A 144179-nucleotide genomic window follows, 5' to 3' on the forward strand; every position below is an offset into this window, starting at 1 on the left:
TCGATTTGTGGGGCACTGTCACCAGTATTGGGGAAAGAGAGAGCTGTTCCGTTGGGACGGACTACATCTGAACCAGGCTGGGGCTAGAGTTCTAGCGAATCGAATAACTAGGGAGGTAGATAGGGCTTTAAACTAAATAAGCGGGGGGGGGGTCCCGGTGGTGAGAAATCTAGAATGCTAAAGAGAAAAGACAAAGAAGCAATGCAGGAAAGTGATTGGAGTAAGGATAACCAGATTGTGTCAGGAAGGGACAGAGCGTACAAACAAAAGACAACAAATAGGGTCAGGGTAAGAAAAAATGGTAATAAGACAAATAGGGCCATAGCACAATAAAATGTTAAGATGTCTAAAAATGTTAAAAAGACAAATCGAAAGGCACTGTATCTGAATGCACGAAGCATTCGTAATAAAGTAGACAAAGTAACAGCGCAAATAGATGTAAATGGATATGATATTATAACAATTGCAGAGACATGGCTGTTGGGTGACCAAGGCTGGGAGCTGAATATCCAAGGGTATTCGATATTTAGGAAGGACAGGCAAAAAGGAAAAGGAGATGGGGTGGCGTTGTTAGTAAAGGATGAAATCAGAGCAATAGTTAGAAAGAATATTGGCTCAGAAAATCAAGATGTAGAATCAGTCTGGGTGGAGTTAAGAAGCACCAAGGGGCAGAAAACACTGGTGGGAGTTGTCTATCGGCCTCCAAACAGTAGTGGTAATATAGGGGATGGGATCAAACAGGAAATTAGAAATGCATGTAACAAGAGTACTACAGTAATCATGGGTGACTTTAATCTGCATATAGACTGGCCAAACCAAATTAGCAATAATACTGTGGAGGATGAATTCCTGGAGTGTGTACGAGATGGTTTTTTAAACCAGTACATTGAGGAGCCAACCAGGGAACAGGCTATCCTAGATTGGGTATTGTGTAATGAGAAGAGGTTAATTAATAATCTTGTTGTGCGGGGTCCTTTAGGGAAGAGTGACCATAACATAATAGAATTCTTCATTAAGATGGAAAGTGAAAAACAGAGTATGAGAGTAAACTTGCAAGGAACATAAAAGCGGATGTAAAAGCTTCTACAAGTATGTAAAAAGAAAAAGATTAGCGAAGGCAAATGTAGGTCCCTTACAGTCAGAAATGGGAGAATTTATAATGGGGAACAGGGAAATGGCAGAGCAATTAAACAAATACTTTGGTTCTGTCTTCACGGAAGAGGACATAAATAACTTCCCAGAAATGTTAGGGAACCAAGGGACTAGTGAGAAGGAGGAATTAAAGGAAATTAGTATTAGTAAAAAAAAAGTGCTGGAGAAATTAATGGGCCTGAAAGCCGATAAATCCCCAGAGCCTGATAATCTGCATCGCAGAGTACTAAAAGAGTAGCAATGGAAATAGTGGATGCATTAGTCGTCATCTTCCAAAATTCTATAGATTATGGATCAGTTCCTGCAGATTGGAAGGTGGCAAATTTAACCCCACTATTTAAAAAAGAAGGGAGAGAGAAAACAGAGAACTACAGACCGGTTAGCCTAACATCAGTAGTAGGGAAAATGCTAGAGTATTATAAGGGATGCGATAACAGGACACTTAGAAAATATCAATGGGATTAGACAAAGTCAACATGGATTTATGAAAGGGAAATCATGTTTGACAAACCTACTGGAGTTTTTTGAGGATGTAACTGGTAGAATAGATAAGGGAGAACCAGTGGATGTGGTTTATTTGGATTTTCAGAAGGCCTTTGATAAAGTCCCACATAAGAGGTTAGTGTGCAAAATTAAAGCACATGGGATTGGGGGTAATATACTGGCATGGATTGAAAATTAGTTAACAGACAGGAAACAGAGAGCAGGAATAAACAGGTCTTTTTTGGGGTGGCAGCAGTGACTAGTGGGGTACCGCAGGGATCAGTGCTTGGACCCCAGCTATTCACAATATATCTCAATGATTTGGATGAGGGAACCAAATGTAATATTTCCAAGTTTGCTGACGACGCAAAACTAGGTGGGATTGTGGGTTGTGAGGAGGATGCAAAGAGGCTTCAAGGCGATTTAGACAAGTTGAGTGAGTGGGCAAATACATGGCAGATGCAGTATAATGTGGATAAATTTGAAGTTATCCACTTCGGAAGGAAAAACAGAAAGGCAGAGTATTATTTAAATCTTGATAGATTGGGGAAAGTTGATGTACAAAGGGACCTGGGTGTCTTTGTACACCAGTCACTGAAAGCAAATATACAGGTGCAGCAAGCAGTTAGGAGGGCAAATGGTATGTTGGCCTTCATTGCAAGAGGATTTGAGTACAGGAGCAAGGATGTCTTACTGCAGTTATACAGGGCCTTGGTGAGATCACACCTGGAGTATTGTGTGCAGTTTTGGTCTCCTTACCTAAGAAAGGATATACTTGCCATAGAGGGAGTGCAGCGAATGTTCACCAGACTGATTCCTGGGTTGGCAGGACTGTCGTATGAGGAGAGATTGGGTCGACTCGGCCTGTATTCACTCGAATTTAGAAGAATGATAGAGGATCTCATTGAAAATACAAAATTCTGACAGGGTTAGACAGACTGGATGCAGGGAGGATGTTTCCCCTGCCTGGTGGGTCCAGAACGAGGGGTCACAGTCTCAGGATACGGGGTAGGACATTTAGGACTGAGAGGAGGAGAAATTTCTTCACTCAGAGTGGAGAACCTGTGGAATTCTCTACCGCAGAAGGCTGTGGAAGCCAAGTCACTGAATATATTTAAGAAGGAGCTGGATAGATTTCTAGACACAAAAGGCATCAAGGGGTATGGGGAGAGCGCGGGAATATGGTATTGAGATAGAGGATCAGCCATGATCATATTGAATGGCGGAGCAGGCTCAAAGGGCTGAATGGCCGACTCCTGCTTCTACTTTCTATGTTTCTATAAGAACTTGCTGCGTTAAAAAAATTCTCATCTCCCCCCTTGCTTTTCGTCAATTATCTTAAATCTGTGCCTTAGTCTTAGCGTGCTTTGTATTTTTCCCCCGTCTGTTCCATCCTATTTCTAGACTACTCTTTATTCTTATGGAATCATAAAATGATACAACACAGAAGGAGGCCATTCGGCCCTTTGTCATAGAGTCATACAGCACGGATAGAGGCCCTTCGGCCCATCGTGTCCGCGCCGGCATTTCCTACATTACATTACAACAGTGACTACACATCAAAAGTACTTCATTGGTTGTGCCTGTTCTAATGCTGTTTGTTTCTCCCAGTCCTCTGTTTACCTTCATTCTCCTTTCTCATGCTTCATTCTGGTTCCCCACCCCATGCCAAATTAGTTTAAACCTCTGGAAATGAATTTAAATTCCCTGCAGTTGGACAGCTGTACTTGTAGGTTTTGAAATTTTCAGTATCTTGCATACAGGTTAATTCAAATTTTTTTCAAAAATCTGGAAATAAAAAGCTGGTCTGAGTAAAAGTGACCATGAAGTTGTCGGATTGTTGTAAAAACCCTACTGGTTAACGAATGTCCTTTACATTGGTCATTTTTCTCATTGTTGTTTGTGGGAGCTTGCTGTGCGCAAATTGGCTGACGCATTTCCTACATTACATTACAACAGTGACTACACATCAAAAGTACTTCATTGGTTGTAAAGTACTTTGAGAAACCCTGAGGTTGTGAAAGGGGCAATATAAATGCAAGTTCTTTCTTTCTTAAATCCCTCTCACAAATCGCAGTCGTTACTTTCTGGCAATCAGTTATTTATATAAGAGTGCTGTTATAGGCGCATTCAAAAGCATCTGAACTTGTGAAACCCTGCTGCCCTGCAGAAACACATGTTTACCTGTGAAGGAACTGACTGTCAGATTTCACCAGCGCTTTGGGACACCTGAGGTCGTGAAAGGTGCTATATAAATGCATGATCTTTTTACTCTTTCCTTAAAAGAGATATTGGTCTCTCTGTGTGACAGGAATTCCAACAACTCCGCGTAAAGCGATTTCTCCTAACTCCACTCTGCCTCACCTAGGTCCACTTTAAAGTAAGCGATCCAAGGCTGCTAATCTTCGCTGAGTTCAACCCAGCACAGACTGCATTTTTAAATCTGGGAGCAAGTGACCAGAATGTCTCAGTGCCACACTGAATAGTTCATTTAGCCACTAAACCAGCAAGGCAGTTTCTCTCTGTGTTTTAAATAGGTTTCTAATCTGTCTCTGCACTCATCCCTCTCATGGAAATATGCTGAGGTTGGCCGCTGTTGCAGTCTGTATCAATTTTATTCTTCCCCAGAGAGCAAAGGTTTTGCTGTCGGCCAGTGCACTTGGCAGAACGACAGATTGCTCCAATTTAAAGTTAATGTGCAAAATGGCAGATAGCTGGATGTTGGTGGCTTGGAGCAAGAGGACAGTACACAGCACAGCAGCAGGAAAAACCAGCAACAACATTAAGAGAGCTCGAGGACAAAGGGTAGTTAATGACAGTAGAGAAACCAAAGGCTGCCAGAATAAGCACCATCTGGAACTAGCTCCTGAGCAGATCCAGCATTTACCAGCAAAACTGTCCAACTGTTTCTTAATCACAATTTCTAAGGTGATAGGGAAAACCTATTAATGTCGCCCTGTCCCCACCCACTCTACAGCTTCAATGATCACAGGACAAAAAAACAATCGAAGAATGAAGGTGGGATTACCGATTGTTCTTGTCGTTACTTGCTGTCTTTATTCGAATGTCAGTGAGCTTCTCTTAACGCCCCTTAATAGGAACAGGAGGAGGCCATTCAACCCCTCGAGCCTGCTCCGCCATTCAATTATCATGGCTGATCTGTACCTCAATTTCATTTACCCGCCTTTGCTCCATATCCCTTGTTACTCTTACCTCACAAAAATTTGTCAATCTCGGTCTTGGAAGCTCCAATTGACCCCCAGCATCCACAGCCTTTTTTTGGGAGAGTGTTCCAGATTTCTATTATCCTTTGTGTGAAAAACTGCTTCCTGATTTCGCTCCTGAACGCCAAGCTCTAATTTTAAGATTATGTCTTCTTGTTCTTGATTTCCCCACCAGAGGAAAAGGTTTCTCTGTATCTACCCTATTGAATCCTTTTAACATTTTAAACACCTCGATCAGATCATCCCTTAATCTTCTATACTCAAGGAAATACAAGCCAAGTTTATGCAACCACTGAGCCACAACTGACACCCAATTCACAGCCGACTTACTCCAGTTTATATTTGTTTCTAAAAATTATTTTGCATCTGGTAATTTAGGAAAACAAAAATCAGCAAAAGATTTTTGTGGTGTGGGATGCAGTGACTCTTCCAAATGACTAACCAGTAAATGAGATTTCTGGTTTGGTTTAAAACAGGCGTGTCCACCCTTTTGGAGCAAAGTGCTGGATCCATGTGTCATAGTGAGCGGGTCACGTATGATTAAATCATTTTGGGTCAAGCCGAATCCTAATTAACTCTGGGGTAAATGTTACAGTTCAGTGCTCCCAGTGCAGACCTTTGCAGGAGGGGAGCGCATGTTGGGACTTTGTGCACAGACATTAGTGCAGCTGATTTATGACCCTGGTGACTTTCTGTCCATTAAACCCCTGATACACGCCCCCATCGTACACAGCTCTGCATTGGGGTGTGCTCATTTGTAAATTTGGCCCTACCATGTCTAGCACAACCATTTTCTTTTCTAGTAAACATAGAATTACCATACAAAACCATTCATATGCAAGTCCCCTGAGAGTTAATTTTTTTGATATTAACACTCACACCTTACATGAGAAACTTCATAGAATCATACAGCGCAGAAGGAGGCCATTCAGCCCATCGTACCTTGTACCAGCTCTTTGAAAGAGCTATCCAATTAGTCCCAATCCCCAGTTCTTTCCCCGTAGCCCTGCAATTTTTTTCTTTTCAATTATTTATCCAATTCCGTGAAACAGATTTTAAATTTTACGTGTGACTGTGTTACAATCTTTTTGGAAGTTATGTATGCATTTCTACCTAGACTGATGTCTGTAACCGACACAAACACATTGAGGAGCGGTCAGTGTTCAGGGGATTGCACCAAATGCAGCAAGAAGCTCACATCTACTTCTACAAAGCTTCCAGTGATAAAAATAAGCCTTGGCATTTGCTTGTGCGTTTGCGCTGCTTTTATATATTTTTTTTAAATCCAAGTTTATGTGTTAGCCGTGGCTCAGTGGGTTGCACTCTCGCCTCTGAGTCAGAAGGTCATGGGTTAAAGTCCCCCTCCAGAGACTTCAGCACAAAATTTAGGCTGACATTCCAGTGCAGTACTGAGGGAGTGCTGCACTGTCGGAGTGCCGTCTTTTGGATGAGACATTAAACCAAGGCCCCGCCTCGCATTCCCTCTCAGGTGCATGAAAAATATCGCATGGCACTATTTTGAAGAAGAGCAGGGGAGTTCTCTCCGGTGTCCTGGCCAATATTTATCCCTCAACCAACATCACTAAAACAGATTATGATCATTATCACATTGCTGTTTATGGGACCTTGCTGTGCTCAAATTGGCTGCCACGTTTCCGACATTACAACAGTGACGATAACACAAAATAACTTCATTGGCTGTAAAGCACTTTTGGACATGCTGAGGTGGGGAAAGGCGCTATAGAAATGCACGTCTTTCTTTATCCTCCGACAACTTATTGCGTCCCTCCAGGTTTTCTCCCCTCCCCTTGGAACAAAGTCCATTCAGGCCTCAATGCAAAAAGCAAATGAGACTCCAGCCCATGACGTCACTAAACAGTTGATTGACAAGTGACGTGTCAGAAACGTAATGTCACGATGATGCAACGTTATATTTAGGTGACGTAATCACGGCATGGCATGACGTAACGTGAGATGCGTGCGCATTTGCCGTGACGTCGTGACGCGCAAGATGGCGGCGCTGGTGCTGGCTCGGTGAGGGGAGGGGGGTTTGATCGCGCTTGCAGCGACCCAGCGGCCTGGCCCCGGCCCCGGCCTCGGCCTGGCGCTGCAGGCCCGGCCCGCGCAGACATGGCAGAACCCCGGAGGGTGGTCTTCAGCACCGTGAGCGCGCCCGCCGCCGTGCCCGCGCCTCCCACCGCTGCCAAGAAGAAGCGGCGAGAGGAGCGGGGCGATCTGGGCAACGTGCGGTTCAGCCTGAGGCTGAACGAGCCGAGCGACCGGAGCAACACCGAGTACAACTACAGTGAGCTACTGCGGGAGGCCAAGGTAAGCGCCGCGGACCCGGGACCTCAGCGCCCAGTGACCGGGGGGCCGGAGGAGGGCAGGTCCGTTCGTTATTCCCTGGGATCTCTCCTGGTGTTTTGGGATTACTGTTACCCCCACGGACCCCACTCCGCTGCCCCCCCCCCACGGACCCCACTCCGCTGCCCCCCCCCCCACGGACCCCACTCCGCTGCCCCCCCCCCCCCCACGGACCCCACTCCGCTGCCCCACCCCCCCACGGACCCCACTCCGCTGCCCCCCCCCCACGGACCCCACTCCGCTGCCCCCCCCCCCACGGACCCCACTCCGCTGCCCCCCTCCCCACGGACCCCACTCCGCTGCCCCCCCCCCCCCACGGACCCCACTCCGCTGCCCCCCCCCCCCCCACGGACCCCACTCCGCTGCCCCCCCCCCCCCCCACGGACCCCACTCCGCTGCCCCCCCCCCCCCCACGGACCCCACTCCGCTGCCCCCCCCCCCCCCCCACGGACCCCACTCCGCTGCCCCCCCCCCCCCCCCACGGACCCCACTCCGCTGCCCCCCCCCCCCACGGACCCCACTCCGCTGCCCCCCCCCCACGGACCCCACTCCGCTGCCCCCCCCCCCCCCACGGACCCCACTCCGCTGCCCCCCCCCCCCACGGACCCCACTCCGCTGCCCCCCCCCCCACGGACCCCACTCCGCTGCCCCCCCCCCCACGGACCCCACTCCGCTGCCCCCCCCCCCACGGACCCCACTCCGCTGCCCCCCCCCCCCACGGACCCCACTCCGCTGCCCCCCCCCCACGGACCCCACTCCGCTGCCCCCCCCCCACGGACCCCACTCCGCTGCCCCCCCCCCCACGGACCCCACTCCGCTGCCCCCCCCCCCACGGACCCCACTCCGCTGCCCCCCCCACCCACGGACCCCACTCCGCTGCCCCCCCCACCCACGGACCCCACTCCGCTGCCCCCCCCACCCACGGACCCCACTCCGCTGCCCCCCCCCCCCCACGGACCCCACTCCGCTGCCCCCCCCCCCCCACGGACCCCACTCCGCTGCCCCCCCCCCCCCACGGACCCCACTCCGCTGCCCCCCCCCCCACGGACCCCACTCCGCTGCCCCCCCCCCACGGACCCCACTCCGCTGCCCCCCCCCCACGGACCCCACTCCGCTGCCCCCCCCCCACGGACCCCACTCCGCTGCCCCCCCCCCACGGACCCCACTCCGCTGCCCCCCCCCCACGGACCCCACTCCGCTGCCCCCCCCCCACGGACCCCACTCCGCTGCCCCCCCCCCACGGACCCCACTCCGCTGCCCCCCCCCCACGGACCCCACTCCGCTGCCCCCCCCCCACGGACCCCACTCCGTCGCGCCCCACGGACCCCACTCCGCCGCGCGCCCCCCCACGGACCCCACTCCGTCGCGCCCCACGGACCCCACTCCGCCGCGCCCCCCCCCCCCCCACGGACCCCACTCCGCCGCGCCCCCCCCCCCCCCCCCCACGGACCCCACTCCGCCGCGCCCCCCCCCCCCCCACGGACCCCACTCCGCCGCGCCCCCCCCCCCACGGACCCCACTCCGCCGCGCCCCCCCCCCACGGACCCCACTCCGCCGCGCCCCCCCCCCCCCCACGGACCCCACTCCGCCGCGCCCCCCCCCACGGACCCCACTCCGCCGCGCCCCCCCCACGGACCCCACTCCGCCGCGCCCCCCCCCCCCCCCCCCACGGACCCCACTCCGCCGCGCCCCCCCCCCCCCCCCACGGACCCCACTCCGCCGCGCCCCCCCCCACGGACCCCACTCCGCCGCGCCCCCCCCCCCCCTACGGACCCCACTCCGCCGCGCCCCCCCCCCCACGGACCCCACTCCGCCGTGCCCCCCCCCCCCACGGACCCCACTCCGCCGCGCCGCCCCCCCACGGACCCCTCTACGTCGCGCGGACGCCACTCCGCCCCCCCCGGCCCCATCTCCACTGCCCCGTGGACCCCATAACCAAGATGTACAGATGAGGTGATGCACACCCAGGGTTGTAGGTCTGATGACCAATCCATCTCTTCGACAGCTGATTGAATGCACAGAATGATCCATTGTTATTAACCAAACCTCGTGATTCTCTCCCTCTCCCTCCACGTGTACCTGCTAGAGTGAGGGTGAGAATAAGCGTAGTGAGGTTTTTGGTTTTTATATTTCATTGTTTGTTTGTGTCTTTATATTGTAAGAAAAATGGCCTTTTCGCCAATCGTTGCTCTCAAACCCCAGATTGAAATCCACATGGACTTGCACAGTCTGTGGGAGTACTTTCATCGGAAACAATTAAAGCAATGCTGGCATTCGAGTCTTGCTGTAACCTTAAAACTGAAGTGGTCAGGATTTCTTTTACAAGGGGCTGCTAATTTGTACATAGCAAAAGATCCCAGAGACAGCAAATGAGATAAATGACCAGTTCATCTGTTTGATTGTGTTGGTAGAGGGATAAATGTTGACCAGGACACCAGGGAGAACTCTTTGTTTCTCTTGGCTAGTGCAATGGGATTTTTTATGTCCAACTGAACAGGCAGACAGATCTTCGGTTTAATGTCTCATCCGAAAGATGGCACCTCCAACTGCGCTGCACTCGTTCGATGTGACGCTGAATTGTCAGCCTAGATTGTGTGCTCAAATCCCGTAGTGAGACTCGAGCCCACAATTTTCTGACTCCGGCAAGACTGCTACCCACTGAGCCAAACTTGTAGTTATTAATGGCCAACTTCTCATAGACATACAAGAAAAGTCACAATCGATAAAAGATGGCGCCGCGAAGTAATCTCATCTCTCATACATGTTCGCGAAGTTGTGCATACTAACCGATCTGACCCACAGATTCAGAGAGGGCAAACCAGCGAGTAAGAAATAGGATCGCAAATAGGCCTGGAATTCCAGGGCTGGGGGTTCATCAGCTGTAGTTTGGACCCGTGCATTTAGTAAGCCAACTCTGCTGTTGCAGCTTCTCACTGCCTCTTGAATGTCCCTGATCTTTTTGTCCCTTCTGCCCTGCCTGGCAAGTTAGCCAATACGATTCTCACTCTTTGAGTAAGGAAGTTCTCCAACTATTTACTTTTAAACTAATTTAAATCCTCTGATGCTAATTTCTTGGCTTACTGTGATGTAATATTCTGGGGTTACCGTGATCCAAACCATTTAATATTTTATACACCGTGCAATCTGCACTTGTGGTCATCTTTGTGAGCGCACTTGCGGACCGCGCTGTGCTCGCACTTGCGGTCAGCAGGTCTTCTTCATAAAATGGTCACCAATTCGGCTCGTGTATTATGTACGGTTGGGTGCTGAAAAAGTGCAGTGGGATCCAGGCTTGAAGGTTGGGGCAGCGCCAGGCCTATAGGTGACAGCAAGAAATGTGAGTCTGCTTGCTGCTTTGAACAATGATGTGTTTCTGCGGAATGCAGTGAATGACTTTGCCTCTGAATTGGCTGGTTAATGCTTTACAGTGAAATGTGATGCAATCAAAACCCACAGAAATTGGAGTCCAAATTATAGGTGGTTTTGTCTGGAGAAGTCGGAACTTCCACTCCGGCTCCCATGTATTGAGATATGGAGCTAATGTAAATAAATGGAGTTGAGGTACCGATCAGCCATGATATAATTGAGTGGCTGAACAGGCTTGATGGGCTGAATGGCTGACTCCTGTTCCTAATGTTCCGAAAATAACTCGTAGCAAAGACTGTTGCTGTGTTGAAATTCAAGTTAAGCAGGGAGTTTAACCTGCTGTGGAATCGTCTTTCTGCGTCCTGTGAAATTCATTTACATGTTGGGATGCATTGAATTTAATCCCGTACAGTCATCTCTTGCTGTCTGGACAGGAGACCATTCCTGTACCCCCCCCCCCCCGCCTCCGTAGGCAATGTTGACATTTTACAGAGTTCCTGGAAGTTGGCACGTCTGATGCCATTGTGACATTGCGGAAACTCTCTGTTGCTGTGGTGTTTCGATTGTTGTGAAGTTTTTTCTCCTGTTAATGATTAAGTACCATATGCATTCAGTAGCACCTGATAAACAATTAGCTGGTGCATTTTACCTTGTTTTTTCTCTCTCTCAGCCAAACATCGCAATCTTTTTATTTCTTTTTGCAACTTGATCGCCAGTTCTTCCGGTAGACACTGACTCTTGCTGCGCAGATGCAAGGCGTCTGCCACGTATCCCGCCCAAGTAGCCTCTTTTCACGTGTGGTCCTAGATAATGAATGTTGGCTAGCTGACTGTGAAGGGCATCACAGCCTCACTCGCCATCTGCACACAATGACTTTACGGTCAAATGCCGGCCCTTTGCATTACAACACTGACCACACTTCAGAAAGCACTTCATCAGCTATAAAGTGCTTTGAGACGTCCTGAGGCCGTGAAAGGCGCTATAGAAATGCAAATTTTTCCTGTCGCTGATTTTTCTTTGCACCTTCCCTCACTAACTGAGACACATGCTGGTCGAGATCAGGGTATTCGGTATCGATCGAGGTCCAACCTGGAACCTCCTGGTTCAGTATCGCATCGGTAGCATGCTTACCTATTCAACCATGGGGGTTGCGGGGGGGGAACCATGAAGATGATATTGTGTCCGTTCCTGATTAGGATCCTCTTAATTCAGATTTTGCTGTTCATGGGGAATGCCCTCTCCAATCAAGGAACAAACATTTTCTATCAACATCCAGTGCGGGAGCTGCTATTTATGTTTTCAAATGTACCAGTATGGTTCTCGAGTAAGGGTCTTGTGCAGGCAATATCTGGTCCAGGGGTTGCAAATCTCGGAAACTTTGGTAGTTGGTGTTATTTTATTGTGTTTTGCCTCTCTTCCTCCTCCTGAAGATGTCGACTCAATGCTTAATTGTTTAATTTGTTCTCGGAATGTGGGTAACACTGGCAGGGCCGCATTTATTGCCCATCCCTAGTTCCCCTGGCAACTGAGTGATTCACTCGGACACATCTGAGAGCATTAAGAGTCAACCAGCATATCGAGAGACTGGAGCCATGCGTAGGCCAGAGCGGGTAGGTGTGTCAAGACCCAAGTGTAGTCTTAACATGAAGTGGGGTTAGAGGGCACAGGATAAATTGGACCAGGATACTCAATGTAATTCAGGCCAACTTTAAAGTCATACATTCTATCTTTAGTTTTGTTTAGTACCTTGATTTATTTATATAGTTAAATAACAAAATGTTTGGCAATTTGGGAAGCAGAGTTGGTTTCACCACAGGAATATCTCTGCAGTGCAGGCTGAGGAGCTGAGAGACGATGGGTGAAGTCCCGTGTGCTTGCTGACCTACGTTGGCTCCCAGTCCGGCAACGCCTTGATTTTGAAATTCTCACCCTTATCTTCAAATCCCTTCCTGGCCTCACTCCTCCCTATCTCTGTAACCTCCTCCAAACCTCCGCGATCTCTGCGCTCCTCTAATTTTGGCCTCTTACACATCCCCGATTTTCATCGCTCCTCCATTGCCGACCGTACCTTCTGCTGTCTGGGCCCTAAGCTCTGGAATTCCCTCCCTAAACCTCTCTGCCTCTCTCTCCTCCTTTAAGACGCTATTTAAACCCTCCCCCTTTGACCAAGCTTTTGGTCACCTGTCCTAATATCTCTTCATGTGGCTTGGTGTCAAATTTTATCTGCTAATGGTGCTGTGAAACGTCTTGGGACGTTTTACTACATTAAAGGCGCAATAAGAACAAACGGTCTTCGACCTGAAACGTTAATTCTTTTTCTTTCTCCGCAGCTGTTGCCTGACTTGCTGAGCTTCTCCAGCATTTTCTGTTTTTATTTCATATTTCCAGCATCTGCAATATTTTACTTTTTATATAAATGCAAGTTGTTGTAAAACTGAGGTGCTGCAGTGCCACCACTGGTAGGAGGCTGTAATTACAGTGTGACATGTTTACATAGGCAGTTCCCATTATAAATATGGCTATAGGAATTTAAAATGGAAATGTTGACGCAGGAAGTGCACACAGTCAAGATTTTTAATATGAAGATGTTTGTGTTATTTTGCGGGGACTCAACTCCTCTGAGCTGCTGTGTGCCATGTTGAGGCACTGTGATACAATCGTGTGGCAGTGGAGTAATTAAGCATAATGCATAGCTCATATATTTGGCATGGAGTGGGAATTAATAGTGGCAAAGGTGTCAGTGGATTTTATTAGCTAAAAATGTTGGGAGTTTTTTAATGAAGTGAAATGTACAAAAGCTATAAGTTGAAACGTATGGAATTGTTGTAAGTTTTTTCATTTTAATCTTTACTATGTAGTGCGTTTGCATCGCAAAGGTCTGATTTTATCTTAAAACAGAAAATTTGCTCGGTTAATCAGCCTGTAGGTTAACCGTTCAGCTGTAATCATTCACTGAGGGAAATATTAACGCTCAGCATTTTCTGTCGTTTGAAATTTGCATGTTTTCCATCTACATAGTTTTGTTCCAATTTGTGGAGTGTGAGGATTGATATATATCCGTGGAGTTACACGAGCACCATTTCCCATCTTGTACCAAGTGCCCTTTTTTCCTGTGTGATCCCAGATGCTAAGTGTTGGAAAGCTAATCGACTGGAGAACATCATAACTGAGCCATATTCTTTGGTTCTTATCCCCCCACCCTTCCCATTCGCAGTGAAGGGCATCACAGAGGATCCTGGTTTCTCTTCTCCTTCCCCCATCCCGAAAGCCAGGCCACTCTTAGCGCTCATACTGCCACCCTGGTTGAGATAAGACCAGGAATCGAGTTGGTGGCTCTAGAACAGGAATGGAGAAATGTCAAATGCAAAATGTGTTTTCTTTTGATAAACTTATTCAGTGTAAACAAAGCAAATGTCCCATTTAGCAAGAGGCAGCACAGAGCTGCACTGAGTTTAACCACTTGCTCCTGGGCTTTCAATGGAAGCTTTTGTTGTAGTTCTGCCTCACCACTGAACTCTCTGTCTCTGGAATGTTGTACATTGATCAAGGGCCCTAATCGAATTGTGCAGCTGTGCCCGCTATGATCACGTGCCCAGTGGGTGTTGACTCCTGTCAACTTTCTTTAACTTCAACAAATCAAAATTGCCAGATGCCAAGCAAAAGCTTCCAACAATGACCTTTCGATTCACTGTACGGGAGGTCAGTTTAATCATTGCCATCCAGTGTCTGTGTAATGCTTCACCCAGTGGCACTCCAGAGACTTGAGCACATAATCCGGACTGACACTCCAGTGCCGCACTGAGGGAGTGCTGCACTGTCGGAGGTGCTGTCTTTCGGATGAGCTGTTAAACTGAGGCCCCATCTGCCCTCTCAGGTGGACGTAAACGATCCCATGACACTATTCGCAGAAGAGCAGGGGAGTTCTCCCCGATGTCCTGGCCAATATTTATCACTAAAACAGATTTTCTGGTCTTTATCTCATTGCTGTTTGTGGGACCTTGCTGTCTGCAGATTGGCTGTTGCGTTTCCTACATTACAATAGTGACTGCACTTCAAAAGCACTTCATTGGCTGTAAAGTGCTTTGGGACATCCTGAGGTCATTAAAAGCACTATATAAATGCAAGTTCTTCATTTAGTGGATGGAATGTGAAACTCGTGACCACATGGAATGGTTGAGATGAATAGCATAGATGCATTGAAGGGGAAGCTAGATAAACAAGAGGGAGAAAGGAATAGAAGGATATGCTGATAGGGTTAGATGAAGTAAGGTGGGAGGAGGTTCGTGTGGAGCATAAACACTGGCATGGACCTGTTGGGCTGAATGGCCTGTTTCTGTGCTGTAAATACTGTGTAAAGTCTACGTGTAGCTGAGCCGTACAGATCAGAAAGACCCAGATTCGATTCCTTGTCTGCATTGAGTTAGCTGATCACAGGCAGGGCATAATTTGGGGCTTCACTGCCTCAGGCATAGTGAAAGGTCGAGGGAACAGCCAGGGTTCCAGCTACTGATGGCTGCCTAGTGAGCCCTGCTGGAAAGGGTACGTAGATCTCGGGTGAGGACAGGCTCAGGGCTCCCTCTCTCCACAACTGAATAACTTGACAACACTCATTACTGCACTCGCCCATGAAGAATGGGCTTTGGCTAAGGTAGCAGGGAGCACTGAGGACCTGTATCCCAGCAGGTTCATGCCACCTCAATAAGCAGATGGGATCTCTTTTTAACGTTCTTACCCAAAAGACTGCACCTCTGACAGTGCAGCACTCACTCAGTCCCACACTGAAGTTGATTTTTAAAAAAAAGCTTGTTGGTGATTTGGAGCCTACAATTTACAAGCACAGTTTATAGTGCTTCTCTGAGATATAGGCAAAGGGAACTGGCAGCACATTGACTGAAAACAGTTAAAACTGCACAGGGACAGGTTTTACATTCTATCGGTATCTTCCTGCCGAGGAACTTGCACCCGCCATAAACTTGAGCTCATCCAAAACTCTGCTGCCCGAATCTTAACTTGCACCAATTCCTGTTCTCTTATCACCCCTGTGCTCGCTGACCTACATTGGCTCTCCTGGTTCATGAGCGCCTCGATTTTAAAATTCTCATCCTTGTTTTCAAATCCCTCCATGGCCCTCGCCCCTTACTATCTCTGTAACCTCCTCCAGCCGTACAGCCCTCCGAGATCTCTGCACTCCTCCAATTCTGGCCTCTTGTGCATCCCCGATTTTCATCACTCCACCATTGGCGGCCGTGCTTTCAGCTGCCGAGGCCCTAAGCTCTGGAATTCCCCCCCTAAACCTCTCTACCTCTCTCTCTTCCTTTAAGACGCTCTTTAAAACTTACCTCTTTAACCAAGATGTGGAGATGCCGGTGATGGACTGGGGTTAACAATTGTAAACAATTTTACAACACCAAGTTATAGTCCAACGATTTTATTTTTAATCCCACAAGCTTTCGGGGGCTTTCCCCTTCCTCAGGCGGTGTGGAAAATGAGGAATGAGGAGACTCTTCCAGTCCCTCCTACCTAAATTTTTCCACACCGCCTGAGGAAGGGGAAAGCCCCCGAAAGCTTGTGGGATTAAAAATAAAATCGTTGGACTGTAACTTGGTGTTGTAAAATTGTTTACAACTCTTTAACCAAGCGTTTGGTCACCTGTCCTAATATTTCCTTATGTGGCTCGGTGTCAAATTTTGTTTTATAATCGCTCCTGTGAAGCGCCTTGGGACATTTTACTACGTTAAAGGTGCTATATAAATGCAAGTTGTTTTGTTTGGCCATTTTTGTACTTTGCGGCTGACAGTCTGGCTCTAAATGTACAGCAACTAAATCTTCAGTTAGTACTCGGCAAACTGTTGTTCTCTAACCCCCACTGCTACACGGACTCCCCAATCAGTGGGGTTGTCAATCTTCCCAGGGATGGTGGGGGGAGGGGGGGTAAGAGGCATCGACTCTTCCAGTCCCTCCTACCTAAAGTTACATAAGGTATTAGTTTGGGAGTGACATTGTACCTGATTCTAATTAGAACGAATGGGTTGCTGAGTATTATAGTATGATATAGCACAGGAGAAGGCCATTTGGCCCATCGTGGCTGTGTCAGCTCTTTTAAAGAGCTATCCAATTAGTCCCATTCTCCTCCTCATTCCCCATAGCCCTGTTAATTTTTTCCATTTCAAGTATTTGTCCATTTCCCTTTTGAAAGTTACTACTGAATCTGCTTCCACCACCCTTTCAGCCAGTGCATTTCAGATCATTATAACTCGCTGCATTAAAAAAATGTTTCCTCATGTCGCCTCTGGATCTTTTGCCGATCACCTTAAATCTGTATCCTCTGGTTACCGACCCTTCTGCCACTGGAAACAGTTTCTCATTTACTCTGTTGAAACCGTTCATGATTTCGAACACCTCTATCAAATCTCTCCTTAACCTTCTCTGTTCTAAGGAGGACAGTCCCAGCTTCTCCAGTCTCTCCACATAACTGAAGTCCCTCATCCCTGGCACCATTCTAGTAAATTTCACCTGCACTCTCTCTAAAGCCTTGACATCTTGTTTGAAGTGTGGTGCCCAGAATTGAAGAATGTTTTATAAAGGTTTAGCATAACTTCCTTGCTTTTGTTTTCTCTGCCTCTATTAATAAAGTCCAGGATCCCATTTGCTTTTATAACAGCCTTCTCAACCTGTCCTGCCACCTTCAAAGATTTGTGTATGTAAACCCCCAGGTGTCTCTGTTCCTGCACCCCCTTCAAAATTGTACCATTTCGTTTATATTGCTTCTCCTCATTCTTGCTTCCAAAATGTATCACTTCACACTTCTCTGCATTGAATTTCACCTGCCGTGTGTCTGCCCGTTTCACCAGTCAGTCTGTCTATGTCCTCCTGAAGTCTTATTATTTACTACATTCCCAAATTTCGCGTCATCTGCACACTTTGAAATACTTCCCTGAAAAATAACTGCACCGCTACTCTCTGCTTTCTGTCTCTAGCCAATTTTGTATCCACATGAAAAGTATCATTGGAAATTATAGGTATTCTAGTCACTCAGTTCAGCTTAAGACAGATGCGACTAAAAGTTAGTGTAAGTATTTTATTGCTAATTATTTCTTACAGGTTTAACGGGTTTTTTGTGGAATATTTCCGCCTGTTAGAAATAGGAGTAAGCCATTCAGTCCCTCGAGCCTGTTCCGCTATTCAATTAGATCATGGCTGATCTGTATCTTAACTCCATTTATCCATCTTGGGTCTTGGTTCCATATCACTTAATACCCTTACCTAACAAAAATCAGTTTTGAAATTTTCAATTGACCCCAGTCTCAACAGTTTTTTTGGGGAGATTTCGATATTTCCACTACACTTGGTGTGAGGAAGTGCTTTCTGACATAATCCCAAACTAATTTTAAGGTTACGCCCCCTTGTTCTGGACTCACCCACCAGAGGAAATCATTTCTCTCTATCAACCCTATCAACTCCTTTAATCATCTTGAACACCTCAATTAGATCACCCCGTAAACCTCTGTACAGGTCTGCAACAGGAACTCTGGCTGGTTTCTTTTTCTACATTAGGGGCATTCAGGCTAATCGTAGCATTACTCCCGCTGCCCTACTTTAAATCAACTAACTCATGCACTCAAACCTGGGATGTCCATGGTCTATTTGGGTCAGTATCTCATTGGGCAGGCAGTGCAAGTACCCAACTGAGACATCAGGAGAGCACTCTGATATCGGTTATCAGCCTGCCTCCCACACACCTCATACAAACCTTTTTTTAATTGTTGTTTCAACAGAGAAATTCTGCCAATCCTGAAGAACCCTTCAATGATGAGGAGAAAGAGAGGAAGGAAGTGGAAGCTTTAGCAAAGAAACTTGAGGAAAAATACGTGAGTGTTGTGGGTGCAACGGGGTGCGGGCGTGAGTGCGCGAGAGTGATGCATCAGCAGACGCTGAGAATATGTACACACCAACTCTGCACCTTTTAAGAAAGATAGAACTTGCATTTCAATAGCGCCATTCACATCCTCAGGATGTCCCAAAGTACTTTGCTAATAAAGTACTTTTGAAGTGTAGTCACTGTTATAATGTAGGAAACATGGCAGCCATTTTGCACACAGCAAGATCCCACTAACAGCAATGTGGTAATGACCAGATAATCTGTTTTTAGTGTTGTTGGTCGAGTGATAAAAGTTGGGCAGGACACCGGGGAGAACTCCCCTGCTCTATGAATGGTGCTGTGGAATCTTTTACATCCACCTGAGAGGGCAGACGGGGCCTCAGTTTAACATCTTATCCAAAGGACAGCAGTATCGGCCTGGTTTGGATGAAATGATCAGTGCGGCTGTGTTTTTAATCACGCCGAGCAGATCCCCATACAAGAGAGAAATAATGAGCTGCTGAACAGGATGCAGAAACGCTTCAGGCCTCTGAGTATGGGCTCAGTGCCCAGCAAGAAGCTGTCCAGCAGCTGGCTGTTTCTGCTCAGGTAGTTTCCCAAGTCCTCTCTGGCCCTGCTCCTGGCCTGTGCCTGTGAACAGTGATGCAATCAATCCCTGGGGATGTTATGAAACTGAAGGGGACCAACTTCAATTTCCAAACTCTTGGATATTAAACACGTGTGACATTCGAACTGCTGCTGAACTAAAGTGATCATTCGAAGGTAATAACGTTTTTTCTCTTCAGTGAATGAATCAGTGAACATTTCCCCCACAGACCCAATTTGTTGAATTATATGTGAAGATACAGTGCTTCATTGTTGCACAGTTGTCGGATTTCACTGGTCATGAGCAAGTAAGAAACCGCAACAGAGTTCTGTAGGTTCGCCAGTGTGGGAAAAAAACCTGCGTGAAATGACTGCCTTCCTTTTTGTACCAGGCATAAGTGCCCAACTAGGCATAAACCTCTGACTATGCCACAAGATAGCGACAAATATATCTATAATTTATTAAAAATCTTCCAGCCCTCATTTCTCCCCTTAACTTGGAGAAGCAATCTAAATAACTTCTGCGAATTGCAGGGTCAAAAGAACCACAAGCGACGGAAAGACCGCATGCAGGATTTAATTGACATGGGGTACGGCTACGATGAAACAGACCCGTTCATCGACAACTCAGAAGCGGTAAGTGTTGGTCCTTGGTGAGCTGTGCTGTCCCTTTGGCCATAAATGAGTTCTTGTCCTTTTAGCTTCACTTTGTGTGTTGTGAGGAACCTAACCATCCTCTCCCATGGACTGATTTAGCAGCAAGTAAATTAGTGAGGTTACGGGTGGCAACCACTGGCAAAGCACGGTGAGATTTGCCTAATATAATGGTGCTTTGTGCGGGAGTTTTAAACATGCAAAACATGCATTGTGAGCATAGTCAGTCTAGTAATTCTGCCCATTGTCAACGCATTCCTACAGCAGAGCGTTTCCTGTCTTCCTCTGTGATACCTCGTAGGCATTGTACCTACCAGTCCGGGGTGTGGATTTCTTTTCTTTGGTGGGAGGACCCATGGAGTGAATTGAAACGCGGTCATTGTTTCCTGCCACCAGGGGGCACTGTGCAGCACATTAAGGGGTTCATTTTCCAAGTGGCAAGAGGGCCATCGCCCAACAGCTGTGCAGGTTGGACAATTGCATGGCCACAGCCAGTGATTTTCCATTTGTGTTCATAGGTTCCCCACTGCCTGCATGTCCTCAAAAAAAAAAAAAAATTACTCTCCATGCCGTGAATGTTATGTCAGCGGTAAGCTTTTGAATGGTAATATTCATACAGTGCAATTGTTCGCTGATGTTGCAGTGCGATTATACGCTAATGTTGCAGTGCGATTATACGCTAATGTTGCAGTGCGATTATACGCTAATGTTGCAGTGCGATTATACGCTAATGTTGCAGTGCGATTATACGCTAATGTTGCAGTGCGATTATACGCTAATGTTGCAGTGCGATTATACGCTAATATTGCAGTGTGATTGTACGCTGGTATTCATACAGTGCGATTGCACACTGATAATCATACAGTGCGATTGCTAATATTAGTGTGCCGGTACAGCGCGCCCGTGCGCTGGTGTTCGTACAACTTAATTTCGTTGCCAAATGTTGCGGAAAAAATAAATGAGCGTTTCAGTCTCGCAGTTGTTAGTTGACGTAAGACTAGTCTCGTGTTTCACAAGATCCGGAGGAAGTTCAGCACTGAAAGCATCAGTACACGCCAGTGCTAACTGTAGTTTTGTCCCTGAATATGGGAACTATGTACAACAGCGTCCTTTCAGTTCCGAGAATCAATTTCACAACAATCACAGCCAGAAGGCACGAAGGTCTCCCTCTGGGGGATGGGGTGGCACATTTTCAGAGCACTTTTCCTTTCACCCGGAGCCATCTCTCCTCGATGTCTACCAATGGTTCTCATACAGAGTTCACACTGGAAACTAAAGGTAGAAGTAGGACTGGCGCCTGCCTGCGTCTGATGTTGCAATTCTAGTGTTCCTTTGGTTAATCCTGACACTCCAAATTGATGCAAGCACAAAGTGAAGCCGCCTTTTGGGCACGTGGCACCCTGGCATCTTTTTGGAGGGCGTGCAATTTAAATTCTTGCCAGCTGTGGGGCCATTTCAGCTCCATTTCATCTGGCTACAACATGACTTAGGAAGAGAAAAATACAGCTTACATTTATATAGCGCCTTTCATGTCCTTAGAATGTCCTAAGGCACCTTACAGATATAGGCCAAAGTTTGAAACAAAATTTCAGTTATAGACAAATTGCAGATCTATGAGAGAGTGCAGGTGAATGGGACTAATTGGGCTGCTCTTTCAAAGAGCTGGCACAGGCACAATGGGCCGAAAGGTGGCCTCCTGTGTTGTATGATTCTATGATCCATGGCGTTGCACATGGGGAGCCCTGACCAAGTATGGCCTTCAGGTGATGGGTTAGAGGGCGGGGAATAACTGGACCAGGGTGCGTTTTAAAGCCATACATTCTATCCTTGTTTTTATTATAATACTTTGATATTATTTATAATTAAGTAGTGAAATTTATAGCATTTTGGGAAACAGAGTTGCTTTCTCTGCAGTTTCCATTCTGAATGCAGTCATTGGCATTCATTATGGAAAAAGCTGACGGTAGTAGGACCAAAACAAAGTTTTGTAGGCAGTAAGTGTGGATAGACACCCGAAGACTTTTAATGTATTATAGAACAGCACATGCAACCTTCGACATGGGCATGGTTTCTCCACACATACCAAAAAAATATGGTTCAGATTAAGAGCATGGTGACAGCGAGCGGAGAGCTGTGAGCAGTGTAAATCAGGCAGCTCCAACCACTAGAACACTGTACACTCGTCTGCTTAACACAGTCGGTAAATCCTTCTGGGGGCTCGGTCTTGAAGTGATGAAAGATTTACAAGGATGATACCAGAACTGAGAGGTTATAACTATTAGGAAAGACTGACCAGGCTGAGATTCTTTTTTCCTAGAAGAGAAGGCTGAGAGGTGACCTTTAAGATTATGAAGGGGGTTCGATCGGATCGACGTAGAGAAGATGTTTCCACATGTGAGGAAGTCCAATATAAAATAATCGCTAATAAATCGAATAAGGAATTCAGAAGAAATTTCTTTACCCAGAAAGTGGGGAGAATGTGGAACTTGCTACCGCAAGGAATAGTTGAGGCGAATCGCATAGGTGCTAGATAAACAAGGAGGAGAAAGAAATAGAAGGATATGCTGATAGGGTTAGATAAAGAAGGGTGGGAGGAGGCTCATGTGAGCATAAACACCAGCATAGACCAGTTGGACCGAATGGCCTGTTTCTGTGCTGTAAGTTCTCGGTGTTCAAGTCCCTAGCAGAAATCTCACCTCATGGCGTCTTGCAGCCCATAAGTGGAGTGAGTTTGGGAAATGGAAATATGACCTTGCCGGCTGTACGTTGAGTGAGTGAGTTGATCTCAGGGTGGTAGCGGGGGGTCGTTCTGGGCAGAGAAGAAAAATCAGCCTGACCATTGTCCCCAGACCCCTGCTGGAAAGTGTGGGCGATGGATGAGGTTAGGAACAGGCTTGGCTGTGATTTCCTCCCACCCCCATCCCCAGCTCCACCATTGCTACCACTCACTGCCATGACTCATGGATGAAGAATGAGCACTTGTTGGGGGGGGGGGGGGGGTGCGGGGGGTGGTGGTGTGGAACCATACCCCAGCCTGACCCGACACCTTCGGGGGGGTGGTGAGGAACCAAGTAAGGAGAAGGAAAGCAGTGGGGAGTTTGAGTGGCTGATTGCAGTGAGCTCCTGGCAATGATGTTGGGTGGACAGTGCCCTGTCGCTCACTGTTGCTGAAACCTGAATTCTTTTTTGCAGTACGACGAGTTGGTTCCGGCCTCCCTGACGACAAAATACGGAGGGTTTTACATAAATACGGGAACACTGCAGTTCCGTCAGACCTCCGACACCGAGGATGAGGATGTGGCGGGGAAGAAAAGACTGAAATCGCCTAAAGTAAGTCACGGTTTGATTTTAATTCCAGACTAATTGCGTAACTTGGAAGTACCCAGAATAATTAGTATTCTGACACCCCCGTCCCCCCCCGACCTCCCCCGGCACCCAAGACACAATTACAAGGTGGAGCAGTCTCTCCCTTTCCAATCACCCTCTGCTGCAGTTGGATTAGCTGCACACTAATGCCTTCAGTGCCTTCCTCCTTTGGAGGGCGGTGCCTCCACACCAATCTCACTGCAGCGTTTGGAGACGTGCAGTGCACACTTGTGTCAGCTGTTCCGTGGCAGTGCAAGTCGGTCCACTCACCCCACCCCCAATGCTTATTTGATCTGTCCATTGACTGCTAGCCTTTGTGACCTGTCGGCAGGGCTCAAAAGTGCGTCCAGTTTGGTTATCGATGGTTTGCCATCTGGTGCTGCCTCTTCAACTGGAGCTATCTACTCTCACCCCACTTGTGGTAAAGCACTCCAGGCTCGAATAAGCCTCTGTGTGGAAAAAATGTCTTCAAACTTGCCCCGTTGTTCTTCAAGTGATAATCCTCCGTTTGCGCCTCTGTTATTTGCTGAAGTCTATATTGTCATTGTTATTTCACAGGGAATAATTCTACCAGGCGTCCTGGGGTACTTTGTCAATTCAAGTTTTTTCTTTTTAAAATTGATCTTTTGTGACAAACTTTGAAGGAAGCATTGATGAAACTCCGTCTTTAGGCTTTGCGTGAAACTTGTGAAGGATGTAATGGGCATTCCCTTGTGCTCGGGTTCTTACAGACTTGGTAATAAGCAGAAAGCTTGCTGTCTTTCAGAAACAAAAATTAAAGGATGGAGAAGACAGGGTGGTGAAAAAACAAAGGAGGAAGGATGAAGGAGGGATGAAAGAGAAGAAGTCAAGGAAGCTGAAGGTTCCCAAGGAGTCTGGGTGAGTTAAGCAAGTTGCTGGAGTGGCAGTGAGTGCAAAGTGTCATTAATCACAATCACTGAAAGATCATTACTGCAGATTACAGCGAGAAAGTGAGACCAGAAGATGGAAATTGCTGAAAAATAAATTGGGAGAAACTTTACTCAAGAACATCAAAATACAGTGAGATGGGAGAGATGAGAGGGAGGGGCCGCATAGTCTTTTTTCATCCCTGACTTTTCTTGTGTTAAGGTCCCTTTTTAGTTTTCAAAATGTGTTGCATTTTCTCTCCATATCTTCCAAAGGAGGTTCTACACGATAACGGGTCTTGTGTTGGAGGGTTTAATGTAATCACAGTGCTGCAGTAACTCAGCATGTTGTTCTGTTCCCTGACGATTCCAATGCTCTCCTGGCCGGCCTCCCATCTTCCACCCTCCATAAACTTGAGCACATGGAAACTCTGCTGCCTGTATCCTTACTCGCACCAAGTCCCGTTCACCCATCCCCCTGTGCTTACTGAAATACATTGGCTTCCAGTCCAGCAACGCTTCAAATTTAAAATTTTCATCCTTATGTTCAAATCTCTCCATGGCCTCGCCTCTCCCCACCTCTGTAACCTCCTACAACCCTCTGAGAACTCTGCACTCCTCCAACGCCTCTTGTGCATCCTTGATTTTCTTCTCCCCACCATTGGTGCCTTCAGCTGCCCAGGCCCTAAGCTCTAGAATTTTAAGACGCTTCTTAAAACCTACCTCATTGACCAAACTTTTGGTCACTTGTCCTAATATCTCCTTATGTGGCTCGGTGTCAAATTTTGTCTGATAATCGCTCCTGTGAAGCACTTTGGGACGTTTTACTCCGTTGAAGTCGCTATATAAATGCAAGTTGTTGTTGATTGGCGAGACATGGGTTTATGGATGGGAGTCCCCTTGCGGTAAAGATCCAGTCTCGGCCACTCTACAGGAGAGCTGACCTAACGGGAGGGAAAATTGGAAAACAGTCACTTGTGTCACTTTTTGCCCATCCTTTTGGGTTGGTCTGTGGTAACCTAAAGGAGAGTGAATACAAAAAAAAACCTAACCAGGGTAGATTCCAGAGTGGGCATTTAATACAGTGTTAGAATCAAAGAATGATACAGCACAAAAGGAGGCCATTTGGCCCATCATGCCTGTGCCGGCTCTCTGAAAGAGCTGCCCAATTGGTCCCACTCGCCTCTTTCCCTGTAGCCCTGCAAATTTTTCGTTTTTAGAACATAAGAACATAAGAAATATTAAGTATATATCTACTTCCCTTTTGAAAGTTACTATTGAATCTGCTTACGCCACTCTTTCAGGCAAATTATGATGGGTTTTTATGATGCTTCAGCAGATTGAAGTCTTCTACCACAGAACGTTGGAAGTTGATTCTATGATTGTGATGCATTTCTTACTTTGCTACGAGCTGTTCTCTCCAGGGCTTGCTCGCTAAATCCACGTGGTGCGGTACTGAGCCGTACAGACCAGAAACCTCCCATGTTTGATGCATGTGACAAGGGTACTACAGTAATCATGGGTGACGTTAATCTGCATATAGACTGGCCAATCCAAATTAGCAATAATACTGTGGAGGATGAATTCTTGGAGTGTGTATGAGATGGTTTTTTAGACCAGTATGTTGAGGAGCCAATCAGGGAACAGGCTATTCTAGATTGGGTATTGTGCAATGAGATGGAGTTAATTAATAATCTTGTTGTGCGGGTCCTTTAGGGAAGAGTGACATTAACGTGATAGAATTCTTCATTAAGATGGAAAGTGAAGTAGTCCAATCCGAAACTAGGGTCCTAAATCTAAACAAAGGAAACTACGAAGGTATGAGGAGTGAGTTGGCTATGATAGATTGGGAAACTTTATTAAAAGACATGAGGGTGGATAGGCAATGGCTAACATTTAAGGAACGAATGCATGAATTGCAACAATTATACATTCCTTTCTGGCATAAACAGAAAGAAATGCGGCCCAACCGTGGCTAACAAAAGAAATTAAGGATAGTATTAGATCCAAAGAGGAGTGACATAAAGTTGCCAGAAAAAGTAGCAAGCTTGAGAATTCAGCAAAAAAGGACCAAAAGATTGATTAAGAGGGGAAAAATAGAGTATGAGAGTAAACTTGCAAGGATCATCAAAGTGGACTGTAAAAGCTTCTACAAGTATGTAAAAAGAAAAAGATTAGTGAAGACAAATGTAGGTCCCTTACAGTCAAACGGGAGAATTTATAATGGGGAACAGGGAAATGGCAGAGCAATTAAACAAATACTTTGGTTCTGTCTTCACGAAGAGGACAAAAATAACTTCCCAGAAATGCTAGGGAACCAAGGGACGAGTGAGAAGGAGGAATTAAAGGAAATTAGTATTAGTAAAAAAAAAGTGCTGGAGAAGTTAATGGGACTGAAAGCCGATAAATCCCCAGGGCCTGATAATCTGCATCGCAGAGTACTAAAAGAGGTAGCCATGGAAATAGTGGATGCATTGGTTGTCATCTTCCAAAATTCTATAGATTATGGAACAGTTCGTACAGATTGGAGGGTGGAAAATGTAACCCCACTATTTAAAGAAGGAGGGAGAAAGAAAACAGGAAACTACAGACTGGTTAGCCTAACATCAGTCGTAGGGAAAATGCTAGAGTCTATTATAAGGGATGCGATAACAGGACACTTAGAAAATATCAACGGGATTAGACAAAGTCAACATGGATTTATGAAAGGGAAATCATGTTTGACAAACCTACTGGAGTTTTTTGAGGATGTAACTGGTAGAATAGATAAGGGAAAACCAGTGGATGTGGTTTATTTGGATTTTCAGAAGGCCTTTGATAAAGTCCCACATAAGAGGTTAGTGTGCAAAATTAAAGCACATGGGATTGGGGGTAATATACTGGCATGGATTGAAAATTGGTTAACAGACAGGAAACAGAGAGTAGGAATAAATGGGTCTTTTTAAGGGTGGCAGGCAGTGACTTGTGGGGTAACGCAGAGATTAGTGCTGGGGCCCCAGCTATTCACAATATATCTCAATGATTTGGATGAGGGAACCAAATGTAATATTTCCAAGTTTGCTGACGACACAAAACTAGGTGGGATTGTGGGTTGTGAGGAGGATGCAAAGAGGCTTCAAGGCGATTTAAATAAGTTGAGTGAGTGGGAAAATACATGGCAGATGCAGTATAATGTGGATAAATTTGAAGTTATCCACTTCGGAAGGAAAAAACAGAAAGGCAGAGTATTATTTAAATGGTGATAGCTTGGGTGTACAAAGGGACCTGGGTGTCCTTGTACACCAGTCACTGAAAGCAAACATGCAGGTGCAGCAAGCAGTTAGGGAGGCAAATGGTATGTTGGCCTTCATTGCAAGAGGATTTGAGTACAGGAGCAAGGATGTCTTACTGCAGTTATACAGGGCCTTGGTGAGATCACACCTGGAGTATTGTGTGCAGTTTTGGTCTCCTTACCTAAGAAAGGATATGCTCGCCATAGAGGGAGTGCAGCGAAGTTTCACCAGACTGATTCCTGGGATGGGAGGACTATCTTATGAGGAGAGATTGGGTTGACTCAGCCTGTATTCACTCGAGTTTAGATGAATGAGAGGGGATCTCGTTGAAACATAAAATTCTGACAGGCCTAGACTGACTGGATACAGGGAGGATATTTCCCCTGGCTGGGGGCTTCAGAATGATGGGTCACAGTCTCAGGATACAGGGTAGGACATTTAGGACTGAGATGATAAATTTCTTCACTCAGAGGGTGGTGAACCTGTGGAATTCTCTACCACAGAAGGCTGTGGAGGATCTAGATAGATTTCTAGACACAAAAGACATCAAGGGGTATGGGGAGAGCGCAGGAATATGGTATTGAGATAGAGGATCAGCCATGATCATATTGAATGGCGGAGCAGGCTCGAAGGGCCGAATGGCCTACTCCTATTTTCTGTGTTTCTATGTTTTTTCCTGGCCTGTACCAAGTTAACCCAGCGCAGACAGGGCAGCGATATAGATGCTACAGTTGGTCTCACCTCATAAGCCATGGAGGAGATTTTTGGGAGAACGGACAGGGAGATTCTTGAGGCTGGTTTTTGTGAACAGGATGCCTGGAATGCACAAAAATACTTTGTTGTTCGTGAATCTCTAAAGCAAGCTACTGAGAAACCACATAAGTATGTTCTATGGGTATGTTCTATAAGTATGTACAAACCCCATTTGGATAAACTTCGCACAGATTGGCAAGAGCCAAACCTTAGGGATCCCGAAGTGTGTGCTCGATTGTTGCTGGCATTTAAGAGTTAAAACTATGCAGTTTACCGGCGCAAGGCACTGGTCAGCTTCTTGCTGGCCTAGCTAGGACCAACCTAAGGTCAGAAATATTATGCCATGCAGCACACAGTGTATTATTCTGCTGTGCGTAATGAGGACTGTCCCTTTAAGGCCACACGGTGTCAGTCGGCCCATCCTAAGATCCAATAGAAGCTGATTCCTCGGACACATCCTGAGGTCGTTCAAAGGGTAATTGTTTGTTAGTGGTTAGGCAGCGGCAGGAAATGACTGGCTTTCCCTTATTTTTTGTTCTCAAGATTGTTCTGTCTCTGTACCAAACTGCAAGACCTAAAGTATGTGGGACTTCTAGTCACTCTCCTGTGGTGTTTAACACTGGGATTCAGGACCAAATGAAGCAGGGTTAGAGAGCGGGGGATAATTGGGCCAGGATGCACAGATGTAATTCCCTATTTTAAAGTCATATGCACTGTCCTTATTTTTATTATAATACTTTGATATTTATAGTTAAATAGCAAGATTCACAGCAATTTGGGGAGCAGAGTGGTATTGGTTACAGTATGGGCAGTACAGGCTGAAGTTGCTACAGTGCCACTAGTGGAGGGAGGGTGTAATTACAGCGTGACGAGTTTACATAGGCATTATAAAAGTGGACATAGAAATTCATATTGGAAAAAGTTGACACAAAAAAATGACAACAGGAAATAAGGTTTTGTAGATGGGAAGTGTGAGTGATTGTAAGATTTTTAATATATTATAAATATCGATGGATAAGACAAAAGCCTGTATCCTCTTTTATGCTCTATAAATCCTGATTTGACACATTTCAGTTGCAAAACAGAAGTAAACAGGAAACATGTTGTATCTGCAACCGTAACGATTTTTTAAGATTGAGGATACATGTGGGTTTTGACTCCCATGCTACAGATTGAACACGCAGAATACACATCAAAAAACCAATTGAAAATGCCCTTTCTTTTCTGTATTACATTCTTGTAAACCGACCCTTCTGCTGGAAAGCGAGTGGGTGGCCTGTTCCGACAGTGCAATCAACATGCCCCAGATGGCTGCCGATTGTTTTGGAGGGGGGGGGGGGGCGGGGAGCGCTGCTAACAGCTTTCACCAGTCCCTTGCACGAAGATCCCACAAATTTTGCTTGCCGCTGGTCGGTCTGGGAAGTGAGCAGAGCAGGGATTAACCTACACTCATCCGCCACTCCATGCCGTCAGTGTTACATGGACATAGAATTTACAGCACAGAAATAGGCCATTCGGCCCAACTGGTCTGTGCTGGTATTTATGCCCCACACGAGCCTCCTCCCACCCTTCTTCATCTAACCCTATCAGCATATCCTTCTATTCCTTTCTCCGTCATGTGTTTATCTAGCTTCCCCTTAAATGCATCTATGCTATTCGCCCCAACTACTCCTTGTGGTAGTGAGTTCCACATCCTAATCGCACTCTGGGTAAAGAAGTTTCTCCTGATTTGTTAATTTGATTTATTGGTGACAGCATTTTATTTATAGCCTCTAGTTTTGGACTCCCCCACAAGTAGAAACATCTTCTCCACATAAACACCATCATGCTCTTCCATAATTTTGATGATCTCTATCAGGTCACCCCCAGCCTTCTCTTTTCTGGAGAAAAGAGCCCCAGCCTGTTCAGTCTTTCCTGATAGTTATAACCTCTCAGTTCTGTATCATCAGTGTTGATGCTTTTCACTCTGCCACTGCACCACACGTAGGTCGGCCATTTAAAAAATATCCTGTACTTTTTTGTAAGCTGTTCTCTCCCTTCCCAGTCCTGAGATCGATTCAAGTACCAGTTTTTTTTCTGATGACCCGTTGTATATTGTGAAATAAATAGGGTGTGAAATTCTTCTTTTAGAAAAAAAAGTTTGATCTTACTTGTGTTTCTTTGTAATTAACATTACCTGGTGATATCACTGTCAGAAAATTGCTCCTTTCTAAGCTGCAATGTCCCCATGATTTTGTTAGCAGGTCGTGAATTATCAAAAAAAAACATTCTCCTGTTTTTTTTTTTAGAACTGCCTGATTTTTAAAAAATTAATTCTCGAGATGTGTGCAAGGCTGGCATTTATTGTCCATCCCTAGTTGCCCTGAGAAGTTGGTGAAGCAACTGAGTGGCTTGCTTGGGCCACTTCAGAGGGCAGTTAAGAGTTAACCACGTTGATGTGGGGACTGAAGTCACATATAGGCCCAGACTGGGTAAGGACGGCAGGTTTCCTTCCCTGTAGGACATTAGTGAACCATTTGGGTTTTTACAACAATCCAACAGTTTCTTGGTCACTTTCACTGATATCAGCTTTTTGTTTCTAGATTTTTTTTTTAAACTGCATTGAAATACTCAAACTTCTGTGGTGGGATTTGAACTCATGTCCGCTGGATTACTAATCCAGTAGCATAACCACTACACCACCATAAACGCTTCTCTGCTCTCTTTCAGAGTGGTAGCCCTCAATGCTGTCAAACTACAGAAAAAAAAGCGGAAAAATCACAATGACACTCTTTCGTTGGCCGAAATGCTCAGAAAATTCCAGAAGGAAAAAGAAGCCATGAAAAAACAGGAGACCACTACAAAACCGCTGGCTGCCTCTCAGCCTGCCGAGCAGGCCGCAAAGAACTCTGGCAGTTGTGAGCTCAACCTGACTGCCTCCTCCGACCAGGTCTTTGCGATTCTGGGGAACTCCAACGAGAACGACTTGCTTCAGGAGGCTGCCAACGCCATGGAGATGCTCGGGGACCTGGATATCGATAAGCTGCTGGCAGAAACGCCAAGCGGGAGCCCAGCCTCTGAGGCCGAGGAAAATAGTAACACCGGAATGTCTTCAAGCTTCGCGTTGCCGGCCCAGAGCCAAAAGCAGATGCTCGAGTTGCCAGAAGGGTTATCTGCCCAGCTTGAAAAACGCATCCGTGAACTTAAGATGGTATGTCCTGTACATTCGAACAACGAAACTTACGTAAGTACGGGTCTGTAAAATCATTAAGTGGCATTTGGTTATTGTTTATATGAATTTATCAACATCTTGAACTGAGATCAGTTCCTTTTTCCGATTTATTTCCCACCCCCCTGTTCCTAGGATCGGTAATATAAGGGATGGGGAGCATCTAGGAAATAGCGACCACAACACAGTTAGATTTGATTTTTTAAAAATGAAATGGAAAGGGAACAGTCAAAGATAAAAGTGCTTGAGTGGAGGGGGAGGGGGTGAATTCCATTTGAATTCGATTTTAAAAAGGGGGGGCAGATTAACAGGAAACTAAAATTGGCAAATAAGACAGTAGGAAGACACATCCAAAACTTTTCCCAAGTGCCTGTTTCTCATGTGAGAGCGCAAGCTGTTCGACCATGAGTTTTGTCGCAGCTGAACCCAATCCTGTCCACCATTTTCAAACTGGAATGACTGGAGAGTGATCAGAAGTGGGAGCCTTGGCTGATTGCTTTTTTTCCTTCTCCCTCCCCCCAACCTCCCCCTCTTTCAAAAGGTGATGAGGCCAATTGTAATATCCCGACTACTGACCCAGCTGATGCAGTACAGAGTCTGGGAAGCTGGGATCTTCTGGTCTTTGGGACTCAGTGCTACACCGATGGCCTTCACACACAAGTTTTAATTTTCTACTTCCCCCTTTGGCTCCTCTGGTGTAGCTGTCAGCTCACCTTGGCAGTAGTGTCAGCAGCGCTCTTGCATCTGTTCTGCTGGGGCATTATTCACGGACAGCCCTAGGCGGTGAGTATTGGCAGACTGCTTGACTGTAGGGCCTTTAGCCTCAGCCTCATCCTTCTTATGTGCAGAACAACATCACCTCCCAAGTTCTCCTCCAAGTCATACACCATCCCGACTTGGACATATATCGTTCCATTATCGTCAGTGGGTCAAAATCCTGGAACTCTTTCCCCTCCCCCGACTGATATAGTGCCTTCAACGTAGAAAAATGTCCCACGTCGCTTCACGGAGGCGTAATCAAAGATAATGGATGCTGTGGCGAAGGAGGAGATATTAGGAGGAGTGACCAAAAGCTTGGTTAAAGGGGTGAGTTTTAAGGAAGGCCTTGAAGGAATAGAGGGAGGTTGGCGAACTGGAGGAATGTGGAGGGGGTGGAGTGCACAAGAGGCCAGGTTCAGAAGCATAGAGAATTGGGGAGGTTGGTGCAGAGCTAAAGGTTACAAAGGTAGGATGGGGCGAGGCCTGCGTTTCCCTGCTCTTTCCCTGTCCCCTTTAACATTTTTCTTGTCCCTAAATACATTTGACCAAACTTGAGTGCCACATGACCCAGTGAGCGAAAGGCGCAATCCTGAGCAGCACTCCTCTGTAGCGGCCAGATGGTCGCAGGTTCTATTCCCAGTCTCTGCTGGGTTAGTTGGTCTGAGCAGTGGCTCTGCCATCAGCCTCTCAACGACCCTGGGCTGAGGGGAAAATAATAAACCAGGGTTCCCGTTCCTAATTGCTGCTGGGAAGCGCCTGCGCGTAGGTGCTTAATGAGGATGGAATCTGGCTCTGCCGCGATGCCCCGCCTGGTCGAATAGTCCACAAACACTCACTTTCTCGGTTCACGCATGAGACATGGCTGTCGTGGAGATCTGCAGACAGCCATGGAGCTGTATCTCAGCAAGAGTCAGCACCTTCCGGGCAGAAAGGGACAAATTGTCACAGTGTAGGGTAGCAGAGTAAGTAAACACTGAGGTGTATAATAGATTTCTAGATTGAGAGTCCATGACATGATATTGACGTTCTATAAAGCTGTAATGAGACCTTTCGATTGCAGTCACTGAAGCACAGCTTGGACACAGCCCTTTGGGACTGTGCTGAAAGGGTTGAGGGACACTCTTATCTCTAGTCTCGAACCACAAAGTCCTACATCAGGTTGAGTCCTACAACCGTTTTTCCCAGTCAGCACTCCTCGGCGGGCAACAGAACGGTTTCCATTGGCCCGTGTGTATGGCCCAGAACCAGGCAATGAGGTGGATATGGTTTCAGGGAGAGCGGGCTCCGGCCCACACAGACCTATCGCTCAGCCCCACAGAGACACTGTACACGAGGATCTGGATTAAGCAATTGACGTATATCACTCGTATATATTCTACAATGACACACTACATTACTGGATATAAAACTCCGATATATATTCAGTAATGACATACTGTACATTACTGGGTATAACACTCCTTGCTTTTTGTGATATATATTAATGATTTGGACTTGAATGTGGGGGGCTTGATCAATAAGTTTGCAGATGATACAAAAATTGGCCATGTGGTTGATAGTGAGGAAAGCTGTAGACTGCAGGAAGATATCAATGGACTCGTCAGGTGGGCAGAGAAGTGGCAAATGGAATTCAATCCGGAGAAGTGTGAGGTAATGTACTTGGGGAGGGCAAATAAGGCAAGGGAATACACAATAAATGGGAGGATACGGAGAGGTGTGGAGGAACAAAGGTACCTTGGAGTGCATGCCCACAGATCCCTGAAGGTAGCGAGACAAATAAATAAGATGGTTAAAAAGGCAAATGGGATACTTTCCTTTATTAGCCGAGGCATAAAATATAAGAGCAGGAAGGTTTATGCTAGAACTGTATAAAACATTGGTTAAGCCACAGCTTGAGTACTGCGTACAGTTCTGGTCACCACATTACATGTGATTGCAATAGAGAGGCTACAGAGGAGATTTACAAGCATGTTGCCAGGACTGGAGAATTTTAGCTATGAGAGAAGATTGGATAGGCTGGGGTTGTTTTCTTTCGAACAAAGGAAGCTGAAGGGAGATTTAATTGAGGTGTATAAAATTATGATGGGACTAGATAGAGTGGATAGGGAGGACCTATTTCCCTTAGCAGAGGGGTCAGTGACCAGGAGGCATAGATTTAAAGTCATTAGTAAAAGGATTAGAGGGGAGCTGAGGAGAATTTTTTTCACCCAGAGGGTGGTGGGGGTCTGGAACTCACTGCCTGAAAGGGTGATAGAGGCAGAAACCCTCAACTCATTTAAAAAGTACTTGGATGTGCAGGGCCTACAGGGCTACAGACCAAGTGCTGGAAAGTGAGATTAAGCTAGATAGCTCTTTTTCGGCCGGCACGGACACAATGGGCCGAGTGGCTTCCTCTGTGCCGTAACTTTCTATGATTCTATGAACACTCCTATAAATAGTGATACACTATGTTACTGAATATATCACCCCTATATATGTATTCTACAGTGACTCACTGGATGTGTGCAGTGAGTTGCAGGTTGGATTCTAACTGAGTGACTTGGGTGGTTTATACCCAAGAGTGATTCTTGGGCAGCCTGTACCTTTAATACTGTGACTGTCGATATATTCAGGGCCCAGCCTGTACCTTCAATACTGTGACTGTCTGTTTACTCAGGCCCAGCCTGAACCTTTTATGCTGTGACTTGTCTGTTTACTCAGGCCCAGCCTGTACCTTTAATACTGTGACTGTCTTTTTATCAGGCTATGGTAGCATAGTGGTTATATTACTGGACTAGTAATCCAGAGACCTGGACTAATATTCCGGAGTCATGAGTTCATTTTCTTCCACGGCAGCGGGGGAATTTAAATTCAATTGATTAAATAAAAATCTGGAATAAAAAAAACTCGTATCAGTAATGGTGGCCATGAAACTACCAGATTGTTGTAAAAACCCATCCGGTTCACTAATGTCCTTACCTGGTCTGGCCTATATGTGACTCCAGACCCACAGCAATGTGGTTGATTCTTAATCGCCCTCTGAAATGGCCTAGCAAGCCACTCAGTTGTTTAAGAAGGCGGCTCACCACCACCTTCTCAAGGGCAATTAGGGATGGGCAATAAATGCCGGCCCTACCAGCGACGGCCACGTCCCATGAACAAATAAAAAAAACTGTCTGTTTACTCAGGGCCCAGTCTGTACCTTTTATACTGTGACTGTCTGTTTACTCAGGCTGGCAAGGTCTCTGAAGGGGAAGGAAAGAAGAAATTCTTCACCCCGGATATTAATACCATCCTGCTGGAGTAAGTATTCTGCTTTCTTCAAACTTCTATGATTGTGGGTAAGGCCACTGCTTTGCAATTTTCACAGAAAAATGGATAGAATTTTGGAGTACATTCCCCCAGAATAGTAGTTATATTCCAGGCAAGTTCCCAAATCATAAAAAAGGAATCAGGCATGATCCAATCGAATGGCAGAACAGACTTGAGGGGCTGAATCCTGTTCTGATGTAAGCATAAAAGATGATGATAGGGCCAAAATGAAGAATTAACATGAGATTGTTCATTTTCTAAATGATGAGGTACACTTAAAGTGACAAATTCAGTGCCCACAAACTCCGACAGTGCCGGCATTCTGTGACCAGGCTGCTTGATGCGAGCGTCAATTTTGGGAGATGAGGAGAGAGCCGTGGTGGGGGGGGGGGGTGGTTTTCGCAAGTTAATCGTTGACCTCTTGTTGCTAATGGTAGTGTCTGTCTGTTTATGTGCAGCATTGAGCTACAGGTGCAGGAGTTGAATCTGACTGTGCGTTCGGGAGTGTATGGCTATCTGGCCTCCTTCTTGCCCTGCAGCAAAGACACGCTGATGAAACGTCTGAAGAAACTGCACCTCAACGAGCAGGTATAAGGAGCTCGAGCAAGTGTACAGAATTTGCCTTCCCGCTTTCCAAGCACACGCAGTTTTGTCTTGCGTAGATCCCTGACCTAATAAAATGCTGAGAGAGATGAGTGGGGCAAGGTCAGTATGTCAATCATACAGGCCAGCAGCTTTGGTTCCCAGTCTTTGCTGAGTTGACAACTCTCAGTCTGAACAGCAGTAGGGGCATTATAATTGGCCGTGAGGAGAAGGGAAGGGATTCCACGCTTAACAAGGCTGGGCTTCTTTCTTTTTCTCATTCAAAGTGCAAGTGCGGCTTTAGTGAGGAGCCCCGTGGTAACTGAGCATCTGTCCTGAGCTGCACTGTATCTCTGCAGCAGGCAAATACTATTCTCTGATCACTAGCCACAGTGGTGGCCGTAGAGGCCCGAAAACTGTACAGGTTCCTCCCACAGCAGTTAGACGAATCGTACCATGCGGCCCCAATATATACTGGGGGAGGGGGTGAACGGCTGTGATTTGTGCTGTTGTTGCCTTTATACGAGGGGTGTCCAGCTTTCTGTCTCTGTGCGTCAATTAGCGGACGAACATCGAGCCCTAGGGTTACATAGAAACAGCGACAGCATAAAACATTGAGCGCAGAGTGAAATTGTTTATTCTGTGGCTCTGGGTAGCACTCTCACTTCTAAGTCAGAAAGTTATGGATTCAAGCCCTACTCCAGAGACTTGAACACATAATCTAGGCTGACACTTAAGTGCAGTACTTGCTGCACTGTCGGAGGTGCCGTATTTTGCATGAGATGTAAAACCGAGGCTCCATCTGCCCCCTCAAGTAGATGTAAAAGATCCCATGGCACTATTCAAAGAAGAGCAGGGGAGTTCTTCCCGGTGTCCTGGCCAATATTTATCCCTCAACCAACATCACTAAAAACAGATGATCTGGTCATTATCTAATTGCTGTTTGTGGGATCTTGCTGTGCGCAAATTGGCTGCTGCATTTCCTACATTACAACAGTGACTACATTTCAAAAGTACTTCATTGGTTGTGAAGCGCTTTGGGACATCTTGAAGTCATGAAAGGCACTGTAGAAATGTGAGTTCTTTGGGTTTTTTTCCTCAATGTCTGTGTTGTCTTCCCAGGACGAGCGGTTACGGGATCCAACGCAGAAACTGAAGGAAGCTGTGGCAAACGTGATGCCGGCACAGCTGATAAAATACCAGGAAGAACTGCAAGCACATACACAGGCCCGGTTTGCCAAGTATGTGTACCCCTCACCCCTCTCTTCCAATTGTTTTTTTCCAAATGCTCCCCCAAACACCAAGTACTATGCAGTAAAAGTCACAGTGAATGGCAGGCCCTGTGAAATAAGTTGCTAGAGTTCAATGACTTTTCCTGAGGTATTTTTTCCCTGTACTTTCTAGATGTTTATACTACAATTTAAGTTCAGCACGGTACCCGGCAGTCCCAACACTCTCACCCTGGACTGTTAAGGCACGGGGTCAGTCCTGTCATACTTTGTGTGATGTGCTAGCACTATGGAGGAGCCAAACATTTCATCACAGGGAAGATTGTAAAGAGTCATTCTGGGCTCAGTCCCACACCCTCCGAGCAAAGGTGGGGCTGTCTGGAAAAATGATCTCTCCCAGTAGCTTGTGTGTTAAAACCCTGCCTGGTGTAGCACTGAGTCATCCAGATTAGCAGATCCTGGGTTCGATCCAACAACAACAATTTATACAGCGCCTTCAACTAAGTAAAACGTCCCAAGGCGCTTCACAAGAATGGTGTCAAACACCAAGCCATATAAGAAGATATTAGGATAGGTGACCACAAGCTTGGTCAAAGAGGTAGGTTTTAAGGAGTGTCTTAAAAAAGAAGAGCGAGGCGGAAAGGTTTAGGGAGGGAATTCCAGAGCTTAGGACCAAGGCAGCTGAAGGTTCGGCCGCCAGTGGTGGAGCGATGAAAATCAAGGATGCGCAAGAGGCCAGAATTGGAGGAACACCGAGATCTCGGAGGGTTGTCGTGCTGGAGGAGGTCACAAAGATAGGGAGGGGCGAGACCATGGAGGGATTTGAAAACAAGGACGAGAATTTTAAAATCAAGGCATTGCCCGACTGGAGCCAATGTAGGTCAGCGAGCACAGGGGCGATGGGTGAAGGGGACTTGATGCGAGTTAGGATATGGGCAGCGGAGTTTTGAATGAGCTCAAGTTTACGAAGGGTGATAGGTGAGTGGTCGGCCAGGAGAGCATTGGAATAGTCGAGTCTGGAGCTAACAGAAGCATGGATGAGGGTTGCAGCAGCAGATGGGCTAAGGCAGGGGCAGAGACGTGCGATGTTAGAGGTGGAAGTAGGCGGTCTTTGTGATAAATTAGCTGATCTTAGCTGGGGCAACAAGTGGGGGGGGGAGGGGGAAGCAGGTTTGGGGGGCAGCAGGTGAGGCGCTATCATTGGTCTGAACAGCTCTGAACTCGGGATGGAGGAAATTTTAGCTGGGGCTCACGTTCCTAATCATTGCCGTCTGGTGGAAAGTGGACAATGGGTGAGGAAGTGAATGGGAAATGGTGAACAGGCTGCAAACACACACATAAGGGCGAGTGGCATCAAGCCCGCCCTTTGTATGAGGCAAAGGCAAACATTGCAGACAGAGTGCTTTGCACCATTGGTATTTGACGTTAATCAACACCAGGCACACTGGAAGGATCCCAAGGCACCAGGGCCAAGGCTGTTAACAATCACTGCTTAAAGCAGTTGTGTTATCGAAGGGTTGAAAAGCAAACTGAACAAACAGTAAAATATACCAACATCAAATCGTGCTGTATTAGAGTGTAGAGCTCAGTGTCATACAGAACGGTGATTCCCAACCGACGTTCCGATTTCCAACCATTTTCCAATCTCTTCCTGTCAAACATGGGACAGGCGTAGGTCATTCAGCACCTCAACTCCATTTACCTGCCGTTGCTCCATATCCCGTGATACCCTTACCCAACTAAAATCTATCACTCTTAGTCTTGAAAGCTCCACAAACTTTTGGGGGAAGAGAGTTCCAGATTTCCACTGCCCTTTGTGTGTAAAAAGTGCTTCCTGATTTCACTCCTGAATGGCCTGGCTCTAATTTTAGGATTGTGCCTCCTTATTCCAGATTCATCCGCCAGAGGAAATAGTTTCTCTCTATCTACCCAATCAAATCTTTTTATCACTTTTAAAGACCTTGATTAGATCACATCTCAAATGTCTAAACTCAACGGAATACAAGCCAAGTTTATACAACCTGACCTCATAATTTATCTCTTTAAGCCCCAGTATTATTTTGGTGAATCTGTGCTGCACCCCACCAAGGCCAATATATCCTTCCTGAGGTGCGGGGCCCAGAACTGAATGCAGTCACCAGATGAGTCTGACCAAGACTCTGTACAACTGAAGCATAACTTCCTCCCCTTTGAATTCCAGCCCCCTTGAGATAAAAGCCAATGTTCCATTAGCCTTTTTGATTACTTTTTGTACCTGTGCAGCAGCTTTTAGTGATTTGTTTACATGGACCCCTAAGTCTCTTTGCTCCTAGCCTCTTGCAGGGTATACAAGTGCGGCCAGGGAGCTGTGGTGATTTATTTGGGCGGGGGGGGGTTCTCCCTGGAGTATTTAATTTTAATTTGCTTACATTGCACCCTGCCAGATGCGCACTCTGACTACACATGCTTAGTGTGCTTTGGTCCTGCCTCCTCCCTGAGAGTCGGTCATTGGCCATAGTCGGTGTCTGTGGCTGTGAATATTACAGAGCATGGGCAGCAACAGCAGCTGTTTCTGGATGCGAGGGAGGAGGGGTGGTGGGGGTGCCGTTACCCAGCTCTCTCCCCTATTACTGATGTGCTGGGTGCCTTTTCAGGATGGCGTCTGAAGAGGAACGAGACAAAAATGGCTCTGAAGAGGAGGATGACGATAAGCCAGGCCGAAGAATTATGGGACCACGGAAGAAGTTTCTTTGGAATGACTACGTCAGGTAGGAATTTCACAGGCTGGGGGCTGCCCTGCAGGGATTTATTTTTCTCTATCTCCTAAACTCTTCGATTTTTTTTCTTAATATCTTTCTTGATATGTATTAATGACTTGGACTTGGGTGTACAGGGCACAATTTCACAATTTGCAGATGACACAAAACTTGGATGTGTAGTGAACAGTGAGGAGGGTGGTGATAGACTTCAAGATGATATAGACAGGCTGGTGGAACAGGCGGACGTGTGGCAGATGAAATTTAATGCAGAGAAGTGCAAAGTGATACATTTCCGTAGGAAGAATGAGGAAAGGCAATATGAACGAAATGGTACAATTCTAAAGCGGATACAGGAACAGAGAGATCTGGGGGTATATGTGCACAAATCATTGAAGGTGGCAGGACAGGTTGAAAAAGTGGTTATAAAAGCATACGATATCCTGGGCTTTATAAAGAGAGGCATGGAGTACAAAAGCAAGGAAGTTATGATGAACCTTTATAAAACACTGGTTCGGCCACAACTGGAGTATTGTGTCCAATTCTGGTCACCGCACTTCAGGAAAAATGTGAAGGCCTTAGAGAGGGCGCAGAAAAGATTTACTAGAATGATTCCAGGGATGAAGAACTTCAGTTACGTGGATAGATTGGAGAAGCTGGGGTTGTTCTCCTTAGAGCAGAGAAGGTTGGTAGGAGATTTGATAGAGGTGTTCAAAATCATGAGGGGTCTAGACAGAGTAGATAGAGAGAAACTGTTCCCATTAGCGGAAGGACCAGAGGACACAGATTTAAGGTGATTGACAAGAGAGCCAAAGGCGACATGAGGAAGAACTTTTTTACACAGCGAGTGGTTATGATCTGGAATGCACTGCCTGAGGGGGTGATGGAGGCAGATTCAATCATGGCCTTCAAAAGGGAACTGGATAAGGGCGGGGAAAGGGCGGGACAGTGGGTCTAGCTGGATTGCTCCTGCGGAGAGCCAGCATGGGCTCGGCGGGCCGAATGGCCGCCTCCTGTGCTTGTAACCATTCTATGATTTCTGCGATTCTTATTGACCCTTAAATGAACAGAAGTGCTCTGTCCTTCCTGAGCCAGGGTTTGAAATTTGAAAATAAAATAGTTTCAAAAGCTTCTGTGCTGAATCTTATCTTTTATTTTTCTGCTTCTCACTTCTCTGCCTTCTCCTTATTTTGATTTTTGTCAGCTTGGCTCTGTTGGCAACACTTTGCTTTCTTTGTCAGAAGGTTGTGGGTTCAAGCTGTGACTTGAACACGATATAGATTGAGATTTCAGTGCAGTACTGAGGGAGTGCAGCACTGTCAGAAGTGCCGTTTTTCGGACGAGACATTAAATCGAGACACTTTTTGCCAATTAAAGTGGACATAAAAGACCCCATGGCCTCCTAATTTTTCTAATGATTCGAATTTTTCCCTTCAAATTCCTTCAAATTTATCTCCTCCCTCCATTCACTGGAAACGGTATACAACCTAGTCCTTCATACCCTGATTTACTGCTGATTGTGGTAGTAGCAAAAGGAGAACTGAAATTAATGTTGTTGGTTGATTTGCTACAAATTTAGAATTTTAACAAAAATAACCAGGTTCTCTTTAAGATTGGCCACTCACCACCTTTTGTGGACTAATATATATCTATGCTATTTTAAAAGTCTTGTGTCTATGCACATTTCCTGCCTATGAAGCCGTACTTGCTGTTTTTGTCTCACTTTTGTGTCTCTTTTTTCATTATAAATTGCTATTTCCACATTTATAATGGGAATTGATTATATAAACATACAGGCTGATATTTCACCCACCAGTGGTGGCATTGCAGTGCCTCCGTTTTGCATCTACTGCAGAGAAACCACTCTAACCAACTCTACCTCTCTACTTCCCAAATTGTTTTGCGTTTTAATATTCAACTATAAATGATAATAGAAAGTCGAAGTATTACAAAAAAAAGGGGACATAATGTATGACTTCAAAAGATGGGACTGAATTATATAGGTGTCAATCTTGGCTCAGTGGGTAGCACTCTCGTCTGAGTCAGAAGGTCATGGGTTCGAGCCCCTCTCCAGAGACTTGACCATATAGTCTCGACTGACACTCCAAGGCTGTACTGTTGGATGTGCCGTCTTTCAGATGAGATGTTAAACAGAGGCCCTGTCTGCCCCCTCAGGTGGACGTATAAGATCCCATGACACTATTTCGAAGAAGTGCAGGGGAGTTCTTCCCGATGTGCTGGCCAACATTTATCCTTCAACCATCATCAGTAAAAAGAAAGATTATCACATTGCTGTTTGTGGAACCTTGCTGTGCACAAATTGTCTGCCACGTTTCCTACATTACAACAGTGACTACACTTCAGAACCACTTAATTGGCTTTAAAGTGCTTTGGGACATCCTGAGGTCATGAAAGACGCTATATACCACACGGACTGCAGCAGTTCAAGAAGGTGGCTCACCACCACCTTCTCAAGGGCAATTAGGGATGGGCAATAAATGCCGGCCTCGCCAGCGACGCCCACATCCCATGAATGAATATAAAAAAATATATAAATGCAAGTTTTCTCTTTCCTTCTTTACATCTGAGCATCTTGGTCCAATTATCCCCCACCCTCTAACCTTGCTTCATCTGAAGATCTTGGTTTAGACTTCCAGTGTCACAGCGAGATCAACTAGTCTTTAAAAATGTTCTCCCTTCTTCTCCTGGGATACAATTCCACAGCTGCATCACTCTCCTACCTTTAAGTGAGCAATATCCACCTGTGAGTCTAGACAACGAATGTTGTCAAGCTGTTCAGCTCTGGGAGGCATCACAGTGGAGCCTGGTGCTGTCCTTACTTGAGGTCCATACATTTGCAGCAGGAGTTGCTGGATAGGGATGAGGAGCAGGAGTCTTGGTTGATTATTCCCCCTCCCAAGGGGGGTACTTAGGCCAAGTGTCCTGCTGCTACACCCGCCCTAACTAAAACCAGTCAACCCAGCACAGACCAGGAATCAAACAGGGAAACCTCTACCCGAATGTCTCAGTAATACACTGCCTCACCAACTGCACCATTTCAGATGCTCCCTTCAGGAAGGAACATATCCAAATATTCAGTTATTTCAGTTTAGTATTAATGAATACAGTTAACTCTAGTGTTTTTCCATTCACCAGCTGCCAAATTCCTTGAGCAGCCTTGGATTTGTTTTGTTACATTGGACTTGTGCTGGAGTGAAATTCTAATTTGCATACTTCTTTTAAAAAAAATCATTCTGGGGATGTGGGCATCGCTGGCAAGGCCGGCATTTATTGCCCATCCCTAGTTGGTGGTGGTGGGCCGCCTTCTTGAACCGCTGCAATCCTTTGTAATGGTTTGATGCAACTGAGTGGCTTGCTAGGGTTGTTAAGAGTCAACCACGTTGGTGTGGGACTGGAGTCACATATAGTCCAGACCAGGTAAGGACAGCAGGTTTCCTTCCCTAAAGGTCGTTGGTAAACCAGTTGGGTTTTACAACAGTCTGTCAGCTTCATGGTCACTTTTTCTGATACCAGCTATTAATTTGCAAATTTTTTAAAACTGAATTCAAATTCTCAAGCAGCCATAGTTGGAGTTGAACTCACGTTCTCTGGATTACTAGTCCAGTAACATAACCACTACACTACTGTGCCTACGGGAGCAGTAAGAGGCCACTAGGCTCAAAAAAATCTTGCCTCATTTTCATAGATCAGCTTTCTCACCATATCTCTCAATCCTCAATCTCTCCAGAAACACTTCTGATTTCCGTGAGACCATTTACGTTGTGTGCTTCAGTGAGAAGTTAAACGGCCCATTTTTTTTTTAGCTTAGTTTGTGCAAGAGACTTCATCATTTTCCTTTTTTCTCTCCCCAACCCCCTGCCCCATTTGTGAGATAAGAATCTTCAGCAGCATGCAGAGGGATGTTTTCTGTTGTTGAACAGCACTTTAGGCAGAGACGGGCATTTAAGTCTGGAGCAAAATTGGGAAATAAGCTGAAACTGCCAGATTTTTCTCCCTGTTTTTCCACTTAACAGCAACTTGCATTTATATAGCACCTTTAACATGGTTAAGCATCCCAAGGTGCTTCACAGGAATGTAATCTGACACAAATTGACACTGAGCCACATAAGGAGACATTAGACAGGTGACCAAATGCTTGGTCAAGGCGGTAGGTTTTAAGGAGCGTCTTAAAGGAAAAGAGCGAGGCAGAGAGGTTTAGGGAGGGAATTCCAGGGCTTCGGGCCTGGGCAGCTGAAGGAACGGCCGCCAATGATGGGGCGAAGGAAGTCGGGGAAGTGCATGAGGCCAGAGTTGGAAGAACACAAGAGTTCTCGGGGATGGTTGTAGGGTTGGAGGAGATTACAGTGATGGAAAGGGGCGAGGCCATGGAGGGATTTGAATACGAGGATGAGAAAGCTCCGAAAAAAAGAGTGAAACTGGATTGTTAAGGCCTTGTCAGACTAAGAGGCGGCAGGTTTGTCTGCTGAGGGAATTTAAAATGGAGGTCGGAATTAGCTCGCTCCACTCAACTGCAGTTAATTGAACAATGGAACTGCAGTACTCTTTGGGGAGAGTGTTGAACCTGGACTTTGCTGCAGTTATAGTTCAGTGTTACCATTGCTGGGGCAGGCTGCTTGCTTGTGAGCACAGGCTGCTCGGGGCACTAAACACCCGCTCAATCAGACTGGGCTGTGCTCGCTATCACCCTCATCAGACGATCAGCTTGGCTCTGGGGCCCTTCAAACAGATGAGCAGTAAACCATTGAAAAAGCCTCGATGTGCTGCTCAGCTACAATATTCATTCTCCCGCATAGGAAACTGAAAATCTTACGAATGGATATTTATTGCAGCAAAGGTCAGAATTTTTAAAAAATGATTTAAATTGGAAATTCAAACTGCGTAAGTAAACGATGCAAGTAATTTGCATTTTTTATGACTTTGTTTCTGATTTTGAAAGTCTGACGCTGATTTCACAAAAGTGATTTTTCTCTGGCTTGTTGATATCTAAACCAGTTCGTCAGAATATAGAAATGACTCAGTGAACCAGGCTGTGCTTTCCCAGCAGTTTCCCGCATTCTGGAGCTGGATTAATGCCCAGTGGATAATCTTGCTTGACTTAAACAAAGTAGCTTCTAACTGTCCTCCTTCATTCTAACTTTCTGAGCCTGTTCTCTCAGCTTTCTGCTTTAAAAATCTGATTATCAGTGTGTCTTTCTGTCTGAGACGAGCATGTGGAGTCAGGGGACAAGTAGCAGAATGATTAGCCAAGTGGCTACAAAATGGATAACAGACAGTAGGGATTAACGGTAGTTACTCAGGCTAGCGGAAGGTGGGAAATGACGTTTCACAGGGATCGGTGCTTGGACAGCTGCTGTTTACCATTTACATTAACGATTTGGACTCAGGAATCACAAGGACAATTTCAAAATTGCGGATGACACCAAATTGGGGGGTTATAGTTATTACTAAGGAAGACTGCGACAAAATACAAGAAGACATTAATAAATTTGCAGAATTAGCGTGTAAATGGCAAATAATTTTCACTATAGATAAGTGTGATGTGCTGCATTTTGATAGGTGGAATAAGGAGGTCACATACTCCTTGGATAATAAGAGTCTAAATGGAGTAGAGGAGCAAAGGGATCTGGGGGTACAGATACACAAATCATTAAAAGTAGCAGCACAGGTTAACAAGGCCATAAAAAATGCAAACAAAGCATAGAGGTTCTAGAGAAATAGAATTGAAAAGCAGAGAAGTTATGTTTAACTTGTATAGAATCTTGGTTAGATCATATTTAGAAAGTACTGTGAATAGTTCTGGTCTCCATTTTACAACCAGTATATAGAGGCACTGGAGAAATGTTAATTGTATGCATGTGATTTCTATCAATTAGTGATCATTGTATTCAGATGGTGCTTATCAATTGGGAACTCTCTTTACTATTTATAAGAGAGCTGATCTAGGGTGTGGTATGGGTGTAATGTGGATCTCTGAATAAAGGCTTGGAAACAACTGAAGACCAGACTCTAGTATTCTATCCTTCACCAGGCTATCCAGTTATAACAGAAGGTGCAAAACAGATATACAAGGATGAAATCAGAACTGAGAGGTTATAACTATCAGGAAAGACTGAACAGGCTGGGGCTCTTTTATCCAGACAAGAGAAGGCTGAGGGGTGACCTAATGGAAGTTTTTTTAATTATGAAGGGTTTTGATAGGGTAGACGTGGAGAAGATGTCTCCACTTGTAGAGGAGTCTAAAATTAGGGGCCATAAATATAAGATAGTTACGGATAAACCCAGGAGAAAGTAGTTCACCCAGAGAGTGGTTAGAATGTGGACCTTGGTACCACATGGAGTAGTTGAGGTGAATAACATAGGTGCCTTTAAAGGGAAGCCGGATAAGTACATGAGGGAGAAAGGAATAGAAGGGTATGCAGATAGGGTTAGATGAAGAAAGGTGGGAGGAGGTTCCTGTGGAGCATAAACACCGGCACAGACGAGTTGGGCCGAATGGCCTGTTTCTGTGCTGTACATTCTATGGAATCTCCTGGTGTTCACACTCGGAGACGACCCTATGCCAGACACCCCTGCTGATCACTCGAGACAAGGGATGCCCCAATACAATGGTTGCGATATGTTTATCAATAATTGAGACAGGTTAACAAATTGCTTATTGTTTCCAGTCATTGAAGAAACAAAGTCAGTGCCTTTTTAAAAATGTATTCTCGGGATGTGGGCGTCGCTGGCAGGGCCGACATTTGTTGTCCATTCCTCGTTGCCCTGAGAAGGTGGTAGTGGTGGGCCGCTGCCTTTAGGAATTCTAGATATAACTGAGTGGCTTGCTAGGCCACTTCAGAGGGCAGTTAAGAGTCATCCACCTTGGTGTGGGTCTGGAGTCACATATAGGCCCAGACCGGGTAAAGATGGCAGATTTCCTTCCCTAAAGGACATTAGTGAACCAGTTGGGTTTTTAACAACAATCTGTTAAATTCCCGTTCACTCATCACCCCTGTGCTCACTGACCTACGTTGGCTTCTGGTCCAGAAACACCTCGATTTTAAAATTCTCATCCTTGTTTTCAAATCCCTCCAAGGTAGTAATCTCAGGATTGCTACCAGTGCCACGGGCTAGTCAGAGTAGGAATGACAGGATAGCTAAGATGAATACGTGGCTTGAGAGATGGTGCAAGAGGGAGGGATTCAAATTCCTGGGCCATTGGAACCGGTTCTGGGGGAGGTGGGACCAGTACAAATTGGACGGTCTGCATCTGGGCAGGACTGGAACCAATGTCCTAGGGGGAGTGTTTGCTAGTGCTGTTGGGGAGGGTTTAAACTAATGTGGCAGGGGGATGGGAACCGATGCAGGAAGTCAGTGGGAAATAAAGTGGTGACAGAAACAAAAGGCAGTAAGGGAGAGTGTACAGAACATGACCGGACAGATGGTCTGAGAAAGCAGGGCAAAGACCAAGGGAAGACTAGATTAAACTGCATTTATTTCAATGCAAGAAGTCTGATGGGCAAGGCAGATGAACTCAGGGCATGGATGGATACATGGGACTGGGATGTTATAGCTATTACTGAAACATGGCTAAGGGAGGGGCAGGACTGGCAGCTCAATGTTCCAGGGTACAGATGCTATAGGAAAGATAGAGCAGGAGGTAAGAGAGGAGGGGGAGTTGCGTTCTTGATTAGGGAGAACATCACGGCAGTAGTGAGAGGGGATATATCCGAGGGTTCGCCCACTGAGTCGATATGGGTAGAACTGAAAAATAAGAAGGGAGAGATCACTTTGATAGGATTGTACTACAGACCCCCAAATAGTCAACGGGAAATTGAGGAGCAAATATGTAAGGAGATTGCAGACAGCTGCAAGAAAAATAGGGTGGTAATAGTAGGGGACTTTAACTTTCCCAACATTGACTGGGACAGCCATAGCATTAGGGGCTTGGATGGAGAGAAATTTGTTGAGTGTATTCAGGAGGAATTTCTCATTCAGTATGTGGATGGCCCGACTAGAGAGGGGGCAAAACTTGACCTCCTCTTGGGAAATAAGGAAGGGCAGGTGACAGAAGTGTTAGTGAGGGATCACTTTGGGACCAGTGATCATAATTCCATTAGTTTTAAGATAGCTATGGAGAAGGATAGGTCTGGCCCAAAAGTTAAAATTCTAAATTGGGGAAAGGCCAATTTTGATGGTATTAGACAGGAACTTTCAGAAGTTGATTGGGAGAGTCTGTTGGCAGGCAAAGGGACGTCTGGTAAGTGGGAGGCTTTCAAAAGTGTGTTAACCAGGGTTCAGTGTAAGCACATTCCTTATAAAGTGAAGGGCAAGGCTGGTAGAAGTAGGGAACCTTGGATGACTCAGGAGATTGAGGCCCTAGTCAAAAAGAAGAAGGAGGCATATGACATGCATAGGCAGCTGGGATCAAGTGGATCCCTTGAAGAGTATAGAGATTGCCGGAGTAGAGTTAAGAGAGAAATCAGGAGGGCAAAAAGGGGATATGAGATTGCTTTGGCAGATCAGGCAAAGGTGAATCCAAAGAGCTTCTACAAATACATAAAGGGCAAAAGGGTAACTAGGGAGAGAGTAGGGCCTCTTAAGGATCAACAAGGTCATCTATGTGCGGAACCACAAGAGATGGGTGAGATCCTGAATGAATATTTCACATCGGTATTTACGGTTGAGAAAGGCATGGATGTTAGGGAACTTGGGGAAATAAATAGTGATGTCTTGAGGAGTGTACATATTACAGAGAGGGAGGTGCTGGAAGTCTTAACGCGCATCAAGGTAGATAAATCTCCGGGACCTGATGAAATGTATCCCAGGACGTTATGGGAGGTTAGGGAGGAAATTGCGGGTCCCCTAGCAGAGATATTTGAATCATCCACCGCTACAGGTGAGGTGCCTGAAGATTGGAGGGTAGCAAATGTTGTGCCTTTGTTTAAGAACGGCGGCAGGGAAAAGCCTGGGAACTACAGACCAGTGAGCCTGACATCTGTAGTGGGTAAGTTGTTAGAGGGTATTCTGAGGGACAGAATCTACAGGCATTTGGAGAGGCAGGGACTAATTAGGAACAGTCAGCATGGTTTTGTGAGAGGAAAATCATGTCTCACGAATTTGATTGAGTTTTTTGAAGGGGTAACCAAGAAGATAGATGAGGGCTGTGCAGTAGACGTGGTCTACATGGACTTCAGCAAAGCATTTGACAAGGTACCGCATGGTAGGTTGTTACATAAGGTTAAATCTCATGGGATCCAAGGTGAGGTAGCCAATTGGATACAAAATTGGCTTGACGACAGAAGACAGAGGGTGGTTGTCCAGGGTTGTTTTTCAAACTGGATGCCTGTGTCCAGCGGTGTGCCTCAGGGATCGGTGCTGGGTCCGCTGTTATTTGTTATTTATATTAATGATTTGGATGAGAATTTAGGAGGCATGGTTAGTAAGTTTGCAGATGACACCAAGATTGGTGGCATTGTGGACAGTGAAGAAGGTTATCTAGGATTGCAACGGGATCTTGATAAATTGGGCCAGTGGGCCGATGAATGGCAGATGGAGTTTAATTTAGATAAATGTGAGGTGATGCATTTTGGTAGATCGAATCGGGCCAGGACCTACTCCGTTAATGGTAGGGCGTTGGGGAGAGTTATAGAACAAAGAGATCTGGGAGTACAGATTCATAGCTCCTTGAAAGTGGAGTCACAGGTGGATAGGGTGGTGAAGAAGGCATTCAGCATGCTTGGTTTCATTGGTCAGAACATTGAATGCAGGAGTTGGGATGTCTTGTTGAAGTTGTACAGGGCATTGGTGAGGCCACACTTGGAGTACTGTGTACAGTTCTGGTCACCCTATTATAGAAAGGATATTATTAAACTAGAAAGAGTGCAGAAAAGATTTACTAGGATGCTACCGGGACTTGATGGTTTGACTTACAGGGAGAGGTTAGACAGACTGGGACTTTATTCCCTGGAGAGTAGGAGGTTAAGGGGTGATCTTATAGAAGTCTATAAAATAATGAGGGGCATAGATAAGGTCGATAGTCAAAATCTTTTCCCAAAGGTAGGGGAGTCTATAACGAGGGGGCACAGATTTAAGGTGAGAGGGGAGAGATACAAAAGGATCCAGAGGGGCAATTTTTTCACTCAAAGGGTGGTGAGTGTCTGGAACGAGCTGCCAGAGGCAGTAGTAGAGGCGGGTACAATTTTGTCTTTTAAAAAGCATTTGGACAGTTACATGGGGAAGATGGGTATCGAGGGATATGGGCCAAGTGCAGGCAATTGGGACTAGCTTAGTGGTATAAACTGGGCGACATGGACATGTTGGGCCGAAGGGCCTGTTTCCATGTTGTAACTTCTATGATTCTATGATTCTATCTCTGTAACCTCCTCCAGCCCTACAACCCTCTGAGATCTCTGCGCTTCTCCAATTCTGGCCTCTTGTGCATCCCCAATCACTCCACCATTGGCGGCCGTGCCTTCGTCTGCATAGGCCCTAATCTCTGGAATTCCCTCCCTGAACCTCTCCGCCTCTCTACCTCTCCTCCTTTAAGACACTCCTTAAAACCTCCCTCTTTGACCGTCACCTGTGCTAATATCTCCTGATGTTTTGTTTGATTACGCTCCTGTGAAGCGTCTTCAGACGTTTTATGACATTAAAGGTGCTATATAAATGCAAGTTGTTGTTCGTTCCATGGTCACTTTTACTAGTCCCAGCTTTTTATCTCCAGATTATTAAAAAATTGAATTCAGATTCTCAAACCGCTATGGTGGGATTTGAATCACATTCTCTGGATTACTTGTCCAGTAACATATTCTGCAGTATCCCACTAGCATTTCAACAACCTTTTACCGCTTTTTTGCTGTTTTAAAATAACTTAAGTGAATATACTTTGCTTTAAAATGCCAACATTTAAATGTGACTATTTTCCAACTCCTTCCTGTGGGAAAAATGGTCAAAAATCACCAAACGTGACAAACTGAAGAGAAAGTTTAGAAGGTTGAGGGGTGATCTGATCGAGGTGTTTAAAATGTTAAAAGGATTCGATAGGGTTGATACAGAGAAACTATTTCCTCTTGTGGGGAAATCTAGAACAGGAGGACATGATCTTAAAATTAGAGCTGAACCATTTAGGAGTGAAATAAGGAAGTACTTTTTCACACAAAGGGTAGTGGAATTCTGGAACCCCCCCCCACCAAAAGGCTGTGGATGCTGGGGGACAATTGAAATTCTTCAAGACTGAGATGGATGGATTTTTGTTGGGTAAGGGTATCGAGGAAAGGCGGGTAAATGGAGTTGAGGTGCAGATCAGCCATGATCTGATTGAATGGCGGAGCAAGCTCAAGGGGCTGAATGGCCTCCTCCTGTTCCTAATGTTCCTGAAGTACAGGATAACGTTTCGGTGTGTGCCCTTCATTTCCTGCACGCCACTTTTTCCTTTTTGTTTTACTGCTTAATTTGCTGCCACATCTCTTCCAGGACCACCAGCCATGAAGAAGTTCTGATCTTATCCTTGTCATAATTTCCGTTTGAGTCTTTCATGCTCTGCACTGTCATCGTTCTCCTTTTTCCCTTCTAGCCTGTGTCTCTGTATTTGCTAAGACCCACGTTTACAGCCTTATCTCCTTTCCCAACACCTGCCTCCCACTTCCACGCGAATCCTGGCTTAAGGTTCCACCCTTCCTTATACAGATCTCCTCGCTTACCCTTGAGCAATTCAATGCTACTGTTCTTGGTGCCTCACCAGGTCCCCATCCCCAACATACAGTGAGGTATGCACATCCTCGACCTCTGAGTCTGGCAAAGGGACGTGCACCAGAAACATCATAAAAATGATGCAGCACAGAAGGAGGCCATTCAGCCCGTCGTGCCTGTGCCAGCTCTTTGAAAAAGCTATCCAATTAGTCCCACTCCCCTACTCTTTCCCCGCAGCCCTGTACAGAGACTGAGTGATAAGAGCAAGGAGGTTATGATGGAGCTGTATAAAACACTGGTTAGGCCACAGCTGGAGTACTGTGTGCAGTTCTGGTCGCCACACTACAGGAAGGATGTGATCGCTTTGGAGAGGGTGCAGAGGAGATTCACCAGGATGTTACCAGGGCTGGAGCGCTTCAGCTATGAAGAGAGACTGGGAAGATTGGGTTCGTTTTCCTTGGAGCAGAGGAGGCTGAGGGGGGACATGATTGAGGTGTACAAAATTATGAGGGGCACAGATAGAATGGATACTAAGGAGCTTTTTCCCTTCGTTGAGGGTTCTATAACAAGGGGACATAGATTCAAGGTAAAAGGCGGGAGGTTTAGAGGGGATTTGAGAAAGAACTTTTTCACCCAGAGGGTGGTTGGAGTCTGGAACTCACTGTCTGAAAGGGTTGTGGAGGCAGGAACCCTCACAACATTCAAGAAGCATTTGGATGAGCACTTGAAATGCCATAGCATACAAGGCTACGGACCAAATGCTGGAATATGGGATTAGAGTAGACAGGGCTGATGGCCGGCGCGGACACGATGGGCCGAAGGGCCTCTATCCGTGCTGTATAACTCTATGACTCTATGACCATGTATTTTCAGCCATTTCTTCTTCTGCCGTAGCGGAGGCCATGTGTTCAGATCAACGGACTAGGGAGGAACTGATGAGTTGCTTAACTCGGGCTGTTGTGAAAGTGACTGTTGCAAATTTTTGCTGTTTGGAAAGGTACAGCTGCAACCATTGAGAGAAAAACATCTGGCGCAACACAGTACTTTCTGTTATTGAGGTTCCTCTTGCTGCTTGAACTCTTTTGGCTTTAGTTAGCAGCTGAAGAGCACCTCCTGCAAGAAGTGGAAATACTGCAACACAAAATAGGCCCAGTGAGACACCAAGAGACGCTTTAAGGCCGCCAGCCCGTGCTTAAAAATATGATCTTAATTCACAGGAGATGGCGGTTAGAGGTTTAGATGAACATATGGTCCGTTGAAACACTGGTCTCAAATTTAGCACAAATTGTTGGTCTTGGGTCCACAGGGATGGTGTAGGCAAGGATTGCTCTTCTGAGACTGGGGTTATGATGCATTTTTATCAAATCAGAGTTGGGGATTGGGGGGGGGGGGGGGGGGACTTCTCCTCTACAGCCGTGGCTCAGCGGGTAGCACTCTCGCCTCTGAGTCAGAAGGTTGTGGGTTCAAGTCCCACTCCAGAGACTTGAGCACTTATTCTAGGCTGACACTCCAGTGCAGTACTGAGGGAGTGCTGCACTGTCAGAGGTGCCGTCTTTCGGATGAGACGTTAAACCGAGGCCCCATCTGCCCTTTCAGTTTGATGTAAAAGATCGTGAGGAGCTCTGATCAATATTTATCCCTCAACCAACATCACTAAAACAGATTAACTGGTCATTATCTCATTGCTGCTTGTGGGACCTTGCTATACACAAATTGGCTGCCACTTTTCCTACATTACAGCACGTCAGAAATTACTTCATTGGCTGTGAAGTGCTTTGGGACGTCCTGAGATGGCGAAAGGCACTATAGAAATGCAATTTCTTTCTTCTTTCTTACATCTGACGAGTGGGTTACGAATGCCTATGGTTGAATTTCTGCCCCATGTTTTCTGCTGGCTATTTTTGATAATATGAAACAGGAGCACATCCCTTATTTTGTTTCCAATCGTCTCTTCCTCTGAATGTGCTGACTGACGCTGGCTAAAGTTTCTCGGGTGCTAGCAGCCATTCAGTACCGCTCCCTGAATGGTCATTCTTCACACTTAAGGCGGGACCGTGAGCGTCAGAAGGGTATTCAACCATGGGAGGGGTGAGCTGTGTAACAGCTTTGCCCACCCCTGTTACCCAACCTCCACACATGGCCTCTCTCCAGCAGGGGCAATCAGGATCGGGAACCCAGGCCGAAGAACCCCCCTGAAATCAGCTAGCAGCCCAGACCAGTGAATCGACCTGATCTGTATGGCTCAGTATCGCACTATGTGTTGCAGTTGAGCCACTGGAGAGAACGATAGAGCTGTCACAATTTTGTTCTGAGGTTAAAAAGGATAGTGACCTTCAGCTGAGAGAGACCTTGCCTTGCAGGATGACCACAGTTACTGACGGTGGGTTACTAGGAAATTCACTCATGTTTCATATTTATATATCTTTTGTAAATTCATAGAATCATACAGCACAGAAGGTGGCCATTCGGCCCATCGTGCCTGTGCCGGCTCTTTGATAGCTATCCAATTAGTCCCACTTCCCTGCTCTTTCCCCATAGCCCTGCAAATTTATCATTTTTAAGTATTTATCCAATTCCCTTTTCAAAGTTACTATTGAATCTGTTTCCACCACCCCTCAGGCAGTACATTCCAGATCATCATAATTCGTTGCATAAAGAAAACATTTTCATCTCCCCCTGGTTCTTTTGCCAAATATCTTAAATCTGTGTCCTCTAGTTACTGATCTTTCTGCCACTGGAAACAGTTTCTCCTTATTTACTCTATCAAAACTGTTCATGATTTTGAACACCTCTATCAAATCCCCCCTTAACCTTCTTTGCTCTAAGGAGAACAATCTCAGCTTCTCCAGTCTCTCCACATAACTGAAATCCCTCATCCATGGTACCATTCTAGTAAATCTCCTCTGCACCCTCTCCAAGGCCTTGACATCCTTCCTAAAGTGTGGTGCCCAGAATTGGACACAATACTCCAGCTGAGGCCTAACTAGTGATTATTAAAGGTTTAGCATAAATCTTGCATTTTTAACAGCCATATCAACATGTCCTGCAGCCTTCAAAGATTTGTGTATGATCAGAATTGTTCCAGCTACACTTGGCACCAGAGAGCATGTATTACAGGGGTATGTACTCTAATAGTTGTTAACAAGGTTTGACTAACTGACTGGGTATCTGTAGATACAGTAACGTATGGTGGCCAATGGGTAACCTTTGCGTAGCATCAAAGCAGGATAGACTAGAAGATGCCGGATTCGATTCCCACTCTGCTGAGTTCGATGACTGCGCTTGTTGTCTGGTCTCACGCGTGCTGGGGTAGCGGAGGGCTGGCAGGCCTGTGGATCTGTACTCCAGCAAGAGGCAGCACCTTCAGGAGAGGGAAGTGAGAATTTTGGAGTAGAGTGGGAGGAGAGAATAAACAGTGTACGGTGATTGACCAAAAACTGTCCAAATTCCGACAACACTCTCTCTTTCACGTTGCTGTGATCAGGGACCTGCTGTGTAACCTGGTGAAGATAAAACTGGGATGTTACGAACTGGAGCAAAACAAGTCACAGTCGGTGGAGGATTATCTGAAGGTTTTTATGGAGACGGAGGTGAAACCTATCTGGCCCAAAGGTTGGATGCAGGCACGGTAAGATGTGCTGATTTTTGTTTTCGTCTGTGCCTCTTGAAGAGGAAGCAAATGAATTGCAGAGTGACAGATCTCTGAGAATTAGTTTGTCGTTGAGCACTTTATTTCTTTCTGATTTTTTTTTTGTTCATCTGTTTTTTCTCCTCACATTTTGAGCATGGCCTTTTCTGTACGGGCCACACAGCTGTTCAGAGGGCTGATCATGTCAGCGAGCAGGTGGACTGTGTGTCTCTTTCTTCTCCCCCCCCCCCCCCCCCCAAGGTAAAACCATTCACTGGGGAAAAGGGATTGTCTAGTCCATGAACAGCCCCACAAGCGCCATCGTCCTGGCTCGCAAGGCAAGGGTGAGTAGAGTGAGGAGTAGCACCTGTGTCTCCACCTCAATGACTGGCTTCACCTGCCAGGTTTCCGTCTCTCCTCCTGACACAGCCTGACTCCAATTTGAAGAGCTTCACGGGGTTGTTAAGTGTATGCATGTGATTTGTATCAATTAGTGTTAATTGTATTCAGGTGGTGCATATCAATTGAGACCTCTCGTACCCATTTATAAGAGCTTATCTCGGGTGTAATGTGGAACTCTGTGAATAAAGGCTTGGAAGCAACTGAAGACCAGGCTTTAGTATTCTATCCTTCACCACCTGGCTATCCAATTTATAACAGGGGTGAAGTATCATTTGAGATGGAGATCAAAACCCCTAATTCTCTCGTCTGCCTACCGGACATTCCTGCATTTCTCCAGCTGGCACTGCCTCATGCTGTGGACACGGTTCCCCGAGTCTGCCGCCTTCATGTGTGATCCCAGATAGTTTGTCGGCAGCGTTGTCGACCGTGGAAGGTATCACAGCATCCCCCACCAAAATCCTGTCCTCGCCTGCCGTGCACACACTTGCTTTTTCCAGCAAGGGGCACTGGCGAGCGCTTAGTGCAGGGACCCCATTTCAAGCTTTGTCAGCCGTTGCTCAATGGGTAGCACACTCGCCTGAGTCAGAAGGTCGCGGGTTCAAGTCCCACTCCAGAGACTCCAAAATCCAGGCAGACACTTAAGAACAGTACTGAGGGAGCACTGCACTGTTGGAGGCGCCATCTTTTGGATGAGACGCTGAACCAAGGCCCCGTCTGCCCTCAGGCGGACGTAAAAGATCCCATGGCACTATTTCGAAGAAGAGTAGTGGAGTTCTACCCGGTGTCCTGGGCCAATGTTTATCCCTCAACCAACATCACTAAAACTGATTATCTGGTCGTTATCACAGTTGTTTTTGGGACCTTGCTGTGCAAAAAATGGCTGCTGGGTTAAGTCAGTGACTGCACTTTAAAAAGTATTTAATTGTCTGTAAAGTGCTTTGGGACACCCTGAGGCTGTGATAGATGCTATAAAAATGCAAGTCTTTTTTCTTCTGTGTGGCTATTGGCCCATTGAGGATGGTGAGAGCTGAACAAAGCTGGAGGCACCCTCTGTTGGTGGACGAGCCAGCTTATTTGTAAGAGAACCTGACCTTACTTGCCGCTTCGCCTCTCCGTGTCCCCCGAGAGCTCAGTCAGCTTAAAGCCTTGTGCACTAGTGAGCACACTGATCACCTCAATAATCCTCGAGCTGGGCACCTCTTTAAACCTGGCAGTATGTGTAGAATGAAATCAAGTCAGTGTTAGATGTGCAATTTCATGCACTCCAATCCTTTGGAAATGGGATCCTGTTGCTATGGTGGGTCATAGGAACAGGAGTAAGACCGATTGATCGTGTATGGAGACCCCAAGAGGTGGGAGACTGCGCCTCGGGATGTCAGTTAAGAGGCTGTGGCTGGTGGCACAGGCCGTTCTCAGAGCAGCTCGAGCAAAAGGTTCCGGCCCTTTACCCTCCAGCTCCCCCTCCCCTCCCCTCCTCCCTCGGGCGTGGCGAGAGAATTGCTCATCCCAGTTGGACATCCAGGTGAGGGAGGAGGCAGGAGAGAGGAGAGGAAACATCTGAGGGCGAGTCCTCCAATTGTTGCTCCCATGAAATTCGATTAGGTGATTAAAACAGAATCGGGTGGACCCCCGCCCCACCTTCTTGGTCTAGAAACACTGGGTGACAACTGATATGAATCGTAGAATGATAAAGCAAAGAAGGTGGCCATTCGGGCCAACGTGCCTGTGCTGGCTGTTTAAAAGAGCTATCCAATTAGTCCCATAGCCCTGCAAATTTTTCCCCCTCAAGTATTTATCTAATTCCCTTTTGAAAGTTATTATTGAATCGCCATCCTTTCAGGCAGTGCATTCCAGATCATTATAACTCGCTGCATTAAAAAAAAATTCTCCTCATGTTGCCTCTGGTTCTTTTGCCAGTTACCTTAAATCTGTGTCCTCTGGTTACCGATCCTCCTGCTACTGGAAACAGTTTCTCCTTATTTACTCTGTCAAAGCCGTTCATAATTTTGGTGGAAGAGAAGACATTTTTTTCTTTTTGGGAGAGGTAGTTTTGAAATTAGCGATCCACACTGGGGCTCTGCTCAAAGCCACATTCCCTGCCTTGTCCTCATCAACTGTGGGATTCCAGCCTCCGGAGCCCTGTATGTGCAGCGGCGGGAAGTAAAGGAAAATGGGACACTGCCGCCAGGGGGGTCTCTGTTTAAGCACTGCTTCACCGGGGTCCTAAGTGCAGAGAGCAGGGACACTCAGAGCCAGCTCATAGTGGACGGAGGCCGACAGCAAAATTACTGCTCACTCAGGGTCACAGAGACAACTGGTGTGGGAAAGGCTAATGTCAAATCATGCTGTAAATGGGTACTGTTTTAGATTAGGGTTAGGGCATGTTGATGCAGAGGAAAGGGAGTTTTACTCTGCACCTATTACAGACTTGGTGTGAGAAACATGAGCGTTCTATTGACATCCCACACCCAGATCAGCACAGATGTAGTGTGCACCACCCACCCCTGCCCAAACACCCCGGAAATCGCTGATTAGACCTGGTTGAGGACCTTGATGTTATTAGATGTGTCTGTTCTGTTGCAGGATGCTGCTTAAAGAGAGCAAGAGAGTGCACAATCACCTGACTGCCACACCGTGAGTAAAACCACACCCACTGGGTTTTTTCTCCCTCCCAATTCCGCCCCCCTCCCCTGAAGGGACAGACTCTTTCTTGGAAAGCATTCTGCAGGCTCGTGCAGCTCTCCAGAGCCATTCTTCATGTGTCAGCTCCGGCAGTGAGTGTCAGCAGGTTACTCAACTGCAGAAGGCAGCACAGTTGAGGTCCAGTCTGTCTGTGTTTCTCTATGTATTTTTAGGTTTCTTTTGTCTGATTACACTCCAGTAAAGCGCCTTGGGACCTTTTACTACATTAAAGGCACTATATAAATGCAAGTTGTTTATATGTGTGTGTAACACACGTGTTACATATACGTGTGCATTCATATATAGGCGTGTATACACACACCACTTGCATTTATATGGCGCCTTTAACACAGGAAAATGTCCCATGGCACTTCACTTATACATGTATGTGTGTAATATGTACGTGTGTATTATGCATGTACTTTCTGTCAAACTTCCTCATGGTTTTTGATGACGATTCTATGTTAACGTTTAACATTGAAGCTGCCTGTCTAAACGTTTAGAACGGAAACATTCAGAATGGAAATCCTGTGTGTGAAGCATTGCTGGTAATGGTGTAGTTGCTGGCTATGGCCACTAGGGGGTGCTGTGGAGAGAATTTGTGAAATCTCCCATCACCCATGTTGTAAGCAAAAATAATATTTAGAAACTGCACAATGCCACAGGCTATAAATTGTATATAGATGCACACACATTGCTGGTCTAAATAGTTGTACCCCACCGGGTGCTGCATATACTTTCTAGGCTATTGGAAGAGTCTTTGCATTCACTCTTAAAGCTATGACCTCTATTGCAGTGAATTTAAGGAGAGTGCAGGAAAGGGTGAAATCTCTTCAGTTCTGAAAGTACGACAGTAATTCCACAGGATTGCAAACTTTAATTTAAACATCCAACTTTGTTCCAAGGAGTTAAACAGCATAATTAAAAACATTTTTTTAAAGCTGCAGTGATTTCATGTCCCTGAACAGTCTGGTAAATAAATGACTCCAGTTCAGCTGCTGTGTGAGTGGTTTCGGAGCAGGACTGACAGACCATGGAGAGGGTGCAGAGGAGATTTACTAGAATGGCACCAGGAATGAGGGACTGGAGAAGCTGGGGTTGTTAACCTTCTCTGCTCGAAGGAGAAGGGGAGATTTAATCGAGATGTTCAAAATCATGATGGGTTTTAATAGAGTAAATAAGGAGAGACTGTTTCCAGTGGCAGGAGGGTCGGTAATCAGAGGACACAGATTTAAGATAATTGGCAAAAAAGCCAAGGGTGAGATGAGGAGAAATTTTTTTATGCAGCGAGTTATGATGATCTACAATGCACTGCCTGAAAGGGCGGTGGAAGCAGATTCAGTAATAACTTTCAAAAGGGAATTGGATAAATACTTGATAAATAATTAGCAGGGCTTTGAGGAAAGAGCAGGGGAGTGGGTCCAATCGGATAGCTCTTTCAAAGAGCCATCACAGGCATGATGGGCTAAATGGCCTCCTGTGCTGTAAGATTCTATGATTTTGTGGCAGTCTGTACACTCTTGGCGGGAGAGGTATAGGATGGAGAGAATTGGGAGTCAGCAACTCAAATAAAATGTGGCTCTCGATTGTATGGAGCAGTTTTAGACTACTTCCCAGTGGTTCTATTTTTCAGTCCAGCCACTGCCTTGCAGTTTTCATATGAAAAAAGGATGGAGTCTCCGAACTGGATCTCCAAAACACTGTGATTAAGATGGAATTTGATTTATTCAGTCACTGTGATCCAGTGTTATTGACTGTGATTCTTCAGCCTGATATTATGCAGTGGTGCCCCACATTCACAGTCGTGCTGTCTTGTTTTTATTTCTCAATGACCTTGCATTGAACAACGAGGAGTTAACCCCTCTTCTGCTCTTCACTCAAAAAAAATTGAGATTTTTGTTCTTTCTAAACCTTTATATTTCCCCACAGATTTTCTCCCCCCCCCCCCCCCCCAGCCCCAGCCCCAAGGGTGTTGAAGCCATGCTGGTTCTATGGGCCATGTATGAGCTCGGACAGTGTCAGCAAGCTATTCGACTGCGTGGAGCAGCACAACCAACCCCCAATCCTGACCATTCGAGCACTTCCAGCATTGCTCACTCCAGCCCCAGGGCGCTGAGACAAATTGTAGCATCCCCGCAGCCACCCCAGCGGAGATCAGCTGACTCAGCACGAACTGAGGTTGACCCTGCTGCCCTTCTGGGTCTGTACAGCTCAGCTGGGCACTGCACAAGCTCACTAAGCATTTGGGGTTCCTGCCACACTTCATTTCAACGCAGAACTGACTGTTCTCCATCCCCCCAACACCCCCTGACCATTATGGGTCACTCCAAGTTGGTGAGCGTCTCAGTGCTCCTGGTTACTGGCACGATCAGAGCAAAGCGTTTATTCTGTGGACGAGATAAGATGCCCAGAAGTGCTGACCTTCGACTGCCTTGCTGAGATTGTTACGATTTATAAACCAAACGCACCTCTCTCGGTAACTTTTCCCTGTTTGACTTCCTATCTCCGCCCGTTCCAATGATCAGTCCAGTGGCAGGCATGGAGCGTAGCAGTTTAAAACCCCAAAATGAATTAAGGTGTGAGATGAGAGCTATTTCATTGTTAGGATATTCAGAAACTGGAGTTTCACCAATAAGAGACCGAGTTATTCGGTGCGGTGGTGTAGTGGTTCTGGTACCAGGCTGGCTGTCCAGAGGTCGTGAGTTCAAATCCCACAGTGGCTAACTGCGAAACTGAATTCAGTCAATTTTCTGATTTTGTGGGCCGTCGTCATCATAAGAGCTTCTGGATTGTCTTAAGAACCCAACTGGTTCACGGACGTCCTTCAGGGGAGGGAGCCTGCTGCCCCGACCCGCTCTGGCCGACACGTGACTCCAGTCCCACACACACGACATGGTTGACTCTTGTGACCCACCTCGAGTGGCCCCGCAAAGCCACCCAGCTGTGACCCACCACCGTGACTTAGGGCGCAGAATAAATGCGGCCTTGCCAGCGTCACCCACAGCCCGAGAACAAATAACAAAAAAAAAGAATGCCAGCAATCTGAAATGAAAGTCGGAAATGTGCAGCGGGTCATTTTAGCAAAGGAAAGAAAAAGGACAGCTCGAGGTTTCAGGTGAGACTCTTCATCAAAACTGACCGAAGGACCCACCCAAAAACATTAATTCATCTTTCTCTCTCAGATGCTGACTGATATGCTGTGCACATCACGTTTTTATTTTCAATCCCTTTTAAGCAATGCTCTTTGGGATTAGGCTGTTGCAGTGAAGGTTTCTTTATTTCACTCTCTTCTTTCCTAGGGCCAAGAAGAAGGTGATATTTGCACCGAAGCCTAAAGTAAAGGTGAGTCCTTCCCTTTCCAATTGCTCCTCTTTCTCCCTCAAGTGTACTTTTTGGATTTATTTAGCTAGAATATAACCTGAATATAGAAAAGTAGACTTGCATTCAAATAGTGCCTTATCAGTGTTTTAAATACCATGAATTGTTTTGGGGTGCAGTGTTATGCAGGCAAACCTGATGTATTGGTCACTGCAACCTCCTGTTCCTATTAGCCTTGCTCAGTATATCATATTAGTGCCCCAGTCTCCTGCCTGTAGGGACTCAGAGACTCCCAGTCAGCATCCAGATCCAGAGTGGAAGGCCAGTCCACACACAGCACAGCAGTCTCAGCTGGTGCCTGGGGGGCTAGTCCGAGACTTGAAAATGGATAGTCTCTGTGGATCTGAGGCAGGAATAATCCCCCTCTCTCTCTCTCCCTCCCTCCCGCTCCCTCTCCCCGACTTGTGCGGTCGCCCTCCTGCTCCCTCCATCCTCCCTCCTCTCTCCACCCTCCCTCCTCTCTCCACCCTCCCTCCTCTCTCCACCCTCCCTCCTCTCTCCACCCTCCCTCCTCTCTCCACCCTCCCTCCTCTCTCCACCCTCCCTCCTCTCTCCACCCTCCCTCCTCTCTCCACCCTCCCTCCTCTCTCCACCCTCCCTCCTCTCTCCACCCTCCCTCCTCTCTCCACCCTCTCTCCACCCTCCCTCCTCTCTCCACCCTCCCTCCTCTCTCCACCCTCCCTCCTCTCTCCACCCTCCCTCCTCTCTCCACCCTCCCTCCTCTCTCTTCCCCCTTCTCTCAACCCACCCCCCATGAGGACATTGCTTCAAATGACCTCTCGAATGGTCCCCCCAAGACCAGAGACTCGTGTGGACAGTCACAGGCACGAAATACACTGCAGGACAATGATATCTGAACACTTAGTGTGTTCACCTGAGACTCTCCCCTCCTTTCGGGGGCAATGGTCCATTTATTTTAAACGGGTTAACACCTCTTCAGAAGTAAATCATATTATCTCCTGGCAAAGTTTAAAAGGCCCGTGTTTTTCTAAACTGACTCACATTTCCAAAATGGAGGGTAGGAAACAGGAGAAGAAAATGAGTGAAAGAGTGAAGGGACTTTTTTTTCAAATTTCCAGTTAAGTTTATGTTTTAAGCGCAAATTACTAATGAGTAATGTTTGATATTGCACAGCCTCATAGAATTTACAGCACAGAAACAGGCCATTCAGCCCAACAGGCACATGCCGGTGTTTATGCTGTACACAAGCCTCCTCCCACCTTACTTCTTCTAACCCCATCAACATATCCTTCTATTCCTTTCTCCCTCATGTACTTATCTAGCTTCCGCTTAAATGCATCTATGCTATTCACATCAAACACTCCATGTTCTAACCACTCTCTGGGTAAAGAAGTTTCTCCTGAGTTCCTGTTGGATTTATTAGTGACTATCTTATATTTATGACCCCTAGTTTTGGTCTCCCCCACAAGTGGAAACATCTTCTCTACGTTTACCCTATTGAACCTTAAGTCCTCTTATCAGGTCACCTCTCCGTCTTTTTTCTAGAGAAAAGAGCCCTAGCCTGCTCACTCTTTGCTTTATTTCCGTGTAAGAACTGAAAACAGACAATAGTCGGTCCAGGGAGAGAGAAATTTCCCTGGACATGTTGGCCGTCTGAGGGCTTTCAAGAAGACAGGAGAAGCAACAGGACATTAATTAAGTAGCAGCTCACACTGGTGTTTACTGTGGTCACACTCCAAGGTCCTAATCGGACAATTGCATCTCCTTTTTTCTCTTTCTCCCCCCCCCCCCCCCCACCCCTGCTCCAGTCTTTCAAGGGTTGTATTACCAATCAAAAGTCGTGACTTTTTTCCCCTCTGGTTCTGCAAACAGGAAAGGACTTAAAATTGTACGGGCTCAACCATTATTATATAGTTATTTCTTTGTATTGAGGGGGGTGATCGCTTGCCCAGGAAGGTGATGATGAGATGGAGGTGAGGTGATTTGACAAATGTTACAATTGCTGACCCTTAACAAGTTTTCATTTTCCTTTAAATAGGATTCAAGCCCTAAGAAAGAGCAGAAACTAACGACTCCCACCAGTGCTGGCCTGAGAGTGCTGCCAGTGAGCAACGTCATGCCTATCAGTATCTCAAGCTCCAGCTGCAACCCAAACCGGGAGACCATTTACCTGGATGACTCTCTGGATGAGGATCTGTCCCTTAAGCCCCCTTCTTTAGAATCGGTGTCGGACGCATTGTCTGTCTTCAACAGCGCAGCCAAGGCCGCTAGGGTTATAAATAACTCTGTCCTACCTGCAGCTCGACCTCAGCCTGTCGTGAAAGAAGATAAAAAGGTCGTAGCCAAGGTTCCGCCTCCGGCGCCGTCTCCAAAAGTGGCTGCGCCGTCTCCAAAAGTGGCTGCGCCGTCTCCAAAAGTGGCTGCGCCGTCTCCAAAAGTGGCTGCGCCGTCTCCAAAAGTGGCTGCCCTTTCTCCTGTCCCTTTGACATTCAGTCAATTATTTGGTCACGGTTCGGGCACAAAGAAATCCCAGGAAGGGACTCGACCGGGAATGACCAGCTTGATTGCTGGCTACACTGCACCTTCACCACAAACGCCCAAAGCTCCTTCAGTGGCTTGCACGGCCAAGCAGCACCAGCCAGGATTACAGCGGCTGAGCCAGACGCAGGCCCAACCTTCCAAACAGCAATCCCAGTCCAGCTTGCACCACAACAGCTTTGTGTCTCCCACCCCAGTCAACGCTGGCAAATCTCTCCAAAACCCGGTGGTAAAGTTGAGCATCTGTCCGCAGCATCTGATGTCGAGTCATTTACCGCAGCTGTCGGAGAAGCCGGCTGCCTATCAGACGTCGTTCCCGCCCTCGTCCACCAGCAGGGACAATCTGGTGTCTCGGACCAGCGCCAGCCCGTCTACCTCTAGCAGTTATATGCCCAAGGCCACGGTGTCCTCGAGCGCCTCGGTTCAAGGCTTTAAACCTCCCTTCTCCATGGCTGGTCCACTTAAACCCAGCGTTCCTTCAAGCACCGTGAGCCAGAATGTGTCGATGGGGCCGAGTGTCCTGACCGGGGGTCCTGCCAACAGGCAAGGCAGCAGCAAGCTCTGCGGCAGCTCTTCCATCGGCCGACACTCTCCTTCCGGCACCGCCACCGCCGTTCAGCAGTCGCCGACCCTTGTAAAAAAAACCTCAGTGCCTCAGAAACTGGCCAGCCCGCCGGGCGCAGGAAGTCTCGGCAGGAGTATGGCGGCCGGGACCGTCAGCCGGGGCGGCTCGAGCTCCAGCCGGAGCAGCCTGAGTGTGGCGCCCATCAGGAGCGGCGGTGGAACTGTCGGCAGGAGCAGCGGCATCGGCACCACCAGCCGTGGCACCATGAGCCCGAACAGCTCCATCAGTCGGACTGGGGCTCCGAGCAATTCAGCTGCTAACAGGAGCAGCCCAAGTGGAACTGTCAGTAGGACTAATGTGAGTGGGGAGGGAGCAGGAAGCGGTGCTCAGGTTGCTATAAAAATGCTGCCCGCCCCACACCGGACTTCCCCTGTCTCAGGATCTTCGGCTGGTATCCAGGTAAGAATCATAGAAGTTTACAACATGGAAACAGGCCCTTCGGCCCAACATGTCCATGTCGCCCAGTTTATACCACTAAGCTAGTCCCAATTGCCAGCACTTGGCCCATATCCCTCTATACCCATCTTACCCATGTAACTGTCCAAATGCTTTTTAAAAGACAAAATTGTACCTGCCTCTACTACTGCCTCTGGCAGCTCGTTCCAGACACTCACCACCCTTTGAGTGAAAAAATTGCCCCTCTGGACCCTTTTGTATCTCTCCCCTCTCACCTTAAATCTATGCCCCCTCGTTATAGACTCCCCTACCTTTGGGAAAAGATTTTGACTATCGACCTTATCTATGCCCCTCATTATTTTATAGACTTCTATAAGATCACCCCTTAACCTCCTACTCTCCAGGGAAAAAAGTCTCAGACTATCCAACCTCTCCCTATAAGTCAAACCATCAAGTCCCGGTAGCATCCTAGTAAATCTTTTCTGCACTCTTTCTAGTTTAATAATATCCTTTCTATAATAGGGTGACCAGAACTGTACACAGTATTCCAAGTGTGGCCTTACTAATGTCTTGTACAACTTCAACAAGACATCCCAACTCCTGTATTCAATGTTCTGACCAATGAAACCAAGCATGCTGAATGCCTTCTTCACCACCCTATCCACCTGTGACTCCACTTTCAAGGAGCTATGAACCTGTACTCCTAGATCTCTTTGTTCTATAACTCTCCCCAACGCCCTACCATTAATGGAGTAGGTCCTGGCCCGATTCGATCTACCAAAATGCATCACCTCACATTTATCTAAATTAAACTCCATCTGCCATTCATCGGCCCACTGGCCCAATTTATCAAGATCCCGTTGCAATCCTAGATAACCTTCTTCACTGTCCACAATGCCACCAATCTTGGTGTCATCTGCAAACTTACTAACCGTTCCTCCTAAATTCTCATCCAAATCATTAATATAAATAACAAATAACAGCGGACCCAGCACCGATCCCTGAGGCACACCGCTGGTCACAGGCCTCCAGTTTGAAAAACAACCACCCTCTGTCTTCTGTCGTCAATCCAATTTTGTATCCAATTGGCTACCTCACCTTGGATCCCGTGAGATTTAACCTTATGTAACAACCTACCATGCGGTACCTTGTCAAAGGCTTTGCTAAAGTCCATGTAGACCACGTCTACTGCACAGCCCTCATCTATCTTCTTGGTTACCCCTTCAAAAAACTGAATCAAATTCGTGAGACATGATTTTCCACTCACAAAACCATGCTGACTGTTCCTAATCAGTCCCTGCCTCTCCAAATGCCTGTAGATCCTGTCTCTCAGGATACCCTCTAACAACTTACCCACTACAGATGTCAGGCTCACCGGTCTGTAGTTCCCAGGCTTTTCCCTGCCGCCCTTCTTAGAAAAAAGGCACAACATTTGCTACCCTCCAATCTTCAGTCACCTCACCTGTAGCTGTCGATGATTCAAATATCTCTGCTAGGGGACCCGCAATTTCCTCCCTAACCTCCCATAACGTCCTGGGATACATTTCATCAGGTCCCGGAGATTTATCTACCTTGATGCGCGTTAAGACTTCCAGCACCTCCCTCTCTGTAATATGTACACTCCTCAAGACATCACTATTTATTTCCCCAAGTTCCCTAACATCCATGCCTTTCTCAACCGTAAATACCGATGTGAAATATTCATTCAGGATCTCACCCATCTCTTGTGGTTCCGCACATAGATGACCTTGTTGATCCTTAAGAGGCCCTACTCTCTCCCTAGTTACTCTTTTGCCCTTTATGTATTTGTGGAAGCTCTTTGGATTCTCCTTTGCCTTATCTGCCAAAGCAATCTCATGACCCCTTTTTGCCCTCCTGATTTCTCCCTTAACTCTACTCCGGCAATCTCTATACTCTTCAAGGGATCCACTTGATCCCAGCTGCCTATGCATGTCATATGCCTCCTTCTTCTTTTTGACTAGTGCCTCAATCTCCCGAGTCATCCAAGGTTCCCTACTTCTACCAGCCTTGCCCTTCACTTTATAATGAATGTGCTTACCCTGAACCCTGGTGAACACACTTTTGAAAGCCTCCCACTTACCAGACGTCCCTTTGCCTGCCAACAGACTCTCCCAATCAGCTTCTGAAAGTTCCTGTCTAATACCATCAAAATTGGCCTTTCCCCAATTTAGAATTTTAACTTTTGGGCCAGACCTATCATTCTCCATAGCTATCTTAAAACTAATGGAATTATGATCACTGGTCCCAAAGTGATCCCTCACTAACACTTCTGTCACCCGCCCTTCCTTATTTCCCAAGAGGAGGTCACGTTTTGCCCCCTCTCTAGTCGGGCTATCCACATACTGAATGAGAAATTCCTCCTGAATACACTCAACAAATTTCTCTCCATCCAAGCCCCTAATGCTATGGCTGTCCCAGTCAATGTTGGGAAAGTTAAAGTCCCCTACTATTACCACCCTATTTTTCTTGCAGCTGTCTGTAATCTCCTTACATATTTGCTCCTCAATTTCCCATTGACTATTTGGGGGTCTGTAGTACAATCCTATCAAAGTGATCTCTCCCTTCTTATTTTTCAGTTCTACCCATATAGGCTCAGTGGGCGAACCCTCGGATATATCCCCTCTCACTATTGCCCTAATCAAGAACGCAACTCCCCCTCCTCTCTTACCTCCTGCTCTATCTTTCCTATAGCATCTGTACCCTGGAACATTGAGCTGCCAGTCCTGCCCCTCCCTTAGCCATGTTTCAGTAATAGCTATAACATCCCAGTCCGATGTACCCATCCATGCCCTGAGTTCATCTGCCTTGCCCATCAGACTTCTTGCATTGAAATAAATGCAGTTTAATCTAGACTTCCCTTGGTCTTTGCCCTGCTTTCTCAGACCATCTGTCCGGTCATGTTTTGTACACTCTCCCTTACTGCCTTTTGTTTCTGTCACCACTTTACTTCCCACTGACTTCCTGCATCGGTTCCCATCCCCCTGCCACATTAGTTTAAACCCTCCCCAACAGCACTAGCAAACACTCCCCCTGGGACATTGGTTCCAGTCCTGCCCAGATGCAGACCATCCAATTTGTACTGGTCCCACCTCCCCCAGAACCGGTTCCAATGGCCCAGGAATTTGAATCCCTCCCTCTTGCACCATCTCTCAAGCCATGTATTCATCCTAGCTATCCTGTCATTCCTACTCTGACTAGCCCGTGGCACTGGTAGCAATCCTGAGATTAATACCTTTGAGGTCCTACTTTTTAGTTTAACTCCTAACTCCCTAAATTCAGCTTGTAGGACCTCATCCCGTTTTTTACCTATATCGTTGGTACCTATAAGCACCACGACAACTGGCTGTTCACCCTCCCCCTCCAGAATGTCTTGCAGCCGCTCCGAGACATCCCTGACCCTTGCACCAGGGAGGCAACATACCATCCTGGAGTCTCGGTTGCGTCCGCAGAAACGCCTGTCTATTCCCCTTACAATCGAGTCCCCTATCACTATAGCTCTGCCACTCTTTTTCCTGCCCTCCTGTGCAGCAGAGCCAGCCACGGTGCCATGAACCTGGCCGCTGTCACCTTCCCCTGGTGAGCCATCTCCCCCAACAGTATCCAAAACGGTATACCTGTTTTGGAGGGAGATGACCGCAGGGGACCCCTGCACTGCCTTCCTACTCTTCCTCTGTCTGTTGGTCACCCATTCACTATCTCCCTCAGTAATTTTTATCTGTGGTGTGACCAACTCACTGAACGTGCTATCCACGACTTCCTCAGCATCGTGGATGCCCCAAAGTGAGTCCATCCGCAGCTCCAGAGCCGTCAAGCGGTCAAACAATAGCTGCAGCTGGACACACTTCCCGCAGGTGAAGGAACCAGGGACACGGGAAGGATCCCTGAATTCCCACATCCCACAAGAGGAACATGACACGGGTCTGGGATCTCCTGCCATGACTTAACCCTTAAGTTAGCTTAACAACAACTACAATGTCAAGAAAAAAAAATGTAAGGAATCTTACAACACCAGGTTATAGTCCAACAATTTTATTTTAAAATCACAAGCTTTCGGAGATTGCACGTACTGGCTGTAGATTTTCCTGCTCATCAACCCTAAAAGAAAAAGAAAGACTTGCATTTATATAACACCTTTCACGACCTCAAGACGTGCCAAAGCACTATACAGCCAGTTAAGTACTTTTGAAGTGACGTCACTGTTATAATGTAGGAAATGCGGCAGCCAATTTGCGCACAGCAAAATCCCACAAACAGCAATGAAATAAATGCCCAGTTAATCTGTTTTAGCTATTGGTTGAGGGATAAATATTGGCCAGGAACTCCCCTGCTCTTCAAATAGTACTATGGGATCTTTTACATTCACCTGAGGGGGCAGACGTGGCCTCGGTTTAACGTCTCATCCGAAAGACGGCACCTCCGACTGTGCAGCACTCCCTCAGTATTACATCAATCCTAGATTTGTAAGCCTATAGCAGTAGCATCACAGTCACTGATCCTGTACGGTGAGCGTCGCCCCAGGTCAAGGGGCCAGGTGAAGTGGAAGCTGCTCCGTTATCAAACGGTTCGAGACGGTGTGAAATTTGAACTTGGTATAATCGGAAACGCGTACAAAGCAGTAATTGCGAGGCTGGAATCCGATCTCAGGTTCCATTCATTCTCAACAACTGCTTTTATCATACAGTCTGATATCACCTAAGCCCTTTGATTAGATTCCCATCTGTAACTCGGTCATAGGTATTGGCTATATTATGTTGCTGGTCGATCTCTGCATTGCACACAGGGAGCCGAGTATTGTCTTCAGGTGAAGTGGGGCTAGAGGGCAGAGCATAATTAGACCAGGGTACACAGATGTAATTTAATTCCCATTTTGAAGCCTTACATTTGGATAGGCGATATTTTGGGACAAGTTTACATAGGTGGTTTCCATTATAAATGTGTAGATAGGAATATCCGTTGTTCCATATATAAGCCACCCGAACCCCTTGATTAAATTCCAGCCTGTAACTCACTCCCAGGTATCCAATTTCAATGTTTGTTTAATTTCCCCTTGTGGCTTCTCGCTGAGAATGGCCAGTGTTGGAACACTGGGCGCTTTCAGTGTTGCACAGGATTGATGGGTAATGCGTGCTTCCTGCTGAGATTCATTCTGTAAATGTTTAAAGGATACGCCACTTGATTACCCACCACGTTCTTGAGGGTACAGCTTAGCTCCCCCGTGTTAAAGTCTTGCCAGAAATCTAACTCGGCAGCTCTTATTTAAGTTCCTGTTCCTGATCTCTGTCTAGTGGCCCGTGCTGTGTGTGGGTGTCAGGAATGGCCTTGGCTGTATTGCCCCTCCACGGTCGAATAGCATTCTGAAACTCACTCTAAGGCTCACAACTGAAGAATTGACTCTTGAACAAGGCTGGTGCCTGAGGAATAGAGCCCCCTGCAAGAGCCATCCCAGGACAGGAAGAGGAAAGAATCACTCTACTGGGATGGCAATACGACAGTGTCACAAAGTGGTTAGATTGTACGACCCTGCAGAAGCTGAATTATGGAGTTTCACTTGAGCACGTAATCCATGCTGATACTCCAGTGCAGTGCTGAGGGAGTGCTGCACTGTCAGAGGTGCCGTCTTTCGGATGAGACATTAAACCGAGGCCCCATCTGCCCTCTCAGGTAGATGTTAAAGATCCCATGGCAATATTTTGAAGAAGAGCAGGGAAGTTCTCCCATTCTCCTGGCCAATATTTATTCCTCAACCAATATCAATAGAAAACAGATTATCTGGTCATTTATCTCATTGCTGTTTGTGGCACCTTGCTGTGTGCAAATTGGCTGCCGCGTTTCCTACATTACAACAGTAAGTGACTACACTTCAAAAATCACTTCATTGGCTGTAATTGACATCCTGAGGTCGTGAAAGGTGCTATAGAAATATAAGTCTTTTAACTGTGCCACTGTGGGAAGAGTGGGGCAGGGAGGGAAGGAAGACGAGGAGGAGTATTACCCTGGACTGGATCGCTATTGTACCTCTCAGTGGCCCTCTGATCCTCCCGGCAACATGGTGAGAAATTGCACTGAGAGGGAGCGTCTCCCTCTGTCGAAGAATGACAGTTTCATTTTAAAAATGATGTCACATTTTTTTCTCTCTTCGCATTTTTCCTTTTCATTTCATGCCTCATGTAGCTCCATTTCTGCATTTATTTACTTTTTCTTTCTTTCCAGGCCCCCGCTGGACCGAACTTATTGGCAAACACGTCACCTCTGACCCTATTGACGTCGCCCCTGAATGTAACGAATCTTACTGCGACGTCTGCGTCCCTGAACTCAGCGGCGTTCGGCATGCTGGGCGGTCTTGTTCCCGTTTCCCTGCCCTTCCAGCTCCCGCTCAACCTACTCAGCTTCGCGTCGGAATCCGCTGTCTCAACCACCGCGCCTACTGGATCTACCTCAGCCACGTTCCAGCACAACTTAACACAGAGTAAGTTCCCAGCATTGTGGGGGAGCCTCTCTGGGTCACGCAATAAGCCAGCATCACCAGAGAGGCATTGAGCCCAACACTGAGATCAGGCATTCCCGCATAGGTAGCGAAACACCTTGGCCAGTTTTCCTGCCCTGTTATAAGTGGGTGGTCTGATATAAGTGGGTAATAGTGTTCAGCTCAGAGAAGAGATCTGAAGAGAGGAAGAAATGCGTTAAAAATGGATTTGAAAGTTTGCTGGCCAATCAGTTATCTTGCACTTTTGTACTGGTGACTACACAGTAAAGTTGACCTTGCAAACCTGCAACCTCCACCTAGAAGGACATGGGCAGCAGCAGGTTATTGGGAGCACCACCCACCACCTTCAAATCACTCAACATCCTGACTTGGAAATATATCGTCATTCCTTCATCGTCACTGGATCAAAATTCTGGAACTCCTGACCTAACAGCACTGTGGGAGAACCTTCACCACACGGACTGCAGCGTTTCAAGAAGGCGGCTCACCACCACCTTCTCAAGGGCAGTTCGGGATGGGCGATAAATGTCGGGCTTGCCAGCAACGCCCACAGCCCGAGAATGGATTTTAAAAAAAAATCTGGTATGATGCCTGGAGGCTCCAAAGAACCTTAGTAACAGTGGGGGGAAAAATGTAAAAATAACTTTTTTGCCCCTCCAGGACAATGGTGTATGTGGAACAAACAGAAAAGGGAGATGATTTAGTTTCAATCATCTTTTGATTTTTTTTTAGTATATATTAATGACCTGGACTTGGGCATAGGGGGACATAATTTCTAAGTTTGCAGATGACACAAAACTTGGAAATGTAGTAAACAGTGCGGAGGATAGTAACAGACTTCAGGAGGACATAGACAGATTGGTGAAATGGGCAGACACAAGGCAGATGAAATTTAATGCAGAGAAGTGTGAAGTGATTCATTTTGAAAGGAAGAATGAGGAGAACCTCATCCATTTTAATTTTCTCGCTCTTTCCCGACAGGTATTTTGAAAGGTTTGCAGTCTGGTTCTACACAGCTTTCCCGATCGAGTGTGCCAGCCCACTTACAACAGGCCTACACAGGTACCTTTCTTTCCGTACTGACACCACGCACCGTGATTTGGAGTGTTTTATTACACCAGTGGCAGAGTGTCTGCCTCCTGACTGGCAGGTTATGAGTCAATGCCCAGAGTGATTCCTGTCGACCTGTTGCTTGGGTTTCCCTGCAGTGTGGGTGGTGCAGAATGATGACTTTGAGCTTGGCTTACCGTGACCTGGGCCAACGTTCCTCCCCAGGTTCGGTGAAAATCAAAGGCACTGTGACTCTCAGCCACTGCATCAAAGGCTGCAATTAGAATCAACACCTTGCTCAAAAGACCACTCTCAGGACTGCTGTACCACAGAGTGTTTGGGGATTCCCCCTGCAAGAGTGGAGGGACATTAATGAACGAGTTGGGCTTTTACCATAAAATGGTAGTTCTCCACTAATTACCAGATTTATTGAAGTCAGTTTCACAACTTGCCATGGTGGGATTTGAACTCAGCATCTCGAGCTCGCAAATCCAGCACCATAACCACAACACTACCACAGCCTGCCGTGGCCTCCTTTGGTGCTGCACAAGTCCCATGCGTTATCAGTAGTTAAGCTGGGACACTAGTTGGTATTAAGCAAGCTGTAGGGAAACGGGCTGCACTCTGAAGTGATGCATTTTGGAAGGAAAAATGAGGAGAGGCAGTATAAACTAAAGGGTACAATTTTATAGGGGGTGGGTGGTGCAGAATGATGACTTCAAGCTTGGCTTACCGTGACCTGGGCCGACGTTCCTCTCCAGGTTCGGTGAAAATCAAAGACACTGTGAACAGATAGACCTGGCGATTCACATACATAAATGTTTGAAGGTGGCAGACCAACAACAACAACTTGCATTTATATAGCGCCTTTAACGTAGTAAAACGTCCCAAGGTGCTTCACAGGAGCGTTATCAAACAATATTTGACACCGAGCCGCATAAGGAGATATTAGGACCAAAAGCTTGGTCAAAGAGGTAGGTTTTATGGAGCATCTTAAAGGAGGAGAGAGAGGTAGAGAGGCGGAGAGGTTTAGGGAGAGAATTCCAGAGCTTAGGGCCTAGGCAGCTGAAGGCACGGCCACCAATGGTGGAGCGATTAAAATCGGGGATGTACAAGAGGCAAGAATTGGAGGAGCGCAGAGATCTCGGAGGGTTGTTGGGCTGGAGGAGGTTACAGAGATAGGGAGGGGCGAGGCTGTGAAGGGATTTGAAGATAAGGTTGAGAATTTTAAAATCGAGGCGTTCCGAACCAGGATGTAGGTCAGCGAGCACAGGGGTGATGGGAGAACAGGACTTGGTGTGAGTTGGGATACGGGCAGCAGAGTTTTGAATGAGCTCAAGTTTATGGAGGGTGGAAGATGGGAGGGCCAGCCGGGACAGCATTGGAATAGTCGAGTCTAGAAGTAACAAAGGCATGAGTGAGGATTCCAGCATCAGATGAGCTGAAACGGGCGGAGATGGACGATGTTACAGAGGTGGAAGTAGGCGGTCTTGGTGATGGAGCCGATATGTGGTCAGAAGCTCATCTCAGTGTCACATAGATCGCCAAGGTTGCAAACGGTCTGGTTCAGCCTCAGACAGTGGCCAGGGAAAGGGATAGAATCGGTGGCTAGGGAATGGAGTTTGCAGCCGGGACCAAAGACAATGGCTTTGGTCTTCCCAATATTTAGTTGGAGGAAATTTTTGCTTATCCAGTACTGGATTTCGGACAAGCAGTGTGACAAATGGAGGGGTCGAGGGAGGTTGTAGCGAGGTAGAGCTGGGTGTCGTCAGCGTACATGTGAAATCTGACATCGTGTTTTCAGATGATGTCACCGAGGGGCAGCTTGTAGATGAGAAATCGGAGGAGGCCAAGGATAGATCCTTGGGGAATTCCAGCGGCAACAGTGTGGGACAAGTTGAGAAGGCTGTTTTTTTTTAAAAAAAAAGCATACGGGATCCTTGGCTTTATTAATAGAGGCATAGAGTACAAAAGCAACAAAGTTATGTTAAACCTTTATAAATCGCTGGTTAGTCCTTAGCTGGAGTATTGTGTCCAATTCTGGGCACCACACTTTAAGAAGGGCGTCAAGGCATTGGAGAGAGTGCAGAGGAGATTTACTAGAATGGTACCAGGGATGAGGGCCTTCAGTTATGTGGAGAAGCTGGGGTGGTTTTCCTTTAGAGCAGAAAAGGTTAAGGGGAGATTTAATTGAGGTGTTCAAAATTATGATGGGTTTTGATTGAGTAGATAGGACGAAACTGTTTCCAGTGGCAGGAGAGTCAGTAACCAGAGGACACAGATTTAAGGTATTTGGCAAAAGAACAAGGTGGGGGTAGATGAGAAACTTTTTTACGCAGCGAGTTGTTATGAGCTGGAATGCACTGCCTGAAAGGGCGGTGGAAGCAGATTCAGTAGTAACTTTCAAAAGTGAATTGGATAAATACTTAAAAAGGAAAAATTTGCAAGGCTATGGGGAAAGAGCAGGAGAACGGGACTAATGGATTGCTCTTTCAAAGAGCCAATGCAGGCATGATGGGCCCAATGGCCTCCTTCTGTGCTGTATGATTCTGTCCTTACCATTAAGGGAAGTATTGAACTCTTGTCCATTGTTAATAGTCCCACTTTCTCCTCCTTCCCAGATGGCAACCAAAACCAGGGAGACTCTTCGAAGGTCCAACGGAAATCACAGTGACCTCTCAACCCTCCGCAGGGACGCAAGGGACAGCATCACATGGCACATGTTGGATTGAAGTTTCCTGATTGGTCCAGTTGCCTCCACCAATTAGGAGGTCTCTTGCTGGGTACATGACTGAGGGCATTTTCCTTTTGTTATGTTTACAACACTTCTGACCCAGAGCACTGTGGGAAAGGGAACATATTTACTTGAGTTGATTTACAAACGGGACCTAATTGAGCTCAACTCTGATGGATCCACCTGTTGGCTCATCCGCTAACCAGGAGGACTTCAGCCCTACCTGAGGAACAGTTCAATGGAGTAAAAGATGATTTGAAATGGATAAATAGGATTCCAAAGCAAGGGGTCATTCAACAAGCACAGTTTTTTTTAACAGGGGTGTGTAGAGCAGCCATGGGGCCAGTGGGAGTGGGGCCGGGCCAGTGGGAGTGGGGCCCAAGTAAGGAGAAAAGCTGAAGGACGTAGGGAGTTCAGGACAAGTGACTTTTTTTTAAATGTTCTATTTATCCAATACCCAGTGGGCCTTATGTACAGAAGGTAGCAAGACAGTGGAATGAAGTACGGAGGGGGCAGGAGAAGACAGGTTTTTGAGTGTTTGGAGTGTTGGTGGGGGGGCGGGGGGCGGGTGCCTTAACCTATTGGGCAAAATTTGAGTTGTTAAGAGGGCAGTAAATCGGTCTGGCATGGTCATGATATTCAACCCATCCTCGGGCTGGTCAACCATTGGCTGGAATGCCTCCAGCACAGGACTCGATTATTCGGACATGATTAGCAATACGGCAGATCAGGCAGATTTTTGATTGATGGCAGTGGGGGCAGGGGAGAAATTGGTTCATCTCCAGAACTGTACAAACCACTTCGAGAGGGACTTGTCGCCCATCTTGTTCTTTGGCAACCCAGAATCGACTTTTAATGTAACTCAGTCCTGTCTTTTCTTTCAAAGTGTGATGCATCGCCTGTTCTGTGGCAGTCTGTGCCACATGGACTGTATTTAACTGCTGGCTAGATGGCGGCCACCAGCTGCGGTGACTCCTTTAGCAGTTCTGGCCAGGCTTTGGTGATGGAAGGGGATGGAAGCTTCATGTAGGGATTATATGGGATTCATACTTCATAATTCATATTGTGATATACAGTTGCGACGTTTGGGTTTCCTGTTATAATCTGATTGAGGCCCTTTCATTAACCTGCACTTAAACAGTTGCATGTCTTGGAGAAAGTCATGGGATTTGGTGAGATTGCACAGTGCGGTGATTAACAGACTGCCACCTTGAGAAGAGGTGAAGCATTAAAACTATGTTCCTGCCAGTTTTAAGCACCTGGTGCCCTTGTCTGACGTTTGAGTTCTTGATCCAGGCCATGCTTCAAATTGGCCTACTTGGTTAAGACTCTGGTTAAGACTTTTGATACTGAACCAAGCTGGTTTGATTCCCGCTAGATCTCTTACTGAGTCTGCTGGAATCAGCTGGGGCAGTGCTAGAAGTGCTGCTGTTGAACTCTGAGCCCAACGCAGTAGACGGGAAGAATGAGCTTGGGTTCCTGCTCTTGACCTCAGCTAAGAGTGCATGTGTACACAAGGGGCGAGGACAGCATCGTACTGGGCTGTGACGTCCTCTGTGGTTGAATAGCTTGCGAGCACCCCCGCTTGGGTGAGGTATCAGAGGGCGGCTGGCACCTGGAACGCTGTACCCCTGCAGGAGAAGGGAGGAGGAAATGGTGGAGGTGGGGGTGGGGGGGGGGATTTCTGAAGTAATCCTGCTCCGTTTAAACTCTTGCCTGCAGGACTTGAAGAGCTGATTGTATTCACCCTTTGTCAAATTGGAGGAGAGGTGGAATAAGGCTCCCCCTCGTGTTCTCGTAGAAAACGCTGGTGACGTTGATTGGCCCCACATTCAATTGGGCTTGAGGACGACTGGTGGGATTTAGTGGATTCACGGTCAACTCATTTATTGTAAGGAACGGGAGTGAGTGGGGTGGTGGGCTGAAGGAGCAGGGTTCTCTCAAACCAGATCTATACGTCTCTCCACCCCACTTCAGGCAGCAAACGACAGAGTGTTTGGAAAGGTAATGGGGACTGCCAGCATTCCACGCAAATGTCTGCTGTTACATTGGCCCCTGCCATCTGGGATATCAGCTGCACTTCTGTACATGGGTTATATCCATAAATTATGGTGGAGTGTCATATACCCCACACGGGGCCGAACCGAACAGCAAAAGGGAGTAGAGGGACTGAGCACCGCCTCGTACACAGTGAGAAACAAACCACAACCGTCTGGTGGGTTTAGTTTTTTCTTTTGAACTTTCACCTTTGATCTTTTGGATATTCCAGTGCCAGGAGTTAAGTGTCCCTGGGCTAGGGGGGGGGGGGGAAACAGCAGCCGCTAGTGGGTGTGTGCTGAAGCCCAGGTCGTGCTCTTCTGCGATGGCCTACCATGTCGAATAGTCCACCAGCATTTACTGTGGATGCTCACGCTTGAAAAAAGGGCCCCCACCCCTGCTGAAGGCATGAGACAGCAACCCGGGTCTGTGGGACCCAGACCCTCCAACACGAACGAGGGTCTGCCAGGGAAAAGCACAGAACTTTAAAAAAATATATATAATATATATATAAACATGAATTTAACTTGCAACTTGTTGTTTTTGGGCAGAGGGGGTGGTTTTCGAAAACAAGAACTGATTTCTGGAATATCAATATTCATTAATCCAGATTTCCTGATCCCTGAACTTTAGTCAGCTGGACCATTGGATGTGCCCTGGGTTTTGAGTGTTGTCATTTGGAGAGTGACATGGGGGGAGCTGTCCCCGGTGGGCGAGGGGGATTGTCCCCAGGGGTGGGGGGGGGAGCTTTGTTAGTTTCGATGGGGTGAAAGCAGCCATGGTGGGAATCGACCTCATTGGCTCGTCAGCCACCAATCGTGCCAGTTTGGCGTCCTATTGGTGAACCTGCACCAATGGAGAGAAGAGAATTCACAGCCGGTTTTCTCCCCCCCCACCCCTTGGGTGGGGGCCAATTCAGCCCCCACCCAAGACCTGTGCATTTCTGGTATTTTCTATTGTAATTTGACCATGGCTGCTGATTTCTCACAGGGAGGTGGAGCAGCATTTTATATATATAAAAAATTAAAACTCCTTTGTATTTAAAGACATTTATTGACATGTTAAAGGTGATGGTTGGGTGCTTTTTTAGGGTAACCTCCCCTCGCCAGTACCTCCTGCAGCCTGACGCCCTGTTAACTGACTGGGATGAGGGGGGGGTGGGTCTGCATTACAAGACTGACCTGCTGGAGGGGTGGCCCCAGATTTTAACATCACTCCTGAGCTCCCTCTAGAGGGGGCAAGAACCTCCACTCTGATAACTCCCCGTTATTCCAGTACAATTCCCACTTCTCCAGCCACCTTTCTCTTTTTCTTCAATTTTCTCTGCTCCTCTCCTGAAGGCTGTTGGTTTTACTATGGGGTCCATGCCACTGGAGACCCTCCTATACCCCAGACACCCAGTGCTCAGCAAGTGGGGCCCAACCCTGATCTCACCTGCTGTCCACAGACGGGCACGTCCAGCTGGTATCGCTGGATAATAACGTAAGAAATAGGAGCAGGAGTAGGCCATGTGGCCCCTCAAGCCTATTCCGCCATTCGATACGATCATGGCTGATCTTCAATCTCAACTCCACCTTCCCGCCGATCGCCATATCCCTTGCATAGTGGAAACCCTGACCGATTAACCTATCGCTCTCCCTCTCGTCTCCCCTTTCTCCTCCCCCCCCCCCCCCCCCCCCATTATCTCCACCCACTCCCTCTCGGCTCTCGTCTTCCCCTCCCGTCTGCGTCTCTCCCTCTCGTAGAATCATAGCATCTTACAGCACAGGAGGAGGCCATTTGGCCCATCTTGCCTGTGCTGGATCTTTGAAAGAGCTATCCAATTAGTCCCACTCCCCTGCTCTTTCCCCATAGCTTTGTTAATTTTTCCCCTTTAAGTATTTATCCAGTTCCCTTTTGAAAGTTATTATTCAATCTGTTTCCACCACCCTTTCAGGCAGAGCGTTCCAGATCATTGTAATGTGCTGCATAAAAAAATCTCATCTCACCCCTGGCTTTTTTGCCAATTATCTTAAATCTGTGGCCTCTGGTTACCGACCCCTCTCGTTTCCCGCCCCCCCCCCCCCAAATTAAATGATATAGAAAGGTAATTCGGGAGACAGAATCTTCCCTCGTGAGGTTGAGGTTTCTCAGTTCCTGCTGAGTGTTGCTCTCTGCCCCTGTGTCCCTCTATAAGCAGCCGGAGCCCCAGTGGGTGTCAGTGGGCAGAATCCCTGCTGGTCCGCAGTGTCCCCTGTGAGATTCAGACCAGTGATGGGTCAGTCCTTGCTCACACACAGTAACTACACACACGATCCACTGTGGGGTAAAGGTTTCAGTGTGAACATGGTTCATTGTTGGGTGTCTCCGGATTCTCCCTAATCTTGTTCTGCCTCGCGATGCCCTCCCCCTCACAAGCTAGGGGGGGATATTGTTATCCGCTGGTGTGGGAAACACCAGGTCCCACTTGCCAGAACCTCGCTGAGTTTCATTAACACCTTCCGGATAAAGAGCAGAATCTGTACGTGCAGCAGCCGAGTGCTAAGTGAGAAAATTTCACCCACTCACCGATACATTTCTCACACTCCGATACATTAATTTGTAGCAAGTGCCTCGCACAGGCAGAAGACCCCTTCCCCCTCCCCGGACCAACACAACACTGGATGGTCTAATCTGCCTCAAAATCACCCGAGTACAAGATACTCCCCGGAGTGTTTTGTATCAGTAAAAACGAGACTGGTCCCTGTCTAATTTGGACATTTTGGATCTCCGTATGTGGGAAGCTCCAGTGTTTTCCTTGCCGGGTTTGGGCTCTGGCTGCGTGGGCTGGTGAGCCCAGCCCCCAGCCCTGCGCCCAGCCCTGCCCTGGTCAGCCCAGCCGTGCTCACCCCGAGCCCTGCTCACTGTAGGTTTGTGACACAGGACCGGGGGTAGGAGTCAGTCGGAAGGGAGTTGCTGGATTGCGGGTCTCCAGCCCTAACTGTGGTCGCGGAGATGGTTTGGCTGCATTGGGACCTTGTTTTGTTTTCTGCCGAGCGACGACGCTACTCGGACTCACAGCGACTGGGTGTTGGCAGAAAGCCCGCACTGCTCCCCCCGCCTCCTGCACCTCCATCCAGACCCGCTCCTTCCCTACTCCACAATAGGAGGCAGGGATCAGAGCCCGCCCACCTTCGCTGCTGTTCAACGGATTACCATCACTGGAGCCCGCCTCACTCTCCAGCTGAAGCTTTTTTAAGAGAGCCCTGCATTTAATTTGCCCAATGAAATGCAAAATCCCTGCCCGCTGCACCCCTGTCCCGTGCTAAATCATCAGTTCCACCCCTGTCCCGTACTAAATCATCAGCTCCCCCCCTGTCCCGTACTAAATCATCAGCTCCCCCCCTGTCCCGTACTAAATATTTAACCCTTGGGGTCATTTTACCCTTGATATGTTTAAAGTGCAGAGTCTTTATAGCATTTTAACCCTTTGCTCCGACAGGCAATGGCCTCTCCCCCGACAGATGGTTATCCCTCCGAGTGTGTGTGTTTTTTGGAATGTAGAATTATTTATTAGAAAGCTCTGGAGAATTGTAAAAGATTAAATCTCAGGACTTGAATGACTATAGCTTCTGCCTCTTAAACACCGTTAACCCAATAACTGTCCTTTTTGTATCCTGTTCATATTCGTTGATGAATGTTTGCTCCAGAGCCAGGTTTCCTGACGGGCTGCTCGACCAGGGGGTGTGAAACAGCCGCCTCCAGCTGCTATAAATGTGGGTCAGTCCGAGTCTGATTTATTGGGAAATCTTCTCCCACCTGGATTCGTAATTCCCCCTCTGCTTCCCTTTCTGGGTCACTGACCAGCACAGAAAGAGGCCATTTGGCCCGTCATGCCTGTGCCAGCTCTTTGAAAAAGTTATCCAAGAGTTGTTATGATCTGGAATGCACCGCCTGAAAGGGCGGCGGAAGCAGATTCAATAGTAACTTTCAAGAAAGGAGTTGGATAAATACTTGAAAAGGAAAAAATTTACAAGCATGGAGAAAGAGCAGGGAAATGGGACTAATTGGACAGCTCTTTCAAAGAGCACGGGCACGATAGGCCGAATGGCCTCCTTCTCTGATGTATTATTCTATGATCATTTATAACCGATTTGTGTCCCAGTAAAACGGGAGGGAATTTTTTGGTCTTCCGGGAAACTCAATCCTGATTTCTAGCCCTGTTGATACAGAAACTGCTAACCCATTTTATCGTGTGTTTGATGAATTTGTTCTAGTGTTTAATAGTAGGAATCTATTGGGCTGCCTTAATCCACCTATTACCCTCTAAATAAACTGGAGTCAGGACCTCGGGGGTTTTAATCCTGGATGGGCAACCGTGTCACTGTGTTCTTCTTATCTATCGAAACAGGTAACCAAAAAATCTATACATGGAGCAAAATCTCATCTGTTTTGACAGGAATGCAGATTTGAGATAACAGTGAGTTAGAGGACATTTCTTTTTGATATTCAATGCCTTTCAAAAAAAAATTGCACAGCCATTTAAGTTTGATCTTACTAACGTGTATTGCCCCGTTAACCCCCTCCCTGGTACCTGAAGTACAGGAGATGTCTGATCTGTCCAAGATGGGTCGTTCACACAAGACCAAACACCAGTGATTTGCTGGCGAGGTGTCCTGTTCTCTGTCAGCTGTGATCTGACAGTGTTATTGCCATGACTGTAACAATATTTTTTTTGATGTGATATTGTGTGTCTGTAACAAAGGAGAAATAAAATTGTAAATGATGATCAAATCCTGAATTAATGTAATGCGTTTAGTTTTCTAAAACTACAGGATTTGGCGAGCAACCCACAGTCTCTACCTGTTTGTCCCCCCTCTCCAAAATTTCTTCTGCAGGTTCTAAATTTGTTAGTGGGGGCTCCTCCTGTACTTCAACCAAGTAGCCACTGATTTATGCAAGCTAAACGGCCACAGGGCCCATCACAGCCAAGCCCCAACCTCTCACCTGACGTCGAGCAGGATTTGCTGGATGTCATTCAGGTGCAGGAACCCTGGCAAATTTCCCCTTCCTTGATGCAAGGGTACTGAGGCTAATTGTATCATCCCTACCACATTGCTGGCTGAGATAGCTACAACCACTATACCGGCTAAGACAGCTACCTCAGTGCAGAGCAGGGGTTGAATGTTTAACCTTCCAGGCCTGTATGGCTCTCATCTTTCACTCCAAGCAACACAGCAACAGGAGGAGGCCATGCAGCCCTTCTAGCCCATTCTATCATTTAATTAGATCAGGGCTGGTCTAGACCTCAACCCCATTTACCCACCTTTGATCCATACCCCCTTGTGGGCTTCAGCCTTTTTGAAGCACCTGGGCCTGGGAGAGGAGAACAGGCTACTCCCTGATTGTCTGCATTTTGACGCATGAGGGAGCGGTGTTTTTGCAGCACTGAGTGAGGTAAGGAATGCTGAAGCTAATTGAGTTTTGAAGGTTGAGGGAAGGGTAAGGCAATGATGGGTAGGGCTTGTAGTTTGTGTGTGTGTGTGTGTGAGGCTGAACACGTGGAGAGGAAGAGAGCAAGGAAGGGAACGGGGTAAAGGGGGAAAAAAAGAAATACAAGTGGCAAGGACAAGTGACAGGACTGCAAGCCGCACTACTCTGAAACCGCCTGATCTCGGAAGCTGAGTGGAGTCATGCCTGGTTAGTGCTCGGATGGAAACACCAGGTGTAGTTGGCTTTTCTTGCCAGCAGAGGCTGCTCTCTGCTCTGCACATTCACACTGCCTTCAATGGCCAAGCTTTTTGCTGCCGACCTCTGCACTCTCTCTCCCTCTCCCTCCCTCTCTCCTTTGCTGCAAATTCTCTTGCTGTCAGTCAAAGAAAAGGGGGCCGAGACAGAGTGAAAACAAAACAGAAGAAAATAGGCTGCAAAAAACAGACACAAAGCAGGAAGCCTTTAAATAAAGAGAACCAAAGCAGGCCACTCCTCACAGCCACACTGCTCTGAGCGTACCTGATCCCGGTTGATCTCAGAAACTAAGCTAGAGGTAGGGCTGGTTGGTACTTGCGTGGGAGACTGGGAAAAGTGCAGTTGGCTTTTCTTGTCAGCAGAGGCTGCTCGCTCTCCTGCACATTGACGCTGCCTTCAGTCGACAGTCTTTTGCTGATCACTTGCGCACGTTCTCTCTCTCTCCTTGGCTCATTTCCTTGGAGCACATTCTCCAGCCGGCCAAATTGGAGCCGCCGACTGTTTTTATCCATTTACGGAAAGGCCCACATCATCATCTGGTCTGACTTGAATTGGAGTTACCTTTACCTAAGCAAAATCACTGCTTTTTGGGGGAAGAGATTCCTACAACCCTTTGTGTGAAAATGTGCTTCCTGATTTCCCTCCCTAATGGCCTAGCTCTAATTTAAAAATTGTGTTCCCATGTTCTGAATTCCCCCACCACAGGAAATAGTTTCTTTCTAATCTACCCTTTCTAATCTTTCTTTCTAATCTATCTAAAAGTGAATCAGCTGCTAAGATTCTAGACTTGGGTAAGGCCGACTTCAATGGGATGAGACAGAGACTGTCCACAGTAAACTGGGCAAATCTGTTAATGGGTAAAACGACTTATGATCAGTGGGAAATGTTTAAAGAAACATTTAATGTGATACAGAATCGGTTTATACCCCTGAGAGGCAAGAACTCTACTTGCCAAAAAAAAACAGCCATGGACAACTAAAGAGGTAAGGGACAGTATAAGACATAAGGAAAGGGCATACAAAAAGACAAAAAATGGCACAGATCCTGGCGAATGGGAAAGATACAAAGATCAACAAAGGGTCACAAAACAGATAGTAAGAGCTACAAAAAGAGAGTATGAAAAGAAACTTGCAAGGGATATCAAAACCAATACGAAGAACTTTTATAATTACATTAGGAAAAAGAGGGTGGTCAGGAGCAGTGTTGGCCCCTTAAAAACTGAAAGTGGGGATATTGTCATTGACAATGGGGAAATGGCGGATATGTTGAACGATTACTTTGCGTCAGTATTTACAGTAAAAAAAGAGGATAGCATGCCGGAAATCCCAAGAAAACTAATATTGAATCGGGGACAGGGACTCGATAAAATTAACATAAGTAAAGCAACAGTAATGAAGAAAATAATAGCACTAAAGAGTGACAAATCCCCAGGACCAGATGGTTTCCATCCCAGGGTTTTAAAGGAAGTAGGTGAGCATATTGCAGATGCCCTAACTATAATCTTTCAAAGTTTTCTAGATTCAGGAACTGTCCCTCTAGATTGGAAAATTGCACATGTCACTCCGCTTTTTAAGAAAGGAGAGAGAGGGAAACCAGGGAATTATAGACCAGTTAGCCTAACATCTGTTGTGGGGAAAATGCTGGAGAAATTTCAGTTAATCAGAGAGAGCCAGCATGGATTTGTAAAAGGTAGATCGTGCCTGACAAACCTGATTGAATTTTTTGAAGAGGTGACTAAAGTAGTGGACAGGGGAGTGTCAATGGATGTTATTTATATGGACTTCCAGAAGGCATTTGATAAGGTCCCACATAAGAGACTGTTAGCTCAGATAGAAGCCCATGGAATCGAGGGAAAAGTGCGGGCTTGGTTAGGAAGTTGGCTGAGCGAAAGGCGACAGAGAGTAGGGATAATGGGCAGGTACTCACATTGGCAGGATGTGACTTGGGGCCTCAATTATTCACAATATTTATTAACGACTTAGATGAAGGCATAGAAAGTCTCATATCTAAGTTTGCCGATGACACAAAGATTGGTGGCATTGTAAGCAGTGTAGATGAAAACATAAAATTACAAAGCGATATTGACAGATTAGGTGAATGGGCAAAACTGTGGCAAATGGAATTCAATGTAGACAAATGTGAGGTCATCCACTTTGGACCAAACAAGGATAGAACAGGGTACTTTCTAAATGGTAAAAAGTTAAAAACAGTGGATGCCCAAAGGGACTTAGGGGTTCAGGTACATAGATCATTGAAGTGTCATGAACAAGTGCAGAAAATATTCAATAAGGCTAATGGAATGCTGGCCTTCATATCTAGAGAACTGGAGTACAAGGGGGCAGAAGTTATGCTGCAGCTATACAAAACCCTGGTCAGATCGCACTTGGAGTACTTTGAGCAGTTCTGGGTACTGCACCTTCGGAAGGACATATTGGCCTTGGAGGGAGTGCAGCGTAGGTTTACTAGAATGATACCCGGACTTCAAGGGTTAAGTTACGAGGAGAGGTTACACAAATTGGGGTTGCATTCTCTGGCGTTTCAAAGGTTAAGGTGTGATCTGATCGAAGTTTATAAGATATTAAGGGGAACAGATAGGGTGGATAGAGAGAAACTATTTCCGTTGGTTGGGGATTCTAGGAGTAGTCTAAAAATTAGAGCCAGACCTTTCAGGAGCGAGATTAGAAAACATTTCTACACACAAAGGGTGGTAGAAGTTTGGAACTCTCTTCCGCAAACGGCAATTGATACCGGCTCAATTGCTAAATTTAAATCTGAGATAGATATCTTTTTGGCAACCAAAGGTATTAAGGGATATGGGCCAAAGGCAGGTATATGGAGTTAGATCACAGATCAGCCATGATCTTATCAAATGGCAGAGCAGGCACGAGGGGCTGAATGGCCTACTCCTGTTCCTATGTTTCCTATGTTCCTACCCTTTCGAATCCTTTATCATTTCAAAGACCTCGATTAGATCACCCCTCAACCTTCTAAACAAGGGAATACATGTCAAGTTTATGCAACGTGGCCTCATAATTTAACCCTTTAAGTGCTGGTATCATGCTGGTGAATCTGCGCTGTATCCACTCCAAGCTGTGAGCGGGAAACTTACACCCAAGCCTATTCTTGAACACCTCCATTCCAGGGCCAACACTCCTAAGCTGCATTGTCAGAGATGTTAAACCAAGCCTTTTCAAGTGAACATTAAATGATCCCATAGCAATACAGTACTTAAAGAACCAGGAGTTCCCCTTTAACCAACACCAAATACTATATTTATAGGGTGATTTCTGAAAGAACCCAGCTCAATGCCAAGAGCACAACAGAGTGAGCTGGGAATGGAGTGAGGACTTTCAAAATGGGAATTTGGTGAGAGAAGGAACTCAAAGTGGGAAGGAGGGGCTAATTAATTAATCGAGGAACAAAAGCTAAGTGTTCAATTATTTATTCATACTTTAATACTTAACTATATAGTAGATTACGGGCTGCAAAACTTAAAAAATAAGAATTAATAAACAAGTGGCCAGGGTAAAGACCTAACTGGCAGCTTTAAGTAATAAAATATTAAATAAATTAAAACTGACGTCAATAAGAGAAACAAGCAAATTAAACTAAACCGAGCAATAAAATGTGCCTAAAAGAAATCAAATTAAACCCATCTGATGATCATAATTTAGTATTAAAGATGAATCAGTTAGCTCTGGAAACAGATAAATAAATAACTGGTGTATAATAAATAAATATAGGATAATGGCAGTGTGTTGGAACTGCAGAATGAAGGAATTTGTGGACAGACACGCTCAGAGTCGTTGAACTGGAGTGCGAGTTAGAGACGCTCTGACACATAAGGGAGGGGGTGGAATATCTGGATAGTTTACTCCAGAACACAGTCACACCAGAGAGACATACAAGCACATGCAGAGAGGTGTATGACTGACAGTCAGCTGGGTAAGGGGAACCTGGACTCCCCCACAAGTGAAAACGTTTTTTCTATGTTTACCCTATCAAACCCTTTCGTTATCTTAAAAACCTCCTATCAGGCCAGCCCTCAGCCTTCTCTTTTCTAGAGTGACGAGCCCTAGACTGTTCAGCCTTTCATGATCAGGATATCCTCTCAGTTCTGATATTATCCTCGTGAATCTTTTTTGCACCTTCTCCAGTGCATCTATATCCTTTCTATAATATGGAGACCAAAACTGTGCTGAGTGTGGTCTAACCAAGGTTCCATACAAGTTTAACATAACTCCTCTGCTTTTCAATTCTATCCCTCTAGAAGTGAACTCGTGTTTGATTTGTCTTTTTTAATGGCCTTAATAACCTGCGCTGCTACTTTTAGTGATTTGTGTATCTGTACCAAGATCCCTTTGCTCCTCTACCCCATTTAGACTCTTATCATTCAAGCACTATGTGGCCTCCTTATTCTTCCTACCAAATTCATTTGCCCATTCTGCACGTTTATTAATGTCTTCTTGCATTTTGAGAGTGGCAGCAGAGAGGAAGGAGAAATCACAGAAACTGGTCCTGCGATGTACTTGGTACCTTTTGGGAATAAGGAGGTTATGGAGAGAATGGCCAGAATGCTAACCATGGCACCGTGGAGGAGGCAGTCCAGGGGAGGGGCAGAATAGAAAGGACGCAGTGATGGAGGATTCAATAATTAAGAGTATAGACGGTATCCCTCTCCAGTCACATGAGGAGGGTGTGTTGCTATGGTAAGAGATATATCTAAGCGATAGGAAAGGAACTTGGAAAGGACGAATAGGAGCTAATCAGAGTCAGCATTGTTTTGTGACGGGTGTATCATGTGACTAATGTGAGGTCACGACCGTGGTGGCAGTGTCTCTACTCTGTGTCCAAATGCATATCAGCTGCCTAGGCCCTAAGCTCTGGAATTCCCCCCAAACCTCTCCCTTAAAAAGCTACTTAAAACCTATCTCTTTGACCAGGCTTTTGGTCACCTGTCCTAACGCCTAATGTTTTTTTTATTCGTTCATGGGATGTGGGCGTCGCTGGCAAGGCCAGCATTTATTGCCCATCCCTAATTGCCCTTGAGAAGGTGGTGGTGAGCCGCCTTCTTGAACCGCTGCAGTCCGTGTGGTGAAGGTTCTCCCACAGTGCTGTTAGGTAGGGAGTTCCAGGATTTTGACCCAGCGACGATGAAGGATCGGCGATATATTTCCAAGTCCGGATGCTGTGTGACTTGGAGGGGAATGTGCAGGTGGTGTTGTTCCCATGTGCCTGCTGCCCTTGTCCTTCTAGGTGGTAGAGGTCGCGGGTTTGGGAGGTGATGTCGAAGAAGCCTTGGCGAGTTGCTGCAGTGCATCCTGTGGATGGTACACACTGCAGCCACGGTGCGCCGGTGGTGAAGGGAGTGAATGTTTAGGGTGGTGGATGGGGTGCCAATCAAGCGGGCTGCTTTGTCCTGAATGGTGTCGAGCTTCTTGAGTGTTGTTTGAGCTGCACTCATCCAGGCAAGTGGAGAGTATTCCATCACACTCCTGACTTGTGCCTTGTAGATGGTGGAAAGGCTTTGGGGAGTCAGGAGGTGAGTCACTCGCTGCAGAATACCCATCCTCTCACCTGCTCTTGTAGCCACAGTATTTATGTGGCTGGTCCAGTTAAGTTTCTGGTCAATGGTGACCCCCAGGATATTGATGATTGGGGATTCAGCAATGGTAATGCCATTGAATGTCAAGGGGAGGTCGTTAGATTCTCTCTTGTTGGAGATGGTCATTGCCTGGCACTTGTCTGGCGCAAATGTTACTTGCCACTTATCAGCCATTGCTGTATCCAGTGCACTCAGCCGTTTCTTGATTTATGGAGTGAATCGAATTGGCTGAAGTCTGGCTTCTGTGATGGCAGGGATATCGGGAGGAGGCCGAGATGGATCATCCACTCAGCACTTCTGGCTGAAGATGGTTGCAAACGCTTCAGCCTTGTCTTTTGCACTCACGTGCTGGACTCCACCATCATTGAGGATGGGGATGTTTACAGAGGCTTCTCTTCCCATTAGTTTTTTAATTGTCCACCACCATTCACGACTGGATGTGGCAGGACTGCAGAGCTTTGATCTGATCCATTGGTTATGGAATCACTTAGCTTTGTCTATAGCATGTTGCTTCCGCTGTTTAGCATGCATGTAATCCTGAGTTGTAGCTTCACCAGGTTGGCACCTCATTTTTAGGTACACTCGGTGCTGCTCCCGGTATGCTCTTCTACACTCCTTATTGAACCAGGGTTGATTCCCTGGCTTGTTGGTAATGGTAGAGTGAGGAATATGCCAGGCTATGAGGTTACAGATTGTGCTGGAATACAATTCTGCTGCTGATGATGGCCCACAGCGCCTCATAGATGCCCAGTTTTGAGCTGCTAGATCTGTTCTGAATCTATCCCATTTAGTACGGTGATAGTGCCACACAACACGTTGGATGGTGTCCTCAGTGCAAAGACAGGACTGTGCAGCTGACAGGTAGATTGGCAAGGATGAGGTCAAGTCGGTTTTTCCCTCGTGTTGGTTCGCTCACCACCTGCCGCAGGCCCAGTCTGGCAGATGTGTCCTTCAGGACTCGGCCAGCTATGGTGCTACCGAGCCACTCTTGGTGATGAACATTGAAGTCCAATTTGATAATCGCTCCTGTGAAGCGCCTTGGGATGTTTTACCAGGCTAAAGGTGCTATATAAATGCAAGTTGTTGCAGTGGGAGTCACTCGGTAACGACCCGTAGCAGCATTTTTTGACCCCTCCCAATCCCGATGGCTACTGAGGGCAATGGCAACACCCAAACTTTATTACATCGTAGGAGAAAAGCCACTCCATCTGGCGTGGAGAATTTTCTCTGCGATGGCTCAGCAAACTTGGCCTGTTAGCAGCGGCTTCGCAGATCAGACAGGGCCTGGAATTACTCCTGGGTGTATAGCAGGTCACGCAGTCTTCCAATCCTACAATACAGGAGAACTGCTTGTTAACTGCAAAGGTGAATTAGGGACACCGGTGGTTACACGAAACCAGAGTTACTTTACAGCCAAGCAGCAACATTTTTGGATTATGTAATAGTCTGCATTCTTATGCGACAGCAGCAATTCAGTTCAGCACTGTGAAGCTCAGCTGTGTACAGTCCATCTCAGCTTGTCTGGTACATGTTACTATTTTTATGAATGATCTTTTGACTAGGTCACCCCATGCTATTTACATTTCAACCACATGCTATCTACTACTGTAATTGAGACTGTCCTTAGTTAGGTTGTTTATATTCAGATGCTGTATGTAGAGTGCCCGTATTTGTATATTTGACTTGACCGGTTTGTTAGTTTGTGTCTGTTTTTAGTGGACGAGGACAGATGGGCCCCTGGTGCCAGATTGTGGTACTTGAGCAAGTCCCCAAGTGGCTTCCCAGCCAAGCTCACTGGACTCAGCTGACTCTTAACCACGGTCAAAGTAAATGCCAAAGTCCCAGAGTCTTGTGTTTCTTTAAAAGGACAGGCGGCTATCTCAGGGCACCTTAGGAGTTTGTGGAAAAACAGGAGGCTCCAGTCAAAGACGATTCTTCCCCCAGCTTTAGGGACACAATCACATTAACAGGGACCCAGGCCCTCGCCGTGGCCCCGAGCGCTCGCCGCAGCCCGAATGTGACAGTCCGAGCCTTGAAAAAAGGCCATGAGCAGGAAATGCATACCAAGGCTGAGGTTCCAGAGATTGGCACGGAGCCTGTTGCTCATTTACAGCACAGTCTCCACCTCAATTGGTTTATCCTAGTCATTTCAGAGGAGATCAGGTGCATCACAACAGAACACTCCAACTGTTCCTCCTCTAGTGTTGGGATCAAGGAAAGAACTTCAAATTAATTTGTTGTGCCCTCATCACTCATTCCCCGTGTGCCTGCCCCCAGTACTGATTATATAATAAGCTGTACTAAAACTTTGATTAAAAGACCCAATTGCAGTTGTAATGAATCAATTCTACCCTGATAGGTGTTCACCACAATGTCGGGGAAAGCCTTTCAGACATTAAACCAAACAAGGATATTTAAAAACAAGCATCTTTTATTTCCTGATTTTCTACCAAATGCAGGCGGGACAGGTCTGTTCCAGGCAGCTTCAACCCCAGCCTTAAGACCAATCAGCAGTGGCACCGCCCCATTCTGGAGCTTGTGCAGTGGGAGCAGCAGACCAGTCGTCAGCAGCAGGCTGAGCACTCCAGTCCTCTGTTAAAAGAAACAAAGGAAAAAAAACATTAGAAAATTCTTGTACTCAAGATGATTCTCAGTGACCAAGAGGACAGGCAGCCACACAGGACCCTATGGTGCTAACTGCAATCAAACGGTGAGTCCAGCACTCCCAACACAAACCCCCTTCACATAGGTTTATCATGGAGGGGGTTCAGGATCGGGAGTTCATAAGTAATCGTTCCATGTGCACTTCAGAATTACTCCAGCCACCATGTGCTGGTCTGTGTGCCACACTGCAGGTAGTTAACACTCCCCCCCAATAGGGCACTGGAGGCATTCTTCTACACATGTACAAGTTGTGACTGGGGCCATGGCTCAGAAAGAGTGGCCCAGACACTTCTTCAAACCAGGAACTGCAGACCCCTAACTGAACCATTCCAACCCTCTCAGAAATCTATCCAATTATTTTTTTCAGCCAGTTTCATTTTGATTCTATAAACCAGTCTTCGCATGACAATTATCTAGTGTACAGCGAGAGACTTGTATTTATATTGCACCTTAATACATCTCTCAAATGAGGGGGAGGGATCGGGTGGAAATAACACAAGCGTGAAAATGAAAGAAAGAGAGTAAATGTCAGACCAAGGTAATGAATGAGGACGACATAAAAAGGTCAAGGAACAGATAAAGTTAAAGAACACAAGTATAAAATGACAGTTAAAAATAAAGAAACAGTTAATGAAAACAAATTGCCTGTACAGCAATGTACGCTGCATCCAGAAACAAAATCCAGGGGGAGCTGGAAGCAATAATTTGTAGAGGGGAACCAGATGTAGTCGGGATAAATGAAACATGACTGCATAAAGAACAGGATTGGCAGTTAAATATTGCAGGAAATAACGTATTTAGAAAGGATAGGGAAGGATGAAGTGGTAGCTGTACTAATTAAAGATGACAATGGCAGTAGGAAAAAAGGGACACAACTAACGTTAAGATCGAGACAAAGGATAAGAAGGGATCGATCATATTAATGGGGGCATTCTACAGGCCGCCTAATAGTGAAAGGGAAGTCGAGAAGGAAATATGTGGGGAAATTTTTGAAATGAGCAAAAGACAGAATAATAATCATGAGCGATTTCAACTACCCCCAAATAAACTGGCAAGACTCAGGGAAAGGGGAAAAGGAAATGGAGTTTTTACAGTGTGTACAGGATGATGCCCAAGAGACTAATCAAACAACAACTTGCATTTATATAGCGCCTTTAACGTAGTAAAACGGCCCAACGTGCTCACAGGTGCAAAATGTGACACTGAGCCATATAAGGAGATGTTAGGACAGGTGATCACAAAAGCTTGGTCAAAGAGGTAGGTTTTAAGGAGCGTCTTAAAGAAGAGGCTGAGAAGTTTAGGGAGGGAATTCCAGAACTTAGGGCCTAGGCAGCTGGAGGCACAGCCGCTAATGGTGGAGGCATGAAAATCAGGAGATGTGCAAGAGGCCAGAATTGGAGGAGCGCAGAGATCTCAGAGGGTTGTGGGCCGGGGGAGGTTACAGAGATAGGGAGGGGTGAGACCATGGAGGGATTAGAAGTTAATGATAAGAATTTTAAAATTAAGGCGTTCCCGGACCAGGAACCAATGTAGGTCAGTGAGCACAGGGGAGATGGGTGAACGGGACTTGGTGCGAGTTAGGATATGGGCAGCAGAGTTTGGTCGGAGGAATAAGGAGGTCACATACTCCTTGGAAACTAAGAGTCTAAATGGGAGAGAGGAGCAAAGGGATCTCGGGGTAGAGATACACAAATCAATAAAAGCAGAAATGCAAGTTAACAAGCCCATAAAAAATGCGAACAAAGCACTGGGGTTCATTTCTAGAGGAACAGAATTGAAAAGCAGGGAAGTTATGTTAAACTTGTGTAGAACATTGGTTAGACCATAATTAGAAAGTACTGTGTACAGTTCTGGTCGTCACATTACAAAAAAGGATAGAGGCACTGGAGAAAATGCAACAAAGATTTACATGGATCATACCAGAACTGAGAGGTTGTAACTATCAGATAAGAATGAACAGGCTGAGGCTCTTTTCTCTAGAAAAGAGAAGGCTGATCTACTAGAGGTCTTTAAAATTATGAAGGGGTTTGATAGGGTAGACGTAGAGAAGATGTTTCCACTTGTGAGGGGTCCAAAACCAGGGGCCATGAAGATAAGATAGTCACTAATAAATCTAATAAGGAATTCAGGGGAAACTTCTTTACCCAGAGTAGTTAAAATGTGGAACTTGTTACCACCTAGAGTGGTTGAGGCGAAAAGCATAGATGCGTTTATGGGGAAGCTAGATAAGTACAGGAGGGAGAAAGGAATTGAAGGATATAGTGACGGGGTTAGATGAAGAGGGTGGGAGGAGGCTTGTGCTGTAAATACTATGTCATAGGGGGCTGCAGGATTCTGCACTGGACCATAGGGGGCTGCAGGATTCTGCACTGGACCATAGGGGGCTGCAGGATTCTGCACTGGACCATAGGGGGCTGCAGGATTCTGCACTGGACCATAGGGGGCTGCAGGATTCTGCACTGGACCATAGGGGGCTGCAGGATTCTGCACTGGACCATAGGGGGCTGCAGGATTCTGCACTGGACCATAGGGGGCTGCAGGATTCTGCACTGGACCATAGGGGGCTGCAGGATTCTGCACTGGACCATAGGGGGCTGCAGGATTCTGCACTGGACCATAGGGGGCTGCAGGATTCTGCACTGGACCATAGGGGGCTGCAGGATTCTGCACTGGACCGGTTTTATTTTGCAATCCACAAAATCTACAAGCAACAGTGAATTCAGCCCTTGAGATGCAACAGAATACCTGATACCCACTTAAATCTGCAAATAAATATGATGTGCACGGTCAACAGCTGAAAGGGGGAGTCTCCTTAGCACAGACTAAAGCTTTGGGAGGTCAATTATTGGCCAATATTTTCCAACATGCATCCTTGATCTAGTCTAGAAATGGAGCTTAAAATAAACTTAGATGAAATATGCAGCATGGAAAAACAAACCGATTAATATCAACTCCCCACGGAAACAAGCCCCGAAAACCACCTGTTCCACAATTACTACAGAAGGAATAAGACTAAATTTGAAGAAGCCCCATGTAGCACCTCAAATGGTGGGCGCATTGCTTAAACAAGGTGGAACCGAGCCACACAAAGCCCGAAGGCCTCAGGTTCTTGCCGGTACCCAATTCCTCACCCTGGCTGGAGGTTCAAAAATCAGCTATGGCCCCCCACCCCCGATGACTATCATGATCCAAGGGCATGAGCAGAGATCAGGAGATCTCTGGAGCCATACTGTAGAAGTGGCACCCATAGGAGGAGGAGAGAGAAAATCTAAAGCTCTTTAAACAATCATTCAGAAGACATTACTTGGCCTAGGACTCACTTGTAGCTGGCTCGGCGGGGAATGCTGCTGGCTTGGCGTAGGGATTCGCTGCCTCCAGTGTCTCGGCCAAATTTTTACCGGTTGCAGCTGCAAACTGCTGGATGGGCACCGAAGGGACCTGCACCCCCTCGGACCAGTCAGTAACCTCGGGCTGCACAAACTCTGCGACGGGAGCGGTCCATTCTCCCTGGTACTCCTCCTTACCGGCAGCCTTCTCTGCGGCAGCTTGCTCCTCCTTCTCAATCTACAATAGGATGTGTCAAAGAACAATGGGACAAGTGCATATTTAAGCAACAAGCAGTCAACAATCCAATAGAAAGACACCTTCACCGAGAAGGACATACGCCACTGTTGCAGCGAGCGAGCCTATCCAGGCTGTGAGCCACTAGTACTGCCAAGCTGGATTTGTTAGTAACGGATAAACCCTTCGCCTTATTTCTACACAGTTTGATCCATCCAAGAGCTGACCAAACACTCCAACAGGCACCTTTGAGCAATGTGGTCCGTGGGACTTCACTCAGGCTTACTGCAAGGGGAGCAAGCAGCAGGCACAGTCCCCTCGGCCAGCACACGTTACAACAATAATGTTAAACGGTGGGGATTCTCAGAGCCCGGAATTTAAAAAACCTCATCTCTAAAGTGAGACACAGAATATAAAGAAAATGAGCTGGTGAACAGAACACAAGTGAACAGAAGCCACAGCTTGTAGAAGTCGACACCATGTACTGTTTACAGCAGATGAGGGTCTTATGGATTGGGGACACTAACACACCATGTTCCCAACAGCCTGGAACCAATACACTTTTGGACCCTGAATTTTAACTTGCAGGGTAGTTTTTTTTTGCTTTCAAATAAATAGGGGTGAAAGCCCGAGGGCAGGAATGCTGGGTTTTCCAGGTGAAAATTTCGGCATTGAATGATTTTTATTTAATGAAAAATTCAAATTTTTCATTTATTTTTTGATAGTATTAGAGTGGGTGCGGTCGCCTCCAGGAGCGCTGACATTGTGTCCAGCTGATACTGGTGTCAGGAGACACTTTGGCACACCGTGTTTAACAGTCCAGAACCAGGGTACTTGGTGGTGGGACGCCCTCTGGTCAGTATTCCTAATGAAATCAAACTTATCCAGACACAACTGTTTCTAGTGTCACAACACAGAGTAGAGGAATGCATTCACATGGGTGGTTGGTGTTGTTCTCTACGCATGCTGCTGAAAGAGGCACAGTGAAGCAACTCTGGCACAGACACTCCAACAGAATGATTCCAGAAATGCAGCATGCCTCAAATTTGAGGCGGAAAAATTAAAACCTAGAAACGAAGATCCCCAGGAACAAGAGAATCTTATAGGTGTAATTTACTGGAACGGTTAACAAGTGTTGTAACCCGACTAAATCTGCATCAACCGTCAATAGAAAGTAAAACAGCCATTTATCAAACGCACCTCGTCGGGATCCCTGTAGAAGTACAGATCAGGCATCACTTCCCATGGATGTTCACGGCTAATGGTACCTCGCATACGCAGCACCTCACGGGCAAGCATCCACCACATCAGACCAATGGAGTGTGCACCCTAACGTACAAGACAACAAACGGTTATGGGAAATGTGCTCATCGGCTGATCAGATTTGCATCTAAGGACCTGCTCGTTTAAATCCTCATCACTCAAGATCAACTCCAGGTTCTTCTGAACTGCATGCAAAAGAAACAAAATCTGCAGATAGTATGCAGTGGATTTTACTGTGTGTTTAGTGTGGCATATCTTTAACCGTATCAACTTGCCATTTTATACCCTTTAATCTGCATCACAACTGAACAAGTACAAATGGATGTCATAATTTGTAATCTGGAATTGTATAAACTACTCCTGTCAGCTGTCAGTGTACTGTCCTGTCCAACAGCCACCAGAAACCCTCCTGTAGCCATTCACGTGAACCTAGAGAGCATCAGCGGGCCACACCTGGACCCTCATGTAACAAAGACAGACTTGCATTTATAGAGCATCTTTCATGACCTCAGGATGTCCCAAGTGCTTTACAGCCAATTAAGTACTTTTGAAGTGTAGTCACTGTTGTGTAGATCCCTGCTTAGCACCCCACTCTCTTGCCAAACCCCCGTTAGATTTTGTATTAAAACAAATTTTTGCTTCATCTTAGAAAGCTACTTGTTACAAATTACAATAATTTAAACAGTTTTCTTTGAAATACCCTACTTAAAACAATTCCGGATTACAAATTATGACATCCATTTATTCTACCAGTTCAGAGCAGTCCTCAATGGCCAGAGATCCGAGTGAACTGCCTGGTACTGAATGTGTGAGACACTGGTAATGTAGCAGGGATTACCACCAAACCTCACTCACCGAGCCAGAGACTCGAGCAGTGTTAGGGATACCTGCAAGATATTGTAGCACATTTCCTACACTCGGAGTTCATTGGCCTCACAGGCCTCAGCTCCAAGTTCTAACAATGTGCACTTTGCAGAACACACCTACACTACCCCGAGAAACTAATTTTTAATCCAATTTGCTACCCTCCCCCGAATTCCATACTCTCTACTATTCTCCAATAGACTTCTGTGCGGTACCTTGTCAAAGGTTTTCTGAAGGTGCTGCTAGCTATGGGGGAGGCAGACATTGTCGTCTCAAAAGTTGCCATTAGGCAGAATATTACACCACATCCACAGCACTTCCCCATCCACCACACCTGTCTCCCAACCACTGTATGTCCCCCATCCACCACATCTGTCAACGAACTCCACCAGTTGGGTCAGGCATGACCTGATTTTCTGAAACGTGTTAGCTGCTTCTAATTATATTCTTTTCATCTAGATATTTAGTAATTTCATAATTAAAGATTACAAAACGTTCCCTACCAGATATTAAACAAACTGACCTGCAGTCACCTGGGTAACTGTCTCCCTTTTGAAAATAGATATTACAGTGGCCACTCTCCAACACACCCACTCTCCTCTTTTAGATTAACATTGCTATTATTTTCCTTTTATTTATTACCTTTCATCTAGTTTTTAACCAATTTAGGATTTACTTCCTCCAAAATCTCGCACTCATGAGGTCTTTGTTCTCTTAGCATCGACTAGTTTAGAGCAGGATCCCCAGCACAGCGACAGGCTCTCCCATGTTTCCCCAGACGGCAGGCTCTCGATCTTGGCCACCCCATCTGCTCTTCGGGTTAATTGGATGAATAATGTACCGATCCATGCAGCTCTTGCACACATTTCATGGCCCAAGAACAGGCCACTTACCCATCTATTTGTAGTGGGTACAGTCTCCTTTTTTTTTGCCAGGAGAGAAGGATAATAGAAACTTCAAAATGAAGTTAAAATTGCAATTAAATAACAGATGAATTCTCAGTAATGATAGGTTGTACCTTGTTGTTGCATGGGACGGCGATATCCACATAGCGCAGGGGCGAGTCGGTGTTGCACATGGCAATGGTGGGGATGTTGACGTACGATGCTTCGGTTAAGGGCTGATGGTCCTGGCGGGGGTCGGTCACGACCAGCAAGCGGGGCTCCCTGAAGGCAGCCTGGATCTGATTGGTGAACGTACCAGGGGTGAACCTTCCGGCAATGGGGGTGGCACCAGTGGCAGAGGCAAACTTCAGGACAGCACGCTGAGGGAGGAGAGGTCAGTCACCGTGAACAAATGCTGGTTAGTAACACTGCTTCTGTTATGCAAGTTCACCCAGCCCAGCCTCCGTTTGCAGCTCCACTACGGTCAAGCACCTCTGGGCACCACCAGAATGAGAATCCCAGGGTAAACATACACATGCAACTTCCAACAGGGGTTCAATGTTCAACAAACCTCTGCAGTAATTTAAAAACATGGTGAATCTCTCATATCAGGCAATTCCTCCTCAGTATTAATCTCCCTTTAATGTGCTGCCATATCAGCCTGTCCATCATTTCCAGTTATCTAAAAGTTAAGCAATACTTTACAGTAACACTGATTTATCACTAATTAAATCTAGGGCTAGTATATTGAGATAAATTATGGCAAGGATTACTATCAAACCCCACTCATCGAGTCTCACAGACACTTGTGGTGTTAGCGAAAAACCTGCCAGATTTACTGTAGCACATTTCCGACACTTGGGAGCTCAATGGCCAGACACTGGTCCTAGCACCCAAGTTTTAATAATGTGCAGTTTTAGAAGACAGACACAACACAGCATAATTCTAACAGCTGCTGCTTTGTCACATACCTGCCCAAACGGTCTGGAAGAGATTACACAAACGTCAGCTGGGTTCTCAATAGAGACAATGGCACGAGCAGCTAGGAGCAGCTTCTCCCAGGTCTTCTTCAGATTGATGATGTAAATACCTGTTCACAAAATATTAAAATCGCAATCAATCCCAGGACTCCCCGTGGTGCAGTATAATCCCCTCCTTCCCTTAACCTCTGCTGATTCTGGATTCAGTCCTCCACTACCTCACTCAAGTGGCCACTCTTCGTGAGCAAGGCGAGACAGCGTCAACAGGGCCCTGCACTACTTTTATTACCACAGCGCAGTCCGATCGTGTCCTCCCATCACATGCACCTTCCAGCAGGAATCACTGGAAAGTGATCAGCAACCCTAGCCAATTTGAACCAGTGGTGCGCACCCTGCAGCACTCCCCTCCCTCCACCCTAGCAATCCGGCCCCAAAGCTCTATTTGTGCTTATTTCATATGCGCTGGTTTGTCCTGTTTGAACTCTGTGGGCCTGGAGGTTTGACGAGGGCTGTTCTTTTAGCGCTGTTGGCTCACTAGTGGATAAACCAACATCAAAGCACCAAGACCCATCAGTAGCAGCAGCTTGAGACACACAAACACGGATTTAAACTTTGTGCCCCTAAACCTCCACGAAGACTGCGGTAGAGTTATGATCTGGAATGTGCTGCCTGAAAGGGCGGTGGAAGCAGATTCAGCAGTAACTTTCAAAAGGGAATTGTATACATGAAAAGGAAAAATTTGCAGAGCTTTGGGGAAAAAGCACGGGAGCGCAATTAATTGGATAGCTCTTTCACAGGCTCAATGCTAACTGCACCATGGAGTGGGAGGGCAGCCAAGCAGGCACTACCTTGCAGGAAGGGAGGAAAAATGCTTCAGCACTCATACTTGCAGCGACCAGTTTTGGACAACAGATACTGGAGACAGGTTGCAAACCAAAACAATTCATCAAGCAGATTTGACTGTTCAGGACAGTTCAGTGCTGGGAGGATGAGAGAATTCTTTAAAGTAACACTGGCCCACTATTGAGAGCATAACTTCGCAAACTTCAGCCACATCATAGAAAAGATTCAAATCTCAACAGCTAGTCCCTTCATAGTCCAAATCCACCTGCTTTCAATTATTTCCAGTTCTCCCAGTGCACAGAACCCCTACACATAGCATTAGCACTCCCTAATGCAAAAACATACTGCACATTACAGGTCTTTTGTGGCAGGAATTACTATCAAACCCCACTCATCATGTCAGAGACTCTAGTGGTGTTAGCGAAATACCTGTCAGATTTACTGTAGCACATCTCCGACACTCAGAGTTCACCGGCCAGGAACTGACCTCAGCACCGAGTTTTAAGAATGTGCAAAAAAAAAAATCAGCCCATCTCCTTCGGAAGCTGAAGAGATCAAGTTTGCGCCCGTCAATTCCCTAATGCTATCCATCAGTGTGAGCTCTTCTCTGCAATCTCCAGGGTTTGAATCTTCCCCTTGGGACCATGCATGAGGTCTCAACAGAGCAATACACAGCTTCAGCATAACATGCAGGGACTATAGTCTGATTTAGCAGTACAGATCTGCATTCCACCTCTTAATAGTAATGCACAGTGCAGGCCCGTCACAGCCGCATGCTAATATTTCACCCTCGTAAGACCTCACCGGCAAGGTGCTCCCTGCAGACAGGTCACCCCTCGTACTACCTGAGAGATGACAATACACAGTAAACTCTTGACTAATATTCTAATCACAAGTGTAGTTAAAAGTTAAACAAACCTTTTAAGACTATACAAATTAATAAACCAAAGGAATAGGGAAAACTAGGTGGTGCTGTGGGACCTGAGTTCAAATTCAGCCCTGGCCGACAGGATAAAGTCTCCTCTATCTGCAAGGTGTGGGAAATATATTTGCATTTATAAAGTGCCTTTAACGTAGGAAGACTTCCCAGGGCACTTTACAAGCGTAATCAGACAAAAATCGACACTGAGCCAAAGGAGGAGACACTAAGACAGGTGACAAGGCTTGGCCGAAGAGGTACATTTTAAGGAGGGTCTTAAAAGGAGAGACAGGGAGGTTTAGGGATACCACACTAACGTAGCATGGACGCTCTGCTGAGATTGGCAGTGAGGCATTGCTGAACTAGAGTTGGATTCCAACACCAGGTGATTGAAAATGAAAAGAGTTCCCGTCCGCTACAGGAAGTGCATCCAACAGAATTGTTTCTAAAATACCCGTTTGGAACTGATTAGAGTGGGGTTTTTTTGGTACCATACTAGACAATAACTCCATAATGACAAGTAACCTTTCCATGGGAAGTTTAAGCTTCGCCCATTGACCCATAGTTGGCGAGGTACCCTTCGCCCATTGACCCATAGTTGGCGAGGTACCCTTCGCCCATTGACCCATAGTTGGCGAGGTACCCTTCGCCCATTGACCCATAGTTGGCGAGGTACCCTTCGCCCATTGACCCATAGTTGGCGAGGTACCCTTCGCCCATTGACCCATAGTTGGCGAGGTACCCTTCGCCCATTGACCCATAGTTGGCGAGGTACCCTTCGCCCATTGACCCATAGTTGGCGAGGTACCCTTCGCCCATTGACCTATAGTTGGCGAGGTACCCTTCGCCCATTGACCCATAGTTGGCGAGGTACCCTTCACCCATTGACCCATAGTTGGCGAGGTACCTACCATCACTCTTCCTCTTGTAGACATACTGCTCCATCTGAAAGTCCAGGTTGGTGCTGCCCAGGTGGGTCGAAGCAGCGAGGAATTTGAGGACATCCTCTTCCTTCATCTGCAGCACATCGAGACCTCCGGACATTGTGAACGTTTCCCTTTATAAAGCAACGACGGGTAACCTGAGGGATGAGAGCCCAACACATTAAACAGAAACTCAAACATAGAACACTCGCACAGAATTTCACTACTCTCCACAACTTACAGCAGATTGTTAAGCACAGAAAATACTGGACACACAAATCTTTGCAGAGAAAAGATGGGCTAATACTTCAGTTTTGACAAAGGGCCCAATCCAAGACTAAGTTTTTTTTCCCCCTTTTTCTATTGAAAGATTTGTTCCACACTTCCAGTATTTTCTACTTTTAAGAGTTCCACAATTTGCATTTTTTGGTCAATATTCTTGGCAAATATTTACATCTTTACAACCCAAGCACCTTTACTCCTGTAACAGTATGAAGCTATTTCTTAGCTTCAGCATGTAATTTTATTCCTTCTGTGGAGCTTCATCCTACAAGTGAGAATTCTTAATGTCTACAAGTCACTGAAGCTCAAACCACCCAACTAGAGAACTGGTAAAGTCTACAAGGCAAAGAATTACAGCTATTCGCTTAGTCTCTTGCCTGAAAACCATTGCTTGTATAAATCTGTACTTGTGTCTATCTCTACATTTGCCACCTAGTCTAACCCCTTTCGTGCTTGCGCTCCATACCACAAGTATTTTTCTAATTCTCTTAGAACAGTTTGCATCAGTAAATTCCACATTCTATCCACCCTCAAGATTTTTTTTAAATCTCCCTTTTGTGACCAGTTGCTAATCTCGTGCTGACTGGCAGAAACAGTATTGTTGTTTACTTTGTATCCCTTCAAAACCTTGAAGGCCTCCATCAGACTGCACCGTAACCCTTTCATCTCTAGAGGGAGATGAAAGCCCTTGCTTTTCAAGTTTCTCTTCATAAGCATCCTAGTGAATCTACACTAAACCTATCCCACAGTTTGTAGCATTCTTCTAGTGAATGCCCAAAGCTGCACACAATACAGCAATTGTAGCCCAAGTTCAACATTATCTCCTTGCTTGATTTACAAAAACACCTTGGGGCAGCCTTAAAAGCTAGAACAGATTTAAATAACCCCCTGCGATACTTGGTAGCTATTAGGATTCCTGTTTCTTCTTTTTCTCCAAGTCCCAACCCCCCGTTAGTACGGGGCAGATTGAGCATTTCATCTGCTGCCTCAGCTGAGATCAAACAAATCAACACAGACCAGTCTGTGTGGCTCATACAATGCAAACATTCGCAACCCCCAGTACGTGTAAGGTCAAGAAAAGTCGATTGCTGAAACTGCTCCATAATCCACCGCAGCCCCGCTCTATGGGATAACTTCAGCAATCAACTGTTTCCCCGTGGGATTAGGGAGCTGAAAGCAGAGGATTGGTAACCCTTTGGAACTATTTCAGATTTCCAGCATCCGCAGTACTTAGCTTGGTGACCATTACCCACACTTATTGTGGCTGCAGTATGTACTATCTACACGACGCACTGTAGCATCTCGCCAAGGCTTCTTCGCCTCCCAAACCCCCAACCTTCATCACCTAGAAGGACAAGGGCAGCAGGTGCATAGAAACACCTCCAAGTCACATATCATTATAATACTTTATATTAGGAGTCCTGTTGCTTCTCCTCCTCCTTCCCACCCCCCCTCTCCCGTTAGTCCAGGGGAAGATTGAGCATTTCATCTGCTGCCCCAGCTGAGATTAAACAGATCAACACTGGTTTACGGGGATAGGGCGGGGAGTGGGGCTAGCTGGATTGCTCTTGCATAGAGCCGGCATGGACTCCATTAGCCGAATGGCCTCCTTCCGTGCTGTAACCTTTATGATTCACCCTGACGGGCAATTTTCGGCCGTTCCTTCATCGCCCCTGGATCAAAATCCTGGAAACCCCCCCACCCACCAACAGCACGGTGGGAGCACCTTCCCCACACGGACTGGAGGAGGAATTGGCCCAAGGCCCACTCTGGGGCCACGTGTTGCTCAAGTCCCGCAGGCGGGGAGATAACCCCTACCCTCTGACCCTAAACCATCACATCCTGTGTGCGCCCCCTCCGACACACGTGACTAGAGCCTAAGGCCTAGCTCCGCTCCGATCAAGCCTTACATTAAATCCCGACCCGGCAACAGGGACATTAATCAAATCACTAACGCGAGAGCCACGCGTTGCCGAACCGTTAAGAGCCCCAGTCCGGCAGGCGGCTCAACCCGTCCGGCCCAGCAGCCAGAGGCCTACCCCGACGCGACCGAACCCCTTCAATCACCACCCCGCCATTTATTTTCAATCCCCGTTATTTGTTTTGAGGCAGACCCCACGGGGCCTTGTGTGTGATTTGTTTTAAAAGCCCCTTCAGCGGACTGGATTAGTCCAGCTCCCCGGCCGCCACTCACCGGGTACAACGCCGTGTGGAGGTCGGGCGCCAAAGAGGCTGTGCGCAGGAAGTGACGCATATATATAGTCACCCCGGGTCCCGCGCCCGCCAATGAGCTCGCAGCACGCTGGCCGTTCACTTCCGGGGTCGTTGCTGGAGCGACGGCTGGAGGTAGGCCTTTGGTTACCTTTAGTGGGCCTAGGCAGGCAGCAGACAGCAGAGGGCAGGCATAGGCTGGGCAATAGATACAGGCCAGAGTGAAGCAAATTGTGAATAGCTTGTAGCCTCAGGTGTGCCAAGTCTCACTGACTAGGGGTCCCAATCATTCAGTTTGGTTTACCTATTCTGAACAATGCTACGCTTAGAAAGCAGTGCAGGCTCCTTCCTGGTAAATATGTTTGTTGGTTCCAGGAGGTGGTCACCACGCAGCCACAGAGAGTTCAGGATAGCAAGTGAGTGGCCATTTGAAAGGGTAGGAAGAGGCAGGCAGTGCAGGAATCTTCTGGGTGTGAGCCACTCTCAAACCGGTATAGAGGGTGATGACACCTCAAAGGAGTGCAGGCCTGGGCATGGTACCATGGAGCAAAGGACTGCACCGGGGGGTTACAGCGAAGCCTGGAAATGCATTAGTCATAGGGGATTCAATAGTCAGGGGGACAGATCGGCATTTCTGTGACTGTCAACGTGAGTCCCGCATGGTGTGTTGCCTCCCTGGTGCCAGGGTAAAGGGCATCATGGAGAGGGTGCAGAACATTCTGCAGGAGGGCGGGGAACAGCCAGAATTCGTGGTCCATGTAGGTACCAACGACATAGGAAAGAAAAGGGATGAGGTCCTGCGGCTAAAGTTTCAGGAGCTAGGGAGGAAGTTAAAAAGCAGGACCTCAAAGGTAGTAATCTCTGGATTACTCCCAGTGCCACGCGCTGGTGAGTACAGAAATAGGAAGATAAGGCAGGTTAAGGTGTGGCTAGAGACATGGTGCAGGAGGGAGGGCTTCAGATTCTTGGGGCATTGGGACCAGTTTTGGGGCAGGAGGGACCTGTTCAAGACGGACGGGTTGCACCTCAACAGAGCTGGGACCAATGTCCTCATGGGGAGGTTCACTAGTGCTGTGGGGGAGGGTTTAACTAATTTGGTAGTGGGATTGGCATCAGGATGTAGCATTAGAAAGGAAAAACAAGGTGAAAAAGGATTGGGAGCGACAGATAGCATTAGAGTAAGAAATAGTACAGTATTAGGTGGGATCAGACTAAGGGAAAATAGGAGAAGGTCTAAGATAGACTTACAGTGCATGTGTGTAAACCCACGAAGCATGGTAAATAAGATTGGTGAGCTGCAGGCGCAAATAGCCACATGGGAATATGATGTAGTGGCGATAACTCAGACCTGGGTCAAAAAAGGGCAGGATTGGGTGGATGGCCCGACTAGAGAGGGGGCAAAACTTGACCTCCTCTTGGGAAATAAGGAAGGGCAGGTGACAGAAGTGTTAGTGAGGGATCACTTTGGGACCAGTGATCATAATTCCATTAGTTTTAAGATAGCTATGGAGAAGGATAGGTCTGGCCCAAAAGTTAAAATTCTAAATTGGGGAAAGGCCAATTTTGATGGTATTAGACAGGAACTTTCAGAAGTTGATTGGGAGAGTCTGTTGGCAGGCAAAGGGACGTCTGGTAAGTGGGAGGCTTTCAAAAGTGTGTTAACCAGGGTTCAGGGTAAGCACATTCATTATAAAGTGAAGGGCAAGGCTGGTAGAAGTAGGGAACCTTGGATGACTCGGGAGATTGAGGCACTAGTCAAAAAGAAGAAGGAGGCATATGACATGCATAGGCAGCTGGGATCAAGTGGATCCCTTGAAGAGTATAGAGATTGCCGGAGTAGAGTTAAGAGAGAAATCAGGAGGGCAAAAAGGGGATATGAGATTGCTTTGGCAGATCAGGCAAAGGTGAATCCAAAGAGCTTCTACAAATACATAAAGGGCAAAAGGGTAACTAGGGAGAGAGTAGGGCCTCTTAAGGATCAACAAGGTCATCTATGTGCGGAACCACAAGAGATGGGTGAGATCCTGAATGAATATTTCACATCGGTATTTACGGTTGAGAAAGGCATGGATGTTAGGGAACTTGGGGAAATAAATAGTGATGTCTTGAGGAGTGTACATATTACAGAGAGGGAGGTGCTGGAAGTCTTAACGCGCATCAAGGTAGATAAATCTCCGGGACCTGATGAAATGTATCCCAGGACGTTATGGGAGGTTAGGGAGGAAATTGCGGGTCCCCTAGCAGAGATATTTGAATCATCCACCGCTACAGGTGAGGTGCCTGAAGATTGGAGGGTAGCAAATGTTGTGCCTTTGTTTAAGAAGGGCGGCAGGGAAAAGCCTGGGAACTACAGACCAGTGAGCCTGACATCTGTAGTGGGTAAGTTGTTAGAGGGTATTCTGAGGGACAGGATCTACAGGCATTTGGAGAGGCAGGGACTAATTAGGAACAGTCAGCATGGTTTTGTGAGAGGAAAATCATGTCTCACGAATTTGATTGAGTTTTTTGAAGGGGTAACCAAGAAGATAGATGAGGGCTGTGCAGTAGACGTGGTCTACATGGACTTCAGCAAAGCATTTGACAAGGTACCGCATGGTAGGTTGTTACATAAGGTTAAATCTCATGGGATCCAAGGTGAGGTAGCCAATTGGATACAAAATTGGCTTGACGACAGAAGACAGAGGGTGGTTGTAGAGGGTTGTTTTTCAAACTGGATGCCTGTGTCCAGCGGTGTGCCTCAGGGATCGGTGCTGGGTCCGCTGTTATTTGTTATTTATATTAATGATTTGGATGAGAATTTAGGAGGCATGGTTAGTAAGTTTGCAGATGACACCAAGATTGGTGGCATTGTGGACAGTGAAGAAGGTTATCTAGGATTGCAACGGGATCTTGATAAATTGGGCCAGTGGGCCGATGAATGGCAGATGGAGTTTAATTTAGATAAATGTGAGGTGATGCATTTTGGTAGATCGAATCGGGCCAGGACCTACTCCGTTAATGGTAGGGCGTTGGGGAGAGTTATAGAACAAAGAGATCTGGGAGTACAGATTCATAGCTCCTTGAAAGTGGAGTCACAGGTGGATAGGGTGGTGAAGAAGGCATTCAGCATGCTTGGTTTCATTGGTCAGAACATTGAATGCAGGAGTTGGGATGTCTTGTTGAATTTGTACAGGGCATTGGTGAGGCCACACTTGGAGTACTGTGTACAGTTCTGGTCACCCTATTATAGAAAGGATATTATTAAACTAGAAAGAGTGCAGAAAAGATTTACTAGGATGCTACCGGGACTTGATGGTTTGACTTACAGGGAGAGGTTAGACAGACTGGGACTTTTTTCCCTGGAGAGTAGGAGGTTAAGGGGTGATCTTATAGAAGTCTATAAAATAATGAGGGGCATAGATAAGGTCGATAGTCAAAATCTTTTCCCAAAGGTAGGGGAGTCTATAACGAGGGGGCACAGATTTAAGGTGAGAGGGGAGAGATACAAAAGGGGCCAGAGGGGCAATTTTTTCACTCAAAGGGTGGTGAGTGTCTGGAACGAGCTGCCAGAGGCAGTAGTAGAGGCGGGTACAATTTTGTCTTTTAAAAAGCATTTGGACAGTTACATGGGTAAGATGGGTTAAGAGGGATATGGGCCAAGTGCAGGCAATTGGGACTAGCTTAGTGGTATAAACTGGGCGACATGGACATGTTGGGCCGAAGGGCCTGTTTCCATGTTGTAACTTTTATGATTCTATGATTGGGTACTAAATATTCCTGGATACAAGGTGTTCAGGAAAGATAGGAAAGGAAAAAAAGGAGGGGGGGGTGGTGGCAGTATTGATTAAGTAGAATATTGCAGTGCTGGAGAGAGAGGATGTCATAGAGTCATAGAGTTATACAGCACGGATAGAGGCCCTTCGGCCCATCGTGTCCGCGCCGGCCATCAAGCCCTGTCTAATCTAATCCCATATTCCAGCATTTGGTCCGTAGCCTTGTATGCTATGGCATTTCAAGTGCTCATCCAAATGCTTCTTGAATGTTGTGAGGGTTCCTGCCTCCACAACCCTTTCAGGCAGTGAGTTCCAGACTCCAACCACCCTCTGGGTGAAAAAGTTCTTTCTCAAATCCCCTCTAAACCTCCCGCCTTTTACCTTGAATCTATGCCCCCTTGTTATAGAACCCTCAACGAAGGGAAAAAGCTCCTTAGTATCCATCCTATCTGTGCCCCTCATAATTTTGTACACCTCAATCATGTCCCCCCTCAGCCTCCTCTGCTCCAAGGAAAACAAACCCAATCTTCCCAGCCTCTCTTCATAGCTGAAGCGCTCCAGCCCTGGTAACATCCTGGTGAATCTCCTCTGCACCCTCTCCAAAGCGATCACATCCTTCCTGTAGTGTGGCGACCAGAACTGCACACAATACTCCAGCTGTGGCCTAACCAGTGTTTTATACAGCTCCATCATAACCTCCTTGCTCTTATGTTCTATGCCTCGGCTAATAAATTTTCCACACCACCTGAGGAAGGGGGAAGCCTCCGAAAGCTTGTGAGATTAAAAATAAAATTGTTGGACTATAACTTGGTGTTGTAAAATTGTTTACAATCGGCTAATAAAGGCAAGTATCCCATATGCCTTCTTTACCACCTTATCTACCTGTTCCGCCGCCTTCAGGGATCTGTGAACTTGCACACCAAGATCCCTCTGACCCTCTGTCTTGCCTAGGGTCCTCCCATTCATTGTGTATTCCCTTGCCTTGTTAGTCCCTCCAAAGTGCATCACCTCGCACTTTTCCGGGTTAAATTCCATTTGCCACTGTTCCGCCCATCTGACCAACCCATCTATATCGTCCTGCAGACTGAGGCTATCCTCCTCGCTATTTACCACCCTACCAATTTTTGTATCATCAGCGAACTTACTGATCATACCTTTTACATTCATATCCAAGTCGTTAATGTAGACCACAAACAGCAAGGGACCCAGCACCGATCCCTGTGGTACCCCACTGGCCACAGGCTTCCAGTCACAAAAACAACCTTCGACCATCACCCTCTGCCTTCTGCCACTAAGCCAGTTTTGTATCCAAAGTGCCAAGGCACCCTGGATTCCATGTGCTCGTACCTTCTTGACCAGTCTCCTGTGCGGGACTTTATCGAAGGCCTTACTGAAATCCAAGTATACCACATCCACTGCGTTACCCTCATCCACACGCCTAGTCACCCCCTCAAAAAATTCAATCAAATTAGTCAGACATGATCTTCCCTTGACAAAGCCATGTTGACTATCCCTGATTAATCCTTGCTTCTCCAAGTGGAGACTAATTTTGTCCTTCAGAATTTTTTCCAATAATTTTCCTACCACTGATGTTAGGCTCACTGGCCTGTAGTTCCCCGGTTTTTCCCTACTCCCCTTCTTGAATAATGGTACTACATTAGCGGTTCTCCAGTCCTCTGGCACATCCCCTGTGGCCAGAGAGGTTCTGAATATATGTGTTAGAGCCCCCGCAATCTCCTCCTTTGCCTCACACAGTAGCCTGGGATACATTTCGTCCGGGCCTGGGGATTTATCCATTTTTAGGCCTGCTAAAACCGCCAATACCTCCTCCCGCTCGATGTTAATATGTTCGAGAATATCACAGTCCCCCTGCCGTATTTCTATGTCTACATCGTCCTTCTCCATAGTGAAAACAGATGCAAAAAATTCATTTAGAACCCCTCCTACATCTGCCGGCTCCACACACAGATTGCCATTTTTGTCCCTAATGGGCCCTATTTTTTCCCTAGTTATCCTCTTACCCTTAATATACTTATAAAACATCTTAGGATTTTCCTTTATTTTGCTCGCCAGTGTTATTTCATGGCCCCTCCTTGATCTCCTACTTTCTTTTTTAAGTATCCCCCTGCACTTTTTGTACTCCTCTAGGGCTTCCTCCGTCTTTAGCCTTTTGTATCTGCCAAAAGCCCTCCTTTTTTTCCTAATCCATTCTCGTATATCCCCTGACATCCAAGGTTCCCTGGAGTTCTTGGAACCACCCTTGACCTTTACGGGAACATGTTGCCATTGTATGGTCTCAATCTCCCTTCTGAAAGACTCCCATTGCTCCGATGCGGATTTTCCTACAAGCAGCTGATCCCAGTCCATTTTGGCCAGATCCTGCCTTATCCTATTAAAATCGGCCTTCCCCCAATTTAGAACCTTTATTTCCGGCCCCTCCCTGTCCTTTTCCATGACCACCTTAAATCTCACCGAATTATGGTCACTGTCACCAAAGTGCTCACCTACTAGCACTTCTTCCACTTGGCCAGCCACATTCCCTAGAATTAGGTCCAGTACCGCCCCCTCTCTTGTAGGACTTTCTACATGCTGGCTCAAAAAGCTCTCCTGGATGCACGTTAAGAATTTTGTACCCTCTAATCCTTTTACACTCTGAGTATCCCAGTTAATATTGGGGAAGTTGAAATCCCCCACTATTATTACCCTATTATTTGCACAATTTTCTGAGATTTGCCTACATATCTGTTCCTCTATCTCCCCCTGACTGTTTGGGGGCCTATAGTACACTCCCATCAAAGTGCTTGCCCCCTTTTTGTTTTTAAGCTCCACCCATATGGCCTCATTAGAGGAACCTGCTAATATATCATCCCTCCTTATGGCAGTAATTGATTATTTAATTAATATTGCGACCCCCCCCTCCTCTTATACCTCCCCCTCTGTCTCGCCTGAAGATTCTGTACCCTGGAATATTGAGCTGCCAGTCTTGCCCCTCCCTCAACCATGTCTCTGTGACAGCAACAATATCATACTCCCATGTGTTTATCAACACCTTCAGTTCATCCACCTTATTCGCAAGACTCCTTGCATTAAAATAGATGCCATCCAGCCTTGCCCTTACATATTTGCCCTGTCTTCCAAGCTGACTTGTTTTTTTCTCTATATTTGGCTGCACATCACCCCCTATTGTAGCTCCACTCTGTATCCCATCCCCTGCCAAGTTAGTTTAAACCCCCCCCAACAGTGCTAGCAAACCTCCCCGCAAGGATATTTGTCCCGCTCTGGTTCAGGTGCAACCCGTCCGACTTGTACAAGTCCCACCTTCCCCAGAAGCAGGCCCAGTGATCCAGGAAACTGAAACCCTCCCTCCTGCACCAACTCTTTAGCCACGCATTCATCTGTTCTATCCTCCTATTTCTATACTCACTAGCCCGTGGCACTGGGAGTAATCCAGAGATTACAACCTTTGAGGTCCTGCTCTTTAATCTGCTACCTAGCTCCCTAAATTCTTGATGCAGGACCTCATCTCCCTTCCTACCTATGTCGTTGGTCCCAATGTGGACCACGACCTCTGCCTGCTCACCCTCCCCCTTGAGAATGCCCTGTAGCCGCTCAGTGACATCCATGACCCTGGCACCAGGGAGGCAACAAACCCTCCTGGAGTCACGTTTACGGCCACAGAAACGCCTGTCTGTTCCCCTTACGATAGAATCCCCTACCACTATAGCTCTTCCACTCTTTTTCCTCCCAGCCTGTGCAGCAGAGCTACCCCTGGTGCCAGGAAGTTAGCTGCTGCTGCCTTCCCCTGATAAGTCATCCCCCTCAACAATATCCAAAGCGGTATATTTGTTTGAGAGGGGGACGGCCACAGGGGACCCCTGCACTGCCTGCCTGCTCCTCTTACTCTGCCTGGTGGTCACCCAATTACTTCCTGCCTGTACAACCTTTACCTGCGGTGTGACCATCTCACTAAACGTGCTATCCACGACGTTCTCAGCATCGCGAATGCTCCATAATGAATCCATCCGCAGCTCCAGTGCCGCAATGCGGTTTGTCAGTAGCTGCAGCTGGATACATTTCCCGCACACATGGTCGTCAGGGACACCGGAAGGGTCCCTGATTTCCCACATAGAGCAGGAAGAGCATAACACGGGGCTGGGCTGTCCTGACATGACTTACCCTTTAACTAATTAATTCAAATTAAATGAATCCCACCAATTTCACTTCAATTAAAAGGTATACTCAAGGGCCCTTGCTGAACAGCAGTCCCCCACTACACAACAGAGACCCGAGAATCCACAAACTCTAACCTTAGACAAATTCAGCAGGAAAATACTCACCAACCAATCACTTACCTCTTCCTTGGTGACGTCCCACTTGGATTACTTTTTGCTTCTTATTTATCTTAGGTCCAGGAGTTAAGTCCCTCAGGCCTCCGCTGCTCCCTTTATCGACTCGCCGCCGCTCCCGCCGCTCCAACCAGGTCCACTCCTCCTTCCCCGCTGCCGACCGCTCTGTGGGAGAGAGAAAGAAAGGCTCCTCCTTCGACGCTGGTCTTTGAGGGGTCAAAGACAGAATCTATTTGGTTAGAGTTAAGAAACAATACAGGTGCCATTACAATACCGGGTGTATTGTACCAATTAGTGGGAAGGATATAGAGGAGCAAATTTGCAGAGAAATTATAGAGAAGTGCAAGAACTATGGAGTAGTGATAATGGGGGACTTCAACCATCCTAATATCAACTGGGATAGTAATAGTGTAAAGGGCAGAGAGGGGGAGGAATTTCTAGGAACAGTGATCATAGTATCATAAAGTTTAGATTAGTTATTGAAAAGGACAAGAAGCAAGGGCCAATTTCAGTGGGTTGAGAACCGACCCGGCTCAGGAAAATTGGAATCAATGGCAGACAAAATTATAATCGAACAATGGGCGGTGTTTAAGGAGGAGATGGTTCGGGTACAGTATAGGCACATTCCCATGAGGGGGAAAGATAAGGCAACCAAAGCCAGAGCTCCCTGGATGACGAAAGAGATAGAGAGTAAGATGAAGCAGAAAAGAGGGGTGTATGACATATGTCAGGTTAATAATACAATGAGAACCAGGCTGAATATAGAAAGAACAGAGGAGAAGTGAAAAAGGAAATAAGAGGGGCAAAGAGAGAGCATGAGAATAGACTGGCGGCCAACATAAAAGGGAATCGAAAAGTCTTCTATAGGCATGTAAATAGTAAACGGGTAGTAAGTGGGGGGGGGGGGGGGGGTGGAGCCGATTAGGGACCATAAAGGAGATCTACGCATGGAGGCAGAGAGCATGGCTGAGGTACAAAATTAGTACTTTGCATCTATCTTTACCAAGGAAGAAGATGTTGCCAAAGACACAGCAAAAGAGGAGGTAGTTGAGACACTGAATGGGCTAAAAATTGATAAAGAGGAGGTACTAGAAAGGCTGGTTGTACTTAAAGTAGGTAAGTCACCTGGTCTGGAAGGGATGCATCCTAGGTTGCTGAGGGAAGTAAGGGTGGAAATTGCAGAGGTGCTGGCCATAATCTTCCAATCCTCCTTAGATACGGGGATTTTACCAGAGAACTAGAGAATTGCAAATGTTACACCCTTGTTCAAAAAAGGGTGTAATGATAAACCCGGCAACTACAGGCCAGTCAGTTTAACCTTGGTGGTGGAGAAGCTTGGGAATTGATAATCCGGGACAAAATTAATAGTCACTTGGACAAGTGCGGATTAATAAAGGAAAGCCAGCACGGATTTGTTAAAGGCCAAATCGTGTTTAACTAACTTGATTGAGATTTTTTGATGAGGGAACAGAGAGGATTGATGAGGGCAATGCCGTTGATGTGTATATGGACTTTCAAAAGGCGTTTGATAAAGTGCCACATAATAGGCTTGTAAGCAAATTTGAAGCCCATGGAATAAAAGGGGCAGTGGCAGCATGGATACAAAATTGGCTAAGAGATTGGAAACAGAGAGTAGTGGTGAACAATTGTTTCTCGGACTGGAGGAAGGTAGTCAGTGGTGTTCCCCAGGGGTCGGTACTAGGACCACTACTTTTTTTGATATAAATGACTTGGACTTGGGTGTACAGGGCACAATTTCAAAATTTGCAGATGACACAAAACTTGGAAGTGTAATAAACAGCGAGGAGGATAGTAATAGACTTCAAGAGGACATAGCCAGGCTGGTGGAATGGGCAGACACATGGCAGATGAAATTTAATGCAGAGAAGTGCGAAGTGATACATTTTGGCAGGAAGAACGAGGAGAGGCAATATAAAGGGTACAGTTCTAAAGGGGGTGCAGGACCAGAGAGACCTGCGGACCTGTGCACAGGTCGTTGAAGGTGGCAAGACAGGTTGAGAAAGTGGTTAAAAAAACACTTGGGATCCTGGGCTTTACAAATAGAGGCATAGAGTACAAAAGCAAGGAAGTTATGTTGAACCTTTATTAAACACTGGTTCAGCCACAACTGGTGTATTGTGTCCAGTTCTGGGCACCGCACTTGAGGAAGGATGTGAAGGCCTTAGAGAGGGGTGCGGTTCCAGTGATGAGGGACTTCAGTTATGTAGATAGGCTGGAGAAGCTGGGGTTGTTCTCCTTCAAGCAGAGAAAGTTGAGAGGAGATTTGATAGAAGTGTTCAAAACCATGAAGGGTTTAGATAAAGTAAATGAAGAGAAATTGTTCCCATTGGTGGAAGGGTTGAGAACTAGAGGACACAGATTTAAGGTGATTGGCAAAAGAACCCAAGGCGACATGAGGAAAAACTTTTTAACGCAGCGAGTAGTTATGATCTGGAATGCGCTGCTTGAAAGGGTGGTGGAAGCAGATTCAATCATGGCTTTCAAAAAGGAATTGGATAAGTATTTGAAGGGAAAAAATTTCCAGGGCTACGGGAAAAGAACGGGGAATGGGACTAACTGGATTGCTCTTATAAAGAGGCTCGATGGGCCGAATGGCCTCCTTCTGTGCCGTAACCATTCTGTGAAATACACCACAGCACAGTCCCAGGATCCGGCCCTGGTTGTTGATGATCTCAGTTGCAGCAGCAATCGGGGGCGCCACAACTGTGGAAAAAAAATCAACCTCTGGTTCCTGCTCCTGATCACAATCCAGTGACCCTCTGTCAGAAAATGCACACGTGTGGGCAGGATCAGGCTCAGCTGTGAGGCCTTTCATGGTCAAGTAACCTGCCAACACTCAGGTATCTGGTGACTGGAGAAATCTAGGACTGATAATGGAAAGTTCTTCACGCAAAGAGTGACCAACCCTTGGTACAGACTTATGGGTTGAGTAGCAGAGACAAAAACCTGGGACTCTTTTAAGAGAGAGTTGGATGCTACTGAATGAGTTAAGATGGCAGAATGGCCATCCTTGTCCGTACTTACCTTGTGATTTTTTAACTGTCAAGTGTCCCTGGGATTCTGAGCAATCAGGCATGATCAAAGAACAGTCTCTTACTATTGCAACAGCCAATGGCTGCAAACCACCGGTTGGACAAGCTGACATTCGTGGGTAGATAAGGTAATGTGAACTGAAAAACACTTTTGAATGTGAGGGAAGGTGATCGTCCTCCTTCAGTTATTGGACACTGCTCTGCTGAGTGAATTTCTATTCTGTTTTTATTACTTTGTGAATCATTGAATTACTAACTGTGTTAAATTTTAAGTTTTCCCCTTTATTTTTGAATTCCTCCTGTTGTCTATCTAATTAAGTGTACCAGAATGGCAGATCTCCGTTGGTGTTGTAAGCCAGAGGAAGATAGGAACAAGAGTAGGTCATTCGGCTCCTCGAGCCTGTTCTGCCATTCAGTTAGATCATGGCTGATTTGTACCTCAACTCTATTTACCCGCCTTTGCTCCATATCCTTTGATACCCTTACCCAACAAAAATCTATTGATCTCAGTCTTGAGCATTTCAGTTGACCCCCAGCATCCACAGCCTTTTGGGGGAGAGAATTACAGACTTCCACTACATTTTGTGTGAAAAAGAGCTTCCTGATTTCACTCCTGAATGGACTATCTCTAATTTTAAGATTGTGCCCCCTTGTTCTGGATTCTCTCTGATGAGTTGTACTTGTCCCAGTGCTTCACCACTCTGACCCTAATGATAGATTCCAGTAATTCCCCCACAATTGATGTTAAACTTATAGGTCTGTATTTTTCTGGTTTCTCCCTTCCTTTTTAAATAATGGAATGACATGCAATTTTCCAATCCAAAGGCATAATTCCTGAGACTAAAGAGGTTTGGAAAATTATGGCTAATGCGTCTGCAATTTCCTTAGCTATTTCTTTTAATACCATGGGGTGGACACCATCAGGGCCTGGAGATTTGTTTATCTTAAGTCCCATTATTTTCCCCATTACCATTCGTTTACTTATATTAAATCCAAAAAGTTCCTCCCTTTGACTTAATTTTAGGTTCCCTTGTTCCGCTGGTATTTTATCCTCTTCCTCTACTGTGGAAACAGATACTTGTTCATTTAACAAGTCTACCATTTCCTTATTGTCCATTATAGTCTCGCCTGCATCTGTCTTTAATGGGCCCACATTCCCCTATCCACTCTCTTTCTCTTAATATATTTATTAAATCTTTTACTGTTAGCTTTGATATTCTTTGCTACTTTTCCTTACTTCCTTTTTGCACCACATTACTTTCTTTGTATCCCTTTGTTGCATTTTATAGCTCTCCCAGTCTGCTGGATTTTCACTTTTCCTTGCATTTGTGTAAGCCCTTTCTTTTAGCTTGATACTATCTCCTACCTCATTTGTTGACCAGGATTGCTTAACTGCACATATGAAGCCTTTGCCTTTTAGGAGTATGTACTCTTTTTGTATCACACCAAACACTGTTTGTCTGTGGCTTTACACATTAACAGCTTAGCCCAGTTTACTGTGGTCAATTTATTTCTCATCCCCTCAAAGTTTGCCTTACTTAAATTTGAAACCTTGGTTTGGGATTCTCCCTTCTCCCTCTCAAACCTAATATCAAATTTAAATCACATTATGGTCACTATTTGCAAGATGTTCTCTTACTGTCAGATTGTTAACTAATTCTGATTCATTACTCATCACTAAATCTACTTTGGCCGGAGGATACACTGTTTTGTAAGGACAGGAGAATTATAACATATGTTGCATAGTGTATTATTCAGCTGGGCATATCTTGGCCTACCTCATTAAGACCACAAGGTTTAATTGCTGTGAAATGGCACATTGTGACATCAATTGTTTCTGTATAGGTTGGCAGATGTTTGTAAATTGGCAGCTGCTCCCCAAGGTCAGAGAAACCAGCAAGAAATGAATGGCTTTTCCCAACTAATACTTCTGACACTGAAGTGTAATGGGTGTGCGCTAGATGCAAGGCTTTTATATATAGAAGATAATACAGGGGTCAATGTTGTCCTATGAGCTGGGGAACTTGGAAGCACATCAGGAGATTGGGATAGGAACCTAGGGAAACTTGTGAAGGAGAAAAGCAAATGCCTGTCCATAGGCACTACCTGTGCTCTCTCAACAGATGGATGGCAGAGATGTCAGCTATGGCTGTGGTAGCACTCTTGCCTCTGAGTCAGAATGTTATGGGTTCAAGTCCCACTCCAGAGACTTGAGCACAAAAATTTAGGCTGACACTCCAGCGCAGTACTGAGGGAGTACTGCACTGTCGGAGGTGCTGCCTTTCGGATGAGATGTTAAACCGAGGCCCCGTCTGCCCTCTCAGGTGGATGTAAACGATCCCATGCCACTATTTCAAAGAAGAGCAAGGGAGCTCAGGAAAAACTTCTTTACCCTAAGAGTGGTTAAAAAATGTGGAACGTGCTACCACAAGGAGTAGGTGAGGCAAATAACATAAGTGCATTTAAGGGGAAGCTAGATATGCACATGAGGGAGAAAAGAATAGAAGGGTATGCTGATAGGGTTAGATGAAGTAGGGAGGGAGGAGGCTCATGTGGAGCATACAAACATGCGAATTAAGAGCAGGAGTAGGCCATTCGGCCCCTCGAGCCTGCTTGCCGTTTGATAAGATTATGGCTGATCTAATTGTGACCTCAACCCTACTTTTCCATCTACCTACTATAACCTTTGACTCCCTTGTTAATCAGGAATCTATCTAACTCAGCCTTAAAAAATATTCAATGACCCTCCGCTCTCTGGGGAAGGGAGTTCCACAGTCTAACGACCCTCTGAGAGAAAAAATTTCTCCTCATCTCCGTCTTAAATGGAAGACCCCTTATTTTTAAACTGTGGCCACTAATTCTCCCACAAGGGGAAACATCCTCTCAGCATCTACTCCTTCTAGTCCCCTCAGGATCTTATATGTTTCAATAAGATCACCTCTTATTCTTCTAAACTCCAGTGTATACAGGCCCAACTTGTCCAACCTTTCCTCATAAGATAACCCCCTCATCCCAGGAATCAGTCGAGTGAACCTTCTCTGACCACCCCTAAAGTAATTATGTCCTTAAATAAGGAGACCAAAACTGCACACAGTATTCTAGATGTGGGCATAAATGCCGGCATAGACCAGTTGGGCCGAATGGACTGTTTCTCTGCTGTAGTTTCGATGTAATTCGATGTAAGTTCTCCCCGGTATCCTGGCCAATATTTATCCCTCAACCAACATCACTAAAATAGAATATCTGGTAATGTGTCTCATTGCTGTTTGTGGGAGCTTGCTGTGCACCAATTAGCTGCCGCGTTTTTTTTATTCATTCATGGGATGTGGGCGTCGCTGGCAAGACCGGCATTTGTTGCCCATCCCTAATTGCTCTTGAGAAGGTGGTGGTGAGCTGCCTTCTTGAACCGCTGCAGTCTGTGTGGTGTGTGGTTTCCTACATTACAACAGTGACTACGCTTCAAAAAGTGTATGTCTGTAAAGCACTTTGGGACGTCCTGAGGTCCTGAAAAGCGCTATATAAATCCAAGTCTTACTTCTCTTTCTATACTTTCCCCACCCCGAGTTACCAATCCTTTTAAAATGTGAACTTTGTAAGTATATTAGATTTTCAGCATGATTGATTAAAGACGTATTTTGAATCTAACCTTTTCTTCTCTCATTCCCCCATCTGATTTGTGCAGCAGTCTCTTGACTGAGCAGAGGCTGTTCCAGTTATAAATGTCTTCTTTTACAAAACTCTGATCCTACGCCTGTGTCTTGGGACCAGTTGATAATCTAATCGCCCAGCCGCACTCGTGATGAGCGTCAGCTGCTCTTGGACGGCTGCCTGTAGGAGCCCTGCAGCAACGCACTGAACCGGAAAGGTCGCTTTTAATCCTAAATAGACCACAAACTACAAGGGGAGTTACCATTCTTATTTGTCTGCACTTTAACCATTTGCAACAAGCGGTGTCTCAAAACCTCAGTCCTCTTCCCCGGCTGCAACAATCGCTGTTACACCAAGTATAGAGAAAGCACCCGAAACATTCCATCTGTAACATTCTGCGGGTTTTTTTGGCATCTCACCCAAGTGGTTGGCCATTGTTGGGCGTGAGACTACACAGTATCAGCAAGATATTTCCATTTGGGCGGCATCAAAGTTGACCCCAATTGTGTCCTCACCTGATATCCACATACATGCAGTGTCATTGTCAGAGTCAAGTGTCAGCCATGGCTCAGTGGGCAGCTGTCTCGCCTCAGTCATGAGTTCAAGTCCCACTCCAGAGACTTATGTAGAATTACGTAGAATGTACAGCGCAGAAACAGGTCATTCAGCCCAACTGGTCTATGCCGGTGTTTATGCTCCACATGGGCCTGCTCCCACCCCTACGTCATCCGACCCTATCAGCATAATCTTCAATTCCTTTCTCCCTTGTGTGTTTATCTAGCTTCCCCTTAAATGCATCTATGCTATTTGCCTCAACTACTCGTGGTAGCGAGTTCCACATTCTAATCACTCTCTGGGTAAAGAAGTTTCTCCTGAATTTCTTATTGGTGACTTTCTTATATTTATGGCCCCGAGTTTCTAGACTTGAGCGCACAATCCAGTCCAACACTCCAGTACAATACTGAAGGAGTGCTGCACTGTCGGAGGTGCCGTCTTTTTGGACGAGACATTAAACTGAGGCCCCGTCTGACCTCTCAGGTGGAAGTAAAAGATCTCATGGCAATACTTCGAAGAAGAGCCGGGGAGTTCTCCCCAGTGTCCTGGGCCAATGTTTATCCCTCAACCAACATCACTAAAACAGATTATCCGGTCATAATCATGCTTGTAGGATCGACAAATGTGCTGCTGTATTTCCTACACTTCTAAAGTACTTCATTGGCTGAGAAGTGCTTTGGGAAGTGAAAGGTGCTATATAAATGCAAGTCTTTCTTTCATTGAATAGCAATTAGCAGAATGAATCCTGGTTGATTTTTCCCCCTCCCTAACCTGGGAATGATGAGACCAATTATAGCACCTCTCTCTCTGTTGCTACTCTGGCTGAAATCAGCTAATTCAGCACAATCCAGATTACACCTGCGATCTTTCCAATCTCTATGGCTCAGTACCACAACAACCAGGACAGTCCAACTAGGGCTGGAGGAGGTTGCAGAGATAGGGAGGGGTGAGGCCATGGAGGGATTTGAACACAATAAGAATTTGAGGCATTCCCGGACTGGGAGCCAATATAGGTCAGTGAGCACAGAGGTGATGGGTGACAGGACTTAGTGCGAGTTAGGATACAGGCAGCAGAGTTTTAGATGAGCTCAAGTTTATGGAGGGTGGAAGATGGAAGGCTGGCCAGAGAGCATTGGAATAGTCGAGTCTAGAGCTACATAAGCATGGATGAGGGTTTCAGCAGCAGGTGAGCTGAGGCAGGGGCGGAGACGAGCGATATTACAGAGGTAGAAGCAGGTGGTCTTGGTGATGGAGAGGATATGGGGTCGGAAACTCAGCTCAGGGTCAAATAGGACACCAAGGTTGCGAACGATCTGGTTCAGCCTCAAACAGTGGCCAGGGAGGGGGATGGAGTCGGTGGCTAAGGAACAGAGTTTGTGGCAGGGACTGAAGACAATGGCTTCGGTCTTCCCAATGGTCAATGTCTCAGAGGCGACAAATCCCTATTCCATAAATCTTAAATTGCTGATACTAACCGATCTGGGTGTTTTGATTTAGGATATATCCACCAATGAGGCAAGAGTGCAAAGAACAGCCCTTTCCAAACTTCCAGGCCCACAGAGTACAAACAGGACAACCAGTGAGCAAGAAATAAAAGTGCAAATAAGACTGAATTGCTCGAGATTCAGGGCTAGATCGCCAGGGCTTTGGGCCACAGCTAGCCCACAAACCATATTGAAACGCTCTTTCAAAGAGCACGATGGGCCAAATATGCTGCATCATTCTATGATTCTATGATATGTTTTATCCTTATTTTTATTTAATACTTTGATTTTATATTATTATACGTGGTTAAATAGCAAAACTTATGAGACTTTGGGGAGCAGAGAAGTAGAGTTGGTAGGAGTTTCTCTGCAGCACAGACTGAGGAGCTGGGAGTCACAAAACAGAAGCATTACTGAATCACCAGTAGTAGGATTGTAAAATTGCAGTGTGACAAGTGTCAGCCTTGGTTCAGTGGTAGCGCTCTGACCTCGAGTCAGAAATCATGCTTTCAAGCCCCACTCCAGCACAATACTGTAGGAGTGCTGCATTGTCAGAGGTGCCGTCTTTCAGATTTTACATTAAACCAAAGCCCTGTCTACCTGTTCAGGTGGATGTGAAGGATCCCATGACATTATTCAAAGAGCAGGCTCTCCTGGCGTCCTGGCCAACATTTAGTCCTCAACCAACACCATCAAAACAAATTGACTTGTCGTTTATCGCATTGCTTTTTGCGGGACCTTGCTGTGCACAAATTGGCTGCTGTACTTATCCACCTAACAACATTGACTGCATTTCTAAAGTATTTCAGTGGCTGTAAAACTTTGGGATGTCCTGAGGATGTGAATGGTGCTATATAAATGCAAATTCGTTCTTCTGACAAGTTTGCAAAGATAGCTTACATTATAAATATGGACCTCACCCAAGTGGCTGTTCTACATGCATTATTTTGTCTAACTCACCTTGTAGTTATCAAGCTGCCTCTTCAGATTAAATTTCCCCCCCTCTTTTGTCATTGCTTGCAAATTTGACACAAAAAGTACGACTACAGGAAGTAAGGTTTCATAGACAGGAAATGCACACAGATGTAAGTTTTTAAAAAAATATATGTGTGTGCAAATGTTGTTCTGCCCCCAGAAGAGATGCATTTGATTGCCCCCTAATATTTTTTCCCTCGAACTTCCTCCCCTCCTGAAGGTGTTAATTCTTTGTTGGGGTATGGCGCTCTGCGGTACCTCACTGACACCTCACCCAAGTGGCTATTCTACATGCCTTATTTTTTCTAACTCACCTTGTAGTTTTCAAGCTGCCCCTTCAGATTAAATTTCCCCTCCTCTTTTGCCATTGCTTGCAAATTTGACCAGTTTGTGCTGAGTTTCTGAATACAAGTGGCTAACGTAAGTTACAGGCAGTAGCGACCCAGAGACAATTTTTAACAGCATCCCCACTGCTATAAGCTTAAGTAGCAGTCTTTCCTCAGGGATCTTGTCAAACAGTTTTTGGAAGGCAAGCTACACCATGTCGTAGGGCTTTCTACAATTCGTTGGAGATGTCACTCAAAACAGTCAAGGAGGTTAATACCCATCTGAATCGCTGTTGGCTGATGTGTAGTGAGTTATTATTGTCTAAGTAATCTCGAGGTTACTCCTGATAGCGAATTCCTTTACTTTATATGGATACTGAAAGATCTGTTTTGTGACTCTTTTTGAAAATGGACACCAAATTAGCCCGTTTCCAATCCACTGGGACTCCCCAGTATTCAAAGACTGTGGATGCCTCTTAGATATGGATAAATACTACTATCTTTGGGATTTACTTGTTTTGAGTCTTTCGAGACTGTCTCGAATTTCCATCTCATTTATGTCACTTCGTTAATTTTATTTGGTTTATTGATATTCAGGGAAGGAGGAAGTTATCATTTCGTAAATTACCAATGTTATGTTCATACTCCGTTTTGGCTCCATCACCTTTTATACTACATATAAACAGGAGTAGGCCATTCAGCCCATCAAGCTTATTCCGGCATTCAATTGGATGTGAATTCCACATTTCCACTTCCCTTTGTGTGAAAAATTGCTACCTGATTTCACTCTTGAATGGCCTAATTTAAAATTGTGCTCCCTTGTTCTAGATTCCCCCACCAGAGGAAATAGTTTTTCTCTATCTACCCTATCAAATTCTTTTAGAATTTTAAACACCTCAATTAGATCACCCCTCAACTTTTTAAACTCCAGGGAATACAAACCAAGTTTATACAACCTCGCCTCATAATTTAACCCTTTAAGCCCCAATATTATTCTGGTGAATCTGCACTACAACCCCTGCAAGGCCAATATATCCTTACTGAGGTGCGGTGCCCAAAACTGGACGCAGTACTCCAGATGGGGTCTGACCAAGGCTGTGTACAGCTGAAGCATAACTTCCTCACCTTAGTAGTCCAGCCTTTTTGTGATAAAGGCTAACATTACACTAGCCTTTTTGATTGCTTACATAGAATTATATAGAAGTTAAAGCACAGAAACAGGTTGTTTGGCCCAACCGGTTTATGCCGGTGTTTATGCTCCACACGAGCCTCCTCCCACCCTACTTCATCTAACACTATCAGCATATCCTTCTATTCCTTTCACCCTCATGTACTTAATCTAGCTTCCCCTTAAATGCATCTATGCTATTTGCCTGAACTACTCCTTGTGGTAGTGAGTTCCACATTCTTACCACTCTGGGTACAGAGGTTTCTGCTGAATTCCCTATTAGATTTATTGGTGGTGATCTTATATTTATGTGCTCTAGTTTTGGACTCCCCCACAGGTGAAAACATCTCTACATCTATCCTCTCAAATCCCTCCATAATTTTAAAGACCTCTATTAGGTCACCTCTCAAGCCTTCTCTTTTCTAGAGACAAGAGCCCCAGCCTGTTCAGTCTTTCCTGATAGTTATAACCTCTTGGTTGTTGTATCATCCTTGTAAATCTTTTTTTGCACTTTCTCCAGTGCTTCTGTATCCTTTTTATAATATGGAGACCAGAACAGTGCATAGTACTCCAGTGTGGTCTAATCAAGGTTCTGTGCTTAGAACATAAGAACATAAGAAATTGGAGCAGGAGTAGGCCAATCGGCCCCTCGAGCCTGCTCCGCCATTCAATAAGATCATGGCTGATCTGATCCCAACCACAAATCTAAAGAACACAAGAAGTCGGAGCAGGACCCGGCCACATAGCCCCTGGGCCCTCTCCGCCACCCACAGGGCATTGACCGATCCGAACTCAGCTTCATGTCCAATTTCCTGCCCGCTCCCCATAACCCCTAATTCCCTTTACTTCTAGGAAACTGTCTATTTCTGTTTTAAATTTATCTAATGATGTAGCTTCCACAGCTTCCTGGGGCAGCAAATTCCACAGACCTACCACCCTCTGAGTGAAGAAGTTTCTCCTCATCTCAGTTTTGAAAGAGCAGCCCCTTATTCTAAGATTATGCCCCCTAGTTCTAGTTTCACCCATCTTTGGGAACATCCTTACTGCATCCACCCGATCAAGACCCTTCACAATCTTATATGTTTCAATAAGATCGCCTCTCATTCTTCTGAACTCCAATGAGTAGAGTCCCAATCTACTCAACCTCTCCTCATATGTCCGCCCCCTCATCCCCGGGATTAACCGAGTGAACCTTCTTTGTACTGCCTCGAGAGCAAGTATGTCTTTTCTTAAGTATGGACACCAAAACTGTATGCAGTATTCCAGGTGCGGTCTCACCAATACCTTATATAACTGCAGCAATACCTCCTTGTTTTTATATTCTATCCCCCTAGCAATAAAAGCCAACATTCCGTTGGCTTTCTTGATCACCTGCTGCACCTGCATACCAACTTTTTGATTTTCTTGCACTAGGACCCCCAGATCCCTTTGTACTGCAGTACTTTCCAGTCTCTCGCCATTAAGAAAATAACTTGCTCTCTGATTTTTCCTGCCAAAGTGCATAACCTCACATTTTCCAATATTATATTGCATCTGCCAAATCTCCGCCCACTCACCCAGCCTGTCTATATCCCCTTGCAGGTTTTTTATGTCCTCCTCACTCTCTACTTTCCCTCCCATCTTTGTATCATCTGCAAATTTTGATATGTTGCACTCGGTCCCCTCCTCCAAATCGTTAATATAGATTGTAAAGAGTTGGGGACCCAGCACCGACCCCTGTGGAACACCACTGGTTACTGGTTGCCAGTCCGAAAATGAACCATTTATCCCAACTCTCTGCTTCCTGTTCGATAACCAATCCTCCACCCATGCCAGAATATTACCCCCAATCCCGTGGGTAATATTCTGGCATGGGTGGAGGATTGGTTATCGAACAGTAAGAGGGCACCTCTTCGCTGCCCTCTTACTGTTTCACTACTGAATTTCTTCCTGTTGTGGCTGTGCTTTTTTCATGTCTATCCTTGCCCCTTTAACCATCCTTTTAGTATATTTCTGTAATTTCTTATAGTTACTTCGGCAACCCCTTCACCTCCCTCCCTGCAGGATTTGAAGCAGTGGTTTAGTTAGCATGGTGTGATATTTCCACTTCCTACAGCAGTATGATCATCTTTCCATGAACAGGATTTCCCAATTTACTGCTAATCATGTGACATTCTGTGCATTAGGCTCACACACACACAAGGAATGAGTCAACATTGCCCAGAGACACATTGTCCAATAACCCAAATTCCAGATTGAAAAGGCATCACCCAACCCCCGCAGTGACATTTAAAAAATAATTTAAAAGCTGAACCACACAAACTCCCTTCAAAAAAGTCTGCATCTGGTTATTTCTGCAGGCTTAACAGCAAAAGCTTGGTCTTTGAAATGTTTGTTCCAGGTCAAGAAGCATTTTGTTTTATAAATCAATCTTTCCAGGACTTCACTAATTCAGTGCACACGGTAAAAGAGACTGTGTTGTGTTGCATCAAATCCTCCCACCCAGTGCTGAGTCAAACAATATCAAGTGGGCAATAGTGGGGCATTATACCTGGCCACAGTCACTGTTGTAATGTAGGAAACGCAGCAGCCAATTTGCACACAGCAAGGTCCCACAAACAGCAACATGATAATGACAAGATAATCCGGTTTTAGTGATGTTGGTTGAGAGCTTCCCTGCTCTTCTTCGAAGTAGTACCATGAGATCTTTTACGTCCACTCGAGAGGGCGGACAGGGCCTCAGTTTAAAGTCTCACCCGGCCCCTCAGACATGCAGCACTTCCTCAGTATTGCACTGGAGCGTCAGCCTGGATTACATGCTCAAGTCTCTGGAGTGGGACTTGAACTCACAATATTCTGACTCAGAGGTGAGAGCGCTACCCACTGAGCCACAGCCGATACTTCACGCTCCCCATAATCGAATAATCAGCCAACACTCACCGTCTAGGCTCACATATGAAAAGGGGCAAGTCCATCAACACCTGTGAAACCAAACACCAGCATGAGTCAGTGCATTGAGGGGTAGAGGGAACAAAAAATAAAGTTACCCTGGTGGAACTGCTATGGTTCAGCACTTGTTTTGCTAAGTAGTGTTTTTTTCCCTCCTTGCCTCAGTGGTCCTGAAAGGATTAGCACAGTAAACATGTTCCTGGCCAGCTCCCATAACATCATGCTGTTGAGTTCAAAGAGCTGTTTGGTCAGCCAGAACTGATCAGACCTCAGACTGAATGACAACAAAGTTGTTGACCGGTTGGGAATTTATACGGCATGAGTTTATTATCTTCTCACAAATCCAAGAGGAGTGGTGGTGGATAATTCCTTCCTTGCCCTTTTAACAGAATTGAAAAGCTAGAGACTGTAATATGTCTGATAATTAACTTCATTTATTCATTTCAAAACATTTATCTTAAAACTTCATACACGCAGTCCTACATCTAAAATGTGTGTGTAAACAACTTAACAGGAACGTGAGCGTGGTTTTATCCAAGACCGTTCATGTTACCTGGTCTTGAAGGTAGGCCAATGTTCCTGAGTGAAACTTTGTATCTCTTTTTAGACCATTTTCTTTCATTGTCTAGTTCTTGCTGGATTCAAATTTGCTGGGTGATTAATGACCCTTAGATCATTGAACAGATTGCCAGACAGTTAGTGCGGGAGGGGCTTATGTCCCGTAACATTGTATCTTTGCTCTTCCCACACTATAGTCTTTGTTGTACGAGCCTTGGACGTCTTATTTATACTGCAGTAATTTCCTTCTTTTACACTCCCCCTACTGTGATAAAAAGCCTGTTTTAACCTAATAACCCTTTTAGCTCCAATTATATTACTGCCAACTTGCTTATTTATTTAATAATCAGTTCGTGCCTATCCTTACAGAATAATGTCTTCAGCCTTGAAATTCATCTTCTCCAATGTTATCAGCGTCACTGTGCTCAAAAGACAGGTTTTGCAAGCACAGTTTAAACCAATTCTGTCTACATTAGCTGTTCTCTCTCTATTAGAATAATGTAAAAACATATTTATATTCTTACAAGCGGCTTTAAACATTTTATATTTGGAAGTTTGACTTATGTAGCAATAGCTACAATAGTGAGCAAGATAAATATATCCATTTAATGAAAAGTCATGCATCTAGATCATTAAAAAGTCTTGCGTTTATATAGTGCCTTTCACGACCTCAGGATGTCCCAAAGAACTTTACAGCCAATGAAGTACATTTGAAGTGCAGTCACTGTTGTAATGTAGGAAACACAGCAGCCAATTTGAACACACAAAGTCCCACAAACAGCAATGTGATAATGACCAGATAATCGTTTTTTTAGTGATGTTGGTTGAGGGATAAATATTGGCCAGGATGCCGGGGAGAACTCCTTTGCTCTTCGAAATAGTGTCATGGGATCTTTTACGTCCACCAGAGGGGCAGATGGGGCCTCAGTTTAATGTCTCATCCAAAGGACGGCACCTCTGACAGTGCAGCACTCACTCCCAGTGCAGTACTGAGCGTCAGCCTGCATTATGTGCTCAATTTTCTGAAGCGGGACTTGAACCCAAGACCTTCTGACTAAGAGGCGAGAGTGCTACCCACTGAGCCACGGCTGACACCTCATGCAGGTCATATTTCAAAGTGTCACACATGAAAAAGACTTCTCTCACTTCCTTCTGATTGCATGAAATATTATTGAACAGGTGCGAAACCTACCAATGAAAAGCAGGAAACAGCTACCAATAGAGTAAGAGAAGGCAAGTAAGAGAAGGTGAATCAGTGGAATCACTCAAATAATTTCTTCAGCTCCTATTTTCTTTCATCATTTGGGTCAGTGTAATACAGTCAAAATAACATTTCCAACCTAACACACACACACAAAAAAATTACACCATTCTGAAAAACAAAAATCAGTCAGCTCACCGATAAAATTAGTCATATTTGTAGGAACATCTGCAGGATTCCCCAAATAGGCTCGTCTGTCTGCTGTCCTTACCCGGTCGGGCCTATTTGTGACTCCAGTCCCACACCAATGTGGTTGACTCTTAAGTGCCCTAGCAACACTTTCAGCAGTTCAAGAAGGCTGCCCACCAGCACCGTCTCAGGGCAACTAGGGATAGGCAATAAACGTGGGCATCCTTGCTAGCGATGCCCACATCCCAGAGAATGAATTTTAAATTTTATATATATATATATATATATATATATATAGTGTTCCATTCCACCGCAATTTGATGAGCACTAAAAGTAAAACAAATAATTACCCCAGATATTCCTGTCAAAAGCAATAAACATAAAAATCCATATTCAAAACAAATCCATCTTTATTAATTCCTATTAAATATATTTTAGTTACAAGTTTTTAGTTGGGTCAATAACATGAAATTGAGTATCATACAGCACCATTTTAAACTTCATACTCGCTGTCAATCAGTATCAATACATGAGAAATGCTCCATTTTTATACTATTAGAGCTATTTAAAAGTGCATATTATTCAGCTTATGGTCACTCAGCTTTTCCAATGCAGATTGTGTTCTTTTAAAAATAAAAGTCTAAATGGTTTCTCAGTGCACTCCTGGAACCCAGCACAGCCCCCATCACAGTGACACAAGACCCATGACGTAACAGAGGCCTAACCACAGTGACGAGACCCTTGACGTAACAGAGGCGTAGCCACATTTTTGAAGAGTTGGTGGACAGCAGGGACAATCCCAGGTTTTGGGCCAGGGGTCTAACCCATTACCAAAACATAATACAAAGTGGAGGAGGAAATTCCAGCTATGCCGATTACCCCCACACTAAAGCACACTAACTCGCCGACTGACTGCATTCAGAAGATTGCCTTCGTACAAACTCATTCTGAACATACTGGCAGAACATAGCAACAGTTCAAAATGTCAATCTATTGTTCCTGTGATTTTGCTCCTTCTGTCTCCGCGGTGTTGGTCAGTGTAGGGTGCACTTTTCCACAGTGGGGGTGGGGGGACGGGAGGAACAATAAGGAGGTCACTTCATGCCATCACACATCTTGTATCAGCTGATGAAAGGGCAGAAGCTGAAGTCACTGCCCAGCCTCAGTCAGGTACTCAATTAAAAAGAGTCCACTTTTCTCTCCCTCTCCTGACTCCTACTGAGATTTCAGCTTGACAGCTCCCTAAAAGCCCGTTCTTCAAATGTCAGCCTGGCTGGAACCCTGGAGACAACGCACACCAGTCCAATCTAGTCCTCAATCCAAGGTACACAGATTTGCACTCTCTAGCAACAGTTTATCTGAACGGTGATCAGTACAGAACTCTGGCTGACTTTCACCCCTTTGTTGGCCCAGCTGAGGGACTGAACCTTGAACCTTCCTGCTCCTCAAATCACTACAACACAGAGCATTTGGCCAGTGAGGCAAAGGGTAGGGAGTTGCACAAAACGGCTTGCAGCAGGGGGAATAACTTCTGGTCTCTCCTTCCTTCCCCCCCGGTAGAGAACATTCACTATGCTGCGGACCAACTTTAACAGCGAAGGTTCGGCACTGCCAACACCATTTCACTGTGGTCACGGGAGGTTGGAGTGTTATGTTTCCATTCCTTCCCTCGGGGATACTCAGTGACCTTGCTGCACTCATGTCTATTGAAGGTGAGTTTCACCAGTGGAGTGCTTGAGGCAATGGCAGCAGGAGAGTGAGCAATGTCCCTATGCAGTCCAAACGGGTGGGAGGTGGGCACAGCCATAGGGGCTTTGTAAAAAGCAAGTTCTCCTTCTACAACTCAATAGTATAAAAATCAGAAACCTGTCTCTCAACTTCCATCCGTTGGCTTTAAAGCAATTCACACAGCTCTCTCATATTGGCCCAGAGATACTTATTGCACATTTAATTTTCATTCAACATTTGTAAACCAACAATTATTATATTATTCCAACATTAGCATTGAGCATTAGAATTAATTACCTTAAAATTGACAAGAGCAAGAGATGTGCTTAGGGAGCGTATGTACAAACAACTGGGGAGGATTAATTTGAGTGTGTCAGGGCATCGATCTCTGCCACAGAGATCAGGGAGGCCTGCATGTGATTCCCAATCATAGCTCCCCCCACGGCACCGCCCTCAGTCGAACGATACATGGGTGGGGATGGTGAACATGGAGGGTGGGAGACAATAATTTGAAAAAAGGGATAAAAAGATTCAGCCATTCCCCCCCTCCCAGAATAAACCAAACATTCCAGCCCCAGGGTAATGCAATAGTCCAGAGAGGGGGGAGAGGAACCGCTACACGAGTACCAATTGTGAACGATTTGCACCATTTCACAAGTACCAATTGTGAACGATTTGCACTGTTTCACGAGTACCAATTGTGAACGATTTGCACCTTTTCACGAGTACCAATTGTGAACGATTTGCACCGTTTCACGAGTACCAATTGTGAACGATTTGCACCGTTTCACGAGTAACAATTGTGAACGATTTGCACCATGCCCCAGTGCTGGCAGCTGAAGCAGATTCCAGGTCCTGAGTCAGTGGAAGCTTTCATTCTACGTCAAACTGGAACCTTTACGCAGTTAAACTAGAGGATTTCATAATACTCCAAAGTCCATTAACTGTGCTGAGCACCTCATATTCAAAAGTAATGATTATAGCTCCAACCCCTTCTCCTAACACGAATATCTAATTTTAACCCGTACGGAGGTAAAACCACCATATAATTCAGCACCCATATGTTATTGAGACAAATTTTGCCACAACGTCATGAGTCCTGCACGGTGCTCTCCCAGCTGCTCGTTCAGCCTCCGCTCGCAGCTGCAAAGGGGGCGAGGATGTGTGGAGTGTGGATTCAGAAACCAGGTTCTTCACTGAAGACCAGGCTACAGGGTGGCGGGGGGGGGGTGGGTAGGGGAGGGGAGGGGGAATAATCACAAGTTTGAATGGCACAGAGCCGCAAATATTCAACCAGCGCCTGGACTGGGGAGGGGGTGTCCCTCAGCTAACTGGTACAGCCACCTTAGAAATGCAGAACGCCAGACAGGGCACAGCTTCACCAGACTGCCCGTGCAATTTGCTGGAGGAGTCGAGGGGCAAGCGACTGGGGATCAGAATTATTGCCACGAGGACAAATACGATTGACGCAGCCTCCCGTCAAGCAGCAGATACCCATTTCACAGCACACAGTCCACATCATGACCTTCCACCCCCCCAACCCAAAAAAAACACAACACCCTGGGAAATGCAACGGTCAATGTGAAGTTTGTTTCCGCAATTTAATGGAATAAATCAACGAGCATCATCAGTAGCTTACTATTAAGAGTGCTACTGGCACAGGAGAGGTTTATATCAAAACTATGGTATCTTCAATTCGACGTGCAGAGACTAACCCACCCAATGGGGCCTGAGGCAGCCAGCTTCTACCATAACTGGCCCATCTCGTTGAAGACATGGGACTTGTCCTTGGATTACCGGACGCCATCTAATCCCTCACCCAAGAGGCCATTCTTCATGCGCAAGCCTAGACTGACTGACTGTTCGACTTGGGAGGGCATCAAGGCCAAGCCCCACCTTGCCCTCAGCCGACGCCCACTCCTGGGGGGGGGGGGGGTGGTGGTGACTGGATAGCGATCACAAGCGGGAAGCCGCGGTTCATTCCCTCTTCCCGCTCGTAACTCAGGGATGCCGAGGCCAATTTCAGCACTCCTACTGCTGACTCAGACGAGACCACCCTGACTCAGACGAGACCACCCTGACTCAGACGAGACCAGTGCCCAGTGCCCTCTGTGGCGCGTTTGGCACAGACCCGCACTCGCTCACAGAGGCAGCTACAACTTTGACAAATTACTAAAAGGCGTGAGTTAGACGTGTCCGAGGCGGTGAAGAAAACTGAATCACGATAAACCAACTGACATGGGCAGCTCTGGATTCTTGTACCTCATACTTGGAGCGGCCGCAATCTTTAAGGTTTCCCCAGTCTGTTAGTTTACTGGACTTACCGTGACCAGGAGCTGCTCTCAGTATCTGTCAAGCGGCTACAGCTGGATTCAAAAAAAAAAATAACCTTGGTGTCGCTGCTCAGTTTTCACTGGCCCTGGGCCAGGAGCTCTGAATGATTGGGAAAAGGCAGGGCCCAGAGTTACCAAACAGGTGGCCCCTGTGTGTTACATAACCTCGGTGGAACAGCACAGAGGATCAAGAGGTTACAGAACACTTGGCACCTGTAGATATGTGCGTACGTCTACCAGGAACTCTCTGGCACAGGTTCAAACAAACAGTGTAAACTCCATTCTGCCACGAAGCCAATTCTTTTAATCAAAAAAAAAACTACCATCGTTCACTCTCTAAGACTCCTAGCCCATCTGAGCCTCAACACACAAACTCCAACTGACAGGAAGCCCCTCTCCCCTCCATTACCCAAAAGTCCTTCCTTTAACTGCCCAGCTTTTCATGACTTGAGGCCCAAATTCGTCATCATCTGTTCATACACCGTCCAGGCCATGGCGGCCATTAGCGTCCGACGCAATGACCGTGGGACGGCACCTCGGAAAAAGCCCACAGCTCCGTGGTTCTGAGGAGGGAGAGGGAGAGAAGTATTAATATGTATACGTTGATAATCAAGCAAGAGCCCATCGAGAAGGAGCTCACAGTTTAATTGTTCCTCTTCCCCATAGCATTCAGTGCTGGAGGACTATTCCAATGCTCTCCTCGCCAGCCTCCCATCTTCCACCCTCCATAATCTTGAACTCACCCAAAACTCTGCTGCCCGTATCCTAACTCGCACCAAGTCCCGTTCTCCCATCACCCCTGCGCTCGCTGACCTACACTGGCTCCCAGACCCTGAACGCCTCCATTTTAAGATTCTCATCCTCGTGTTCAAACCCCACCCCCCAATGGCCTCACCCCTCCCTATCTCTAACCTCCTCCAGCCCTACAACCCTCCGAGATCTCTGTGCTCCTCCAATTTCTGGTCTCTTGCCCATTCTCTCCCCTTTCTTCATCCCTCCATTGGCGACCGTGCCTTCAGCTGTCTAGGCCCTAAACTCTGGAATTCCCTCCCTAAACCTCTCTTCCTTTATAACCCACTAAAACCTACTTCTTTGACCAAGCCTTTGGTCACCTGTCCTAATGTCTCCTCTTTTCCCTTGGTGTCAGATTTTGTCTGATAACGCTCCTGTGAAGCGCCTTTGGGATAACTACGTTAAAGGCGCTATATAAATGCAAGTTGTTGGCAGACAACCTGCTCCCAGCCCTCCAGCAATACTAGGAGGCTCCATGATGGTTTGCTGAGGACTTCTCCACCTCCTCATGAAAGGGGGACATCAGTCCTCTCCCACCCCCACAAGCGACCGAGATCTCATTTAATGCAAGGAAAGCTGTACGTTTGCCTTAGTTACAACATTGCATCTTGTCCTTGTATAGACTAAAACCCCCTCCCCCAAGCTCAGCCCAATGCCAGCTCCCATTTCATTTTCTCCTTCAGCCCCAGTGAGGACATCTCTCAGAATTAAGTGGACACAGAGAAAGAGACCATTTGGAAACGGGGAGAAGGCGACGAGATGTTTTAAGAGGGGTGGAGGGAGGGAGTGAAGCAAAGTAGCTTTTGGAGGGGAAAGAGAGGCACAGTGTCTGAAAGATCAAGCAGTAGGGAACGAGCATCAATCAGGCATCAGAGGAACAAAGGACACAGGGACCTATGGCTGAAGATCGGCAACAGGGAGCCGGCCGTGGAGAATTTGGGAGACAATTTGCTCGGGTACAGGGAGCCAGCAGACCTTGGCATGGACGGGAGGAATGGTCTTGGGAGACTTGGTGTGGGAAAAGAATTGAAGGGCGGAGACTAGAACATTGGAAAGTTAGACCTCAAGATGATGGGAAGATAGATAGGGCTTTAGTAGTGGGGGCGGACGGGCCGGGGGGGGGGGAAATAAAGAGTAAGATAGCGGTGTCCTCGAGGAGGAAGTATGCGGTGTTGGTGACAGACAGCTCAGTCCGAGGTTGGAACAGTACTCAGAAGTTGGGCATCGTTAGATTTAGCCCAAGGGGGCGACTGATGAGAGTTAGGGTCAGAGGCACTATGATGTCGGCAGGAGCGGAGAAGGACGGCTCAGCTTTTGTGGATCTTGAGGTGAATAAAATTTTGACGTGGCCGTGATTTCACAACAGACAGGCAATTGGAAAGTACGGCAAGAGCCATGGAGTCAATGGGTGAGGAGCAGGAGGTACGGTTGGCAGTCAGGGTACGCAGGGAAGCCAACTCCATGCTTGCACATGTCGTCACCGAGGGATAACATGTAAATAATGAAGAGCAGAGGGACGAGCGCAGCGGCCTGAGGAACATCAGATAGAAGGAAGCTCGTGGAGGAGAGAGGATTGGTCACATGTTGAAGGTGACAGAAGCCAAGGAGGACGAGGGTCAGATTGCGATAGGAATATTCGTAGAGGATGCGTCCATGAGACTTCAACTGGGGCCAGTTCAGGACCATGTATAAAGTGGAAGACAGACTGGAGAGGCTCAGAAAAGGTGGAGAATGGTGTTGGGCGACAATAATGCTTTCGAGTACTTTGAAGAGAAAGGGTTGGGTTGAAGATAGGGCAGCAATTAAGAGAGTACAGAGCAGGAGATGCATGGGGCCAAATGGCCGTACCTTAAAGATGAGGATAATGGTGTGTTTCACTCGCCGGCACTTCTGGGGCGCGAGCTGCATGTGGGTTTTTACGACATCAGCTGGCTGCGTCGCCAAAGACGCCAGAATTCCGGCAAAGATTCCGCAGCTGAAGTTAATCAGAGGGACAATCGGCGTGTCGTAGCGATCTGAGAGATCAAAGCAAAATTAGAGCTGACCACACAAAGCATTTCAATCATTCCTTCTGTGATCCCAACCGCCGATTAACAATCTTGTGTAGGGTGCATACTTGCTGTCCACAAACCTTACTTCCTGTGGTCATGATTTTTGGTCAACATTTCCCATTCAATTTTTCCCAGTCACAACATAGTTGCAGACTACGACCACTAGGTGCCTCTGTAGAGCAAGTCACAGAATCTTACTGCACAGGAGGCCGTTCGGCCCATCATGCCTATGCTAGCGCCGGCTCTTTGAAAGAGCTATCCACTTATTTCCACTCCCCCGCTCTTTCCCCATAGCCCTGCAAATTTTTCCTTTTCAAGTATATATCCAATTCCCTTTTGGAAGTTACTATTGTAGTAAACGCAGCGGCCAATTTGCGCACAGCAAGCTCCCACAAACAGCAATGTGATAATGACCAGATAATCTGTTTTAGTGATGTTGGTTGAGGGATAAATATTGGCCAGGACACTGGGGAGAACTCCCCTGCTTTTCTTCGAAATAGATCCCATGGGATCTTTTACATGCACCTGAGAGGGGAGAGTGGGGACCTCGTTTTAACATCTCATCCGAAAGATATGCCAGAGGGATGGTAGGACTCTACCATCATTTGGGAACGGAGGAGGAAGACCCTTGACATACAGTGGTGAGAGGCCCTCCTATGTATTTGTCCAGGATTCAATGCTTGGGGAATGTAGGGGAGATACAATAGGGGTCCGTCCAGTGGTGAAGCAGAAAACCTTTCGTTCTTCCAGTTTACCAGCTTATTTGGAAGGGGAGGGGATGCAGCAAAGTGGTTGGAATTATATTGGGATATTTGTACAGCACCTGGTGTTATAGACGATGTACATGTCGGCTGGATATCACCTTACCTGCTGAATGAATACCCACACTGCTCCAACCTCCTCGGCAATCAGCCATTACCAAATACTTTTAATACAACCCTTTGTACCTACCCAGATGCAGCAGTCCAATCATTCACCCCCCACCCCACCACCCTTCCACCCCTGTTTCAGTCAGTAATCTGCACGATCAGGCTCGGCGGTATGCTCGTCATGGTTGAACAGCTCACTGACATTCAGTGTCTGGGCTCAAGAATGGGCACGGGTGAGATAGTGAATATGGTTAAGCCCAGTGAACGTTACCCCCTCCCCTGAGATACTTTGGGAGAGGAAGAGAGAAAATTGAAAATCACTATCTGTCAATCACCTGTGATATTCCACACAGGGAGTCGAGAGAAAGCTTAGCCCTTCAGATTACCCTTCAGGGTTTGTGAAAGTGGGGGGGGGGGGGGGGTGGCGGGGAGGGCATATTTGAAACAGGGCGTGCTGACCTAATTCGGACCTCATTTTAAAGTCATACATTCTGTTCTTTATTTTTATATTTCCCTTATAATTTCCGATGACCACATTTATAATAAAAGCTATCCCAGTAAACTTATCACATTGTAATTACACCTTCTAACTAGTGTTGGCTCTGCAGCACCTCCCTGGCGGGAGGGTGTAATTACAGCATGACAAGTTTACATAGGAATTTACAATGGGAAAAGTAGACGGGAAGAGCACTGGCTCCACTGACGAGCTGTCCCTTTGTAGATCTGGGAGACGTACAGGATACGACGGAGAGAAGCGGATCCTTGCTTTTCCAACGGTGCTGGTTATACGAGGCTGGGACATCACACGTTGTAAACCAGTCCGTGCAAGCGCTGTCCGCACTAAACGTCCCCCAAAGTACCTTTCATTGAGGCAACATCGACACGCACACGCACCTTCAGGCACTGCTTTCTTGGTCTGTGTGTAGAACATCAGGTAAATCCCGGAGAAGGGTGCGTCACGCAGGAGTGTAGCAGTCAGTCCGCTGAACAGCGCTCTCGTACCCTCCATCTTGTAGATATTTCTCAAAGCACCGAACACACTTTCGTAACGATACTTCCCACTCTGCAGACGCAGACACATACCAGTGATTAATTTGCTCTTCCCATTTCCTGAATTTCCCTCCCACACATTTAGCTAAAGAAGTGATGCTTCAGTGCAGTGAAAAAGATTTACACAGCACCTCACCAGCTATCTTGGAAATGCCTGAGTGATGCACATTTAATTGACAAGTTTGTCGTCTAGTGACACAGGTGTACACTGTAGGATTTTATACTGGGGTCCCTGGACCATGAAGGGCTCAGCGAGATCACCAGATTTCTTTATGTCTTGATTTATTTTTGTTGCTGTTTCCCTTTTGGACAGAGAACAGGATCTTTCAAAAGTTAGTGCAGGACGTCGTAGAGAGCAGGTCTGTGTGGCTCAGTGGGGGGTGGGGGTGTTGGTGGGTTCTGTATTGGCTGAGGTTTTATGAAGAGTGGCGGCAGGAAGGAGTGTATTTGAAAACTCGAGGTGATGAAGGCCTGGATTACGGGTCCAGCAGCAGTGGGGGATAGGGTGGGACTACCAGGGGTTCCGATCAAACGTGGGCTATAAAGTTGAGCTCAGGCCCAACAGAAGGCCCAGGCTGTGAACCACCAGGTCTGGACCGAGGGGGCAGCCAGGGAGACGAGGGCAAGTTGGTGCTGGCGTGAGTGGTACAGGGCGCCTGACGTCGAAACGTAGGTCCTTTCAATTCATGCAAGACTTGGTGTTGGACAGTGGACAACGATGGCAGACAGATTAACCGTGAGCATGTGTTGTAGCAGACACCCCAATGCCAGAGCAGGCCATCACCAAGAGGTAGCACATGGATGGTGAAGGGGGGGTGGGGTGGATGGATCTCAGATGTGACTGTGTGGGCATGGGAGATGCAGTGATTGCGTTGAGAGCATGTGGGAGTGGAACTACGAGAGAAAGCAGTCCTACAGAGGCGAGATGATGGAGGAAGAAACGCAATGGTCAGCAGGCAAACGAGGGCAGCGAAAAGGTGAGAAAGGATTGCAGTCACAAAGTGGTGACTTTAACCAGGGCGGTCTCAGTTTGTGTAGGGAAGGGACGGCTGGAGCACAGTACAGCAGGAGCATTACTACAAGTCCCCGCTCGAGGCTACAAGTTCCTGCACTCAGAGGTAGGGAGGTTGGTGCTGGGGGAAGAGGCACTTCCCATTCTGCAACCAGTGGAAGCACCAAGCATTCCCAAATCAGGTACAGCACAGTAACCCGCCCCCTGAACTCTGCCCCCCGAACTCCACCGCGTCCACGAAACCAGCGGGAACCGACTCTGGGCTCGCTGAGCTGCATTGCCCAATCAGGGGCTGTTTTGTGCTTCGCAGGCCATGCCCCCTGGAACTTGGGGCTGCACAAATTCATCTCATGTTAAAGACTCTTAGGATAGCTCTACCTAAGAGCCGGCATGGGCACGATGGGCCGAATGGCCTCCTTTATGCTCTATCCTTCTATTATACTTAGGGCCACCAGAAAGGGCGAGTTTCATCCCCTTTGGGGCTAGAGCTCAGTCTCCACTGCATTTCTTTTATGTACCTGATTCCCGGCTTCTATTATTCTGCGTAGGCTTCAGGCATAAATGGGGTGTATTATTTCAGGCACAGATCAATCTGACGCAAGGGTCTATTGGATAAATATCGCCCCCTCCCCAGTAGTGGTGAAAACCCTACAACTGGGACATGGTGTGAAAACTCACCTCGTATCGAGTCTTCACCACTGTTACAGGCAGCATGCAGACACCCGCCACTGTGCGAGCAGTTGCCCCCAAAGCCACTGATTCCAACGCTGTCGGGCTTCTCTCGCTGGAGAGGAAAAAGAGTTTTTAAGACACGGGGCTCTGTGCAGAGCGTCACCTGCTCCTGGGATGGGTGGGAGGGGAATAGTTTGGTGACACCTCACCTCGGGGGTACGGGGTAAGGAAAACCTTCCTCCGCTCACGATGCGATACAGTACAGACCACCAGAGCCCACGGCCCGTGCGATGGATTCTCTTCCTTCTCCAGCCTGGCGCTGTCATGGCGTCAAACAGCGGGCACGGTTTCAGGGTCAACCATCCAGCTCGGTGTAAACTCCGCCCACAGGTTGGCAGACGTCGCACCCACATCCCAAAATAATCCTGGGACTGCCATCTCTTTACATTCAATACGTTACTTCACCATCACCATCTAAATGCCAGCCCGAAACCCAACGTGCTAAAGCCACCATCAGACACCAAACCAAGGGTAACAGCAGTGCACCAGTCTGTCCTTCAGGGATTCCTCCTAACCTTCTTTGCACCACCCTGGACTTTAAGTGGTCATCCAACCATCCCTCTCCACTTCTGAAGGGGCTGACTCATTCTGGGGACAGATCCACGGGCGCTAAAAACCTGGAGAACCCCCCCCCTCTACACAGCCTGAAGCCCCGCACACCCACTGCAGCATGGGTTAGGTACAGAGTAAAGCTCCCTCTACGCTGACCCATCAAACACTCCGAATACACGCCCACTAGGAACTGGGCCAAGACTCATTTCACACTGATCCCTTGCAGCCAGTAGAGAATCAGCCTGTCATTCTGGGTTGGATTTGAACCCGGGCCCCAGAGGTAACAAAATATTCCAAGATCTCCGTCTCACCTGAAGAACTGCTGCTTCATGGAGTACAGCATGCTGAAGTAAATCCCAACGCCGGGAATGCATCGGACAAACGACTGGACACCAGAAGACAGAGCGAGGGAGATGGAGAGAGGAAGAAAAGGAGGAATTAGGTTTGAGGTTTTCAGCCTGTGTCCTTTTCCACCAGATAGTTCCTTGTGAATCAACACACACAGTCACAACACACAGCTTGTAAAATGTGTGGGGGGGAGAAAGAACCTCTTGTCCCCTCCCCTCACCCCTCCATTGTGGGCCACTGACCCATAACTGGGCTCCCAGTCTGCGGACACTGTAGGCCGTGTGGCCGGGGGAGGGGCTGGGACTATTCGCTCCCCCTGGGCGGGCAGAGATGTGCTCCTAAACCACACAGACCAGGAAGGCTCCAGGTTCGATCCCCAACCTGTACCGAATTGGCTGATCACAGCTGAGGCATTGCTAAGGGCGCCCAGAACAGGACTGGAGGCACCTAGTTGGAGAGCTAGCACCAGGACAGCTTCAAGGGGCCGAATGGCCTCCTTTGGTGATGCAGTTTCCACAGATCAACTCCAATCCACTGAATCATCCAGATATCTCTCATGGGAGATTTGGTTGATCTCATTCAGCCCCTCGAGCCTGTTCCACCATTTAATCAGATCATGGCTGATCTGTACCTCAACACCATTTTCCCGCCTTTGTTCCACATCCCTCGATACCCTAGTTTATCCCACACCCCCCCTTATTTTCTGCCAAATGGTCACAGAGGGACTGGGGGCCCTCAGTACCTCAGAAGTGATCACTCTACCGATGCATGGCTATTCGGCCGTGAAGAACCTCATCTCCAAACTCGATCCTGAGCTCATTCAGACAGGCGTACTTTCCAAAGGAACTGCCTGGACAGGGATGAGGGGCAGATCCTGCCTCTCCTCTGCCCTGCCCCAGGGACACTGAGGCCAAATGAAGCAGCCTCACAGCTGCCCTAGATCAGATGAGCTAACTTGGCTCAGACTGGGGACCACATTTAGTGGGTCAGTTAATATTTGCGGAGAGAGGAACGTATGGTTAAAGGCTCAGGGCAATGACTGGACCTCCCAAGCGTGTCCAGCACTTTGTTTTTATTTCAGATTTCCAGCATGTGATATTTTGCTTTTTCTACTGCTGTACTTTATTTAGTTTTAAAGCTGATACAGATCACCACCTGTATATTCTATAAAGAAGTACAACACAGTGAAAACACACAGTACTCACGTACCGGAGAGACACCTTTCCACAGTCCGATTATTCGCTCGGTACGAATAACATTCAGTAAAATGGCAATCATTCCAACTCGCCCAGATCTAAAATAGAGACACACAAAAATCCCTAAACAAAATGTGCCGGTCTACAGAGGGTTAACCTGCAACAAGCAGTCTTAGCTCAGTGGCTCTCTCCTCAAGTCAGAAGGTCGTGGGCTCGAGCCCCACTCCAGAGACTTGAGCGCATAACCCAGGCTGACACTCCCGGTGCCAGTACTGAAGGAGTGCTGCACTGTCGGAGGTGCCGTCTTTCGGATGAGATGTTAAACTGAGGCCCCATCTGCCCTCTCAGGTGGATGCAGAACATCCCACCGCTACTATTCGAAGAGCAGGGAGAGTTCTCCCCTGGTCAATGTTTATCCTTCAATCAACTTCACTAAAACAGATTATCTGGTCGTTCATCTCATTTGCTGTCATCTGCTCCTCAACCCTGTCCAGGCAGTGGGAGCTTGCTGTGCAAAAATTGGCTGCCACCTTCACCTACAAAACAGTGACTGCATGTCGGAAGTAATCCATTGGCTGTGAAGCACTTTGGGATCTTATGGATATATTTACAGAAACACACGGTACTCTGTGGGATGTCCTTTCTCCAGACACCATTATCTAGTGGAACCAGACTGATGGGCTGAGGGGAGAGGCACTTCTCCCCCACGCACAGCCACAGCTGTTGTGCATCTCCAATACTGCGGCTGGGTTAGGAGACGGACTGGACGATGAGCTTCTTTCTCCCCCTTTGCCCCAAGCATCTCCTCCCCCGGAGACGCTGGCTTGCTTGGGTACAGTGCCAGAGGCACCTGCCACCCACACATCATCCGAGTGACCATTCCTGGTCAGCCAAAACCAAGATGTGTCGGCAGGCTATTCAACTGCACGGGGTGTCACAGCCAAGTCCAACGCTGTCCTTACTCAAACCTCACACAAGACACTTTCCAGCAAGGGCCACCGGACTATAAGCAGGAGGGGAAACATTGGCTGGTTTTCCCCAGGGACATGGAGGCCAAAGTTAGTGCCTCCTACTGCCACCCCAGCCAGGGATCGAGCCCCGAGACTTACGGCCTGTCGGGGGCTCATCTGTAAGTGAGGGACATAAACAACATGTCAGACAGATTAGATCAGCAGGACTTCAAATCAACATTCCAGAACCAGTGCACAGCAAGCTCGGACTGCTAGTGAAAGATCAGCAGATACAGCCCCCCGTGTGATAGTTGCCCACGTACTCTGTTACCGAACGGCATCCCCTCGACCCCACCACCCCGAATCATGGGACAGCTCAAGCCCCCCTCCACCCCCGGAGACCGCCCACTCACGTTTGATGACCCCCACACCAATACTGAGCCCCACTCCCCCACCCCGCTGTGAACACGTACCCATTAACGGAGCTCTGCACAGTCTGGAGACGAGTCTTCACCAGGTCGAGGGGCTGAAAGAGCAGCGTTGAACAGGTCCACTGAGAGATCCACACATGAAGGCTTTTAGCACAGGGTGACACTGGGGGAAAGAGAGAAAACAATCTTTAAACATGGATGGAAATTACCGTGTGCACAGGTAGAGAGAAAATGCAAATTAAAAATGAACTTAACATCACGTAAGCCCTGTTCTTTGATCTGACGCTCTGTTTTTACATAGTGCAACTTTCTGAGATAGTCGGGGAATTCCCAGGGCAGCACAACATAGAATGTACAGCACAGAAACAGGCCCAACCCGGTCCATGCTCTACACGAGCCTCGTTTCACCCCTCTTCATCTAACCCTATCAGTATATCCTTCTATTCCTTTCTCCCTCATGTGTTTATGTAGCTTCCCCTTAAATTCATCTGTGCTATTCACCTCAACCACTCCATGTGGTAGCGAGTTCCACATTCTAACCACTATCTGGGTAAAGAAGTTTCTCCTGAATTCTTTATTGAATTTATTAGTAATTATCTTATATTTATGGTTCTGGTCTCCCCAAGTGGAAACATCATCTCTACATCTACCCTATTGAACCCTTTCATAATATCAGGTCACCCCTCAGTCTTCTCTTTCTAGAGGAAAGAGCTCCAGCCTGTTCAGTCTTTCCTGATAGTTATAACCTCTCAGTTCTGTTATCATCCTTGTAAATCTTTTTTGCACCTTCTCCAGTGCCTCTATATCCTTTTGATAATATGGAGACCAGAATTGGAATTCTATTCCTTGAGAAATAAACCCCAGTGCTTTGTTTGCATTTTTTAATGGCTTTGTGTCGCTACTTTAGTGATTCGTGTCTCTGTACCCAAGATCCTCTGCTCCTCTACCCCGTTTAGACTCTTATTATCCAAGCAGATGTGGCCTCCTTATTCCTTCTATCAAAATGCTCCACCTCACACTTATCTATATTGAAATTCATTTGCCATTTACACGTCCATTCTGTAAATTTATTAACATCTTCTTGTATTTTGTCGCAGTCCTCCTCAGTGTTAACAATACCCCCCAATTTGGTGCATTAGCAAATTTTAATATTGTACTTCCGATTCCCGAGTCCAGATCGTTTGTGAATGGTGAACAACAGTGGTCCCAGCACCGATCCCTGTGGAACACCACGTGTCGTAATACAAGAGAGAGAAAAGAATGTTGGGTGTTAGAGCCATACTGACCCAGCAAGCCCGAGGTTCAAACCCCAGTCTGTTGGCTGATCGCCTCTGAGGCGGCTGCAAATAGGCCCTGTAGCCGACAGCGGAGGGGAATGAAGGAGGGGAGAAATCAGCAGGTTTCCTCCTTTGAATGTTGTCTAGTTACCCTACTGGAAAGTGCACGCATATGGACTTCAGGATTGGTCAGGGTCAGCTGTGATGCCCTCCACAGTTGAATAGTTTGACACGCGCAAGGGACAACGGAGAGAGGTACTGGGGAATTCCCGGCTCCGATGAACAACAGCAGAAGTCTGCATAGGCGGGAAGGAAATCCAAGGGAAATTAATACAGTGGGAGATTGGGAAGATCAGAGTGACTGACTCACTTGTGTAGCCCGCCCCTCTCTCTGGCCCCAGATCCCCCCCTCCCACCTTCCCTTCCTCTGGCCCCAGATCCCCCTTCCCACTCTCCGCCCTCCCTCTCTCCGGCCCCAGAACCTCCCGCTCCCTCCAGCATGGTGCTTAAAAAGGTAAAAAGCTCAGTTTTATTTTGGGAGCCTGACTCTGCTC

General features: G+C 46.6%; 3 protein-coding genes and 3 non-coding genes across 9 annotated transcripts in view; 1 reads left to right on the forward strand and 5 right to left on the reverse strand.

The window, feature by feature from the left end:
• The first annotated feature begins 6857 nt into the window (after positions 1 to 6857).
• LOC137305747 (ubinuclein-2-like) lies at positions 6858 to 75926 on the forward strand. 3 transcript variants are annotated; one of them, XM_067974694.1, is made up of 17 exons: positions 6858 to 7187; positions 18365 to 18457; positions 19588 to 19689; positions 22900 to 23037; positions 23840 to 23952; positions 30695 to 31208; positions 35164 to 35234; positions 35702 to 35831; positions 36948 to 37066; positions 39688 to 39801; positions 54965 to 55108; positions 58094 to 58144; positions 61492 to 61534; positions 63570 to 65093; positions 71322 to 71577; positions 72577 to 72657; positions 75267 to 75926. In XM_067974694.1, exons 1-17 carry the CDS (start codon positions 6990 to 6992, stop codon positions 75317 to 75319), a joined length of 3744 nt encoding a protein of 1247 aa, XP_067830795.1. In that variant the 5' UTR covers positions 6858 to 6989; the 3' UTR covers positions 75320 to 75926. The 3 variants fall into 3 exon arrangements, with proteins under 3 accessions (XP_067830795.1, XP_067830796.1, XP_067830797.1); XM_067974695.1 differs by lacking the exon at positions 58094 to 58144; XM_067974696.1 differs by lacking the exon at positions 18365 to 18457.
• Positions 75927 to 91140: 15214 nt separating this feature from the next.
• On the reverse strand, positions 91141 to 112320 carry rpsa (ribosomal protein SA). Of its 2 annotated transcripts, none has more exons than XM_067974698.1 (7): positions 112226 to 112320; positions 101617 to 101786; positions 98935 to 99053; positions 98098 to 98343; positions 96153 to 96281; positions 94712 to 94955; positions 91141 to 91319 (listed from the first exon to the last, which is right to left on the reverse strand). In XM_067974698.1, the coding sequence occupies exons 2-7, from the start codon at positions 101747 to 101749 to the stop codon at positions 91225 to 91227; spliced, it is 966 nt and encodes a 321-aa protein (XP_067830799.1). In that variant the 5' UTR covers positions 101750 to 101786; positions 112226 to 112320; the 3' UTR covers positions 91141 to 91224. The 2 variants fall into 2 exon arrangements, with proteins under 2 accessions (XP_067830799.1, XP_067830798.1); XM_067974697.1 differs by lacking the exon at positions 112226 to 112320 and adding an exon at positions 104105 to 104204.
• On the reverse strand, positions 97036 to 97185 carry LOC137305787 (small nucleolar RNA SNORA62/SNORA6 family). The gene has a single exon (XR_010958762.1). It is a non-coding gene; the product is annotated as a small nucleolar RNA SNORA62/SNORA6 family (small nucleolar RNA).
• LOC137305786 (small nucleolar RNA SNORA62/SNORA6 family) lies at positions 98719 to 98878 on the reverse strand. The gene has a single exon (XR_010958761.1). It is a non-coding gene; the product is annotated as a small nucleolar RNA SNORA62/SNORA6 family (small nucleolar RNA).
• Positions 100147 to 100302, reverse strand: LOC137305785 (small nucleolar RNA SNORA62/SNORA6 family). The gene has a single exon (XR_010958760.1). It is a non-coding gene; the product is annotated as a small nucleolar RNA SNORA62/SNORA6 family (small nucleolar RNA).
• A 38-nt stretch (positions 112321 to 112358) lies between the features above and the next one.
• Positions 112359 to 144179, reverse strand: part of slc25a38b (solute carrier family 25 member 38b) — a 41103-nt gene continuing 9282 nt past the window's right edge. Inside the window, 10 exon segments of the mRNA XM_067974699.1 lie at positions 112359 to 112448; positions 126348 to 126388; positions 132357 to 132928; positions 135006 to 135172; positions 136972 to 137140; positions 138818 to 138923; positions 139735 to 139808; positions 140981 to 141065; positions 142391 to 142466; positions 142469 to 142511. Of these exon segments, the coding sequence (XP_067830800.1) occupies positions 132806 to 132928; positions 135006 to 135172; positions 136972 to 137140; positions 138818 to 138923; positions 139735 to 139808; positions 140981 to 141065; positions 142391 to 142466; positions 142469 to 142511 (843 nt within the window). The 3' untranslated portion in view covers positions 112359 to 112448; positions 126348 to 126388; positions 132357 to 132805.

The sequence above is a fragment of the Heptranchias perlo genome, chromosome 40, assembly GCF_035084215.1.
Source record: "Heptranchias perlo isolate sHepPer1 chromosome 40, sHepPer1.hap1, whole genome shotgun sequence".
Classification (NCBI taxonomy): Eukaryota; Metazoa; Chordata; class Chondrichthyes; order Hexanchiformes; family Hexanchidae; genus Heptranchias; species Heptranchias perlo.

Coding starts and splice junctions, on each gene's coding strand:
- LOC137305747 (XM_067974694.1), top strand. CDS start 6,990: ATGGCAGAACCCCGGAGGGTGGTCTTCAGCACCGTGAGCGCGCCCGCC. Junction 23,038..23,839: donor AAAGACTGAAATCGCCTAAA/GTAAGTCACGGT, acceptor GCTGTCTTTCAG/AAACAAAAATTAAAGGATGG. Junction 35,832..36,947: donor AACTGCACCTCAACGAGCAG/GTATAAGGAGCT, acceptor TTGTCTTCCCAG/GACGAGCGGTTACGGGATCC.
- rpsa (XM_067974698.1), bottom strand. CDS start 101,749: ATGTCCGGAGGTCTCGATGTGCTGCAGATGAAGGAAGAGGATGTCCTC. Junction 98,344..98,934: donor CTTCCAGACCGTTTGGGCAG/GTATGTGACAAA, acceptor CTCCTCCCTCAG/CGTGCTGTCCTGAAGTTTGC. Junction 91,320..94,711: donor CCCCGCCGAGCCAGCTACAA/GTGAGTCCTAGG, acceptor TTCTTTTAACAG/AGGACTGGAGTGCTCAGCCT.